The following is a 144,179-nucleotide window of genomic DNA, read 5'->3' as shown; positions in this document are numbered from 1 at the left end:
GAATATTTTAACTAAAGAAATCAGAGTCATATGAATTACTAGACAACTCATTCTTAGAAGGATCCAGATATAAGAAAACCACAGAGAAACTAAGGTCACACTGCCTGGAGAAGAAAATATTGGGCAGGTGGTTGGCAGGTAGAAGGAAATAAAAAGTTATTTCAAATATTTGCATGATGGCCATCTGGAAAAAGGATCACATTAATTCTGAATGGTCCGCAAATGCAAGAGCTACTTCAAAGGAGAATGATAAATAGGAAGAATTGGACTTGATATAAGGAAGAAGTGTCCTCACGGTCATGTCGGCCCCAGAATTAAATGGTTGCTTAGGATTTAGTGTTCCGTGAAATTTCAGAAGATGGTCACCATAAAGATGGAGAACTGGAGGGAAATATTATGCACACATTACTATCATTCAGAAAACCTGAAACCAGGGCACCTGGATGGCACCGTGGTTGAGCATCTGCCTTTGGCTGAGATTGTGATCCTGGGATCAAGTTCTACATCAGACTTCTCGAGGGGAGTTGCTTCTCCCTCTGCCTATGTCTCTGCCTCTTTCTCTGTGTGTCTCTCATGAATAAATAAATAAAATCCTTTGTTTTTAAAGAAAAAAGAATCTGAAATCAGCTGAGGTATTTCAGAGAAAATGGGGCCTCAGTATAAACAATTTCATGGTCACAAAACTGTTGGAAGGGCTGGAGAAGTTAGAGGCAGAAAGCAGGTGTTAGCTTTCAGCTTCACTGCCACAATTATAGCCTCTTAAGATGGAGAAATGCTGCTATCCCACAGGGGGCAGTAATATGTTGAACCTCACTGCTAACTTCCCAGCTCTTCTGTAGCCGTAGGTCAGGTTAAGATCAGGAAAACTCAGAAGTGAAAGTTAAATTGCATCTGTGCAAAGCCCATGTCCATCTGCTGTCTGCACTAAAGGAAGAAGAAATGGTGTCTACCTCTACTCCACCTTTGTGTAAGTGCTTTTCATTAACAGAATGTAAATGACATCCATGGGGCTGGAAACCAGAGGTCCTGAGAAAGATATTTCATAGACTTCTAGCCCCTGAAGTATAAAGAGAGAAGAATGGGGCAGGGAATACATGTTGTCAGACCACATCTTGTGTAGGGTTCCAGCCTCAGTTTGGGGACAGAAAGATCATTGTACTTGATGCTACAAGGCCTGCTTAAAATTTATAGAAGTGGGATTCCATAGAACTCTATATAGCACTTTTCTTTTTCTTTTAAATTGTTTTAAGTCTTCTCTACACTGTCTCTGAAAAGCATGAGCAACACTGTCTTTCTAAATGTGATGGAAACCCACCCACTCTATCGCTCTTACAGATTTTATGCAAATTGTACTTTAAAAAGGTGTCGTTTCACTGAAGATGACCATCTTTGTGACTGCTGAAAAATAAACTTAATTAATTTAGCAATGTATTGAAGAGTACCTTATATGAGTTGTTAGAGTAGTTTGAAAGGCCAAGGCCTGGTTCACCACTGGTGTTGTAGGCATAGCCATGTACTGCAAGTCTTCTCCTTCCCAGCTACAGAATCACCATGGCGTCCTCTGGAGAGCAAGGAAATGAGGACCAGTGGCCTTTTTGGGCTAATCACATCATGCTGTGATTTTGGCTCTCCCATTTATGCACCAAACTTCAGGACTAATTCTACAAGATCACATTGTGAAGAGTATGGAATAGACTTGGTTGAAGAAAGGAAAAACTCACAAGAAATTTATAGTGTACTTCATCTTTAATTATCCTATTAAAAGGCATGTCAGAGCCAGTGAGGAAGCCAGAGAGTATCCCCTCTCACACTTCATTCAAGAGAGATTTGCCATGAGGAGTGTAGCTAGTTGACAGCCTCCTCTTTGAGGGGCTCTGGGATCTATAATAAGGGCATGCTGTCCTCAAGCAGCCTCCAGTCAATGACTGAAAATCATACAGGTAGTAGAGCCTGGCCATTTTTGCCCAGTGTGGAACTCCTCTATGGCCAAGCTATGCTGGCTTTCTCCATTGGGCTGGCCAAAACTATCTCAGGGCTCCATCAGGGGATGCACGGAAATAGTTCTCCAGGTACATATATGAGAGAATCCCAGGGGACTTACCTATGAATGAAATTGCAGAATTGAAAGGAATATTTTTTACCTGGCTTCCAAAGAAAGCTCCCATTATAGGTCACCTCATTCATTCATTTGAGCACTACAATTTCAAATCTGTAGTGTGTCACAGAGTTAATTTGGACCAAACTGTACTTAGGAATTTATAGTATTTCTAAAGCAAGATGAACCTTTGAGGACTAGCCTCTCACTGCCATTCAGAAATTATAAGTGTGATAAGCAAAAGATTATTCACCAAGCTTATAACCCAAAGGCAACTGAACTTCTGTTGAGTTTGGGAGATGACGACAGATTTTCATCTAAAGGAAGACAGGACTCTTAAAGCAGCAAGAATGGCCAATGAAACTGAAATTGCATTCTTTTGTGAAGAGGATTATAAGAACTACAAAACTCATCCCGTTTAATCCTGGTCGAAACCATGTAGGGGCTTCCTTTTTGCATACTGTTAAAATCTTTATTCTACTTGTGAGTACAATGCATCTGTCTGAGGTTCTTCCTCCCTCACCTGCCCACCTTCCACTTCTCTTGATACAAGTGTCCCATCCGTAGTGCGGTCTGAGCTTTCCCTGCTGAGCCCCCCTGCCACTTACTTTTCTCAGATGCTATCCCCAGTGCATGTCTCGCCCTTGGAATTGGGTCTCAGTGTGTACTTTCTGGATGACCTAAACAAATACAGCTGTGGCATCTGCTAACACAATGTAGGCTTTGTTCCAGAGGAAATAGCCCTTCCGTCTTGTCAGCTCTTCATTTTCACATTGCTAGAGCCAGGGGAGGGGGGCAGGGAGAAAAAGAAATCTTACTGCCAAGCAGTCTGAATTTGGAATGCCAGCTGTTTATAGGAATTGTCTGAGAAGCCAGCTGCTCTGAGTCTGTGGGAAATTTGACCTCTGAGATTATAGAAGATCCTATAGAAAGCTGATCTTAGATGTAGTTTCTTCTACTAGGAGAAAGGAAGTCCTGCTCCCAAGTGGTTCCTTGGCCAGGAAAGGCAGGGTAATTCCCAAGACTATTTGGAAATAGTTCTGCTCATTGAATAATGTGCCATCAACACTGTTCATTTTACTCATACACCATGGTGGTTCTGCAGAGCAGGAGTTAATTAGGTGATCCTGGATTCTATAGCTTTCAATCCCTAATTTACAGTAAGGATATGTATGCATTTTCTGATCTAAAAAACTCTCAATTAAAGAAAAAAAAATCCCAGCTGGAGAGACACACGGTCACATGCATACCACTCTCTATGCTCCAATTCAGAAGCAAGTTTTGCTTGTGAATCACAGCACTGTTGGATTTTGCAAGGATTTATTTTCCTCCATTTCCCTTCAAACATGCAGCTCAAGCCCTTTCCACCCCTAACACCATATAAGTGTCCTTCTTCCCTCACCCTTGTTTTGTTCCTTCTGATGCCAGGAAGACAAAATTAGCACAATTCCTTGCTTTGAAAAGTTGATTTATTCCAAGGAGCAGAGTGGAGTTCACATATCCACATATCTATACCCCTTTGAGTCAGGAAAAGAAGAAACTGAGACACAAACGAGGTAAATTGTATTAAGCAAGTTATACAGCAGCTTTTCCAGCAAGAGGATCCACTCCTTGGGTATCTAATCTGGGTACATCTGCCCCTCCCTCAAAGTCTAAGCACACAGCTGCAAACAGGAGACAGAGAGGCATGGCGGCACGTAGCACAGCAGAGGTCACGGGATCATCTAAGGGCTTCTTTGGCTCATAATACGTAGAAGGCAGCTAGACATTTCTTTGGTCCAGTGCTTCCACTCAGAGATGAGGAACCAGAGGAAACTCTGAAACTTCCTCAGAGCTTACAACCAGTTGTAACCCACTAGAAATGTGACCCAGTTCCCTGACCCCAAATCCAGGGCTCCTCCTGGATTGCCTGATTGCTCCTTTGTCATTTAAGGTTTTTCTGCCTCACTTTCTCCAATTACTTTTGTGTAACTCTCACCAAGGATAGATGTAAACAAGGTGACCCACATTTCCTCTTGACTCACAGCAAAGGTATATGATATGGTCTGCAGATATCACATGGATTGTCAACAGCACCGTCATCTTCCCCTGTGGGCCCATTTCTTATATATTCACTCCCTAACTTGCCTTCTTCTGTCTAGCAGGCCCACTAAAATCCACATGTATTGCTTTCTCCAGAGAGGAGAGAAGCCCATTTACAAAGTTGATGAGAGCATTGCAATCTTCACTCTCAATGAGCAAGAACAGGTAATGGTAGGCAACTACGCCTCACAAGCGCTGAATCACTTCCTCTGTTATTACCTGTGGTCATTTGCATCATTGACCCTAAATATCTTAGCTCTTTCTGAATCCATGCCCTTTTCCACGTGTAGCAGCTTTGTTTTGCCACCTTAGCTTAGCTGGAACTACATTCCCCAAAATGTTCTTCTCTGTCTGGTCCCGGATTGAGTTTGCCAGAAGAAAAATTCTGTGAGTTTTGGAAAAGAGAAGGAAAGCAGCAGCCACTTATTTTATGCTCTGAAGGTGGGTGTGGGTGGCAGCTCCTGCATGTTCTCACTGACCTGCCCAATCCCTGAGTTGACATGGAGCGGTGACCACCCCACAGCCCCTCCAGCTCCTGCTACCAATCCTCCTTCACCTTCCACAGCTCTTGAGCCTCGGATGCGTGCAGCTGGCCACACCAGCTGGGGTGGCAGCTTCTCCTCAAGCCCCCAGAGTCTGCATATTTGAAGACAGAGCCTATGTCCTGAAAGATTCCTATCACCTGTGCTGTATACTTCAGCTACTCTCTCAGTAACTAAATCACTGCAGAAAGGCAATATTTCTACTCAGCGATGGCAACTGAGGCTGTAGTAGCCAAGAAGAAACACATTTTATGCATCTGTAGACCATTTTAGGAGGTGACCAGAAAGATAAAATGTTCAGTGATTGGGGGGTGGGGGCTGTTTGTTCTGTTCAGCTGAATTATCATTATTGTCATCATTATTTCTGTTTCATTTCAAGTCTGTCAACTCTTATATGGAACAGTGACAGGATTTCTATTCTTATCCGTGGCTTCTGTTTTACCCCAACTGTAAATTTTTCTGTTGAAAGTATAATCTAAAAAAGCAACAGAATTCTCAAGTTGTATTTCCCTATGTTCTTAGGACCATTTTAGATCTGAAAGGAACTTCCTGAATCTTATAATTCATAAAATGAGCTTAATACTTTACTGGGCCCAAATGTGTGTTACTGACCTCATTTTAGGCTAACAATAGCAACACACACTTATACATGCTTGCCACCTGCCTAGCATGATTTTGAACATATGATATAAATGCATCCACTTCCTAGGACAAAGTGACATAAGCAGGATATTATAAATTTGCCCATTTTGTGGATGGGGAAATGGAGGCAGAAAGATTAAGTAACCTTCCCAAGGCTACGCAGTCTGTGGCACAGGAGAAGGTCAATCTGGCTCCAGGTTCCAGGTGCTTCACCTCCAAATTCCACCCCCTCTTCTGTGTGCTCAACTGCTCCATGAAGCAGGGAATCTCTACAGACAGAACATATTGATGTTTAATACAAATCCCCCCAAACGAAACATTCCTCAAAATAATTCCTTTATTCTTCTGAACCCTTAGCCTTGAGCGATGCGCTCTGTTGTATTTAAGCACAGTTTCCATTTAATAAATGTCCTTTCTTTATTGACAAGGAATTTCATTAATTTGGTCATCTCTCGTGCCTGACGGAAATGATTATCCAGCCAGGAAATTAGAGTGAAGTGGGTTATTACTTGGGCAGCAAACAGAGCAGGAAAGAAAAAGAAAAGGGAGCTGCTAAGTATGCAAGAGGAGCCAGGAGAGGGAAGCGAGGAAGCGAAGAATCCTGGTGCAAGCAGAGTTTTCTCTGTGATGCTCTCCTCCCTGTGGTCAATTCCCAGAGGGCCCAGGGAGCAACTGCTGCTAGGCTGACAACAGGGAGATCCCCCAGGGAACTGCAAGTTCCCCTACCCCATGACATCCCATCGGGGAGCAATGAGACAGCAGCAGCTGGGGATGGGGGCGAGGTGAAGTAGTGTGTCCTGTGTGTTTTAACTTCAGGCTCCAGGAAACTTCCCTTTGCTCTAGTTCCTCCTGGGGAGCCAAAAAGAAGGAGCAAATGAAAAGCCTTCCTTCAAACAAGCCCAGGAAGAAAGCCGACTCATCCTTAGGGGGTCCCTGGGGGCAGACGCAGTCCCCAGAAGCAGAGCATTTCTCCTGGTTACTTGGTGAGTTTCTATGAAACTATTTGACATGGAAAGACTTTGACTCAAGGTCTCTCCAGCTGGAGAAGAGTGTTTCCTCCTCTGGGTCACAGGGGCCAGCTGATTTCTGCCCTGCCATTTGAGACCGTTCCCATCAGCTGTGCCCTGGCTTTGTCCACAGCCCCTCCCTGGCACTCGCATCCCCTTTGTGCCCCAGGTAGCTGATGCAGTTGCTTGGCTGGCCCAGCAGCTAAAGCTCAGTATTTAAAGATGTACACTTGAATGGCCTCCTAGCTGGCCTCCCCGTATTTCTTCCCTCCTCTCCCATCATCGGTCCAGCAACCAGAGTGTCTTTTTTAAAAACATGAATGCAGTGATGCCATCCATTATCCTTGCTGAAAACTCTTTTAAGATTCTGGGCAAAATAATTCACATGGCCCATAAGGAGGTACAAGGAAAGGTCCTTGCCTACCACTCCACTCTTGTTACTGACTAGTCTCCCTATTCTTCTCTGTCTTCCTGTCACACCAGCCCATTTCCCCCAAGACAGCATGCTGCCTCTCACCCAAGGACCTTTGCACCTGCTGCATTGTTAGCCTAGAACTTGCTCCATTCACAGCTCATTTTTACTTAGCTTTTAGGTTTCTAAGCTCAGTAGTCTCCACCTGTGCCTTCCTATTCTCTGCCCCAGGGGGCTCATCTATATGGACTACATTAATGGGTTGTTTTTTTTCTTTTTCTTTTTTTTTTTTTTTTTTTTGCCTTCTGGCCTCTGGAAGGCCCTTGAAGGGAGAGAAGAGAGTGAAGATAGGGCATTAATTTTCTTTCTTTCTAATCATTCTTTGTGAAGGTCAATTCTTTGCAACTGCCAAGGATACAGTATTGGTCAGCTGTTGCTGTGTAGTGACCCCAAACTCTCAATGGCATACAACAACAGCAACCGTTTCTCAAATATCCTCAGAAGGGGTGGGGTGGGGGGCGGCTCCTGCTCAAGGCTGCTGTAGTAATTCTCGGTTTTCTGTAACTTTATGTTTTGGCATCTTCAAAGCATGAACCAAACTAATGGCTAAAGTTTTTTACACTATATGACCCCTGTGTTATTTGCAGGTTGCATAGATATTGTATCACGAACCCTCCAACCCCAAATCCCCATATCTGTGTTTTGCTTCTGCCCAATTAGGGTATGTCCTCACCTAACAAGTCCTTACAGCTGTAGTAATAAAGGCTCTCACCCCTGCTCACTCCCTCTGCCTGCTGACTGACATGTGGCCTTGCATGACACAGCATACCCCCTTCTCATAGCAACTGTAAGTAATACATCCTTCTTTTATTTTTTTTTTAAGTTTTGATTTATTTAAGTAATCTCTATACCCAACATGGAGCTCGAACTCACAACCCTGAGATTGAGAGTCCCATGCTTGATCGACTGAACCAGCCAGGCTCCCCAATAAACTTTTCTTTTAATGGCATTGACCTATCCATGTTGTCACTCAGTTATACCTACAAATTAAATCCCAGGTAATTTAAAAACAGCTGTGCTCAGCTGGGTAGCTAGAGAGAAAGCCCAATCACTTATGTACTTTTGATGATTTACTTGTCTTTCTTCCCTACTACGCTGTTAGTTCCATGTTTGTTTTGCTCACCTTTACATTCTTATCACCTAATAAAGTGCCCAGCATGTTGTAAATCCTTGATAAATATTTATTGAATGAATGGATAAAATAGGCAGTCTGTATTCAATGCAGCCTTGTGCCCTAATGCAAAAAGGGGCGGTTGGAGCTATAAGAGAGGCCGTTCTATTCTTTAGATGGAAGAAGAATTTTGAAAGGACATTGATTTCCCGTGAAGGCAGAGGTGGCTGTGAACTGTCACTACATAAAAGTGACAATTTCTTGCTAAAACTAGCCAACTGAATGTGTACAAAACAGCCCTAACACCATCAAAGTCTGACCCAGGCAGTGGTGACCAAGGCTTCAAAGATGCCTGGGATGCTTTGCGATGCTCAATAGATTCTCACTGATTATCTGGGAAGTGGATTTGGAATGAAATGAGCAGGAGACTTTCTGTTTGACCTCTTTGAGCCCTGGCATTCTTCTCTATAAAATGGGATCACATTACCTGCCTTTAGGGCTGCTGTGACAACAAAAAGACAATGCACATACCATGATTCACGTGCATTATTGGCTGTTTGGTGGTGGCTATGGTAGTGTTTGTAGTTGTTATTGCTCACAGCTGTGAGCGAGGACAATATGAAATAAAACATTTCATTGTTCTACTTGTATGAACTCTCTTCAGAGCACATAGATGGTTTGTGCATGAAGAAGGAGGAAAGCATGAGATGATTTGGGTGAGCACAGACTGAGCCCTCTCATCCCTCCACCTTTGGTGGCCTCCAGTGCTGACAGAAGAGTAGGATTTGGGGCAGAAGAAAAAGAACTAGAGGAGGAGGAAGAGCCCCACAGCCATTTCAGGGTACTTGGGCTAGGAGAGGCAGTGTGGCATATCAATTAAGGTCAGATTTTGTGTCTTCTAGACCTGGGTTTAAATCTCAGCTCGACTATGTTCTAGCTACATAACCCAGACACTGTGCTTAACCTGTTTGAGCCTTATTCATCTATAATCAGGCCTCCATAATATTCCCCTCACTGAATTATGGTATTAATTTAAATAATGTGTAAGGTTCCCAGCACAAGTAAAATCTATTGCAATGTAGTAGTCACCACTCATGCTTCAAGGAAGAGCTCAGAGAAATAATGGAGTTTAAAATAGGTGGAGAGGGATGCCTAGGTGGCTCAGTCGGTTAAGTGTCTGCTCAGGTCATGATCCCAGAGTCCTGGGATTGAACCCTGCATCAGGCTCTCTGCTCAGCGGGGAGTCTGTTTCTCCCTCTCTCTGCCTGCTGCTCCCCCTGCTTATGCTCTCTCTTTCTCTCTCAAAGAAATAAATAAAATCTTTTAAAAATAATAAAATAGGTGGGACTCAGCCAAATTGTACCCACCCTCCTATCCCCCATGCCCACCCAACAAAATCTAGCTTTCGTATAAAACTCATCTATATACAGAAAACTAAAAATTACCAGCAAAGGATGGCTGCAGAGGAACTTTGAATCACACCAAACACCTTCAGCCAGGTTCCTAAAATTACTGCCTCAGAGTTGTATGGTCTGCTGTCCCACATCATCACCTGGGATTTCTCAGGCATGACCAGGTGAGCTGCTACATAGTCCATCACTGTTTTGCGTGGACCGAAATGGGACCTCTTTCACTTTCAGGCATGATCCTCTCCCCTCCTCTCCCTTAGCCACCTAATCACTCCAGACTGTTCTGTTCTCTGTATCTGTGAATATCCTCTGTAAGCTTTCATCAGTGACAGGAATGTATGAGTCGAAACTAGTTTGTTCAGAGAAAAAACTTCTCTGAACAATTCACATGACAGTTCATCAACCATCTGGTACAACTTTTCAAGCAGGTTCAGCAGTTTTGAGGCCTTGCATTCATTTCTTGTTACCGCTATAACAAATTACCACAACTTTAGTGGCTTTAGATGACACAAATTTATTCTCTTACCATTATTGAGTTCAGAGGTTCGAAATGAGTCTTCCAAGGCTAAAAGCAAGGTGTTAAGAGGACTGGTTCACTCTGGAGGGTCTAGAGGAGAATCCATTCCTTGCTTCTTGCGGTTTCTGGTGGCTGGGGGCGTCCCTTGGCTTGTGGCCCCATTACACTGCTTCTGCTGCCGCATTGCCTTTTCCTCTTCTGTGTTAAAATCTCCCTCTGCCTCCTTCTTATAGGGACATATTTTTAAATTCATTAATCTATTTATTTTAGTAATGACTGCCCCTAACACTGTGCTTGAACCCACAATCTGGGGATCTATAGTCAGGCTCTTCCAACTGAGCCAGTCGGGCACCCTTATAAAGACATTCTGATTACCTTTCTGGCCCATCTGGATAATCCATGATAATCTCTCACTTTAAGGTATTTCACTTAGTCACATTGGCAAAGCCCCTTTTGCCATGGGAGGTACCAGTTGCAGGTTTTAGGGATTACAATGTGTATATCTTGGTTGGAGGAGGAAGGGCATTATTAAAGCTCACCTCACACACAAGCTGAAGTAATAAACTCACTCCTTCAATTTCAAAGAATGGTTAGTAACTGTACTCTTCCAGTTTCCAAACTCCACAGAGTTTCACACACCCCTCAGTTATTGAAGAGGAGAAAGAAGAAGCAGGGAATCCAGGAGAAAGAAAAATCACACAACTCTCGAAAAACAAACAAACAAATTCTGAACTATTAGTGACCAGGGCTGGCGTTTGGATATCTTTCTCAAAAGAAAACAGAGTTTACTTCCCTCTCCGGTAGAGCAACTGTTATAAAGGTATGTATACACATGATCACACACCTGGATAGCACATATACACAGTGCTTTTGAGGAGGTACCCTGCTCTCCTTGTTATTCACACAGCTCTCTCCTGCCACACCCACAAAGAGGTAGACTCAACTACATCAAGTCATTTCTTTCCCTAGAGATATAACGCCACACTTCTCACTGAGAGCCGCCACTGTCCCTCTGCTTCAATTATGAATGCTCAAGGATAATCCCAGAGTATGTCGCTCTGTTAGTTCCATTTAGCCATAGCGTAATGAGAGGAAGGAGAGAGCACACAGTTCCCCATCTGAACCATTTCAAACAATTTGAAATAGTCCCCTGGAATTAGGTGAACCAAAAGAGGTTATTAACCAAAAAAACATTCAAGAAAAAGCATTCAATTTCGAAGGGGAAATTGTGCAATATGTGTAGGACCTCGTACATGCCTTTGTGTGTCTAGAAAGTAAGGAAGATGACATTTTCAAGAGAGAAACATGACTTGCAACTAATAAAACAAGATTCTGTTTGGACAGCAGTCTCATTGTATGCATATTTAACATACATGGTTTCAAATGTAAACAGAGAACATGAAAGTGTTGGAAATATCACCCTTCTTTTAAATGTGTCATTGGATGGGTTCCCACTAGGCACACCCTGAGATGTGAGAAGTGTTTCTTGGGGCAAAAGTAGTTAAAGGATTGATTCCACCTTGGGAACATTTTGGAAGAAATGTGTCAGGTGTCTAAACCAGCTTTGCTTTGATTTTTAGGATACAAGACATCATATTGATGATGTTAGTTTATCCAGCACCTCCCAATTTTGAAAGCAAGAATTGAAATGCATCGTGTGCCCACAATGAGCCAGAACTATGTTCTCCTAGAATTCCCACAAGGGTAAAAGGAAAGGATTATGAAGATAAAAACTTAAATATCAAATGTTATATTGCTAGTAATATTAATTATGAGATTCTTTCTTTAAAAACTACACCCTTTCTGCGGCTCTACAGAGTAACACAATTGAAGGCTCACATCTGTCTATTTAAAACAACATTTCCTATCATCTGCTAACCACCCCCTACCTGGCTTTCTTCTTTTCACCAGATTTCTTGGCAGAGGGAAGCTGACGAGATTGCCGAGGCGTTCTTTCATTCTCTTCTTTTCTTTCTTTTAAAAAAATATTTATTTATTTATTTATTTATTTATTTATTTATTTATTTAAGAGGGAGAGAGAGCACGTGTGTACGTGCAGAGGGAGAGGCAGAGGGAGGGAATTTCAAGCAGACTCCCTGTTGAGCACAGAGCCCATCTCGGGGCTTGATCCTACGACCTTGTCTCTGACAAGATAGGCTCACCCTCAACTAAGGATCAGTTGAATGTGGTGCTGCTTCTCATGCAGCATGACTAGTGTATTCTAAAGGCACTTGATGTGAAACTACCTGTATATAGCATCTACTGTGAAGTCTGAACTTGACTGGATACAAGTGTGAAGCTGTATGATTTTTTTTTTTTTTTTTTAGCCATTCTCTTTGGCCATTCTCTGTTGAATCTTCCTGTTGCTTATTCTGGGAAGATTCTATACTTTTCCATTGTTTGGGAAAATAGGCCAATCTACTATAAATCCCCAATCAAGTGTTCAATTTAGGGAAAAAAAAAAAAAGGAGGAGTAGATTGAACTGTGGAGGAAGGGCAGTTGCAATAGAACTATCTTGTCCCAGCCCCCTTACCAGCCTCCTGAGTTCTTTTTGTCCAGCACTAAGAGGGACCCTAAGGGAGGAGGAGAACCAGGAAGAGATTTGAATCAGTGTGGGTGAGATGAGGGAGGCTCACTCCTGCCTGAAGGCTGCCATAATGGCCTGGTGCTGAAAATTAGGACATCCTTCAGTTCTGCTCTCGCCCAATCCTTCTCCTCAAAATCCCAAATCTCAATTGTAATCTCCTCCAGAGCCTCTAGACTTGGGTGTTTTCTAGGCACCTAGACAAATAGCAGAGCAAACCCCTTGGATTTCCTTTATCTATGCACCTCATTCTGATTAATCCATTTTTGTCACCCTGCAGTTGCATTGCCAGGACATAGGAGCTCAAAAGCACTGAATCATTATTTTCTTCTTCTAGCTTGTTCAAAGTCTCTTTCCTACAGCCAGTACACATAGCCTCTTACTACTAGGGTATTCTTGCCTAGCCAATATTCCTTGGCATGAGTTGCAGAAAAATAACTCAGCCGTGCTCATGGCCAACTCATTTCTCCTTGTCACATCAAAAGTAGAGGTGCAGGACATTCGGTGGCCCTCTCTTCACCCTGCAACCTCTAATTCTCTTTGCCACCTCCTCAAAAAGACTCAGGACAGTAAAATCAGCAAATGTGCTACAGATAGACTTCCAACTGCACACCATCCTACTAAAGTGCCCTGTGGGCATGAGAACACACAACAGCAGTTGTGTGATGAGGCCAGTGACTCATGACTTCAACAACTCTCTCTCTCCCTGTCCTAATTTCCTGCTTACATAGAATTCACAAGAAAACATAGATGGAGAAGATGGCTGAGGATAGGGTTCAGAGCAGCAGAATAACTTCAGGTTTCTTTTTAAAATTTGCATATAGTTAAGTTCCATTTTTCAAGGAACATACAGTTCTATGCGTTTTGACAAATACCTAGACTTGTATAACCATCACAACACTCAGGTATAGGACAGCATCATCACCTCCGAATATTCCTCCGTGCTTCCCCCCTGTACTCAAGCCCTCCCCTCCCTTAAGCCCTAGCAACTACTAATTTGCTCTCTGATCCTGTAGTTGTATCCTAGAATATCATATAAATGAGATTGTATGTAGCCTTTTGTCAGGCTCCCTACACTTAGCATAACACATTCAAGATTCATCCATGCTGGTGCTTGTTTCACTATATTGCTCCTCTGCACTGCTGGGTAGTACTCTGTTACATGATTATACCACAGTTGTTTACCCAGACACCAGCTGAAAGGCATCTTTTCCAATTTTTGTAAATTATGAATAAAACAGCTATGATCACTCATTTACAGATTTGGGGGGGGGGGAGATAGCTAGGTCAAATGTCAACTATAAGTTTAACTTACAAGAAACTCCCTACTTTCTAAAGTGGCTGCACCACTTTTCATTCCTACCAGCAATGTGTTAGAATTTCAGGTGTTCTGCAACCTTACCAGCACTTGATACTCAATCATATTGTCTTCTTTTTTTTTAATTTTAGAAATTTGAATAAATGTATAGTGGCATCTGGTGATTTTCATTTTCATTTCTTTAATTACAAGTGATGTTAAGATCTTTTCATGTGTGCTGTGGTCTTGCATATAATTGAGGGAATAATCAAGTTCAAGGTCCTTCAGTGTAACCTCTCAGTGTTTTGCATAGATTTGTCTATTTTTCATCTTAGTTCCATTAGTTTTTGCCTCGTATTTTGAAGCTCCAGTTTTAAGGAAGTACATATTTAGGATTGCTTCTTTTTAGTCAACTTACCAATTTTTAAAATATCTTATTTATTTGTTTATTTATTTATTTATTCATTCATTCATTCATGAGAGACACAGGCAGAGGAAGAAGCAGGTTCCCAGCTGGGAGCTGGATGTGGGACTTGATCCCAGGACCCCAGCATCACGACCTGAGCCAAAGGCAGATGTTCAACCATTGACCCACCCAGGCATTCCTAGACTTACCATTTTATCATCATATGATGTTTTTTTTTATTCCTAGTAATTTTTCTGGTTGTGAAGTCTATGATGTTTGAAATTAATATAGTCCAGGTTTCTTGTCATTAATGTTTGCATGGTACATTTTCCCCCATGATTTACTGCTAACATACTTATATCATATTTAAATAGGATAATAATAGATAGCTAAAAGCTGGTCTTCAATTTTTGTTGGCATTTTTCTCGTCCAATCTGACAATTATTGTTAATGTGCTTAGACCATTTATGGTTAATGTAATTATAGATATGCTATTGATCCATAGTTATTCAAATACTGTGATAGTTTTCTTTGAGTTTTTTCCTGTTTGGTGCTAACTGACCTTCTTGATACTGTAAGTTCATGTCTTTCATCTAATTTGGGTATTTTCAGACAATATTTCTTCAAATTTTTTTTCTGCAAGTCTCATTCATCTATTTTTCTGGTACTTCAGTAATGTGAATGGTAGATCATTTGATGTTCCTCCACAGGAGCCTGAGGCTCTGTTGATTTTTCTAAAATATTTTGTCTGTTATCCCAATGTGATAATTTCTATTGATACACCTTTAAGCTCATTGGCTCTTTCATGTCACTTCCATTCTGCTATGGATCTCATCCAGTGAATTTTTTCATTTCAAATACTGTATTTTTCATTTCTCAACTTTACATTTGCTTCTTTTGATGGTTTCTTATTTTGTGCTTTTTTCTTTCCATTCATTTTAAGAGTGCTTAACTTTACCTCATTGATTATGGTTATAATAACAGTTTTAAAGTCTAACTGATAATTCTACTTTCCAGTTAATTTTATGTTTGACATCTGATTTTCCTTTTTCTTTAAAATTTGGCAAATCTTTCTGGCTCATTTTTGTTGAGGAATTTTGGGTTGGACTATACGTGGACATTTAGAATGTTATGTTTAAGACTATGGGCCCTATTCATATATTCAGGAGACAGTGGAAGGAGCATATTGCTGATGTTATAGCAAGCAGTTAACTCAGGTTCAGATTGCAGGTCCTTCCTCACATTCTGTGTATGGTGGTTTCAATGTCAGTTGAGTTTTCAAAGCCTTCATTGTATTGTTTGGGTCAGACTCATTCATGTGTCACTTGGAGGTTGATCCGGGACTTAGAGATTTATATTGTCATTCAGGACTCAGAGACTTTGCTTTGTTTCTCTGGGTCTATTCCACCCATGTACTTACTTCCTAGGAGGAACCAAGAACTTATGTCAGTTTATACACAGAATTAAGGTATTGCCTTCCCTAGCAGTCTCCTGCCAGGAATTTCCCACATTCTGTCTCCAAGGGGCATCCTTTGGGCCTGGAAAACATGTTTAATCTCTGTATATTTTATAATGTATAATTAATAACATCCCCAAAGAGTAAATATTTCTGGTGGTTTCCTGGCCCCTAGCCCCACATTTCTCCTCATCTCCACAGTACTGACCATCTCAACAGTGTGACCAAAAGAGGAGGATATAAGTATAAATGGCAACTTCCAGAGGAGGAAAAAAAAATTTTTTTTTTGTCATGGTTATTTTACCATGACTAATGCCAGAGAATGTTTCCTAGACCATAAACACTATATACAAATTTATTTGTGACACAGTGATTGTCTCCACCTGCCTGAGGCCCTCAGAAACATTCTATCAGAGGCAACTGGGCAAGATTTGTGAATAAATTTGAATTATCATTGGAGAAGTCTGCTCATGGTCAGCTAAAACCATGGAGCATAAATATCTTATACATTGTTTGCAATCTCCTGTTTGTTTAATACGATAAAACAAGTACTGGACCTCTAAATTTGAAAATAACATGGGTAAAATAAATTCACATACTACAAACAAAGTGACCAGATCTTTGAAGTTCTATAGAATGAAAATGACTTTTTATTGAATGTCATTGTGGATTTTTCTAAAATGTTGATTTTTTTCCCCCAGCACCCAATTCCACATTCTATTGTACTGTGTGACCTGAGATAGAACTCTCTTAGACAACATTGATATTTGTGATACGGGATATTACCCTTCACATTGATAAGCTTTGGGTTAACATCAGAGAGCTTGCTAAGAAATTTGAGAAGTAATGGTCTCTGCTTAAATCCAAGAGCACCGAAAGGCCACTGGACTCTCTTCAGAGTTCCTAGACACAGAAACCCTCCTATAAATGAATATTTGTATCAGGGACCTAGCATAGACATTTATTTATTATAGAGAAATAATTAACTTAATTATGGCCCATAGACACAAAAGATTAATATGCTGCCAGTAAAAAGTGTTTACAAGAGGCTTTATTGGCATAGCATAGTCTTTATTTTCTAATATAAAGTGAAAAGGATACATATGTATACGTATACATATAAGGTATATATATATATATATATACATATAAAATATGTGTGTGTGTCACAAGCTTGCTTTACAAAACTAACTCTGGGAATAACTGGCAGCTTGGAGATATTTTAAGGGCTTTATGAATCAGCTACATAGCTGAACTTATCCATTCTGTTATGATACCATAAAACACAAAAGTTAAGTATAGGTAGCCAAAAGAAATATTATTTTAAAAAAAAGAAATATTATTAAATGAGTCACTTAAGCTTTTAGTGAATAACTGAGCTAGACTATAATGGAATAAATAGCAACCCAGAATCAATGAAACTGCCTGGGGTGAGCAGTGTCTATGAGTTCACATAAACCAACAGCTCTGAGCGCTTAGGAAAACAAATGGTATAGCTACGTGATTCCATTTTATATCATGTAGAAGAATTTGACCAGGTGCCAAATTACTACTAAGTATGTTACTTGAACCCAACCCTGGAATTCTTAGAAAAACTGGGGCTCTGGTGACATATCACCTTCCCTGTTCTCACTGTAAACTATCTATGAGAGAAAAATTGCAGAGAGAAGTACCAAAAAAATATTGGTACCAGAATTAAGTAGTAAATGCTCACCAAGAGGTAAATAGATAAATAAGTAGTACCATATTCAGAGACTAGATTACTGCTTAGCAATAAAAAGAATGAACTATTGATACATACAACATGGATAAATCTCAAACACATTATTCTGTGCAAAAAAAGCCAGACACAAAAGGTTGCATAGAGTATAATCCCAAAACTCATCTGTGATGACAGGAAGCAAGCCATTGGTTTCCTGAGTTGGGGTTAGAGGAGCATAGAGGCTAACTCCAAAGGGACAAAGGAACTTTCTGGAAATGTCCTATGTCTTGATTGTGGTAGTGGTTACATCAGCATTGTAAGAGATGCAAATTGTTGCTTCTACCATCTTAGGGCTTTTCAGCTGGACATGAGAATTAAATTGACATCAAACAGATTAACAGGAAAAAAGCACACACATTTGTATAAGCTTTACCTAACACGGGAACCTTCATAAGGAGTGAAGACCCGAAGAAGTGGCTTTGATAGTAGGTTGAACAAAGAAAAGCAATTATTGAAAAGTAACTACACTAGGTGGGGAGAGGCCAAAGGAAGCAAAGAGTAATTTTAACGAGGTCTGTTTGTATAGAATTCTCTAGGTCTCCACTTCTCATCCTTGGTAAGAGGAATTTCCTTTGCTTCTGGTGCTGGAAGAACATCTTTCACGTGGGAATTTCATCTCCTGTTTTTAAGAAAAAGAAAGATCAGGGTGTTTTTCTTGTATTTGCTATTTTTCAAGTGCCTCTAACTCAAAATAACACTCGTACCACAGTGACGTATTTTGGGGCGGCATACTCTGCCACCCTCAGTGTGTATATGTATTTGTCAAAAGCCAGTGAATTATGCATTTAAAATAGGTGCATTTTTATTCGATGTAAGCTAATACCACAATACAATTTGATAGAATTTTAAAAATAGTTTAAAAATAGCCCCAAAAAGCCAGAAGAGTTAGCACATGCTAAATAGAATTATGAGGTTCCATTACATTTGAAAAGTAATGGTCATTGTATTTACCAAAGCATTTCCCTGTCGCAGGAAGGTCTGAGTGGAGTTGCCAGAGATGGCTGTTTTCAGTCTTAACTGCACATCAAAACCACCTGGAGATAGATAGATGATCGATAGATAGATAGATGATAGATAGATGATGATAGACAGATAGATGATAGATGATAGATAGATAGATAGATAGATAGATAGATAGATAGATAGATAGATATTTTTTTATTCTGATTAAGTGGCACTGGGGATGCCAGCTGGCCACAGAGATTTTTCAAAGCTCCCACTGTGGAGCCGGGATGGAAGACCACCTAGGTCATCTGAGACCCCTTCACCTGCCCACAGCTCCTATAGCAGAGAATGTGGCTCTGTAGTTGAGCTTACCTCGCGGGTATCCCAAGTGTTTCCTAAGGTCAGGGAGGTGCCTAAGTTCAAACCTTGGGGAGTCAGATGAGGCAGTTGCTGGGACTATCCTATTTCAGTAGGAGGTTCAGAGAGGAAAACCAAATCACTCTCACATGTTCACCTGGGCGCGTACTGTTCACTAAATTAAATTACTTAACTAGACTCAGGGGTCCTGGAGAACAAAGATGAGTCATTTCAACTCCATTATTTGAGTGTTGCTGATATGTTAATCCTTCCATAGAAGAATAGGGTAGGATGGGGTCCAGGGAAATCATGTATTTTATTTCAAGTGTATTTTATTTCATTTTGTCAGAATGAAGGAGAAGAGTGAAATGTATCAGGACAAAGAAATGAATGTAAAGATGCAAAACCTAGGGTCTTTTACTGGCCCTCCAAAAATGGAGGAAGAAGCTAATACGTACTGAGGACTGCTAGGTGCCAGGCACTAACATGCATTACCTTATTCAGTCCTCACTTTCCTTACTGAATATCCTGTACCAAGAGCATTGTTTTGCCCATTTAGTGATTCAACTCCTGTGCTCATTAACTTGGGCCCAAGGTCTCACAGTAAGTGGCAGAGCTATGTCTTGAGAATTCACTTTCCCTAAAACCTATGTGTGCTTTTGCTACTATGCCATACTGCCCTCTTACTATCCTGAAAACTGATAATAATAATAGCAGTAGCAGTACTACCCAAAATAATATTTATTAAGAGTCTCCTATGTGCTGGGAACAGATTTAAGATTCTATCTATATCTCAGTATCTGTATCCAGACCTATATTTATACAAATTTATACAGATAGAGATTTATAAAAGCCTATTTAACCTTAACAACTCTAAGAGGTAAATGCTATTATTATCCTCGTTAAACAGGATACAGCTAAGGTGCAAAGAGGTTAAGTAATTTTCTCAAGGGTACCACGCTACAGAAAATAGACATTATTTAATGATAATCCTCTCCTAAAAATCACCTGACCTAACAAGCCAGCCAGGAAAAAAAGATAAGAGAATTTTGCTAACCTCTCAACCTCAATACTCAATACAACTATGATTTTTAAATATTGCCTCTTTTCCGTCCAACTTTGCAAATTTGTGATCGACCATTTTGACTTGAGCGATTACGGTATATGGGAAAGGGCTAGTTATCACAAACTCCGATTTGCAAGATCAGTGTGAATATTATTACCCATCATTTTAAAAAATCATGGATTAGCAAGCTGGAAAAATACTTTTGACAGCTTCTGCAGCAAAAAAAAAAAAAAAAAAAAAAAAAAGGCAATGCATTGTGTCTGACATGGTGAAAGGGACCAAAGAAAGTAGAGCTTAGAGCAAAGATTGTCAGCTGGAATTGACTATGGAAAAATGGGGCCTGCCTTCTTTATCAGATCCGCTTCCAAGCAGCAACGCGTCAGGGCTTCCCATTTCACCAACATATGCAAGTTCTTACCTCGCTAAGCCCCCGGGGCAGTCGCAAGCGTGGAAATGGGAACGAGGGCCAGCCCTGCCTCGTACATCATCAGCACAGCTGTCGGCTGAGTCTTCACCCAGGAACTTTTATTCATAAGATACAATCAGAACTGGAGCAGAATCACAGAATTCATCATACCAAAGGCATTTTTACGTGAATGTATTTTCATATGCATCTACTCAGTGGTGTTGCATATAAGTAGAAATTATTCCAATATCAAAGAGAGATGATTTGAATGATAACTGGTGCAGTTTACCAACTTAAACTTTTATTGGTTATAATCCGCATTTAAAAGTCACCCACATTCGTTCAGTTATTTACACATTCAAATCCAGACCCCAGGCTCAGTCTGGGGGCATGGAACCTCCCTGGCTCCCATGCTGGATTGGGCCCTGGGGGTGTCTTCCATGAGGACACTTGTCCAGGTGTCTTCAGCCTAGCAGGGGTGCTTCTCCCTTCCCTGCTCTTCCAGCAGTGCTGCAGGCAGGGCAACAGGACCACATCCCCTCCATGCGTAGCCCCTCCCAGAGCCCCGGCTGTCCCATCACCAGGGGAATCTCCCTTCTTGGATTCCTCTTTGCTAGATGGCACTGGCTTATGAACATTTTTATACTCCTTGGAGTTAGACATAAAAGAGTTCTTTTCCTTCCCCATCTCTCCTTTTATTCCCACTTTATCAAATCCACATTTTCTCTTTATGACATCTTGGGGAGATTCCAAAGTATTTAGTGAATTTTCATTATTAATATTGGTTTGGACCAGTTTTAAATTTTAATTATATGCACTTCAATGCTCTCTGCCCCCTCCCCCAAGTGAGACTTTGGGCTGAGGACACAGTGTGCATGTTGAGTGGGAGGCTTGCACACACCACTCTCCTTCCATCCTAGGCTCTGCCTCTTCTGAGGTTGAGGAACAGGTGGAGCAGGAGGAGGCAGTGAGAGCAGAAACATCATACTTGCTTGGCCATAGAGACCTGCCTCTTCTTGTTGGCTGTGGCTACTTCTCTGGCCTTCACCTTCTAGCCTTCAGAACCTCCAGACCTTGGGTTAGGCCTCCTATTACTGGAAAGCATAGGGGTGAGTTATCACAGAGCCTTGAGATTTCTCCCTACCCTATAGTTCCCTAAAGTGGAAATCCAGCTCTATCTCTACCCTAATACAACCCCCCAGCCCCAAAGCCTCTGTGCAGGGGTGTTCCCCATGACCTCTGCTGCTAGTGGTGCTTTGCCTAGCAGGCATCCCTCCAGGGGGTATATCAGAACACCTGTTCAAGCCCAGCTACCTTGTGCAGCATCCCCTGGATGCGTGGGTTCATCCTCACCAAGCCAAATGATGAAGCATACTCATCTTCCCTGCCACCCTACCCTCTGTTTCTCCTGCTCGGTGGGCACAGGGGCTAATCAGCGAGATCCTATCCAACCAGAAAATCAAAATCTCCTCTCCTTGCAAGGCATATACCTCTAATCTCTATAAGTGCCCTCGACGATTTTGCACCTTTCTTGCTTTAGACAGAAACATAAAATTCTCGCTCCCTCCTCTGTGAGGAAGGAAGGAGATAACCTCATTCCCCAGAATGCTATCTCCACAAAACTGCCCCCAATGACCCTCTCCTCTCCCAGTCTTCTCAGTATGTAGACAAGAGGGGCAGTGAGGCTGGGCTGCCAACAGGTGAGATCAGAGATGCTTCTGCCACATTTTAATAAGCCCTGGATTGCAAGTATTGGACCTCACGTTGCCAGATAAAATACAGGAATCTCAGTTAAATTTACATTTCAGATTTTTTAAATTGTTTTTGTAAGATTATGTCCCAAGTATTGCATGGGACATACTTATTGAATAGACAACTTTTCAGTATGCTGCAACATTTAGGACTTATTTATACTAAAAGTAATTTATTATATATCTGGAATTTAAATTTAAATGGCTATCCTATATTTATTTTTATTGGCAGATTCTGGCAAACCTAGCTGGGTCCCCTGTGTTAGTCTTTGGCAGCTCTTTAGAATGTGAGGTACTATGGTTTTCAGATTTGGCCAACAGGCAACATTCTGGGACAAATGAAAAATCCCCATCAGCAAACTCTCACACATGGATTTATTTCCAGTTTTCCCTCTTCACCGCAACAGGGCCACTCTGTCCTTTCTTGTCTGTGCTCACCTGCTTTAAGTCCCAGAAAGATTGATTGAGAATTTGCCATGCACTCCAGAGGGCGACCACAAACCTGCCATACTCTTCAGGAATCACGTACCTGCTCTGCTTACCATGTCCATGGAGATTTGAAAACCAACCTACAAGCACTCCTTGGAGATGATGATCTGCTGGGTTTGCTGCTTGAGTTCTATAGGGGAAGAACAACTTCCTTCTACCCTCTTAGGTTTTGTGATTGGCCTAAGAATTGAAATGATACAAGCCAGATGAGCAAGAAAAGCATACAGCATACAAATAAATTTAACATTTTTAGGTATACATGGGAGCTTTCAGAAAGAAAGCAAAAACCTGAAGAAGCCATTAGGCTCAAAAGCTTACAGCCCCTTTTTATATCAAGAACAATAAATTGAGGTGATGTCACAAAACAGAGGAGCTTGGGTTGCAGGGAATAAATAGTGTGGTGGTGACCAGGAAGTATATGGGGGAAACTAAGGGTGAAGGATTATTTGGGGAGGTTTGTTTGTACAGGCCCATTTTGGCATTGACTCCCTGGTGATTAGTCTCTGGTGATAAGAATATTCTTATCTTCCTGGTATGGGGAAGGCACTTTCTTCACAGGAAATTCTATGTCAGCTTCTAGGTAGGAAAGGTGAGGCCAGAGAGACCTTCCTGTATCTGCTGTTTCCCAAGTGCCTTCAGCTCAAAATAATCACTATGCCAAAGCATGGGATGCCTGGGTGGCTCAGCAGTTGAACGTCTGCCTTCGGCTCAGGGAGTGATCCCAGGATCTGGGATCGAATCCCACATCAGGCTCCCCATAGGGAGCCTGCTTCTCCCTCTGCCTGTGTCTCTGCCTCTCTCTCTGTGTCTCTCATGGATAAATAAATAAAATCTTTTTAAAAATATGCCAAAGTAGCATATTTGGCAATGGCATGATCTGATTACCTTTAATTCACAGCTTCCTGAATCTTCAGCCACGCACAAAGTTGCTGACATCCACAGTTACAAGAATATGTGCCTATAGTAGATTTGATTTATCCAACTACAGGTCACCAGGTACAAACCTGATTAACTGTGAACTGTCTGACAATAGGCCCCGAATGAGTTTGGCCATGGTCACCAGGTAGCAACCAGGGTGGACTGGGACACCTGACAGTTGGCATACAGCAGTGTGGTGGTTGGCATATAGCATAGAGGATATTCTTTGGCATTCATGCCTAAAATTCAGATCTGTTTGGACCAAATATCCTAGCTCTCTATTTATTTTCCTCCTTGAGGTGGATTGTGTCAGTGCTCCACCCTCAAGTCCTTATACCATTTCCATGTCCCAATCCCAGGTTCTGATTCAGTTGACTTTGAAAACACTGCATCTGTGACTGATTTCAGACATCTCTTTCATGCTGTTGGAGCTGTTTTGCCCACAGAGGGAAAAAAAAAATCAGAAATGTCAGTTTCCATCCCACCTTGTCTCTGGAGTCCTTGACCAATGACTCGTGGGTGACGAGACTGGATCCCAGCCCTCTTCCCTCCTGGATATCCAACTCTGAGGTATCCTTCATACCCTGAGCTTCCCTGAGCATTCAGATGAAGCTGCTCTCTCTGGGACTCTACTGTGAATGCCACCTGTTGGTCTTCCTCTCCTCCCTGCCCTTCTGCTCCACTGCCTTACTATTCTCCATCATAGGACTTCCTTAATAAGTCATTTGCACATAACAGTTTTAAAATATTTATTTATTCATGAGAGAGACACAGAGAGAAACTCAGAGACATAGGCAGAGGGAGAAGCAGGCTCCCCACAGGAAGCCCGAGCCCCAAGATCACACCCTGAGCCGAAGGCAGACACTCAACCGCTGAGCCACCCAGGCATCCCTGCACATAACTTCTTACCTCGGGGTATGCTTCCACAGAAGGAGCCTAGTCTAAGACATTCCGTTTTGACCAAGAGGCAGAATAACACAGAGGGGATAGTACTAGAGAAAGCCATTGCCCTTGAATTCTTAGCCTTTTCCACCAGGATCTTCCATTCATGTGCTCAAGTTCCCTCTCACTAGTGTTAAATTAAACCACTCAGAATAAAAGCTCTACAAAAATGAAATAAAAAGCGTTCATTTTTTGGAACGTTTATACGGATAGAGTTTTTGGAAAGGAAAGGGCACTCTAATACACTTCCAGAAGCTAAGATAATTAGTTCTAAGAGGAAACTCAAGAGTTTCAAAGTCATGATTTTGGCAGAAAGAATCGAAACACATGGAAAGAACATCAAAAGTGTAATTTTCTAGAGTAGTTGGATAATTGTGGAAGTACTGTGGGAAGGAGAGTCACTTTCTAATTAGTAGAAAACTTCCAAGAATCCCATGCTGTACTGATGAAGCATTCTTATGAAAAAATCCAACTGAAATCCAGCTCATAAGCAGTGAGAACTTTTTTCCTTTTAATTTTTTATTTAAATGGTGCCTGGGTGGCCCAGATGGTCAAGCATCTGACTCAGGCCATGATCGCAGGGTCATGAGATGGATCCTGGCAATCAGGCTCTGAATCTGAGGAGGAATTCTCACTCCTCTCCCTCTGCCCCTCCCACTCAAGTCTCTCTCTCTTTCCCTCCCTCTCTCTCTCTTTCTCCCTAAAATAAATAAATAAATCTTTTATTTTTTAAGAAACATTTTTTTTTTAATTTAAGAGGATCATAGTCGGGCAGGCCATATCCTATGAGAAGCCTCTGTGTGCCCACAATTAAGTTGGAATCTACTCGGAGGGCACTTTGGGAGAGAGAAGGGAGGGCAGTACTTCACACTGCCTCTGACAAAAGAGCCAATCAGCTCCCAGCCTGCCTCCTGGATAAGCCAGGTGTCTTGGGTTGGGTTCTGCAGATGCAGAGCAGGGATTCTTAGGTCTGTGATTCTTAGGCCTGTGAAGCAGGGATTCTTAGGCCTGTGATTTACTGAGGGGACACCCTCAAGTGAAACTCAGAGGGAAATGAGGGATCCAGGATAAGGCAGATGAAAAGTCTTAGCAAGGGGCACCTGGGTGGCTCAGTGGTTGAGCATCTGCCTTTGGCTTGGGTCATGATCCCAGGGTCCTGGGATCGAGTTCTGCATCAGGCTCCCTGCACAAGAAGCCTGCTTCTCCCTCTGCCTATGTCTCTGCCTCACACTCTCTGTGTCTCTCATGAATAAATAAAAATAAATTTTTAAAAAAATATTTATTGAGTTCCTTTTTTTTTCTTATTCATGAGAGACACACACACACAGAGAGAGAGAGAGAGAGAGGCAGAGACACAGCAGGCTCCATGCAGGGAGCCTGATGTGAGACCTGATCCTGGGTCTCCAGGATCCTGGGCTGAAGGCGGCGCTAAACCACTGAGCCACCCGGACTGCCCCTAAAAATAAAATTTTTAAAGAAAATAAAAGTCTAAGCAAAAGCATGCTTTTAAATGAACCATAGTCTCAACCCATCCCAATATGAATTCTGGGAAGTAAATTGCACCATGCTCGTCCTTCCAAAAAACACGGGCCTGGGATTTTTACCCTCATTAAAAGTCACTCACTGCCTTTTGGGCTACCTGGTGGGTATGCGGTGGAGTAGGAGTTATAATCACCCATCATCACCACTGGGCATGGCAGCACGGGCCATGGAGAGACCTTCCCTGGAGAAGGTGACAGCTGTGAGCCTTTAGCAACCAACACCCAGAGCAGCTGGGAGTGGCATGCTGGCCTCCTAAAGAAATGGGCTGGGGGAGCCCGGGTATTTATACTACACCAGTTTGCTTCAAAACCTTGATGTCCCAAAGGAAGACCGCTGTACAGTGGTGACTCTATGCAGCACTGGCCTAAAGCATGCCCCCACATTCAGTAGTTTTCCAGCACTTTTCTAGAGAAGGAAACCGAATCCTCAAATCATTCTATTCTATAATTACCCACTGCTGGCACCCAACGGAAACAAAATGATTTTTTCCCTCTTTTGCAATTTAACGTTTCAGGCTTTATTAAAAGATGTGTATCTCATCCTCTCCAAACTCCCCATCTCGCCCCTGGAAACCTCACCCTGGCAGCTCCAGGCACAGGGTTTTGCTTCCAGGGGATGGAATCCTGCTCTGAAGAAGCCAGACTGGGTGATTAATGAAATCTGCCCTTCCCCTGTTCAGCCAAGGGCCTAAGCCCCTGAAAACAGAGATGAGCAGCCCTTTCAGGATTTTGCCATTTTGATACTGAGGAGATTTAGGAGAGGCCTTTCCAGCATTTGGGGATTTCTGTTAAGTACCTGAAATCACGCAGTTTGATCCTATGGGAGATGTTAGTCACAGGGAAGGTCAGTTTGAGAGCTGCGGCACTGTGGCACTTTCCCCTGATGACCAGAGGAAAATGAGGATCCGGCCTCACTAACAGCCCTGCCGAGTGTGGGGGGGGCGACAGGGGGACCCCTGCCAGGCAGGTGGTAGGTTGGGAGAGAAGGCCCAGTCCAGGGCTTACCAAGGATTCAGTTCAGGATTAACAGAAAGCCTCAGGCACACCCAGAAAGCCCAAGAAAAATGCCACAAGACGACATCCTAGTCAATTCAGAGGCTTTTTTCAGGCTAAATAACCGCTCTCGGAAACACCGCATTGTAAATTGGCCAGCTGAAGAATCAGCCAGCACAGACTTCAGAACAGAATGAAAGAGGGTGCATTCCCTTTGTCATCCCTGCCCTACAAGACAATTGTGCCTATTTAGCTCAGGTCTGTGTTTAAGAATTCACATTGCCATCCTCCCCACTGGGCGGCTGAGCAGGGCGGGAGTTCTGTGTGTGCAGGACCATTTTCGTGGTTAGGAGCATGAAAGGGAGGCGAGGTGGGTGGTGACTTTTGTTTGAAATGAATTGTGTTTGAGCCTTTTGAAGAGCAAAAAATAGACCTACTTATTGACCTAAAGCCATCCATGAAATGGGATATGATCTCTGGCACAAAGAATAGAATAGAAACTCCCCCAATATTGGAGCTATCGAGAGATGAAAAAATTGTCTGGAGCTGAGAAGATTATTTCTTCATCCACAATCCTAATGCTGAGCTTTCTGCAGAATCCTGAACAGTGTTATTTGCTTCTAGGCCTCAGATGGGTAGATAGCGAAGGGGAGCAGAATATATCATCCCTAACCATGCCCCCTTGGTATAAGAATTATTTTAGGCCGATTATTAAGAAACAGACACAGGTGAAGCTCTGGAAACTGAGTAGAAGTTATTCTTTTGTGAGGGAAATTCACGCTTATAAGAGAAATCTTCATATGTAAGAGTGTCTCCCTCCCTGTACCAGGAAGAGGAGGATGACTCGAAATTCCTAGAAACTCTCATCAATAGAGAAGCAAGGACTTAAATCTGCATAACAAACGCTATTGTCTACTGTGTTTTTTCGGGATCACCTTCCATAACTGGCCTCCCCAACCCCTCTACATCTTCTTTTGCCTTTGGCTGAAGATGGTATTTAAGGTGATGGCTCAGGCCATGTCAGGGAGCTACTCAGTTTTCCTGGGTCTCTCCCATGTATATGGGAAGTATATATGTTATTGAAACCCTGTTTGGGGATGCCTGTGTGCTCAGTGGTTGAGCATAGGCCTTCAACTCAGGTCATGATCCTGGGGGTCCTGGGATAGAGTACCGGATCGGGGTCCTGCTTCTCGCTCTCCCTATGTCTCTGCCTCTCTCTCTATGTCTCTCATGAATAAATAAATAAAATCTTTAAAAAAATAAAATCTTGTTTGTTTTTCTCCCATTAATCCACCTTTTACTACATGGGGTTCTCAGTCAAGAACCTAGAAGAGTAGAGGGAAAATTACTTTTCACAGTAGAAATAGCTATTTAGATACAAATATTGATAGAGTTTTTGTTTTGTTTTGTTTTGTTTTACTTTAGTAATCTTTTTTTATGGCTATTGCAAGGGAGAGACAGTGCATCCTACCTTGATAAGAATAATTGACATCATTTCCTGAGCACTTGCTGGGGTGCCACCCATTGCAATGACCACTCCCATGTATTATCTTGTTAAATCCCCAAAGCACCAACATAAAGGAGAGAGAGACTCCTCTCATCCACATTGAAAAGCAAAGGAAACCAAGGCTGGGGACATTACTAAGCTTGCTCAGAGCCATACACCTGGGCAACAGGAGTAGGATTGGAGCTCTGCTGGGTCTGACCCCAGCCGGAGCTCTTCAGCACCGCTTCAGTTAATTAAAAAGTGCACTCTAGATAGAAGCTGCCATCCAACAGGAGCTCAGCGTGGCCTTGGGAAGGAGAAGCAGAGAGAGCCAGACACCGTGTGCACTTTACCATTGGAGGGAATTGGTTTCTTCCAGCCTCACCAGCCTGTCATTAGTGCTGCTCACAGCTTGAGGCGTCAGGTTTGTGGGCTGAGGAGAGCAGCCACCACTGACTCATCTCGCCCATCCTTTGTAGCCAGTCAGCCACTAAATACAATGGATTCTCCTTTGATGACTCACAACCACTCTTCCTCACTGTATTTTTGCCTCCACTTGAGATGCAGTCTTCCTTCTATTTCTATTACATGGACATTTCCCACTAGCTTCTCTGACTCAGCACTGTCCTTCCTCATTCTGTCTGCTTGCTCCCAGCCAGACACAGCCTCTGATGAAAATAGTGCCTCCAACAGTTCCCGGCACTACTCAAACACCTGGGATGGTGCCCTGTTCCCTGCTGACCGCACTCCTTTTCCTGCATTAGTCTGACCCCATCATCCAGGATGAAAGTCCACTCCCAATTTGCACCCCATTTCCCCACCTGCCCCCTTGAACATCTCGCCACCTTCACCTGTGCTGTCCCCTTGTCCCCACCTGTTACCCAAATCCTACCCCCATGTTGAGCTCAAGTCTCACTTGAGCTCTCACCCATGAAGTTTGAAGTTTGTGCTTTAAACCAAACCACCTCTGGTCCTCAACTTTTCTATAGATAGGGATGCTGTTTCAGTTTGAATTAGCACCACAAGGAAGAGCTGAGACAAGAATTTGAACACAAATACATTATTTGGAAGCTATCAGAAACACTCTAGGGGTGTGGAAAACAGGGACAGAGGAGGAAAAGCAGCCAATGAAAGGCTCATTATCCAGTCAGTTACCGCTGTGGACGACTGTAGCCTAATCCTGTGGGGAGTGGCAGAGCAGGATAGGACACAAACCTCAGTTATCCCACACAAGGGGCAACGGAGTTGGCATATTGATACGCCATCAACCATCATTACTAGAGAGCAGCTCTCAGATGGCATTAACTCTCCAGTTTTTCAGGCCTGTTTAGCAAGGCCAGTGAGAAGAAACAGTTCCAAATGAAAGAAATGCAGGTGCCACATGTTTGAAATCAGACAGTGCACACTTAGATTGTAAGGATGAAAGGATATGCATGGGGCACTGCCAGCAGCTGTTCAATAATGGAATAGTTGTGATCAACTGAACCAGGGCACTTCTAACAGGAAAAGTGAGTATTATGAATTCGGTGTCATCCAGTTACGTGTTCTCCACTGAAGCTAGCATAGCACTTAAGACATGTTCAGAACACACTGGAAGCTTGGACCTAGGATGGGGTTGCTACCAGAAATTCAAAGTCATGCTATCCAAAGAGCAAAGACTTTGGGATGCCTCGGTGGCACAGCTGGTTAATCATGGGACTCTTGGTTTCTGCTCTAGGACTCTAGAGTTTCTGCTGGGGTGGTGATCTCAGGGTTGTGAGATCGAGCTCAGAGAGAAGTTTACTTAGAGTTTCCCTCTCCCTCTCCTTCTGTCCCTCTTCCCCCTCCCCAGAATAAATAAATATATCTTAAAAACAAAAAACAGAGAGCAAGGATTTTGTCAGACAGTCCTAAGTTTAAATCCAAACTCCACTGATTCATTGTTAAACTTTAGTGTAGATATGACACATCTCTGAGCTATTTCTTTATCTCTAAAGTCAGGATGATGGTAATACCTGCCTTGCAGAGTTGTCCTACATCAGGGGTGACCTATAAAAAATCTAACCTACTATTTAGTAAGTCCAACTACATTCAGTAAATTGAACTTCAATTAAATGACGATTACAGAAGCTAATAATAATTTTTTTATATCATTTTGATCACTATCCCCCAGGCACATGAGACATGCACTATGTTTCTATCATCTAAGATTCTATTTTCTTCTCTGTGGCTGTGGATCATTTTTACACAGCAGATAAATTGAACACTCAAGACATGCACTGAGACAAGAAAGCTGGAATCTATGAGACATTCTCTAAGTCAGGGGTGGATATGAATTTGGAGAGGGGGAAATATTTACCAGCAAAGAAGTTGAGAGAATGAGATCAGAATCTCCAGATTAAACTTCACTGTTTTTTACAGTTTAAAAGGTTATAAATTAAGAGGAAAACCACAGTAGAAAGATGCCCAGCTTCCCAAAAGGAGGTGTCTAACACCTTGGAAGTGCACAGATCTTATTGAAGTCTCTGAGATGTGTCACTTATTTATTGCCATCATAATTGCTTCTGATGTCTACTGGGAAGATTTTCTTTGTATTCATAGGAAAGCAAGAAATATAGAGTAGACAGAGAGAAGACCATATAAGCCTAATTATTATCTCTCCGTAATCTGGCATCATAATTTTTCAATTTGCAATGGCACTTAGGAATACCAGATTCACTTTATGTTTAGAAATGAGCAGGGGTAAAATAAATAAATAAATAGATAAATAAATAAATAAATAAACAGACAAACAAACAAACAGAAAGCAAGCAAGCAAGCAAGCAGGGGGTAATTATGAAGAAAAAATGGAGAGAAACATCCTCCCAACCTGCATAGCCTGCTATCACACCCACATGCCAGGGACTCCTATTGTTTCTTTTAACTTATTTATCAATATAATACAATGCATATAATTTCTTAAAAAGGTAAGGGATAAAAATATCAAAATTTTGTAACAAAATACAGCAATAATATGCACCCCCCATCCAAAGTCCTCATTTTCTAATCAGTAACTAATTCTAATAAATTTAGATATTTCTGGAATTTACTCCCGTATTTCTAAAGTATATGTGTCGAAAAAATGACCATTTCTTTTATAACTGTTTTCCCATGCCCCCATAGATATACACACCCGAATTTTTAGCTGAGTTCATGATTTCCAGAAAAAAAATATTTTTTCAAGTCCCCCTTTTAATTTCATATAGTTATGCAACTGAATCCAGGTCAAAGAGATATAAAAGTGTTATATGTAACTTTCAAGAAACTTCCTTAATAGACAGCTGAAACATATCCTGTGACTGCTTTCTTCTTCATTCTTTCTTCCTTCTTGATGGCCAAAATTCAGACCTAATGGCTGGAATCTAAGCAGCCCCATTGAACCATGAGGTTAACTTGGGGATGAAAGCCTATCAGACCAGTTATAGGAGACTGGAGTATATTGAGGAGATTGTGGAATAGAACTATCACCACAACCCTGGACTGTCTAGCTATGTTGAAGGAGAAAGAAATAAAAACTTTTGTCTAGTTTAATTCATTATTAGTTCATGTTTCGGTTTTTCACAGCTAACCAAAGCACATATTTTATTGCCATTTCTTCATTTGCCAGTTTTAGAAATTATGTACTGATGACTCATAAGAGCAAGTAAATATTTAACTTTCTTATAAACCTCTACCCCTCCACTTCCAGGTCCTTCATCTCATTATACTTTTATTATAATATGATAACTCTATAGTACTTATTCACTGGCAAACCAAGTAGTATGCTATCAATGTTTCCCTTCCTGTATAACTTGTCATTTTATCTGGATTTCATAGTTGCCTATTTTTTCATTTACTAAGTTTTCTCTATAGCTATTGCTAGTTGTTCTACAATTCATTTCATTTGTCCTCTCAATTTAAACTCTCCCTGCTAGAGCCTTTTGTCTTGTCCTCTGGGATCTGCTTCACAGCTGTCATTCCCGGGCTTGCCTTCATTTTCATCCAGGAGTTTCCCTGCACCACACTCCTGTGTGGGATTGTCAGCTTCCTAACTGCCAAACCTTTCACTTTTTTGGTTTCTCGTTTATTGTGGAAAATTGATTCTTGTAGCTTCCTAAGAATGGGTGCTTAAAGTTTATTGCATTTAACATTTGGGGGAATACAGACCCATGGATGGCCCTGGGATTTCTGCAGGCTTGCAGGACCCATCAGAAGACCCAGGAGAAGTGATGCTAGTAAAATATCACGTCTTTTCCCCCTCCCCTTCAGGTACACCTATGCTGGTGCATAGAAGCATGTAAAGGAATATAACCAAGGCCAGAAAACCCACTCTGTACAAAAGGCCTTTCCAGGAAGAGAGAAAGGATTTACTGATACACCTGGTACAAGAAATCCAAGAACTCCAGATGCTCCTCCTATAAATGTGCTGCATTTCAAAATCTGACTTTAGCTCTGTTTAACTCACTCCCTAAGGGCAGAAGATGTTACGTGGCACTTTCTCCACTTGTCACCTAGAGTGAGGGAATCTGAAAGCAAACTCCCCAGAGCTCATTAGCTGTATAATTAACCACATAGCATTTTCAACTCAAAATCCTCCAGCAATGCACAATGAAATCAGCAGATAAAACAGCACAGCAAGAACAGAACAGCGCTATTAACCCAGGAGACAAGGGGCAGGTACCTCTGAGAAGCCCGGGCTTTGCATTGCTCTTCCACAGACTCCTCAGCCCTTAGTTTCAGACTTGCCCAGGGAGCTACTGTGTAATGAAAACTCCAGCCCAGGTTTTGTGCCATTTCCTGTGCAATCTTGGATGGGTAGCTTAGAAAGTCGGTTTTGCTCCAGGTAGAAAACCAGCCATGATGAATTAATCCAATACACTTTCTTGTTTTTTAATTTAAAATTGTATCTTGAGGTGTATTCGCTGAAGGCTAACACACAAAGATCCAGAAAGTGGAGGGAGAGGCTCTTTCCCACTCCTTGGCTCTCCTCGACCCAGAAAATCAGGCTCGTGATATTATTGCAGTGTAGTCTCAACAACATCAGCTAATCTACCGAGAGGACGCTCCTTAATGCTTATAATTGTAATAACCATTCCATAAGCAGTCCATGACCTACACGCTCCCTCCCTAAGGATTGCACAGGAGAGAGTGGGAAGTTTTCACCGCCTTTGGGCATCCTTGGTGACATCTGCCTGTTTTCAAAGGAGGAAACAGAGAATGGTTCTTTCCTTTGGCTTTGTCTTCTCTTTCTACTTCTCTCACCTTCCCTTCAAAGCTGGGCACTGCCTCTGTGCTATGTGGATGTTCCCCAAATGCACATGTTCCCCTAGAGGCTGAAGCATTACAGTTGTGAAATACGTATGGGGGAAGGTGGACTTGACCTAGGTTGTCTTCATTGTACAGGCTTTATAGGTCTTCGGTATGCTAATTTATGATAATTTTCTAAGACCATGGAAAGTGGCATTTCCAAAAGTTATTTGACTACAGAACCTGTTATTTGGGGAGAGGGGAAGGGGCATGGATGTTACTTATATTTCACAGAACATTGGTCCAAGGAATGTAGTTTAGGGAACAAAGGAAATACCCTGCTAGGGCCACTTCAATACCTCCAGGCAGCCTCCGTGGCATATCCAAACCAGAGCAATGCAGGCTTTGGGGAAACCAAGAGACCAGGATATGAAAATGTCCTTCACCAAACCCTGGCTTTTTACCTCAGTCAAGTTACTTAAGCTCTATGAGATCCATCTCCCCATCTATAAAATGGGGACAATTACACTTACCTTCTTAGAGATATTTAGAAGGAATGAGTGAGATACTGTACATAAAGCCCCCCCCCATCGAATGCCTCACCCTCAGTGGGCTCCAACAATAGTTAATAGCATTTCTATTTTGTTTTCAACTTCTCTTTTCCTATACACATCCACCTCATGTCATCAAAGACAAGATGATGGCCAGGAAGTGGAGAAAATATTAATGTGACCAAGGATGAACGCAATTTGGAGACTTCTGAGACTCACTAGCAGGACTCCTCAGGCAGCCATGCACTTGGGCCTGGTAAGCAGCCATCTAATTGGCCCCCAAATCATCTCCAGTTCTGCCAGTACCTTTAACCATACCGATTACAAAAACCTGTTGTCATGACCAATAGTCCTTTGACAAGAATTTTTAGGGACCTAGGAAAACCTAAATACTGAATTATCTAAAATCCCAGTATCCTCTTCTGGTATCATGGCAGGCTTCACGTGTCTACCTTTTTGTGAATAGAACTACCAAATCACCACCTTTGGTTAGCCTAAAATTGGGATGCAATTGTCCATGAGAATGGTCTGATAAATAAGGAAAGAATCATAGGAAGAGAAGCAAAAGGACCAAAAAGTCAAAAAGATCACCTTTATATTTTAGAATTCAGTGAGGATTTAATAACTGACATGTATGGCCCACGGTCTGGTGTTCCATGGGAGAGGAGCAATAGGTACTATTATTACAATCAGACTGTGGATGTCTTTAGTATGGGGAGTATGTCTTTTACTTCTGTCTCTCAATTAGGCCCAGGGCCTACCATACCATAGCAACTCAATAAAGTTAGCTAGCTGACTGGATGATGCAAATTCTAGTACTAACTATCAAATCAGCAAGTTTTTAGACATATTTACTGTGTGGCCACACCATGGTGACTCTACTGGAGTGGTTCAAAAGAGGCAATAGATCTTTTCCCAGCTTAGGCATTTATGATTCTGTCTGGTAAGAAAGGCTTACGCGCGCGCGCACACGCACACACACGCACACACACACATCCCATACTATACTCTGAATATACTCCAAACAGTATATAATTAAATGGTAAGTTGCCACATGGAGACATGGTCTGGTGATTTGCGTTAAAGGAAAATTTGGTATGGGCTGAGGTAGCCTTGTGAGGGAAAAAGGACTCTTCATGAGGTAATAAAGAGAATACTGGCTTTGGAGTCAGACAGTTGCTGACCCAAACTTTACTTAACTCTTCTGTCAAATGAGAATAACAGCACTCGACATATAGGGTTGTTAGAAAGATATAACAAATTAGAACATAGAGCAAGCTATTATCTTGCAATATTTTTAATATATTTTTTTTTATTTTGCATACTATGGGAAGTTGAATAATGCTCCCTAAGGATACCGGCATCATAGTCCCTGGAATCTGTAACTGTGTTACCTTATATGGTAAAAAAAAAAAAAAAAAAAAAAAAGGCCTTTGAAGATGTAATTAAGGGTCTTGAGATGGGGAAAGTATCCTGCAAGTCCCAGGTGAGCCCAATGTAATCACAGAGGTCCCTCTAAGGGGGAGGCAGGAGGACAGAGTCAGAGAAGGAGCTGTGAAGACAGAAACAGAGGTGAGAGGGATACAGAGCCACCAGCCAAGGAGTACAAACAGCCTCCAAAAGCTGATGAAGGTAAATTCTCCCCTACAGCCTCTAAAAAGAATGCAGCCCTGCAGACACAAAGGTTCCAGTCTAAATCTAATAAAAGCCATTTTGGACTCCTTGTCTTACAGGTCTGAAGATATGTTATATGAAGTCACTAAGCTTGTGGCAGTTTGTTACAGCTGCAACGAGAGACTCATACAGGTCGTTTCTGTTGAGCTGTTGCTCTTCAGCTGGAAGGGTGAGGCATTCATCCTTTCAGGAGGACAACAGAACTCAGACAGGAGCAGAACACCAGATGGTTGGCTTTGGACATTCAAAATAGACACCCAAAGCATATCTGGACATAATAGCTGTGAAAGCTAGGAGTTTTCATTTTATAGAATCTGTGACTTTTTGAGAATGAAAAAAAAAAATGCTACTTCTGAAGGTCAAAAGCTTGTAAACTCAGGACTTGAGGATGGAGGAAGAAGATGTGTCCCAAGAGAAGCTCAGCCACTCAGGGAGGAGGTAAAAGCATAGGGGTACACGGAAAAGAAAAGAACAATATTATAGGTAAGGTGTGATCCTCCCATCCCATAGGGAATGTGGTTTAGAGATGTGTGCAAGATGCTAGAAAAATCAGGTCAGATGAATTCAGGACATGCTGAACGTGCAAGAGAATCCCCTGGGAGCCTCTTAGAGTGCCACAGTAGAGTAGGAAGGCAAATGGAGGCAGCAAGAGCACCTGGGATAATATTTGTGGTTCCCACAGACATCCATAGTTCCTTGTGTCCCAGTGGAGGGACCCAGCAGAAGGCTGAAGGATCCACACACTGAGAGGGGCCTGGGGTCAGGAGAAAGACGGTGTCAAGTACACAGACATCGTGACAGCAGCCCATGGCTTGGTCATTGGACAGCAGTCAATACAGCAAGCATGCAGTGGGAATGAAGGCCCACTCCCCAAGGGTGAGAACGAGGGAGCTCAGCTGAGGCCCAAGGGGGCAGCCACTGGATTACAGCCTTGCCTTGCAGCCAAGATGCTGCTGTGCATGCTCTCCCTTGCACTCAGGCAGCATCCTGGAGACAAAGGGGGGAGGGAGAACCCCTAAGAAGGGAGATCAACCTTGAAAGGGAATTTCGACTCTGAATTAACTAAGTGTAAAGCCTGAATTGATTGAGCGCTGACTCAAAAAGAAATTAAATTTTAAGCCAGGAGAATCTGAGTTATCTTGATGTGACAAAAGCTCCCCAATTCCACCCCAAAGAACAAGTTGAGTTTGATTATGGAGAAATAAACTGAATTCCACCGCTGTTCTTGCAAGCTGTGACTACGAATTTTAAGCCTCGGACATAGATATGAAACACTTGGCACACAGTAGATGCTCAATGATATTAATTATCCAACCTACCTACCCTTCTGTGAACAAAAGAAGGGACCTGCCTAGGGAATACTGAAGGGGAAGAACATATTTTATCAAAAGATTTGGTACCCAGTCTTCAAGAAAGTAGTAGATTATCTATTGTTTTTGCCTGCTCATTTTAAGAACCATTCTGTTGGTAACAGCAGCCTGATTTTTCTTTGGGGTGCACCCCTTCCTTGTTTTTTCCATGTGATTTAACTATGCTGACATCATCACCAGCCCTGGGACTGGCACATTATATAGGCCTGTTCAGTCAGAATATTCTAGCTCGGTGATCACAGTAGTCAAGGAAAGTGAAGGGATCCCAGCTTTATCCCACCTAGAACACCAAAGGCTTTTCTTGATATAATTAAGAGTGAGATTCTCTTCCTGTTAGGACTGGAAAGCTGAAAAAAAATGTACGAAAGCCTGGATTTCCAGTCCTATCTTTCCATAATATGAGGGATCTTACCTGAAATTAAAGCCACGGCTGAAAAAAGAAAAGAGCTTTAGAGAGAAAGATACCAGGAAGCATTATTAGTGTACCTGGATCCATTCACACTTGAATCTTTTTTTGCTTAAGCAAATGATATTTCTCTTACTAGACAATGTAGAAGCCTGGATAAAACATTGAGGTGCACACTTCCTGTGTTCTCAAGATAACAAAGAAATCACTTTGTGGGGGACACCTCAGTGGCTCAGTGGCAGAGCGTCTGCCTTTGGATCAGGTTGTGATCCTGGGGTTCTGGGATCGAGTCCCACATCAGACTCCCCATGGGGAGCCTGTTTCTCCCTCTGCCTGTGTCTCTGCCTCTCTCTGTGTGTTTCTCATGAATAAATAAATAAAATCAGAAAGAAGAACGAACGAAAGAAAGAAAGAGAAAAAAAGAAAGAAAGAAAGGAAAGAAGAAAGAAAGAAAGAAAGAGAGGGAAAGAAAGAAAGAAAAATTACCTTGCTAGGGAGCAGAATCCAAGGTGAATGATGATGTCAGAAACGTTTGGACAAGTAGCAGAGCAGGTATCATGAGGGCTCCTAAATACTGAGCCCTGTAATTTGATTTGGGGCCAATGAGCAATAGACAGCCAGAACAGGTCGAAGAAAGAAGTGACAAGATTGTGTGGAGGAAACTGACACAGTTACATACAGGACTGACTAATGGGGGTGCTCTTAACCTGGGATCCTCGTGCCTAGGTAGAAAAAAAATTAACCCTTTTATTTACCCTAATCTTTGATGGCAATGCAGCATTTTCTTCTACCTGGAATGTAGGTACCAGTACCTGTATATTTGTCAGCATAAAAATCATGGATATCTTCACATCCTGGTACAGTGGTTGCAGATATATAAAAATATCATTTATACTCCTTACAGCTTTAAAATTATAGTTGTTACTGAACCTACTACTGGATCTTGTTGTCTGAGGCATTAATATATTACTATAGATGTTTACGTGGGGGGGTTCTATTTCAATAACTGTATTTCAATGTAATTGGTTTGCTTTGTAATCCTATGTATTTTACTTTGCACATCTAAAAATCATTATTTGGCAGAGCCCTTAAGTAGTGCCAATGGGACACCAAAAAGGAAATGTCACAAAAATTATTAGGAATCCTTGCATTAGAGGAGGAAGAGAGTCTGGAAGCCAGAAGGCTAGTGAGGAGGGTCTGACACAATCCAACATAATCCAAAGCTTTGAGTCAGTCAAGAGAAAGCATGGAAAGGAAGACATATCTCGGAGAAGTTTGGGGAAATTTTCAGCCAGCTGTAGAGGAGAAAATGCACCCATGCAACTCACCCAATATAGGGAGATTTAAGAGAATGAGGATGCCAAGTTTTGAAACTTGAATGAATGGCACCAAATGAGTACTCAACAAATGATAGAAATGGAATTTTAGGACACAGAGCTGGTATATGGACAGCTTTGTGATCTAAGATTAAATGCTGGGACGTCCCCAAAGGAAATATTTTGTAGGAAAATTGCTATATATCCTAAGAGCTCAGCTCAGGGGTCAATGTGGGGCTGGGCTATAGGAAGGCTTCTCTATGAAGGTGAAGTAGGACATAAATACATTCTCTGCTGACAGGGTGTGGAGGAAATCAGGGACCTGTGTCACGGTGGCCCGAGCTCTGTTTTTGTGGGATTCCCCAATCCCCCCACCCCCTGCTTCCTTCTGTGTGTTGGCTTTGTTACCCTCAGGGAGCAATAGGACAACACAGACTGCGCAAATTCCCAGCCCAACATCTGCACACAGCATCAGGCAGGGAAAGAGCTCGTCTCTTCTAACAGCTTCTGTGGAGAGAGCTGCATTTTCAGATGCTTGTTCTGCTCAGACTGCCTTGGGTCAGGTGGCCTCCCTGAACAAGGGTGACCACACATCCAGGACTGTCTGGAAGAGTCGCCATCTCCCTGTTGTCCCAGCATAATCATCCACAGTACCCCCTTCCACTCTCGAGAGCAGTCCAGTTTGGATGACAGAGCATCTGGCCACCCAGTCACCGAGCTAGGGAAGCAGAGAACAGATTCATCTGGGCCGCGTCCATCCTGGTCCTGGGTAAGGAAGGATTCCCGGAACAAAATCAGGTTCAGTACCAGAAAGGAATGTGGAAGCTGACTAGTAAAATCCACAGGTGCCCACGGGGGCAGGTGTGATGAATGGATTCCTTAAGTTGGATAAGAAATATTTGTAGCAAGGCAAAACTTAGAAAGCTGGTGAGGGAGAACGGGCAGGAGCAAGCCTGCCCACGAGATGGGAAGAGAGGCCTTGAGAGAGGTGACTAGCTCTTACTCAGTTGTGAAGAGCAGCCCTGGTTTCTTTATCCTGCGTCTCCTAGCAACCTCCAGCAGAGTGCCTGGCAGTTTTTGAAATCTTTTAATTGAAAATAAAACATCAGGAACTATTGGCCCTCAATACGGAGAATTCTGTAACTTAAGAAGACTTCTATTTCTCAAAATCGATCTCTCTTGCGATGCAGCGTATGTGGTGTGGTGCAAGAGGGCAGGCAGCTCCTTCAGACCGCCTTTACCCGGCTTCCCTGTGAGAAGGCCCCTGAGGACACACAGATGCGGACAGTAGAGTCTCTGTCCTCAAGAGTTTGTACATGATCAGCTAGAGACATCAAAGAGGCTGGTGTGTAAGCATCTAACTTTTTTTCTCTGTTTCTCAATTTAACCAAGTTTCCAAGCCACCGCTGCTGACCAGGAAAAACACCTTCTTCTTTTCCACTCAGAGTAATGCAGAATCTCTTGAATTTCAACTCGGTCAATTCAGGATTTAAATTTAGTCTGCTAACGATTTCAATTCAGGACCAGCTTTGTCATTTTTGGGCCCCACCATGAAATGATAATGCACATATAATTCAAGTTATTAATAACGTCAAGACAGCAAGGGAAGAGGGTTAACTCAAGCATGAAGCCCCCCCAAGCAGGGGACCCCATACAGATCTCAGGTCAAGAAGCCACCCCTGACTCTTCTTTCTCTTCTTCCTTATACCCATGAGACAAGGCCTTTCAAATGTATCTACTTTCCCGCTTCCCAGGTTTATGAGGACATTTTGATATTTTTCCTTACAGAACCTCAGCCAGCTGGGAGGCTTCCTCTACCTCATAATCATCATGTAGCACTCACATCACATATTCCCGTTCATTCCATCATTGTCCATTGCTTATCACTCTGGGGTCTGTTTGTTTAGACTTCTTTCTCAGTTATTTTACTCATAGGTACTTTCTTTGACTTATTGCAAATCTGGAGATTTCCATCTTTCACCTTGGCAGGTGAATAATATCCTGGCTGCATATGAGAGTCTGCAGGCACAGAGCTTTCCTCTTAGAAGTGTATATAGACATGATGCCACTTATTCTAATATGTGGTGTTGCCACAATACAGTCAAATGACAGTGATTCCTTTATCCTCATAACTTTTTTTCTATCTGGCAGCATCTAGGATTTTTCTCTCTAAGTTCAGGAATTGCACCAGGATAGGGGTGTCTGGATGGTTCAGTTAATCAGCCGACTCAGCATCTGCCTTCAGCTTGGGTCATGATCCTGGGGTCCAAAGATTGAGACTTGAGTCAGGACTCCCTGCTCAGCGGGGAGCCTGCTTCTCTCTCTCCCTCTGTCCTACCCACCCTCCTCCAACTCTTGCTCTCTCTCTCTCTCTCAAATAAATAAATAAAAATCTTTAAAAAAAAAAAAAAGAAATTGTGCTAGGATATACTGAATTGTATGGCTTTTCTCCTTAATACTGCTTGTTACTTAGAATGTTTTTACTCTGGAGACTTCTTTCACATCAGTTCTCTCATCAGCTCAGATAAATTTCTTTTTATATTTGTTTGTAAATAAGCTCTCCTTCATCTATTCCTCGTGCCTTCCAGAACTGCTGTGATTCATATACTAAGCCTCATGGATCTGTGCAGAAACTTGCTGACGTTCTCTCTCCAGGATTTCCTTCTCTTTGCAATTTTGTTCCAAATTCTTACTCTTGAGGTTCATGTCACAGTAGTCACCATCGTCTTCCATTCATCTACAACACTTTTAGATTCAAAGATCATGGCTTTTATTACAGAGAATTTTCTCTGTGCTGTTATCCAATCACCTCTCGTGTTCTTACCACCTTCTCACTTGTTAGTGAAGGTATTTTCCAGCACCTTCTTTTCTCTGAGGAGCTGTCACCACATAAGAAGTCTGGGACTGGGGGCTGCTCAGTGGAAAGACCACCTAGAGAAAGAGAGAGAGAAGCTTGGTCAGTCCCTATTGGGCCTGCTCTCAGCTCTTTGTCTTCCCAGCATATATATATATATGTGCATTATCATTTCATGGTGGGGCCCAAAAATGACAAAGCTGGTCCTGAATTGAAATCTTGAAATCTTTAGCATATGCTATATGCTTAACTAACTAAACCACCCAGCCCCCCTGCCCACTTCTCAAAGAATCATGAATATTCCGATTTCCCCTTCCATTTCTGAGATATTATTAAGACTCTGTTAAAGTAATGATCTCCCTTATTGTAGTAAGTGACGAACTCAGACTTCCTTTATCAAGAGGTTACCATGGGTAGTATTTTGAGATGTCAACATTCAACACTATTACTTCTGCTATAAATTTGCAGAAGCTTATTTAAGAAATTTAAAACTAAAAAATCAATTATCCTAGACTGTATCCACCACTCCTGAGGGTAATTTGTATACAGAGAAAAGTACTAGGCATAAGAAATGAGGTATATAAAGGGAGGAGGAGAAAGAGGCATAACAACAATTCATTTACTCCTTAAAGCAAAGCAAACTTCTGAAGCAAGTATGATTATTATTACCCTCATTTCACAGATGGGGAGACTAACATATAAAGACCAGGTAACTTGCCCAAGACTACACAGATATTAAGTGGCAAAACTGGGACGGAGCCCAGAGTCTTGCTTCAGAATACCTATGCATAAACATTGATAGTATCCTATTATTTAGGAAAACAATTGCAAAATCATGTCATAAACACTCCAGCATGGGTACAAATATAATTTAAGGAAACAAGCAATTCTATGTAGGGAGGGGGTGAGGTGGGAGAAACAAGGCTTTAGTGGGCTCAATATTGGGAGTGATGCTTGACCAGGGCATTGAAAGATGATCACATGTTCCCCCATGTGAACTGACCCAGAGAGCAAGTGTGTAAAGGCCCAAAGCTACCAACCAGTGTGGAGTGTCTGGGGAATGGTAAGGAACTTCCATAAGGCTGGGCCATGGGGAGATATGAAGGAGAGATAGGCACTGTAAGAGACAGGACTGGCAGGGCTACAAGGGCTAGATCCTCAAACATCCTATGGTTGGGCCAAGGAGTCTGGTCCAGAATACAAATTTTTGGATATAGCCATGAGCAGTCCGTTTCACCATCCCTCCCATTTCACAGTGGAGGCTTTGAAATCATCAAAGACATGGAGTCAGAAGCTTCTGCTCCCCAGCAGAAACCACAGCACCTCCCATTCCCATCACCTAACTGAAGAGCAAAGGGGTATTGTTGTGTGAAAACATTCAGAGGTAGCAGGTGGAATTTCATCTGGAGTAAACCACCCCCCCCCGCCCCCGTCAAAACAAACACCTCATTGCCAAATCCCCAAAGAGCACATTATGTGAGATCATTGCTGTCTGTAGGTAAGTAAAGTTTTCCACTTCACCATTCTCCAGAATTCCTCCCCTCGGGCCTGAAGCTAAATAGAAACATGTGTGATGGATGAAGTCAGCAGAAAGAGAGGTCTGAAACACATACCTTCCCCCAGGCACCTTTTCTTCTCTCTGAGTGCCATCCTGTGTTACTTGGTACATGAGCAAAGCAAAAAAACAAAGAATGAAAGGCTGAATTGGAAGAGAGAGAAGAAAATCCATTACCATCAATTCTCAGATCCAGAACCAGAAAGAGTCGTGAGGGAGGAAAGCAAAAGGCATTTTCATCATCTACTGAATATTTCTCAAGAGCTAAACTAAAACTAGAACAGAAGTCATCAAGACTTCAGAAACTTCATTCTTACGGTGGGAGCCTACCCAGGCTAAATGAAAAAGGATGAAAAACAGAAGCTTCTATTTCTGAATTCCAAAACTACCACAGCAATCTTACCTTAAAAAATGGCAAGGACCTTAGCTCAAAATATTAACTCGGAAATTAGCATTCATTTGCATCCATTTCTTAGGTCCCCAACATTATGAGTAAAATTAACTTAATTAGTGAAATCAATTGCATAAGTATCAAAGCTATTATTTGGAGCATGACAAAAAAAGAAACTCATAACACACACCCACATACACATGTGCACGCGCGCACACACACACACACACACACACACACACAACCTTTCATTGTCCGACACACAGATGTTACTCAACAGGGCATATGAAATGATGGAGTCAGTCAATGAATGAATGAATGGTCCCCCAGTGGCCGTATGACACATTCCTTACCTTCCCTGTGCCTCAATTTCCAGCGTATAAGAAGAAAGAAGTATGAAGGAGTTGATGAAGTTCAGCTAACTCTACCCAGATGTTTAATCAATAGCACAGTCCAATCGTTTCAGATACAGTCAAGATCTTGTCACCAGCCACATGATCACATCATTACCCATGACCCATTGCCTCTTCCCAGCTATCTCAGTTTCAGAGTCCCACTTTTTCTTGGTGTCATGGTCATGCTGGGGAGAAACTGATTCCCAGGTTTTGTTTTCAGAGGAGCGCCTACAGAACCCTCAGTCTGGAGGGCTCTTGGGTCACCTGATAAAGGCACCTGTGCCCAAGACAACAGGATTAGGAGCTACCTTCAAGCTCTTGCGCACAAAGCCATCCTCAGCTGAATTGAGAAGTGAGGTTTCCAGCGCCTGCTCCCACCTCTGGCAAAGGAAGCAAATAAAGTTGTTTCCTTTAACTCAATCAGCCAGACTTTGCTTGAAGCCCCTGCCTGTGGGGGATTTACCATCTGGTGAGACAAGACTTATCCCTAAGGAACAAGGAAAGAGTAAAGTAAACAGTACTGGATCAAGGCCAATAGACCATGAGGGAGCATTTTTACCTCTTTCCTTCCTTTTGCCAGTGACCAGGAAAAGAATGTCCTGGACAACAATAAATGCCTCATAAAGCTGAAAGTGAATAAGACTGCAGCTAAAAGGCCTTCAGACACCTCACAAAATGGTGATTCCTGGACTGCAAACAGACATTCCTTTCACTTCCACAGACTGCATATGGAGAAGAACAAGGAGGGGTTTTATGTGATGCTCAGACAAGAGCCAGGGAAGTAAATTTCCTTCCACAGGCTGATTTTATTTTCAGCAAATGCGTGCCTCAAAGTGTAGACCAGTGATTCTGAGACTTATGTGTGATGGAATCACCTAGAAGACACAGGCTACTGGGTCTCATCGCCAGAGTTTTTTGATTTTGGAAATCCAGGAGGAGCCTCAGGATTTGGAAGAAAGGAGGAAGTGGGGGAGGAAGGAGAGGCGAAGAGGAGAAAGAATACAGTCACTGTGGAGGAGGCTGTGGTGATTACAGACTCTAACTCAGGGCTCGCAGAATCAGTGATCCATGGGCTCCAGGGAACCATATAAATGAGAAATGGCCATTGTACAATATGACAGAGTCATAGCAGGTGGGGTGGCTTTGGGGACTTGGAACTCCATGCCCTCTCTAAAGGAGACAATCCTTATTCCATTCCAGCTGCTTGTTGCTATTCAAAGAGTGGGGTCCAGAGTTTGCCAAAGTTGCTAATCTTTCAAAAGAGCAAAATGGTTAGATTTTCATAAGACATGTCTATGAGGTAATGATAACCAACCTCACAATGAAAAAGAAAACTCTCCACTTTACCTGAGGTGACCCTAAAAGAGAGAGACCAGGATTAAGCAATTTTCCAGAATTCTTCTGTGAAACAATGACTTATATTTCTTAAAGCATCAGAAAATTGGGCCCCTCTACCCAGAAGATGAGCAGATCATCTCAAATTTAGTAGCCTGCCAAGGACATTGAAACTTCCCTGAAATTGGCTTCTAAAGAGATCAATGCCCATTTGTGCTGGATGACAAACATTGTTTATCCCAGGCCAAGAAACTGTGTGACACTTACACTTCACTAGAACTCTAGAAGCCGAGCAAGTCTCTCCTGACACAGTCGTGATTGGGGAAAGAGGCTTTGGTGTGGATTTCCAGTTGGAGCTACACCAAGGCTTCCCTCTCTGTTGCCCAAAGTGGGAGTGGAGCTCATACCACAGACAGTGGCCAGGAGAGCAGGATGAGGTGCTCTTGGGGGCAGGACTGTATCACTCATCCAAGTGTCTTGGGGCCCCACACAACATGGGAGTTCAATAGTGCTGACCTAAATATACCTTCAAAATGAGACTCCTTTGAAGAACTGACATACTTTCATAAAAATCTTTATTTCCTGTTCCTTCTCCTTGGGTCTCCACAAACCTATTTGCTTTTCCTGCTCTCCAGGTCACTTACCACAGGTTCCTTGGGTTTCTGTGTCTATAAAACACCACCATTGTAGATGTTGAGAGTCTCCTTTAGAGCCGTTATACCAGGGGACCCATCCTGTCCTTCACTCTTCTCTTCATGGAATTCTAGTAAAAGAAAACAGGTACAAGGGAAAAAAAGACAAAGAAAATTTCAAAAAATATATTTTTTCTTTAAGTAGCAATTAATACTTGAGGCAACCTCCAAAATCCCCAACATAAGGCACCCCACTGACAGCTGAGTTGGAATATGCAACTTAATTTGGAAGATAAAATGGGGACCAGGGTGAACAACTGTCTGTTTACTAGAGACTGAGGGGGTTTTCCAGGTATTAGACCTTGGGTGCTAAAACCAAGATGGCCAAGGCAAACCAGTTGGTCATCCTAGTCTCCTAACTTCTCCCCAAGCCTAAATAGTTGGAGAAAGACAAGAGGAAGGAAATTGGGGATTCAGGAGAATAAACCCCTTGATCACAACATGTTGTTAGAGACACAAGATAAAGGAAAGAAAGAAACCCAAAAGCCTTTCTTGGCCTTTAAGGCACAGTGACCCATCCACAAATTAAATCCAGACCAATCAGCCCAGTAAAGTGCCCTCCCTTGGAAAGAGGAAGCTATGCATGGGCTAAAGAGGGAGGCAAGAGAGTGTTGGGGAGCCCTTCACCCCAGAGGAATTCATTCTAAGGTGAGTTCCTTCCTTTTACTTTCTAGGAGCCCTGACCGCCCTGCCTCTTAGATGCTCCTTCAAGGACTTGCTCCACAGATTCCATTGTCTCTGTGTTCCAAAACAATAAAGCAATGGATTTTTGCAAATCATTTCTGGAACCTGATTGTTTTGACACAGTGAACCTCAGCATTTGACCAAAGCAGATTTCTCTTCCATTTAGGTTATTTCACCGTGAAATGATTCCATTCAGCAACAGTGTGTGAGATGCCACGCAAAGACACCGCCATCCCCATTGATTGTCGGGAAATGAGGAAGCAAAAAGAGGCTGCTCAAAATGGAACATAAACTCTATTTAAAACAATTTTCTGAAAATCAGTGATTGCAGAGGCTCTGAGCCAGGACAGCTGGGAGCAAGCCATCAGATTCCCCTTTTAAGGCACAGCTCCCTGTTGCTGTCAGCAGACCACATATTTCTTAGCATCTCTGAAGAAATGTTAAATCAATAAACTACCTAGAGGTTGCTGACAAATCAGATGCTGTTCTATAAAAAGATGAACCCCATTGCTAGGGAGAAACTGAAGATCTGAATAATTTTTAGAAGGAAAAGGCCATTTCCACCAACTTCCCACCCTGTATTCTGACCTCTGAGGCATTGTAGCCCATAGAGGGGCACAGTCATAGGTCCTATTGACTCAAGGTTTAGGACCCCTGGGAAAGCACAAATAGAATATGGGCTTCAGAAATGTGCTGTTCCATGTTAATTTTGAAAATTATCGCTGACTGCAAAGTAATCCCTTTTATTTGGGTATTGCCTTACAATTTCCAGAGCATTCCACACCATCATGTCATTAGCTTGCCACAGAAACCCTCTGAGTCTGGCCAAGTCAATATTCTTATACTTATCCCATAGCTGAGAAGGGGGATTAAAAGCCCTTAGTAACTTGTTCTGGATCACAGGGCTAGAAAATGACAGAACCAGGCTTAAAATCCAAGGCTTCTAATTTCTAATTTCTTTCCTTATTCTTCTGGGAACTTAGTACCTTCATCAAATCCACCCAGAATTTCCTGAGATCTGCTACACAACCTGATAATAACTGTGATGTTCTACCCCAAAGAACAAAGTTTTTGGCTTCTCCAACAGATAAACCTACTTGTATTTCTTAATGTATCAACTCCTATGTCAATAATTGTGTGGAATTATGTTTTGTCTCCAACTTTCATTCAAATGCTTCACAAATATTTATTAGATTCCCCCATGTAGTGTGTGAGACACTGACAGTGGGCACACAAAAATAAATAGGACAGCTCCTGCCTTCATAGGCCTCACAGTCCAGAGCAGAGATTACCAAAGATTGTGTGTAAAGGGCCCATTAGTAAATGCTTTGGTGGCCATTCAGTCTTTGTCACTACTATTGAACTCTGCCTTGGTAGAGGGAAAGCAGCCATAAACAATGAATGGATATGTCCATGTTCCAATATAACTTTATTTACAAAAGCAGGCAGTGGGAAAGATTTGGCTCATAGTCTGTAGTCCATCTAATTCTTGACCCAGATGGAAACTCAAGGCATAAAAATCCAACAGTGAAGCAATATGTTAAGTATCCTAATGTTATATGTGCTTGGAGTGCATGTTGGCAACTCAGCACAACCATTCATTCCCACCTGTGGTCCGGAACTATAGCCACTGGAATCACCTTTCCAAATGACTCTAGGTTGAAGCTGACTAGAAGGAACTCATATGAGATTTGGAAAGCAAGAGAAAAGCAGAGGCCATTACTTTAGGAGGTTGTAATGGTCAAACATGAAAAGAAACAAACATAGATATGCCCAGAGGGCCCCAGGGTGTCCTTTCCCTCCTTTTATCTGCACCCACCTCATATTCCCAATTGACAGCCCTATTGACCAACAGTGACCCCAAATGGACTACAAGGCAATGGACTGTCAAAATGACATCCCATAAGGACAATAGCTTTCACAGGAGTAGTAATTTCTATACCTCTCTCCATAAGCACTTCCTCTGGAGTCCCACATCAGCAACAGACATACATAGCATCTCAGATTTCCCCGTATGCTCCAGCCGTCTACTCATGTCTGTGCTTCAGGCAAACGTGATGAGTTACTATCTGTCTGATGCTCTGACTCCTCACTTCCAGACCTTCACTTCCTCAAAGCTTTCCATTTTTAAGAAAAAGGTCCTGTATTAAATCCCAGATTTTCATGCTGTGGTCTAAATGTTTGCCGCCTCCCTGCTGCCAAATTCACACGTTGGAATCTTTATACCAAAGTGATGGTGTTAGAAGGTGAGGCTTTTGGAAGGTGATCAGGTCATTAGAACAGAGCCCCTTGTGAATGGGATTAGTACTCTTACAAAAGAGCTTCTATATAGCTCCCTACCCCCTTCCCCTCTATGAACTAAGTATCTTGGGGACATAGAGAAGGGGGTGATAAACTAATTAAATATGTATTCTAACTTGTTGGGGCAGGGGCTGAGAGAAGTTGAGAAGACTTTGCAGAGCTAGGTCAGGTTATCTTTAAAATTGACCCCAAGTCTCTGAGATGTGAGTGCAGATGGTTGACTGAGGGGTGTTCTGTAGGAGACTGAGTAAAGCAAAATTGGACCAGGGAAAGTATATGTACTGTAACTGCAACTGAGATCTCAACCAACCCCACAGGAGCCTCTTGACATGGGATGAACCATAAGAGAGATAGAGTTTGTGATAAATGGATCAGGCAGGGCTTCATACCCTCAGATTGACCAGTCAGATCCCTGAAGAGCAAGTGCTATGAGCCATCAGCCACCAACACCTCCAGTAGTATAGTAAATGAGTGCCTCAGTCCTGGAAGGGGGCTCTCTGTGGCAAACTATAGCTTCCATTAGAGGTATTAACTTTCAAGAGGGCTTTGAAGGAAAAATACAAGTTATCTACATATTAAGATGAGAAGAGAGATTTAAAAGGTGAAACAAAGTAAATGCATCTTGAGGAATTCCGAAAATTTCTACTGGACCAAAGTATTCATGGAATAGAAGTACTAGAGATGAGGTATGTTGAGGTCAGCTTATGAAGGTCCCAACTGACCTTTTATAAATTCCTTGTTTTACCCTAATTTGATTAGCATGATCTTATATCCAGAGTGAAGACTTTTTTTTTAAGATTTTTTACTTATTTATTTATTCATAGAGACACACAGAGAGAGAAGAGGCAGAGACACAGGCAGAGGGAGAAGCAGGCCCCACTCAGGGAGCCCAATGTGGGACTCAATCCCGGGTCTCCAGGATCACACCCTGGGCTGCAGGTGGCGCTAAACCGCTGAGCCACCAGGACTGCCCCAGAGTGAAGACTTTAAAAGTGTTTGAGGATGGGTAGTGAGGGGTGAGCAGTAAGGCAATGGTTGGATGGGTGGTGAGTAAATGAGTTAATATATATATATATGGATTGATGAGTGAGAGGACACTGAGTGTATGGTGAGTATATGGATAGGTGGAAAGTGAATGGGTTGACAGATGCATAGGAGGTTAGTAAATAAGTCAATGGGTAAAAAAAGAATGAGTGAATGAGATATTGAATAAACTATCAATCATTCAGTCACTACCTGTTGGCAGTCATTCCTCCTTAGGCCCCCTGGGAAGCAAGGACTATACCTTGGGAAGAAAGAATAGCTGGTAAGCTAATATATTGGTAGTTGGGTACCTCAGGGGAAGAACGTCAATTTGCTTCATTCATTTACCACACCTGGTTGGCCCCTGTAGGCAACTGAGTCTGTATCCCTTCTTCCATACCACCTTGAAGTCAGGGATCATGGCTTCAAGCATTCCCCCCAAAAGCAGACTCTAAGACAAGGATTATATGTATTTTATCTTAAAGGGATCCCAGATATTCCCAGTAGAGCAATGAGACAGAGAAGGGAAAACAATAAATAAACGTTGCTTTTATCAAGCCACTGCCATTTTGGGTAAATGAATTTTAATCACAAGGGGTGACTGGGAAAATGTAAAACACATGCTACAGAGGTTTCGCATCTGATAGATGAGAGAGTAGGGGTATTTATACACTAACTCCAATCAGTCATTGTTTAATGGCAGCTGAGTGTGGTGGTAAGTAACTTCTCATCACCTTGGAGAATGCCCTCAGGAAAAGAGATACAGGTACTGGCAGTTGGAAGGCTCACAAGCAGGCTGAAGTTTCAGGGGATGTGGGCAAGAAGCCAACAGCATTTGCAGTCTTATTCACTGCTGCAGTAAACACCTAGCGGATGGTAAGCACTCACATAAGTATACATAAATGAATGAATAAATGTGAATAAATGTGCATGAATGAGGCACTCACAGCCTGGTTTCAGACAGGAGATGAGGCAAATGGAGAATATATCTGAGGCAGAATTTCACATGGGTGTGCACAATCAGGCACAGTAACATAACTGCACCCCTCCTTGGGGGCTGCTCCTACAGGAAAATTATTTAATGTTTTCAAATTGCTTTAAAAGAGTCAATTTACTATATAATTGCAACAGTAACAATAATCATAATAATTCTTTGTACTTAATAATACATTGGAGTCCGTGACAGTAACAATTACGCCTTAATGGGCTTTAGCCGGCAAAGGAATTCAACTTGGGTAATATTGTAGTATGTACCTGTTTTTTTTTTATTTTATTTTATTTCATTTCTTTGTTTTTGACTAAAGGTGTCTCCGTCACAATTTTCCCAAAGACCATATTCGGGAGATAAGGTCTGGAGCATGTAACTATGGTCTTATTTGCATATCATTTACATTTGCTGGCATAATCTCTTGGCCACTGGCTTTTGTGTTCCAAGGTGATTACTGTCCCCCAAGGCTGTCATTTCACATTTAGGATAGAAGCCAAGTTCTAGCATAGTGAAGAAGAAAGGCATTGTTGTGAAGTTGATGAATATATAATTTTTCAGTTGTTCTTCCAGTTACCTTATGGGGAAAAAAAAAAAGGAAAAGAAAAGATTCCTTACCTATTAGGTGTATAGGTACTAGGCTGATCATTACAACCAACAAGTGCACCAAACACTTGACTCAAATGTAACCTCCTCTGGGTGGACGAAGATCAGTCCCAAGTCCCAGCTGCATTACACCCAGTATAGCCAGGAAAGTCCCAGCAACATCCTTTTCCTCAAAAAAAGTGTCTCCATAAGGATAATAAATTTCATGGTCACCCAAGCTTTAGCTGATTTCTCATCATCACAATTAACTTCTAAATAGGATTTTCTGAATTGTTTCCATTTTGCAAAAGAGAAAACTGAGGCTCAGAGAAATTAAATGTGCCCAAGGTGACACTTCTAGTATTTGCTCACAGCTAGAAGTAGAAGCCAAAGCTATTTTCCTGCCTGGCACACTGCCTTTTCATCCAGGCTGACTCCAACCATTCATCACTCAGCAAACATTTACCTTCACATAATCAAGTCAAACTTATCATTTAGCTCTAGTACCTTCTACTCTTTGTTTTTATATATATTATATTTTAACATATTAACAACGAGCACATAGACAGTTATAATTGGCATGGCAGTTATAAGTGGCATTCATGACATAATCTGTTACGATTAGGAGTGGCTTAAACAAGATAGAAGTTTCTTTTTTTCTCAAGCAAGAGAAATCTGGAGACAGGCAACCTGGACTGTTATGATGGCTCCACAGGCATCAGGGTCCTAGGCTCTTGCCTTTCTTCTTCACTATCCTCGAATTTAGCTTCTATCCCAAAGGCATCTCATGATCCAAAGGTGGCCACTGATTCTTTAGTTTTCCTCTGTGAAGTTGTCAGCAGGAAGAAGAGAAGGGAGGGGAGGGCAAAAGGGATATATCTCTCAGAACAATCAGTTCCTTTTAATGAGATTTCCCAGAAGTCTGACCTCACACTTTATCTCATTGGTCAACACTCAGTCACACAGACGTATCAAGCAATTAAGAAAGCTTAAAAATATATTCTTTTTAGTTGAGCTCATTAATGCCCAAAATAAAATCTTGTTTTCATAGAATAAGGAGAAAATCAATCAGCTATTTTCACAACAGTGCTGCATAAGAAACCATCCCAAAGCTCCACAAGCATTTTTTTTTTCATCTGTGTTTCCTGGATGAATCAAGGTTCACAGAATAATACCTGATTCTGCCAGAAGATGTCAGAAACAGAAATATGGCTGTGGGATCCCAAACTGACAAAGTGGGAAGAGAAGCTATGGTGGAAGTGGTCTGCACTGCTGGAGTTTAGTGGAGAAGCCTGCCTGCTTCCCATGGTCCGACTAGATGGCTTACCTAGAGCTGTTTTGAAAACCCAGTTGGAGGCCCACCAAGAAAGAGAAGCCTCAGGGGTGTATTAAAAGGGGAAAGGAGATGAAGGGGACTCACCAGAGATCAGCAGAATATGCATCATCAATATCAGCTAAAGGTGCAGTGCAGATCTAACAGGACTGCTGCACTGTACCTTGCAAGGATGCCAACCATGCCATAGTCTATGGAGTTAGCAGTACAAAATGTACATGGTCTTAAGCACCAACCCTCATAGTGCATATCATGTACAATTCTCTGAACATATCCTCTGCATACAACAGAGACATTGTTAGATGTCAATAGGTACAGACCTAACTATTTCTTTTTATGAGTTATCTAATGCCTGTAGTATAGATTTACAATGTTTTTAATTATATATCTAGTAATAGACATAGAGTTTTTCCAATTTTTTTTTGCTGCTACAAATAGCATTGAAGAAGCATTCTTCTCCATATATCTTTTCCATCCTTATCTCACATCATACACAGAAATAAATTCTGGATAGGTAAAAACAAACAATCAATAAACTTAGATGTAAAAGAAAAATAGAAAGCATTAGAAAAATATAAAATAATGCTTTTATACTTTGGAGTATGAATAGCCTTTATAAGTATAACATACAAAACCACCCCCTGAATAGTTTAACTCATAGAACTTCTGTGTAGATAAACATAATACAAAATCAAAAGATTTGAAGCTAATGTTTGCAGCACATATTACAGACTAATGGCCAAAATACATTTTATTTAGAAAGCTCCTACACATTGATTTCTAAAATGAATAATTCAATAGAAAAATGAGCAAAGAAGATGAATTGGTAATTCACAAAAGGAAAAATACAAATGTAAAACAAGACACTTGGTCTTGCTAGGGAATAAGGAAATGCGAGTTAAAACAATAATAAAATATAACTTTTAACTACTTTTCAAAACTTAAAAATATTAGTAACTTTGTTGTTGGTGGGAATTTAGAAAAATAAACACACTCATACTTGGTGGAAATAGGGGGCATTGGTCCTTTTTTCTTTTTTTTTCAGGACAATTTAGCAGTATCTTCCAGCATATTACTTAACAATTCAGCAATTTCCATCCTGGGAATCCATTCTAAAGAAATACTCCTGCATGTGTATGGAAATACATAGACATATAGACACATAGACACACACACACACACACACACACACACACATGCACAGCATGATTATTAGAGCATTATTTGTAGAAGCAAAAATAAAAGTAAAAAACAAATGGAAATGAGCTAAGCAGCCATTAAGAAGATAGTACTATGGTCTACGGCCATACCACCCTGAACGCGCCCGATCTCGTCTGATCTCGGAAGCTAAGCAGGGTCGGGCCTGGTTAGTACTTGGATGGAAGATAGTACTATGGAATACCCTTAGTGACTAAAATAAATGGTGTAGATCTAAATGATCTGACTTGAACAAACATCCACAATATAGTCCTATAGGGGAAAAATGCATTATTAAAAAATATGTGTGGCTTCAATCTGTTTATCCAAAAAAGAAAATTTGTTTCTATGTGTTTGAGAAATTATAGAAAAATACTTAGAAGTCTATACTCCAAAGTACATCTGTAGGAGAGAGGATTTTGGATTGAAAGAGAGAGAACTGTTATTTTATATTTCATACACTCAGTTTTTTTAATTTGTTTTGACAAGCATATTTACTTTCATGATTTAAAAAATAAAGATTTTGGGGCTCCTAGTTGGCACGGTCAGTTAAATGTGTTAACTCTTGGTTTCAGCTCCTGTAGTGATCTCGGTGTCGTGAGATAGAACTCCCAAGTCAGACCCGAGATCAGCCAGGAGTCTGCTTGAGTTTTTCTCTCCCCCTGCCCCTCTCCCCTGCACTCACTCATGTGCTCTCTCTCTCTCTCTCTCTCTCTCTCTCTCTAAAATAAATAAATCTTTAAAAAATAAATAAAGATGTAAAGAAATGATTTTTTTTTTATATCTGACTTTTGCACTCCAAAGCATAAGAGGTTTTCTTCTGGGTAAGCAGTGGTGTGCTGGTTGAGTCGGGGGCTGGGGGTGGAGAGAGTAAGAAAGGGAGCCCTAATTTGTAGTATTTGTCAGTTTCCATTGTATAATGATTCCCACCACACTTAATTTCAAGTGGCTCACAAAATTCCTGAATATTTAACACAATGGGCATCCAATAGATCAATTTTTTAAATCAGATGTTGAACAGAACTGAACTGCCAAGGTCCTGAATAAATAAACAAGTTAAGTCAGAATTCTGCTCATGGAATGGAAACATCCCTGCTGGCTGGGGCAGGTCTCAGCCTGGTTCATTCACAGTACATCCATGTCTCTCCCCAACTCACCACTGAGAATCCACAGTTCAAGTCTTCTTAGGCTGGTGTGGTCTCATTACACTTTTGCAAGGTCGATTTACTTCACCAATTCTCTAAATGAAGCTTCAATCTTTAGAAATAGGTCAGATAGTAAAAGGAAAACCTGCCAGGTTCCTTACTCATTTCAAGTCCAGGCACCTCCAAGCAATGGAATTCTGCAGATGGTGCACAGGGGGAGAGAATCAGGGTGAGCTTTCAGCCTTTACAAAAATATTTCTTCAGATGGAAAGACACAAGAGCTATAGCAGAGCCCCCGTTTGAGGTGCTTCTCTCCATTGCAACAATTAACAAGGCACCTGGCAATTTACCCAGCTGAGAATTGAGAACACTGCCTGCCCCCAATTTGTTCACACTTTAATGGCACAAGAATCAGAGCAATATTCTACAGTAAGGGCCAGGCCTGCTACCAGCATCAGCTTCTCTTCTTACCTCAGGCTCCATCCTATACAGTAAAAGTTCAACTCTAGGGGAGTCTGGATGACTTAGTCAGTTAAGTATCTGCCTTCAGCTCAGGTCATGATCTCAGGGTCCTGGGATGGAGCCCTGCATTGGGCTCCTTGCTCAGCAGAGAGCCTGCTGCTCCCTCTCCCTCTGCTTGCCATTCCTCCTGCTTGTGTTTCTCTCTCTCTCTCTCTCTCTCTCTCTCTCTCTCTCTCTCTCTCTCAAATAAATAAATAAAATCTTAAAAACAAAAGAGTTCAATACCAATGTGTCCAAACTGGATCCACTGTCACCCCCACCCCTAGCAGCTGCCCATTGGCCATTTTTTAGAACCACAGGTGCTAAGCCACCTATCCTTTGTAAAATAACCTAGGGAAGAAGTTCTGTAGGCACTTGGAAGTAGGCTAAGGCCACTGGGGATAGAAATTTCAGGGTCCTGGCTATTCAGAGAACAATCTTGAAACAGGGCCACAAGAGACCTGAGAGGAGTCCTCAAGAGCGTAAGACCTAAGACAGGAACCCAATTTGCCTGGGAACTATTGGTCATGGGCATAGTATGGGACGAAGGAAAGACTTAACCCACTCTTGGCCAATAAGGGAAGGCTTCCTGGAGGAGATGAGCCTAACCTAAGCCTTGACATATACATAAAGTTTAGCCAATCAGAACATAGGGTAGGACTCTAGGTAGAGCAACAATGTGTGACAGGACCCTTAAGAGCTGAGAATTACTCGCAAGAGCCAATGTTAAATTGTCCATGACAGTCTGCGACTTTGCATTTCCCCAAATCTGATGCTGTGGCCCTTCATCACCAAACCCTAAGAACAGCGGTTGGCAATTTAGTTGGATCCACTCACAGAAGAGTCATCATTTGGATTCTCTAAATGGAGCCCAAATCCTGATGCAAGAGATGCTGACTCTATTTGCCATGCTGACCAGCGGTTTAACAGAAGCCTCTCAATCTTTCCCCTAACCCATCCAAACCTCCTTCCTCCCCTCTGTCGCAGCCCTCCTCTACAGTTCACTACCCTCACTCTGAGATGTACTGGAGACAGACAAGACTGCAAAAAGGAATTAGTGCCAAGGTGTTAACTGGGGTAATGAGTTAGCAGATAATCTATTTGCATTTTTATGGGGCTCTTTGAGGCTTTAATTTAACTAGAAAATGTGATTAAGGAGGGAATTTTCAGAATACGGCAGTGCCCTCTTATCTTCAGGGGTTATATTTCGAGACCCCCAGTGGATGCCTGGAACCACAGATAGTACTGAGCCCGGTATATACTATGTATTTCCTATGCATACATGCCTCTGATAAAGTTGAATTTATAAATTAAACACTGTTAGTGATTAATAATTAATAATAAAATGGAACAATTATAACAATGTACTGTAATAAAAGTTAATGTGAATGTGCTCCCTCTTTCTCTCTCTTTCTCTCTCTCTGTCTCTCAAAATATCTTATTGACCTGGATTCACCCTTCTTGTGATGATGTGAGATGATAAAATGCCTATACATTGTACTGTGACATAGAATTAAGCTACTTCTGGATTGGGACCCTTGGAAAAATCTGGAAGACCTTTCAGGGTCCCTAAGGGAAAGTCCTGCATCTCCTGGTCATTTTTTAATACCTAGGTCAGGGATTTGCACACTTTATCTGTAAAGGGCTGGACAACTAATATTTTAGGCTTGTGGGCCATGTGGTCTCTGTTGCAAATACTCAACTCCACTGTTGTAGGGCAAAAACAGCCATTGACAGAATGCCATTGGATGAGCAAATGAAAAAAAGGGTGTCTCTCTGTGTTCCATTGAAATTTTGTTTACAAAAATAGGCAGCAGTCTGGACTCTGCTATCACCTGCTATGTTTTAATTTGCTCTCCTTTCCTCTTTCCCCTCCTTTAGAGAAGACAGTTCTCCTTTCAGGTGAAATATTACAAATAGCCCTTGAAACTCTGCCAAGGGGAATTATCATTGATTGGCATGATTGACTTTTGTAAGTCAAATACTTGTGGTCAGATGGGACTTACCATGATATCTAGGTATCTACCTTGTATCTGTGTTTGCTTCCTAATTTCTAAAGGGCATCACATATATTATTTCACACCTAGATCCTCATTCCTAGCCCTTACACCTGGCGAAGATAGCATAGCTTAGCGGTTAAAAAAAGATTAGGGGCCTGGGAGTTAGATTAGCATGTGTTGCATTAGTCAAGATAGGCCAGTTATGCTACAGTAACAAACAGACCCCTAAATTTCAATGTAAAAAAAGATTAACTTCTTGCTTATGTTATGTATCAGAGTAGGTGGCTCTGATTCACACAGTTACTCAGGGACCCATGCTGAGAAAGTCTCTACCATATGGACTATCCCTAGGTGTTGCAGTAAGAAAAGAGACACTATGAAAACTTCACATACATTCTGCTTTGACCCAGCAGTGACACACATTACTTCTGCCTATAGCCTATTGTCATGTGTATCCCATAAATAGTCCTAAGTCCACAACTAACTAATCAACTCTGGGAGAAATCAGAGAGCAGATGCAATGTTTGATGAGCACTGCTTTCTCTGCCACCTGTGGCCTTACCACTGCATAGCTATATGACCTTGGACAAGGTATTGAAATATTCTGTGCCTTATATTCCAAGGTAAAGCAGGAATAACAATAGCCTCTCACTCAAGTATTGTGGTCATATAAAATGATACTATGCTTTTAAATTACAGTACTAGGCACATAGTAAGCATCCAGCCAAAGTCAGGTCTTATTTTTATTATTACCAACTATATGATTGTGAGAAAAATGTTTTGTCTCTCTGGGTCTGCATTCCCTCATCTGCAAATCAGGCATGCCAATAACATTATTTAAGATGGTCATTAAATTAAATGGCACAATACATAAAAAGATCTTAGCACTGTGCCTGACATACAATAGACACTCAATAAAAGTTATCTCCCCTTACCGTATGCAAGCATGAATTGACAATTCTTTCTTTATCTGGTTGCAAAGAGCTTATTTGGCTACAGTCGGGTTTAAGATGCTGACAAATGGAAACTCAAATATGAGTATTTCAAAACAAAGGTGATTTTAGATATTCTCTATTTCTGAGGCAACTTATACCAAGATACAGTGCTATATACCAAGCTTTATTATTCTTTTGACAACTTGGTTATGTTTGGAACTACATTTCCCAGAACCTCTTTTTTCATATGCTCTGGGTTAAAGTTGCCAACAGTGAAGTTGCCCAAGAAATGGACATGGAAGTGAAGAGGTAGGCATCTGAGGTTCAATGCTGGTAGCCAGTATTGAAAAGGGGATACTGAGGTCCTCTTGGGTTCCAATTCATCCTTGAACTTCTTTGCTACACACTCAGCTTTCCCTTAATTACTGCTGGTGCTGATGAGCAGCAGTGAGCTCAGGCTCAAGATGACAGGAAGAGCCAACAAACTCTGTTAGCTTCTACATCAGCTCCCTTTGTGGCCACCCTATTTAGGCAGAAATCCAAACTAATTTTATTCTCTGTGATCTTTGTGCTATTACTTAACGTTATTCTTTGTATCTCAGCTACCTTATTGGGAAAATGGGATGATAATAGGGCTCCCCCACTTGCAGAGCTGAATTAAGTGAGCTACTACAAATAAAAGATTTAGTATAATCCTAGCATGCAGACAACACTCAGTAAGTTGTTGGTCAATATTATGATTATGAGGGATCCCTGGGTGGTGCAGCAGTTTAGCGCCTGCCTTTGGCCCAGGGGGCGATCCTGGAGACCCCGGATGGAATCCCACGTCGGGCTCCCGGTGCATGGAGCCTGCTTCTCCCTCTGCCTATGTCTCTGCCTCTCTCTCTCTCTCTCTCTCTCTCTGTGTGTGACTATCATAAATAAATAAAAATAAAATAAAAAATATTATGATTATGATTACAGTTGACCCTTGAACAACATGGGTTTGAATTGAATTAGGTTTCACTTACACATGGATGTTTTTCAATAAAAACATTACAGGCCTATAAATGTATCTTCTCTTGTGATTTTCTTAATAAATTTTTCTCTAGGTTACATTATTGTATGAATATAGTATACAATACATATAACATATAAAATAGGATTAACTGTTTATTTTATCGGTAAGGCTTCTGGTCAACAGTAGGCTATTACAGTAGTTAAGATTTTGGAGAGTCAAAAGTTGTATGTGAATTTTCAGCTGTATATGGGGTTGGTGTCCTTAACCCCTCATTTTAATTCATTATACAGAAATAGAGAAGTAATATACCATCCAAAAGAATACTGGACTCAAAATATATCTCATTTCATCAACAACAATGGTTAATAATCATTTGTATTACACATCAATTGCTAACCTATTGAGTGTTATGATGAACATTTTGCAAACATTATCTTATTTGATCCTGGTAACCATGTTATTTGACAAATGACTGAATTGGGTTTGTCATATTATTAAGACAATTATTGTCTTATTATTGTCAATTATTTGTCTTATTTTTTCAAACTAGGAAATTGAGTCCTAAAAAGGCAACTGAGTTGCTTAGTAGAGTAACTAGTTGGCAATACAATCAATACTTGCTCTACCTCTCCAGAATCCCAGCTTTAGCTTCTGTCTGCTGATATCATCTTATGTCTCTCTGGCAGAGCTTGCCAAGTCCTCATAATGATCTTGGTTCCCTGAAAACTCAAGGGAAGGAAACCCCTGGGCTGTGAACATGTACTTCCTGACCTGGATGATGCATGTCCTGTAGTTTCCTACAGTGGGGGCGTAACCTCCAAGTGAGAGGCGAGGGCACCCAGCTAGTCACTGGTTTACCTGTTGTCATACCCCCAGGAAACTACAGTTGAAGTGCGCACAATTCCTTCTCCATTGTTGCACTCTGATTTCCCTCCTGGTTTATCTTTTTTTCTGCTGGGGGAGGGTGTTGGGGGATTGTTTTAAGAGCAATTTCATAGTTTTTTCAAGAAATCTATACTTCTTTTCAGTGGAGAATATATTGAAGAAAATACTTAGCTCAAAGATTATAGATGTTATGAGAACCAGTTGCTTTTGGTTTTCAGAGCTACTTATATTTTCTTGAAGCCCTTGTATGTATAAATACTTGGTCTGGCTAGGATTTCTTGTTGGTGTCATTTTTGCTTGCTTTGGGGGAAAGCAATTTTATTTTGCTTGTATGATAAGCCAGTGAGTTCGTATTAGTAAACCTCTTTGACCACAAAATGTCTAATTAATCAAAATATGTTCTCACAGCATGTTGTTGCAAGTCTTATACTATGTAGTACAGGAGAATGGAGACTATTTTAGATTTCAGACTTTTGTCTCCTTTATTTGCTGGAGATCAACAAAGCTTTGTTGTTTTCTTTCTAATTATAAATATGATACAGAGTAGGTTGACATACAACAATTTCATAAAAACATGAAACATAAAATGGAACTACCCCCAGCTCATGCCATAGAGATTGTCACTGTAAACAATTCAGAACACATACATTCAACTTTGTCTATGCACATGCTAGAAGAGTTTATTTTCAATTCCTTCTTTAAAAGACAAAACTTGGGCAGCCTGGGTGGCTCAGCAGTTTAGTGCCACCTTCAGCCCAGGGTGTGATCCTGGAGACCCGGGATCGAGTCCCACGTCAGGCTCCCTGGATGGAGCCTGCTTCTCCCTCTGCCTGTGTCTCTCTGCCTCTCTCTCTCTGTGTGTGTGTGTCTCTCATGAATAAATAAATAAAATCTTAAAAAAATAAAAGACAAAACTTGTGTTCATATGAGACATACTAGTCTCCCCAATTTTTTTCTTTCAGCAGTATCTCTTGGAAATATTACATCTTAGATGTTTCTACATTAGTATGTATAGATTCTCATTCTTTTGAATGATGAAGATGTGCCATAATAAGATCAATTAATCCAATATTCAAGGATGTTTGGGTTGCTCCCTTTCTGTTTTCAATGACAATGTATGTGGAACTGGTCATTCTTAAACTCGTTTCTTGAACATTCATAACACTTTCTAGAGGATAAATTCCTAAGGAGAAATTTTAAAATGGGATTTACTAGCTATCCCAGGTCACCTTCCCACCCACAGTGTCTTAAGCTGCCTGTTCCTCTCTGCCTTACCCAGTATTGGATATTCTCTTTTCTTCTTTCATCTTTGTAATATGCCTAACTCTTATTATAATTAACAACAGTGAGAAGAACAACAGATTCTTTCCCTCCTTTCACAGGTAGATTGAAAAGGAAATTTCCTAAAAGATAAGTAGGAAATTGAGTTTGCCAGTAGTAATCAGAATTTATATAGTGCCTCATTCTTGGAGCTAATTCTCATTTACACACACACACACACACACACACACACACATACACACATGGAAATTTGACAATAGGAAGCTTCCTGGGAGCTTGTGTTCTGCTGTTCTTGGCCTAGCCTAGTGACCTAGAATCAGGTAGTTCCCCTTAAGGTAGATTAGATTTTTGGCATTTAAGAACCACTTTATAAACTCAAAATGGATGAAAGACCTAAATGTGAAACAACAATCCATCAAAATCCTAGAGGAGAACACAGGCAGAAACCTCCTTGACCTCAGCCACAGCAACTTCTTGCTAGACACATCTCCAAAGGCAAGAGAAACAAAAGCAAAAATGAACTATTGGGACCTCATCAAAATAAAAAGCTTTGGCAGAACAAAGGAAATAGTTAACAAGACTAAAAGGCAACCTACAGAATGGGAGAAGATATTTGCAAATGTCTTCCAATAAGCGTCTGGTATCCAAAATCATAAAGAACTTCTCCAACTCAAACCCAAAAAGTAAAATATCCAGTCAAGAAATGAGCAGAAGACATGAACAGACATTTCTCCAAAGAAGACATACAAATGGCCAACAGACATATGAAAAAATGCTCAACATCACTCGGCATTAGGGAAATCCAAATCAAAACCACAATGAGATATCACCTCACACCAGTCAGAATGGCTAAAATTGACAAGTTGGGAAACAGATGTTGGTGAGGATGCAGAAAAAAGGAACCCTCATACACTGTTGGTGGGAATGCAAACTGGTACAACCATTCTGGAAAATAATATGGTGTTTCCTCAAAATGTTAAAAATAAAACTACCCTACAACCCAGCAATTGTACTACTTGGTATTTATCAAAAAGATACAAACATAGTGATTCAAAGGGGCACATGCACCTCAATGTTTCTAGCAGCAATGTTCACAAGAGCCAAACTATGGAAACAGCCCAGATGTCCATGGATAGATGAATGGATAAAGAAGATGTAGCATATCTGTATATACAATAGAATATTACCCAGCCATCAGAAAAGAATGAAATCTTGCCATTTGCAATGACATGGATGGAACTAGAGGGTATTGTGCTAATTGAAACAAGTCAGTGAGAGAAAGACAAATATCATATGTTTTCACTTATATGTACAATTTAAGAAATAAAACACATGAGCATAGGTGAAAGGAAGGAAATATAAAGTAAGATTAAAATTGAGAGAGAGGCAAACTATAAGAGACATTGAACTCTAGAAAACAAACTAGGGGTTACTGGACTGGAGATGGGTGGGGGGAAGGATAATTGAGTGATGGACATTAAGGAGAGCACTTGATGTAATGAGCACTGGGTGTTCTATACAACTGAGGAATCACTAAATTCTACTTCTGAAACTAATAAAAATCACTTGAGAGGACTTAGAAAAAATATGGAGATTCCTAGCCTTCCTATTTCCCATTTGCTTCAGAAGGTCCTGTGTGGGACATTTTTCTGTCTTTTGGACCTCAAACTTTAAAAGTGAAGGTAATCACACTCCTAAATTTGGCACACAAACATTGTTACTCCATGTAGAGACCCTTTCCTATTTTATTATCACTCCCTTTTATTCCTACTGCCATCACCAAACCCCTCCCCACTCCAAGCAGCTGTGTTAATATATTAAATATAATTTCTAGAATTTTAAAGTGTCTTTGGAATATGTATAATGAGATTTTGTGTAAATTTATATATAAAGTATATATGCTAAATAAAATATAACATATTTAATTTATTATATATGCTATATAAAAAGAATAGATGTAAGGTAGATTGTAGCACAGGTTTCTTACTCTTTCTCTTAGCACTCTATTTTTAAGACCTATCTGGATTGCTGTGGGTGCATCCCACAGGCTCTCTGCTGATTGGCGTATCCCCTTTTGCTCCCCTCATTTGTCCTTATGAATTCCCACAGTGATGCATAGCTTGTCTTCCTCTCTAGCTCCTGCTACCATAAACCAGGCTTCAGGGAATAACCGTATGTAAGTCCTAAAGGAGAACTTCTTTGGGTCCTGAGGGGTTTGATTGTGAGGGTCGAGCAGTTTTCTTTTGTTTTGTTTCTTTAACGTCTTAACACAATGTCTTTGGAAATACGCAAAAGTACAGAAAATGGCATAATGAATCCTCATACACCCATATGCCAAAATTTGAATTATCAATATTTTGCTGTTTTGTCTCTTTTCTTTTCTTGCACTATTTAAAGAAAGTCCCTGGTATTATGCCATTTCATTCTAGATATTTCCATATGCAGCTGTAGAGGGGGAAGATAATTTTCCCTCATCCTTTCTAAGCTCTTGGCTGAGACCCCCATAAAAAACCAGATTAATAGGAGAAAAACAGATTTAATATAAAAATATGAGACTCAGAGAAATGACCAGATCAGGAAGCTACCCTATAGACAAAGAGACAGAACATCTGTGAAGAGTTAACAAGACAAAGGAGTTGGGGCTTTCTGCAGTAAATTAATGAAGAAGTAACAAGGTTTGTTTATACAACCTTCTTGGCTCTAAATTCCCCATATCTGATGATAAGTTCTCTACCTCCTTGGTGCAAGGAGAGTACCTTTCACATGGGATATTTACCTTCCACTATCAGGGGACATAAGAGAGAGTGTTCTTGGCTGCTTCCCAAGTATCTTTAATTCAAAATAATCAGTATGCTAAAGTGGCACATGTTGGGGGTAGAAATTCTGCTCCCCTTCACATCTCTACTACATGTGGACATTTTCTACATAACCCCAATATCAATATCACAACTAACAAAACTAATAATATTTATTATTATTTTTAGTTTTTTAAAACTTTATTGGGGAATAATTGACCAATAAAAATCATATATATTTAAAGTATAAAATGCAATGATTTGCTATATATATGCATTGTGAAATGATTACTAAATCACATTAATTAACATTTTGGGAGAACAGCCCCCTTGCACATAAAACGTAATAAAATTTGGAAACGTTTTCTCCTGTTAGTTGATCTTTTGCAAATTTAATCTGCAATCCCCTGTCACTTGCCCTAAGAGAGTAAAGGAGAAGTTTTTCCCTCATCGACAATGTCTACATATAACTGACTGTCAGATGCTGGAGGGAGTCAGGAGACAGAATGAATTAGGTACATATTTCCTTCCTTTCAGGAAAGGATCTGTGGAATACAGGGTTGCTGGACTGAGTCCTGAAAGATGATTTGCCATCAGTGAACAGAAGGTGGCAGCAGGGGTAGAGGGTGATCACATGTGACCCTTCTGAAGCAAAGACTGAAGTAAGAAACAGATATGAGCCTTAAATGAGCTAATGGTGCATGGCATGTAGTAGATTCTCAGGAGACATTTGTATTTCTTCTCTGGCAACTAACCCAGATGATGCCATAAGTATTCCTTATAAAAACTGAGAAAGTGCTATAGGTGCTTAGCTACTCCAGGTACGGTCCGTGAGCCAGAATCCTCAGTATCGCCTAAGAGCTGATTAGGAATGCAGGCTCCCAGGCCCCAGCCCAGACCTGCTGGGGCTGGATCTCAATTTTAATTAGATCCCCAGATGACCTGTTGGCACATTTAGGTCAGACAAGAACAGACAGGGAATGAAGGGTGGGAATGATCTCACTGACAGATGGAAGGGACATTTCCAGCAAGGAGAATCCTGGTGAAGCTCCTAGAATGCAGCAGTAGCAGTGACAGGCCGGTGAGGGTAGGCCATTTGCAGGTGACCTGAGCTTGGTTGACTCAAAGCTGCCAATTGCTGCAGCTTTGGCTCCAGGTGACCTTCCTCTTGAGCAAAGCCCCCTTCCACTAAGCAGCCCATTCTCACCTTGCTGGTCCTGTTCTTAACCAGCTCCCTCTTCTGACAGGTGTCTTCTTGCAACTTAGGGAGTGCAGAACTGATGCAGAGACCCACCTGGGGGTCTCTGGGGGTCCTGAGGGCAGGATTTCTTTAAACAGCGTTTTCAGCCCCTGCCAGCCCCTGAGAAGGGTTTAGTGAAATTCCTTAGCTGAGATGGGATCTCTTGATCTCTTCCCAACCCCACAGCAGCTTGGAACACCCAGAGCAGAAACCCAGCTTTCATGCAAGAAAACTGTTAGCTCAGGCCTGAGGGGGCAGCAGCTGGCACCCTTCCTCTGAAAAAAGTGGAGGAAAACGGTGAACTTCCAGTTCCCATGGAGTCAGAGCAAAGGGCTGCAGGGAACTGGTTATCCAACTCACCGGTTCTGGCCCAGATTTCTCTCTCTCTCTCTCTCTCTCTTTTAAGATTTTATTTATTTATTCATGAGAGACACAGAGAGAGAGAGACAGAGACATAGGTAGAAGGAGAAGCAGGTTCCCTGCAAGGAGCCCGATGCAGGACTCAATCCCAGGACTCTGGATTCACTCCCTGAGCCAAAGGCAGATGCTCAACCACTGATCCACCCAGGCGTCCCTTGTCTCTCTTTAACCTAGTCCATGCTTCCCCTACCCCTCATTTACCAAGTTAGATAATCAGGTAAATAATTAGATAATGTCAGGAGGAAAACATTTCCTTCATCCACTCAGATTCAGTAATTGAGGTCTTGCAAATTAAGCTGACAAAAGACAAATGAACAGGAGAAAAGATAGTCTCTTCACGTCAGTACATGGAGCCTACAGAAATGTGGCTCAAAGAGGCAGTTAGCATGTGGGGCTTATCTACCATCTGAGTAGGAGGAGGGGAGGGGGAGCAAGGGCACCTATGGAAAAATGAATGACTTTCAGAAAGATAAATGGGCTTTTAGGAGAGTAGATGGGAGGTATGATAGTTTTGTGACAACGTTTGCTTTTACAATTTCTCATCCTACTTCCAGCTTCTCATCTCCACTCAGTGTGGAAAAACCTCCTTTGAGGGGGGATTTATGGCAGTTGAATTCTTTTGGAAGACTCTGCTTTTAGGCAGATAAGAGGAGGTCAGATCTTCTTTCTGTATCTGTTGATTCTCAAATGTCTTCAGCTCAAAATAATTTTCGTGTCACAATGGAAATATTTTGGGTTTCTTCAATAAATGGGAAAATGAGGAAGCATAGAAAGAACACACATACTATCTCTAACACACACACACACACACACACACACACAGCACTCACTATTCCCATCAACTGCAAATAACTGTTAACATTCATTATGATTTGTCTTTCAATCTCCTTTCTTTTCATTTTTGGGCACATGGTTGAGATCATACTATATATACAGTTTTGTTTCTTGCTTTTCAACCTTACGTTTTCAGCTTAGTATTTGAGAAGTGTAAATGAGAAAAAAAATTTAATTTTAATTTAAAATTATGAAATTTTCTCTTTTTTAAGATTTATTTACTTATTTTAGTGAAAAAGAAAGCACAGTGATGAGGGGCTGAGGAAAAGGGAGAGAAAAGCTCAAGCTTACTTGGCACTAAGCTTAGAGCCCAATGTGGGGCTCAGTCTCATAACCCTGAGATCAGACCTGAGCTTAAACCAAGAATTAGACACTGAACTGACTGTGCTACCCAGGTGCCCCTAAAAATTATGAGATTTTTCAAACATAAACTGCAGTTCAGAAAATAACCTAACAACCATCTATGAACCGACTGTCAGGATTTAAGAGACATGAACATTTTGCTATTTTTGCTTTGGACCACTCTGGGGGAAAAAGTCACAAATGCAGGTAAGGTCTCCTCTCCATCTCCCCAAGCCCCACAACAATCACCACAATCCAGAGGTCACCACTATCCTGAGACTGGTGTGTTTCATTCTTAGGCCAATGTTTAACTTTTTCCAATAAAATGTACCAATGTTTCTTGGGGGGTTAAATTTTACACAAATGATATTATGCTGTATATATCCTTTTGCAACTTGCTTTTTCTCATTCCAATATTAGGTCATCACAGAGAAGATATTCTTTTTTTCCATATAATTGTACAAATGGGAAGTAGGTACCCGTTGTTTGGTTATAAAATGTTTTAGCTTTGCAGAGTCCTAGAAACCTAGAGATGATGCAGACAGAGTCACGTGGTATCTTCTTCCTACCACATGTCTATTTGAGTCCATCAATTAACAGGGGATTTGAGAAATTCTCTGGGAGAAATGAAAGCAAGCTCAAGACCCCCTTCCTCTTAAACTCCAAGTTATATAGACAATTTTACTGGATCTCAGTGGCCCTGGCAGAGGCCAGGTAGTAGGGAAAAATCAGAGAACCCTGAGGGGAGGCACCATAAGAGTGAGGAATCTAAACTGAGATTCAGGTTAGCAGAACAGCTGCTTAGGAATACTCTTCATGAGGATGTGAGGCCCAGACTTCACCCAATGAGCTGATCTGCCTCATGGGCAGGACGCAGAGGTGGTGTTGGGGGCTGGGTGTGCCATATACGTATGGTAAGAACTGCTCCTGTGAGCAAACTTACTCGTGATCACCCTGTATCTTGGTGACTCTGTAACATAAAGATCTTGTCTCCTATGGCCAGACCACCACGTGTGACATACTGCAACAAACAGCATCTCAAAAAGAAGCTGAGAGCAGGATTATACACAGACAGGGGGCACTTTCTGCTTTTCTTTTGCAAGATGGTGGGACTGAATTTTGTTGTCTTTGGACTCACCTTGGAAATGGTATCTCAGAGAATGAAGGATGGATTTTTAAAATCAGATCCTGTCGGTCCTGTGCCAATAGATTTAAACATTTAGCAAAACATCACCTATCCATACATTCTCCAAAAATCATGTCCAAAAATGATCATAGCAGTACTGTTTTAATCATCCATGACTGAAAACTCTTGCTTTGTCATTCAATGGTAGAAGAGATAAACAAATGGTAAAAAAAAAAAAAAAAAAAAAAAAAGAAAAAGAAAAGAAAAAAAATTACATGATGAAATTCTCTATACCATTGGGAATGAGCAATCTACAACTCTATGAACAACACAGATGAACCTCACAAATACAATGCTGAGTGAAAGAGAACATATACAAAGGAGCACACATCATAAGATTTCCTTTAAATGAAGCTCAAAAACAGGCAAACTAATCTATACTGTTATAGGTTGGATGGTTGTTGCTCTTGGCATGGGGTAATGAGCAGAAGGGGATCCTGGTAATGTTTTGTCTCTTGATTGGGGTTTTGGGTAACAGGGTACAATTCACTTTGTGAAAATTCATCAAGATTTGTACTTAACAAAAAAAAAAGATTTGTACTTAATTATCAATTTTTCTGAATATATATCATAATTTCAAGAATTTTTTAAAATGTTATTTTATCTCATATTTCAAGATGCATAAGTGAAGCCACACATAAATGATTATCAAAGCTTTAAATTTATTAGTGAGGGGTTGAATATCATGACACCATTTCATGCCTCTACCTGATGCAGTTCAGTCTTTTGATTTAAACATCTTCTAAACATTTTCTCAAAGACTGTATTGTGACTTTCTCCTTCTCCATGCCCCTCCAGCCTTCTCTGTGTTTCATGAGAAAACACTAGAAATCTGTTAGAAGAGATGAGCAAGCACGTCTGCAAAGGAAAAACTCTCAATCCCCAGGACATGACTTGGGGGGCAAATTGACAGATCAGAGAGCAGATGGTGCCCACCATTCAAACATTTCCCAGGGGAGCCAAGGCCCAGCTTTGGTATTGTTTCATCTATATTTGGCAACCTGAGATCTGCCTCGTTCAAATCTCAGTGAGCATTTTAAGGAGTCTCCAATTATTCACACAAGAGAAGTATCAAACTGAGAGCCTCCTTGTCTGCATCCAGGCCCTGCCTTTCATTGGACACTGTGCTCCTATTGCATGCTTTGTTTTCTCTGCATTTGTGCCTGAAGCCCTTGTCTCTGATGTCACCCCCTTTTTGTTTTTTTAAGGCATCCTCTTTAGGTAACTGATTCTGTTCCAAACGCTTGCCTCTGCCATTCCAACAACTCCAAATCTGCCTAATAAATTCCTGTTGGCTAAACCTTTCTTGTCGATCCCTCACTGAAAGATTTCAATACAAATTGAAAGGATTCTTTTGAAGGCACAGAAAAATATTTCCTTCCCTAAGGAAGCACGGGTCTGATGGCAGTGTCGGTGCCTTTTTCAGGTGGTTTTCTGACTGACACGTTCTAAACGTAAAATGTATGGAGATGCAAAGATTGCTGCACCTTGCTAGAAAAATTAAGCCCTAGTAAATCCCTTTGTCTTTTGCATGGCACCTACATTATTAGTGTCTGACATATATGTTCTCAGTGTAGGAGGAAACAGGAAAGCGGAAGAAAGAATGGAAGGTGAATCTAAGACGAGTTGTCTAATTGTAGTCCAAAAGACTGTTAGCCTTTTTTTTTTTTTAATTTATTCATGAGAGACAGAGAGAGAGACAGAGACAGAGAGAGAGAGGCAGAGACACAGACTGAGGGAGAAGCAGGCTCCATGCAGGGAGCCTGACACGGGACTCTATCCTGGGTCTCCAAGATCAGGCCCTGGGCTGAAGGTGGTGCTAAACTGCTGAACCACCCGGATTACCCTAAGACTGTTAGCCCTATTTCACATTTGAAAATCAACGTGTTTGGCAAAATAATCTGTAATATAATTATTTGAAGATTAAAAAAAGTAGTCAAGCCCTGGATACTGAGGCTTCTTATTTGATAGTCAAAACATGTCCAAGAGTACTAATGGTGCTGGGAAGTCCTGCACCTGAGAAAGTGTTTGATTTTCGTGTTCCCAGAGTATTTCATGGCATCTTTTTACTATATTCGACCTTTATCCCATCTCTTCACATCTTACAGGACAAATGTGCTTCAGAGCATACTTGGACAAATGCTATTTAACTCAACTGGATATGGCTCAGAGACTGACAATCTGAATTTTTCCCATGCAAAGAGCTTCTGAAACCATAGTTATCAACTAAATGAATGCCTCTGAGACAGCACCAAGAGCATCCTGATTAAAATACTTGCTCTTGTGAAGCCAAGGGCATATGATTCTCTTACACTACATATATTGTGCATTTGAAGCATACTTGGAGCATGTGTTGGGAGAATGCCATTGAGTCTCAGTGGTTTACAGGTAAAATGGCATTGAGCAGTGTGGCTGTGATAACCGGATATATAATTTCAACTCTGGAGATCATTCCAAGTGAGTCAGATGATGGAGAGAAACATTTATTTGTGTATCATCTGATTCTGGCATTCAGTTCCATTCTGTGTCATTAATTTAACACAGCAAAACAAAGCACCGATTACTTTCTTCAGTTAGAGATGGCCATGTTTAATAAGGGGGAAAGAAAATGATAATTGAAACCAGAGCTTACAGATGTCAATTAGTCAATGATGAAAGTGATTCAAGCCTGTCCTCTATGAAAAAGAATGGAAAATTGACCTGGCTAGGGCATCTCTCGGACCAACAAGAGGGAGGCAGGATGTGATGATTTCTCATGTTGGTTGTTTTTGTTTTTGTTTTTTTGTCACCAGATAGATACTCTACCAATAATTTCACTATGGGGATGCACTGACATCTAGTGGACAACCAGGTGACTGATATTTTCACTACAAATTACACTGTGGGAATTAGTAAACTACCTGGTAATTTAAAATATTTGAGAAAGGGACACCTAGGTGGCTCATTTGGTTAAGCATCTGCCTTTGGCTCAGGGCGTGATCTCAGAGTCCCAGGATTGAGTCCCAGGATTGAGTCTTGCATCAGGCTCTCTGCATGGAGCCTACTTCTCCTCCCTCTTCTTGTATCTCTGCCTCTCTCTTCGTCTCTCATGAATAAATAAATAAAACTTAAAAAATAAAATAAAATATTTGAGAAAATTCACTTCAAATAGAATTTAAAGTATAAATACAGATTTTCTTTATTTTTCTCATGGTTGAAGCCAGTTAGTTGAATTCATATTTAACTTAATAATATATTTGTAAGACTTTTTCTTGTTATCAATACCATTAAACAATACCAGTGAAATACTAGGCCATAATTGCATGCATACCAAAATGAACAGTTTATATATGAGTAAAGACAGGTAACAGAATGCCAGAGACACCCAAAAAATAGCATGGAATGCTGTCCATTTTATATGTTTTTGGGAGAAATAAATTTGTCTAATTATCAAATATACATGAATTAATAGGTTCTAGCCACCTGCTGGTCAGAAACTTGAGAATTCTAGAAGTTTTGAGTTAAAAAACTGCAAAGCAGAGTACAATTGTCCCAGATGCTACTCTGGTAGGGGGAAAGGGGGCATTTTAAGTACAAAGAGACTTGTATGTCTAATTTCCCTTGCATCATTGATCAAGAGAATCTGTAAAATAGATCTTATTTATCTAGTTTATGGAATGATTTGTTATCAGAAGTAATTTGTGTTAAGATGTGAGGAGAAAAGTAGACATCTATCTCTTTGACTCTTGGATTGTAGACCAACTGAGAAATTGACTCAAGGGGTAAATCAGAAAAAGGTTGGTGGTTTTTTTAAGGTTATATTTACTTTTTTAAAGGTTGTATTTATTTATTTGAGACAGAGAGAAAATAAGCAGGGAGGAGGACCAGAGGGAGAGAGAGAAGCCCTCAGGGAAAGCTCTGCTCAGTAGGGAGGCTGCTGTGGGGCTCAATCCCAAGACCCCAGGATCATGACCTGAGCCAAAGGCAGACACTTAACTGACTGAGCCCCCAGGACCCCCCAAAAAGGTTTTTAAATACAAGTTTTACACTTGGTAAAACAGATTAAAGAATGCTGCTCAACCCGTGGCTCGTGTAGATATTTCTATTATTGACTTTCCCTCCTGGATTAAATTTATGTTGCTATAATTACCATGCTTCTGTCCAGTTCTTGTAGAGTTCCTACCTTCTCCAGAACTGTATGGATTACTGACAATTTCCTGTATCTGTCTTTCCCTAAAATACAATGTTAAGAAAATATTATTCAAAACTTAGAAATACAGTAGTGGGGAAGTGAGACGTCTTTTCAATGTTATACTAGGATTTTGTTGAATAAGCCTACATAAAGGATTATTTAATATTCTAAGAGAATGTATTTGTATTTGACTTACAACTTATTATTTGAGTAGAGCTCAACCTCTGTGACGTACATGTTAATTTGTAGAGTTCTGTACTGAGAAACTAAATATGCAAATGGACAGTGACCAGCCCATAAATAAAAATAACCCTTATCCATAACTTGCAGGAACTAGCCCTGGAAACAAACCCATGGTCTATAGAAACCAGCCCAGGGAAGCCAGTCAGGTTTAAGTCAGATTTGTAGGAAGTCAGACCACCATCTCTGGTAATAAGCCAAGAAGCCAAACAACTTCTGTAAACAATCAGCCTGAAATGGCTAGGACTAGATCAATAACACCAGCTTCCCTAATTATTATCCTTGCTTCCAACTTAGGACCAACCAAATATATACCCTCCAACCAATCAACTGCAATACCCTCCTTCCTGGTGCCAACTGTCTCCAATCAGAGCATATCCAAAGCCTCCCTACTAGGTTCTCCTACTCTTTCATCTGCTGCAAGTCTCTTCCAAAACACAAGTGACGGTGGATGGCTCCAATAAGTTCTGAACAATAATCTTTGCTTTCTTGCAAGGTTTTCATTTATTTCCACAGTCCAGTAGTCATTCTACAGGGGAAACCCTACAGAGTCATGTTTCAGAGACAGTGCACATATATACCTCTAATAGGGAGGCAGGAACTGAGCCTAATTGACAGCAAATGCTAAAGTGGCAGAGGAGGAAAGAGCACTGCTGACCAGTTCTCAGAAGTGCTGGCATCCCATCACAGACCAGATGTGGAAGATGGCAAGGGATGGGAGTCTTTCCACAGTGAAGGGCTCTGAGCTGGTATAATCACAGATGTTGCAGATCTTTGGTGCTTTCGGGCAGAGAAAAGTCACAATTTCAGAAGCAATCTGCAGGTAAATATGAATCAAACTTCACCTTGATGTCAGCCTCTGTAATGCAAATTTCAGACTGTGTCAGAATAATTAGGCATTTGCCCTGCTGTGCTCCAGTTCCCAGAGGCACTGATTGAGTTCCAAGTAAACCATTGCCTGCAAGCAAAGCCTGGGTCTTTGGGAGTAAGGGACATTGTATATTCTGAATATAGTAAATAAATACACCAATATTACACCAGAAATAATACACCAGAAATAAAATTTCTGAAAATCTTCCCATGTGATCAAATTCTGAGTAATGTTCTATGAAACCAATGAAATTAAAGCTGAAGTCTAACATTATGTGTCTATGTAGATGCATGCCATAGTTGTCAAGAATTATTGTCTACTAAAATATCAATAGCTCATTGATCATGATAGACTGTTTATTAAACTTTACCAGATTTTATTTTTATATGAATAAATTTAATCAAACTTTGAAAATGCTCCTACATACCTGATGAAATCCGTATTTCACCTATCACATAGACTATGATCATCATGCAGCTTTCCTAAATATCAGTGTCCAAGTACATGGCCAATTGCTGTAAGACTTCAGATGCCTAGTAAGGAAAACACTTTGGTTTGTGAACCAAGCTGCTTTTTTTTCAGTCAACGTTATGTTTGTGAGATTTTTCTATTAATACATGTGGTTTTATTTCAACCCTGAAAGGGTTATATTGCATTTTGTTGCCTGTGTATTCCATTTTTAAAGTTCATTGTTGTATTAACAGTTATTTTAAGTTATTACTTTGTCTGGCCATCCTAAAATACCCTTCTTCCTTACTTTATCATCTATTCTTTTTTCTTAAGATTTTATTTCTTCACTCATAAGAGATACAGAGAGAGAGGCAGAGGGAGAAGCAGGCTCCCAGCGGGGAGCCTGATACAAGACTCAATCTCAGGATCCCAGCATCACAACCTGAACCAAAGGCAGATGCTCAACCACTGAGCTGCCCAGGTGCCCCCCTTATCATCTATTGTTATATGTATCCTAGAAACACGCCCTAAGAGACATGTATCATGGTTAGAGTTCACTCTCAAATTGTTATATAAACAAGGACCTACTAGGGTGATGTGCTCCCTCTCCACAACATCTCATTCATAATAAAGGCCAAGATTATTGTAATAAGAGAAATATTCAAGATGCTCTAGTGTGAGCCAGACATGGGAGATCTTGAATAGCTTGCTCATGCACCTGTGGTCAGTTAATGAGATGGTCTCACACTTCTGGAGGTAGGGTAGTCTAGGATGGTCTCACATTTCTGGAGGGAGGGTGGCTGGGGCAACAAGTAGCTGGTCATGTCTCGCATCCTCCAATAGGCTCCAAAGGCAGAGTAGCAAGATGGAGCAGAAGCTCCCAATGCCTTTTAAGTATTGGTATGTGGTCTGGACTGGCTTACCTTTTATTGGCCAAAGCAGAACTCATAGCCAGCCAGCTCACCTTGAAGGGCAATATGCCAGCTATCTATTTCTACAAAATGAACCACCTCAAAACTTAATAGCTTAAAACAGCAATCATTTCTTTTGCTCATAAACCTGCCATTTGGTCAGGGGTCAGTGAGGACAATTCATGTCTGCCTTAAGAGATGTCAGCTGGGCAGTTCCACAGGGGCTGGAAGATCCACTGCCAAAACGGCTCAGTGACATGGCTGGCAATTCCTCTCTCTGGGAGACTCTTAGTGGCCAGATTAGCTCTTTTACAACATATCTGCTGGGTCCCACGAGGAGGCCTCTCAGGAGATAGGAAACAGCAGCTTCTAGTTTCTTGAGGCTTGGCCCAGACACTGGTAGGGCACTAGAAGAGTATAGAATATAGAAGAATATACCTCTACTATATTCCTTTTGTCAAGTAGTTACCATCCAGATTCAAGGGAGGGAGCCCAGGTCAACCTGTCAGTGAAAGGAGTGTCAAAGAATTTGGGGCTACATATTTAAAACCACCACCGGAAGGCTCTAGACTCCACCCTTGATGGGAATGGTGATAATGTCACTTTGTAAATGACAAAAGGCAGGGATACTGGAAGAGGTAAATAGTTGCAGCCATTTCACAATCAATGTAAGCAAGGGGAGCAGGGAGATTTCTGGTTCAATATTTTTTTCTACTCCTTTTAACTAAGCTATTATTTATCTCAGCCTTATGTTAGCTATAACTTATCAAAAGGTAAATTTAGAAATGCCTCCCTTATCATTTAAATGGCTTAGAGGATTTTATATAGAAAGGCTTTGTAAGTGCCTCCCATTCATTCTGAAATAAATGTTAGTGCTTTTCCTTACTTGAAAGATGTAAAATCATGTTTTATTGATGGGATAACTATTATGCAACAACAGTGCAGGTAATCATCTTATTCCACTTGACGAGATGAACATAGCCATTTTTTGCACAGAAAAGACAGTGAAGTACTCAATTACAGCTGTGTGATCAGTATAGAATCTCTCATTCATATGAGCTGCAGAATCAATAATTAGATGGGGGCAGGAAACTCTATAAGCCATGGCTACCCTGAATTTTCTTTAGGCTGTCTTCTCCATGCCTTATGACCTAGAGGCCAGCCAAACAGAATTACCCATTGATTTTCCCCAATCCCACTTATGCTCATTCACAAAGGGCTCCATGGGACAGACCCACTTCATCAGAGAGGAAATTCTAAACTACATTCAACAATTACATTCCCAAATCCCTGTTTTCCTTTCCCAGGTAGCAACCTGATTTCAGGGAAAAGATCTGACCTTCTGGAGGTCTTAAAAATAAAATCTATAGCACCCATTCAGTATAGTTTGATAAGCCTAGTCCATATGCTCAAGCAAATACCACCTCCTGGGCAGCACTGAAGTGGTAATAGTCGTAAATGCATTGAGCCGAGATTGAGACAGTTTGAGTCAGTCTCTGTATTATGTGCTCTGTATTATGTGAAAACATTTTCAAATGTTTTCAGTTAGGATTGCATTTGGCAACAAGTAACAGAAAAACTTACAGGTAGTAGCTTTTAAAAAGTGAATATTTTTAAAAAAAGATTTTTTTTTTAATGCACCAAGCAACACAATAATCTAGCAGTCTCATGATACAATTAGGTATCCATGCTGCTTTCTTTTTGGATGTTCCTTATTTTGTGGTTTTCATCCTCATGTTTGTCACTGCAATATTGCAAGTTGGCTCTTTTACTTCTGGATTGAAGCTACTAGGGTGATCTTCCGAGGGGAAATCTGTTCGAGATGGCAGACAATGAAGAGGAATGACAACCAAGAAATGAAGAACATAAAATAGAGCCTGGAGACTCTCCTCACCTTGATTAAACCAATCCTGAAGACACTCTTAAAATATACATATCCTTGCCCTTTTAAATTTCATTAGCAAACATACTGCCTTTTTGTTAAGTAGATTAGAATTGAGTTTCTTGTCTTTTGGAACTGAATGAAACTTAACTGGTACAAACTCCTTTTTACAGATGAGAAAATGTGAAAATCTCCATCTATCTTAAATATATATAAATATATATTACATTTATTTATATAATTTATGTAATATAAATAAATTTATATTAGTTATATATATTATATATTTATATATCCATTATACATATTGTATCTACATATATTATATATAACACATATAATGTATTTGCTTGTATTCATGTAGCAAGAATTCATACAGTGAGAATTTGGAATATGAACTGAATCCATGGGAAACTACAAAAGTGGTATTTAGAGAGAAATATGTATTCTTGACTGCTTATGATAGTAGAGACTAAAATTTATACAGGTAATTATCAGTGTAAGAACTTAGTAAGAAAATGTAGAATAACTCCAGATATAGGAAGAAAATGATGAAGAGCAGAAATTCATGAAACAAATCAAAGACAGAGGATGAAAAAATCATAATGGAAATTTTATTCTATTTTTAATGGAAAATTTAAAAATACTTATAGCTAAATTATAAGGAAAAGATTCTTTCAAAGCTTGTGGCTTGAAACAGGAATGATACTCAGAAGGAAATGTATAATTCTATATGCTTGCATTGAGGGGAAAGCCTGGAAGATAATTTGTTAGATATTCAACTTAAGAAATTTGGAAAAGAACAACAAAACAATCCAAACAATAAAAGGAAGATGAAGGTAAAACAAGAGCAGACCAAAGAACAGGATCAAAAGCCAAAGCATGGCTCCTTGAAAAGGCTGTTGAGATGGGCAGTGATATTAAGTAAGGGGAAAAGGGGGAAGGGGCAAAAATAAATAATAATAGGAATGAAAAGATGGATATATAAGTACATACAATAGATTTAAAAAGAATAAAAAATCATTATGAGCAATTTTTATGCCAACGAGCTTGATAAAAGATAAAATGGACAACTTTCTGGAAAACTATAATTTTTCAGTATTGATTCAAGAAGAAAAAAAGAGCCTACCCAGTCCAAAACCATTTAGAAAATAGAATCAGTAATGGAAGATCTTCCCAGAGGCAAGAACTTTTTTTTTTAGGAAGATTCTATTAAATTTTCAAAAACATATGTATCATTCCAAAACACACAAATTCTTCCATAGAATAAAATATAAAACATTATTCCCAGCCTATTCTACCTAGGGGGAATATCTCTGATCCAAAACTAGAAAAGAACATAAAAATGTCCAGCCCATTTTATTCACAGAGTATCTTTATAACCCAACGGTAGAAAAGAATTTCTTCAACAAATGACATAAATCACTAAACATAATAGGATTGATAAATTCTACATTAAAATGAGTATCTATTCACTGGAAAACAGGACAAAGTACATAAAGACATCATTAAACAGAAAAAAATATTTCAAAATACATATAACAAGATATTTGTATCTAGAATATAGAAGAATTCTTCAATTCACAAAACAAATGGAAAAACTAAAAATGAGCAAAAGACATGAACTAGTCTTTCACACAGAAAAGAATTACAAACAGAAAATAAACACTGTATTGCCAATAAAGTAAATTACAAATTAAGATCATAAGAAGATAAATTAAATAAACCAGATAAGCAAAAATTAAGAACTTTCATAATATTGTACTCCAAAGGATATGAGTGAATGAAAATTCTTCTGTACCTCTGATGGAGAGTAAATTGTTAGAGGAACTGTGACAAACAACTTTGCCCTTTCCTACAAATCTGAGTGTTCACATATTCAAAGAGAGTTATTCCTTGCTTCAATACACCCTAGGAGACCCTTGCAAAAATGTGCCAGGATATAGTTACTAGAATGTTCATTATTGTAGCAAATAAGGGAATAGTTGAAAATGTCTGCCAATAAGAGAATGGGTAAATAAATTATGGAATATTCACACTAGTGAATATTTCATAGCATTACCAATTGAATGAATTATAGCTATAAAAATAGGAATGAATCTTAGTATTGAGAGACAAAAGCAAGAACTAGAAATAAACAGCTCATATCCAACTGTGATAATGGTATCTAAAGAACAAAGGGTTTTATAAACAAAAATCAAGACAGTAGCTACCTCTGGGATGGGTGATGTGGCATCCCAGATATGAAAGTATACACAGGCAGACTCCATACTGTTCATAATATTCTAATTCTGAAGTTGGGTTGTGGGTACACTGCAGGTGTTCAATTTATTGTTATGCATCAAAACTTATATATATGTTATAAATATATTATTTCAAATATATCAAATGTTATATAATAATTTTTATTTAAAATAAGAGATAAAAATTATTTGGAAGCTACCTATTAAACCAGGAAACTTCTGCAGCAATGTTATTTCCATGACTGCAGTCTTTTCTACAGTCCACACCAGAAAAATGAATGCTACATTCCTTGCACCCTCCTCAGTTAAACACATCAAAACAAGGTTGGAAAGATTTTTAGCTAATCCACAGCATCCACCACATACGCTATCCTCATTATGGTTCAACATAGTATTAGAGGTGTTATAAGATTGGAAAAGAAGAAAACAAGTATTGTTTGAAAATTACATCATAGAAAACTCAGGAGAGTAATTATGATGGTTAATTTTATGTGTCAATTTGATTGAGACACAGAATGCCCAGATACATAGTTACAGATTATTTCTGGGTGTGTCTGTAAGGGTGTCTTTGGAAGAGATTAGCATGTGAGCTGGTGCATTAAATAAAGCAAATCGCCTTCTTCTATGTGAGTGGACATCCAATTGCTTGAGGGCCCAAATAGAACAAAAAGGTGGAGGATAAATTGGTCTCTCTCTCGTGTTTTTCTCTGCCGGACTGCACTGAGACATTGGTCTTCTCCTGCCCCTGGAATGGAATTTACACCATTGGCACTCCTTGTTCTAAGTCCTTCAGACTTCAACTTGTACTGTGCCACTGGCTTTCTGCGGTCTGCAGCTTGCAGACAGCAGATTGTAGGACTTTTCAGCCTCTGTGGGCACTTCAACCAATTTCTTACAATAAATCTCATTCTATATATCCTAATCTCCTATCGGGGATTTGTTTGTCTAAAGAACCCTAATACAATGACCAAATTATTAGAACTGCCAAGTTGAAAAAATTTTCTAGCAAACCGTCATAAACCCACACCTACATTCTACTACTAATATTCCACTGGAATTGCTTTAACACACATTTATCCATCTATCTCTATCCATCAGCCCATCTTAGCTGTGGGATCCATTTCAAGTATATTGCAAACATTAGGGCATTTCCCCTCTTAATATGTCGAAGTGCATATCTTTAAATAAAGTTCAGTATTTCCTTCTAGGTTTTTTTTTTTCCTTTCAGGGTAAAATGCACCTTGTTACATTTTATGCATGTAGTGAATACACAAATCTTAAATGCACATGCACTGACTTTGACAAATACACACACATTTGTAACTAGACCATTATGAAGATATAGAACAGCACCGTAACTGGTCAACCCCCCACCCAGTCAACAATCGTTCTCATTCCTCCACACACAAAAACAACAAACAAACAAAAAAACTGCTTGCCTGTTCTAGAACTTAATATAAACAGAACAATGCAACACATCTCCCTTTGTTCTCAGAATCATCTATGTTGTTGCCTGTATTGGTAGTCTATTCCTTTTAATTGGTTTTTTTTTTTTTTTAAGATTTTATTTATTTATTCATGAGAGACACAGAGAGAGGTAGAGACAGCAGAGGGAGAAACAGGCTCCCTGGGAGGAGCCTGAAGTGGGACTTGATCCTGGGACCATGGGATCACTCCCTGAGCTGAGGGCAGATGCTCAACTGCAGAGCCACCCAGGTATCCCAATGTCTTTTTAGTGTTGAATAGTATTCATTGTATGATTATATCACAGTTTGCTTATTCATTCTCTTATCAATGGGGGCTATTTCCATTTTAGGATTATTATGTCCAAAACCAAATATTCTTATATAAATCTCATGTGAGAATGTTTCATTTCTCTTGGGTAAATACCAAGGAGTGAAATTTTTGTGCCATAAGGTTATGTTTAGTTAAGAGTTTAGTTTTGTAAGAAGTTCTCAGATCTTTTCCAAAGTGGTTATTTTACACTCCCACCAACAATTTGTGGTTGCTGCGTGTCCTTGCCAACATTTGTTATGGTCAGTTATTTTAATTTTAGCTGTTCTGGTGAGTGCATAATTGTATCTCATTGTGGTTTTTATTTGCATTTCTCTGGTAAATAATTGTCGAACATTTTTCCATGTGCTTATTGGCAATTCAGTATCTTCTTTTGTGATGTGTCTATTTAAATTTTTGCCCATTTTTAAGACTGTTTAACCTTTTATTATTAAATTTTAGTCATTCATTATATATCCTAAATACAGGTTCTCTGTCAGATATCTATTTTGTGATAGAATGCTATGAACACTGATCATCAGGAGCAATAAGCTAGATCTACCAACAGCACATTAATAGTTCTTAAAAACATAACATTGAATGCAAAAAAAAAGGAAAGAATTTCATTTATATCCAGTTACTCTCATATAAATTTAAATAAATACGCACAGCACCACACATTTTCAAAGCTACACCAATATCTAAATAAACATACAAAGAAGGGTAGGTACTTCATTTATTAAATATATCACAGTGAGTGTCTAAGGGGTGAAATGGCACGGGGAGTGGGCATGAAAGGGATATAACCAATAAAATCAAATAAAACAGAAGAAGAGCCTTGCATGGAAAAAAAGTGAATAGCATACCATCAGCTGAAGTGTATAATTGAACACCTTCCTGGTCAGTTAAAACACATATATGTACAATCATTCATTGGGTATGTTTTAAAACTACCTATAAATCTGTTGAACCCTCTGATCTTACAGCCTTTGCTCAATCATCTTAACAGAAAAGCCCAGCAGAGGAGACTGTCAAAATTTTGTTGAAATCAAGAATATGAAATGCCTTTGAGCTATTCGAACAATAACAATCACCTCATAATGTATATAAATGTTAAATCACTATGTTGTATATCTGTAATATAATATGTATGTCACCTATCCTTTAATGGGGAAAAAAAGAAGAGTAATCATATAGTTAAAAAGCTATTGTTATTGAGGCACCTGGGTGGCTCAGTCAGTTAAGCATTTGACTCATGGTTTCAGCCCAAGTCATGATCTCATGAGTTGTGAGACTAAGCTCCGTATTGGGCTCTGAGCTCAGCGAGGAGTTTGCTTGATGATTTCTTCCTCTTCCCTGCCCCCAACTCACAACTCTCTCTCTCTTTCTCAAATAAATAAATAAATCTCTGTTTAAAAAGTTACTGTTAAATCTTTTAAAATAAGGCCAGGGGGCGGGGGGGCACCTGAGTGGCTCAGTGGTTGAGCATCTGCCTTTGGCTCAGGTCATGATCCCAGGGTCCTGGGATTGAGTCCCACAACAGGCTCCCCACAGGAGCCTGCTTCCCCTTCTGCCTAGGTCTCGGCTTTCTCTCTGTATCTCTCATGAATAAGTAAATAAAATCTTTTTAAAAATAACAAATAAAATAAATAAAAAGTACTATTATTGATATGACTGACTTATTATCAATGACCAAGTTAGCTTGATGGGACTTATACCAGTGACTGTCAAATTTTTTGCCAAGTTCTCACAGACTGCTACTTCTTGGTTATTCCCTAGAATTGTCTTGGATTTTTTTATTTCATCCATTAAGTATGTAATTCCTTATACGTCCCTTTTGAAAACCAGGTCACATTTCCCCAGCTTTACCCATCTTGTGCCTCTCCCATTCTCCAAAAGTTTTCAAAAGTAAAGATGATGATTATAACAATTATAATAACGCCTGCAAGTTCCTATCTGAGCTTGTTTGAGAAAAGCATTTAAAGAAGCTTTGTGATTTTTTTTTGCTAACTCATTAATATTTGATTCTTTCTCATACAAAGACATGGATTATTCACTAAAGGGTATAACCTTTGTAAAGGGCTTCAGTGATTTAGAATAATACATAAAAATATAAACATACTACAGAGGCAGAACTCACCACGAAATAAGAAACTACTAATTCAATATTCAGCTGATTATATTTAAAAGGGATTTACATGGTGATGTAATGGATAAGAGTTAGAGATGTGAATTTCAGTTCTCAATTGTCTACTAAAGACTTTCAATTATTAAATGCACAGTATTTGTCAGGATCAAACAAGATTGTGGATGTGAGATATCCCTGTAAACTGCAAAGTAAAAAAAGAAGTGGATATTGAATTTTCATTTCTAAAGTTCAAATGGAAGAAATGGAAGGGTTCATTAGACAAAATGTTTTAAGTTACATATAAAAAACAACCCAATTGCAACTAGCCTAAACAATGGAAAGAATGTACTAGCCCAATGTCTGGAGGAAGGTAGCAGAAGGGTGGAAATCCTTCGAACTGGCAATAGAACAGCCAGCCTTATTAATTGTAGGCAAAATCATTAGTATAAATCTAAGATTTCATGCATTAATAATTTTCTCATCCCTGAACACTCCCCTCCCCAAATCTTTCTCTGGCACCACCCCACCTTGGTTTGTGAACCTAAAGACCAAGAAAGTCATCTGAAAGACCAAGAAAGACCAATAAAGTCTTTTTCACTTTATTTATTTTGTTACTGCACTTTATGGAAAGCAATGCATCAATAAAACTAGAATGACACTACTCCATTAGAAAAGTTAGCTTCCAGCCTAACTTTCTTTCACATGTTGATTTCAGTCCACTGTTCAGTTTGGCGTAAAATAACAAAAACTTACAGTGTTATTGTAATTTTATTTAGACACGATTGCTTCCAAAAGCTCAGGTCTGGAGAGAGCAATCATTTAAGGTTGCTCTTGTGGCCACAAAACTGCAGCTGGGAAATTCCATCAGTTAGTAGTGTAACTTCTCTAAGGCATGAGGAATAAAAAAGGATAGAAGCTTTAGCTTAAAAAAAAAAAAAAAAAAAGGCCCATGATTTTCATTTCCTGAACCTGTCTCCACTGCTAGCTCATGATGGTGAGATTCCCCCAACATGCTTGTCCTGAGCTCACATGACCATATAGAGCCATGTGATTTCACTGAATGCACTCTTCTTCTCTTCCTTGTTTCAGAAACCATAATTTTCCTACTCGCCTCTGGCTGACTTCAGCTTCTTTTACTGATTGCTCTGCTTTGCCAGACAAATGTTGATGTGTTTCTAGCCTCTCCTCATGTTCGTATTTTCCTATTCCAAGTTCCTGAAGGCTTTAAGCACTGCCTTATGTCCATAACTCCCTCATATAAACCCACCTCAACCCCCTCCACATGTCTGGTCCCCTCTGAGCATCTTTAAGCAAATATCCATAGATCCCTCAAACTCAAGCATTCAAAACCAAGCTTATTGCTATTATTATTCTACTAAATCAGATTAGAAACAAATGGGAACCTGTGGCTATCTGGACCCGTGGTATTACATGGTACTAAACCATACACCCACCGAAGACAGCAACTTCAGTAGTATCCTCTACACCTTTCTCCTCTTCACTTTTCCTATCAATCAGTGACATAGCTCTTTCTTGAACATTCTTGGTCATATCCCCAGTGTATCCCCTGGTGTGTACCCAAAGTATCTTCCTGGATTAGTGCTCTCTTTCCCCGCGTGGCCTTTCTGTTTCCATTTTATGCCATGTCTGCACATCTAATGCACAGGAAATGAAAGAATAAAAATCTGAACAGACCATTCCCCTACTTAAAACCCTTCAGTGGTTCCCTATTGCATAGCAGATAAACCAAACTTCGTCTAAAGGGGATGCTATGTGATCTAGCAACAATTTCATTTAAACTGAGACAGGGGAACTGAAGGACTCCATAGAAATCTGCTTTTTGTACCTTTTCCTGCTTTCTAGTCTTGCTAGGACCTGCACCCCCACCCTACTTGACACATGCCTCAGAATGCAAATTGTGTGTGTTCTCCTCCTAAGGGACAAGGAGTTAATGATTTCTTTAGGATAGATCACATCTAAGGAAGAACCAGCTGGGAATGAACAGGCAAAGTCATCATATGTGTATTGGATCACCAGTGTTAGACATCTCGACGCCAAGACCCCCTGACTCCAAGGAATAACACTCAGGCCCTTGTCTGTGTTCTAATCAGTTCCTGGATGCCTGAGAGAACACATGTACTAGACCACTGTCCTCAATAAAAACCCCAGATCCCAAATATAGATGACACTCTCTCCTTTCCTTTCTGAGTCTCCCAGACACTCTGTTTGTACCTGCACACTCTCTCTGTACCTTCAAAAAACTCTGCTTTCACCTCCGACTGGCTCATGTTTGATTTCTATCCTAGGCATAGCCAGGAACCCTCTTTGCTGGTCTTGTGGGACCCTTGGATCTGGTCTGCTAGCATCAAAACCAGTTAATGAGATCAACTATTAGAGTGAGTTTCAAATCCAGTTCCTCCCTACTCCTTGTATCTACTCTAGCACTATCCTCTATGGTAAGTTATATCTTTGCATCTTTTATTGCTCACAAAAGCTTTAAGAAGTAGGTTCTGTATTATCTCCATTTCATAGGCAATGACACTGCAGGATGGAAAGATTAAGGTAATTGCTGAAGACCATAGAAGTAGTACAGCAAACAAATAAATAAATTATGGTTGTCTAACATAGGAGTCTACTTTTTTTTTTTTTAACCATCCATCCATGGGGTTGCATTTCTCCACCTGGGCTCCATTAACCTCTCCAGAGATAAGCCAAAAAATACATTGAATTTATTCTCTCTCTCTCTCTCTCTCTCTCTCTCTCTCTCTCTCTCTCCCTTTCCCTCTATCTATCTCTATCTCTCTATCTATCTTCCTAGGTAGAGGAACCATACCTTTTCTAAGATCCTCAAAAGAATCCATGGCACGAACAAAATGGATAAAAAGAGGAAAAGAAGATCTACTCTATGACTATAATTTCCATGGGCTGTAAAATGACTTCCAAAACTTTGGAGCATTTTTTTTAAGATTGATTGATTGATTGATTGATTTGAGAGAGCAGGCAGGCACACAGTGGGAGGAGCAAAGGGCAAGGGAACAGGAAGGGTAAAGAATCTCAAGCAGACTCTGCACTGAGTGTAGAGCCCGATGTGGGGCTCAGTCTCAAGACCCTGAGATCATCATCTGAGCCAAAATCAACAGTCAAACATTTAACTGATTGCACCATCCAGCCACCACACTTTGAAGCATGTATGTTACCATTGTCTGCTCATTTGAAAACCCAGATATCTATGACTTCTTCCCTGTATTTTTAAACTATCTTTCAGTCTAATTGTGAACATTGTACTGGAAAGGCAAGAGTAGTGGGTTGTCCACAGAAATAGGAGTGACAAACGTCCCTGTAGCCCAAAAGTCAGGTGTGCAGTTGAACCTGCAGGTGTGGGACAAGAAGCTCACTTTCAACAAAGCTGGCAAATAAAAAGATATAGTCTGACCACAAGGAAGGCCTTCAAGTAATGCCATTTATGAAGCCCAGTTGTTTGCAGGGAAGGCTGAGTCACATTCAGATTCTCCCAGGGTACAAGTGTCTTCAATTGACATGGTCAGCTTCTCCAGGCCTGAACATTTGCAAAGTGCCCTCCTTGCCTTGATTAATGACTCTCTCCATAAAGCCAGTCTTGGTGATGACATGACAAAGCTCCTCTGTCCCCTGTACGAACAGTACAGCGGGACCATTAGCTGCTGGCAAGGATCCCAAATTTGCTCTGAAGATGTAGAAGAATTCTAATGAAATGTAAAGCATTCATCAGAAAGGAACACAATAGATTTTTCAAAGCTCATGCTCAGTACTTCCATTTAACAAACACTATCCCTATTCAGGAAATATAGACATTTCTCCTATAAGGGGGAGAAAAATCCTTTTGATTTTGTCATTATCTTTTCTGTGTTTTCTAAATTTTATAAAATGAACACACACTATTACTATTATGGAAAAGAATTCATAAGCATTATTTTGAAATTTTTCTAAAGTTATATATTCTTATGGTTCTCAAAAGTGGCTCATTACCCAAATCAGCAGGGGAGATGTGTTAAGATGCAGATCTACTGAATCAAAAACCCTAGTGCTGGTCTAGAATCTGGGCAAATGGTGTCTCTAGGTCCAGAAAAATCAGAATTTAAGGCTTCTTGCTTATACTCAACACAGTACTCAATACATATACTATCTCTCCCTTTTTAATAACATCCAGATTTTATTTGGGTAGCCATCTCTCTTCTTGCATCTCTCTTTTTTTTCCTCTCCTCAATCCTCCCCTCACTCAAATAGTGGTTACTGGTGGGTTTGAACATAGCATGTGACTTATGCAATCAGGATTGATCTCTCGACCTAATTGGAATGTTGGGACGGAAACCTTCTACGTCATGCCAGAACTGAACAGAAGCCCCAGAACCACAATGCCTATGATAGCTAACTTTAAACCATAAGGGGAAACAGGCTTAGGAAGAAAATGACACAATGGAAGCCAGAGTGGGGACCTGGAAAGAAACTGATACCCTGGTGTTACCAGCAAGCTGCTGGATCAACCAATCAAGGAGACTGTTGCCTCTGGATACCAGGTATATGAAACAATAATCCTCTCCATTGAAAAGGCTGGCTAGATTGTACATATGAATATAATATCCTTTGTAGCAGTCTTTGGGCCTCCAACTTGAGTACAAGTTCTGTGACAACAGAAACAACATCTTGTCCATAGCACGCACTGCTTTACTCTAAAGGCTACACTATACCATACTATACACTATACTATACTATGCTACTAAACTGCAATGCCTGCTATACTATAAGGGCTCAATGAATATTTTTTTTAAAAGTGAATGAAAGACTGAAAAAAATTAATAATAACCTTTACATTCAATCAAAGAATACCATGTGTTGGTGAGGATCTAGAAAAAATGGAACTCTGATCACTATGGGTGGGAGTGACAATTGGCATGACCAATTTGTAAAATTATTTGGTTCTTTCTACAACTACGACCTAACAGTTTCAACTCTGGTAAAGTTGTTGGTATGTACCTATATACCTTAGAGAAATGAATGTCTATGTCCACCAGAAGACTTATACAATAATGATTATAGCAGCTTTATTCAAAAGAGATAAAAATTGAGAATAAACCAATTGTCCATTACCCATAGAGTGATACAGTTGAAATATACTCATAATGGTATATTATGAGTAGCAGACTACTCAGCAAAAAAAAGAGAACAAACCAGGATGACATAGGTGAATCTTACAAATTCGGTAAATGGAAAAAGCCACACACACAAAAGTCCATACTATGTAATTCCGTTATGAATTGAAGGTAGCAGAAACAGAATTCCCACCCAAAAATATTTCTTCTTCTTTGGCATAAAGATTATTTTGAGCTGATAATTTTGAGAAACTGCAGGCACAGAAGGAGCTTTAAAAACATAGTAGAGTTACCCTTTTTAAGGGAAATTTACATTTATAAAGGAAATCTCCATTTGTAAGAGTCTCCCTAACTGGAAGAAAAGGGAGACTCTAAATCACAAAAAAACTGTTATCAGTGGAGAAAGCACCACTGAAATCTGCATAACAAACCTATCCCTTGACTGTTTTTCCTGGTAACCTTCTACAACTGGCCATCTCCCCTACAAACCCATACATCTTTCATCTTGAGCTTGTTAAAAAATAAAATTAACTAAATTTAAAGAACTAATTGGCTTTCTTCAATGTTAATGAATCGAGCAGCACCCCATCTGGCAAATAAAAAGGAACTCCAAATAGTTGTAGAAAATGGAAGATGAAAAAAAAAAGAAAAAGAAAATGGAAGATGTTTATAGGCAGATTGGAAAGGACAAGGAAGTTGCTAAGAAAGTAGATTGCTTCAAGCAAGGTCACCTCTTAGGGGATGGTGGGTGTCTATTAGGTAGATTACCTCACTGGTACTGACTGGGTTATTCCAGATTGACTGGTCAAGATTTAGATGCCTGGAAGAGGCTGAAACTGCAAATAGGTTAGGTATTAAGTCTCAGTTTGGTGACATGAGCTTAGCACAAGTGACTCCATTTTGGATCTATTTTCTCTTTCTCTCTCTCTCTTTTAATAGTTCCCCCCTTTTGATCAGACTCTAAGCTTACTGAAAGATGAGATCAAAATGTAAGGCATTAGCATCTCTCAGCTACTGTGATGTAGCTCTTGCAATTTTTGTTGATCCTGTGTGGTATTCACAGGTCACAATGATTTTCATTAAATCTCTGTGGTGTTAACAGATCATGACTTCAGGTTCACATTTAAGTTGGTCATTCTCTTTGCTTTTTTTTTTTTTTTTTATAGTCCAGTCTTAGGGAGATCATTTGCTTAGTGGTTAGTGGCTGCAAACATGCATTTAAAGCTTTTGAGAGAATACAGCATGCCAAGGAGACTACTATGATTATTGTAAGAAGGATAATTCCCAATGTCTGGAGTACACTTCAGAGCCATGATCCCCAAGACCCAAACCAATCACAGTCAAATAAATAAGTCAAAGAAAGACCTTTGTCAAGTGGCTTGTTCAGTGATCTTATTTAACTGAGTTTCAACTTCCTCAGAAGTGATAATCCAGGTACAGCCTATGGTGTTGGCCACAGCACAGACACCTCATTGCTCAGCTAAAAGATAATCAAAGGCCATCCTATTTGCAAGAACAACTTTGGCCAGCGAGTCGAAGGATCTTTGTTGGTAGCTACTGCTCCACCAGAAGATTCTGTACTACTTTTCAGAGTTAAGGAGAGTTTCCTGATCATAGTCTCATTTGTATTCACTCCTAACTAGGGGAAACAGGGACCTCCAAAGGAAGCAAATCCTGAATGAGGAAAGCCTCCTGGTAGGTCCTTTCTCACTTGACAATGTAAATTCAAGGTAGTCAACCAGCAAGGTGTCTGTGAACAGCTAAGGACACTGTCCAGCAATGCGCCAGCTATCTAGGCATCCCTAGGCCCAAGGAGGATGATAACCCCACAGACAAAAATCAGTCCTGTTGGGGCACAAATCACTCTTCTCCTGCCAAGGTGGTACCACTTCTAGCATCATGGACAGGTCAGAGCTTTTGTGACAAATCCAGCAGTCTGCAAGGTTACCCTGTTTTGGGATGGTCTACGAAATATAGAGGATGGTGTTATTGTTCCAGGCCAATGCCAGAGTAAAGGAAAGAGAAGAAGAAAATATTTTGCATTTAGTTAAACTAAGAAGTGTTTATCTGGTGTCTTGGATGGAAGCAGTCTACACTGATGTCAGCTACTTCTCTCTCCTCATCAGTTTGATTTTGAGCACTCCAGCTGGACTGCAGTCCCTGGATCTGAAGAAGCCCTTTTTAATTGAGAGATATGGACCCTGGGGTTCAAGTCTCTGAAGTCTGGCTGCTGTCTGGGTAGTGAGGAGGACCTGTACAGTCCCTTCCAAGGAGGCTCAAGGGCAGACTTTGTTCCCAGTGACTCCAAATCAGAAGAGTGGGAGAAAACCGGAATGTTGCTTTAGAAAGCTATAGGCAGATACCTGAGGAAATGAGAAGAATTCAGAATTTAGTCTAGTTCACAGATGTCTAACAATCCCTCAAAGACAATTAACAGGACCAGAATCTAATATCTATGTGGTGCATACATAATTTTTCTTTCTGTATCTCTCCATTTCTTTAACCAAGATGATCACAGTAAAACTAACTTGTTTATATTAAATTTGATCTGATTATTTGCAGAAGTGTAAGAAGAATAGTGACATAAGTTCTTTTTTTAAAGGCCACTTTGCTGGAACTTTTCATAAGGAACCTCATATTGAACTCTTAAAAGCCTCTGAAGCCAGGAAGCCAAGCTAAGAACTCACCATTAGATTTTATTTGCAATATCTAGTTTGGATAGATTCCTCTCTGTCGGGTATAATCTGATAGGTAGTGAAATGGAATAGAGAGGCTAGGCAAAAGTTGGTCAAAACAGGCTTTTAATGGGACACACTCTCGGGCGAGGTTTCACGGGCTGCAGGGGAGGGAGAGAGTGGGGAAGTCACGCCCAGGCAAACCACAGGGGGGTCTATAAGGCGAGAAGATGGGGCAGGGCAGCATTCTGATTAGGGCAAGGGCTACAGATCTTGTAGGCTAAGTTAGGGTAGGGCGGCAAGGCGATGTTGGTGGGAAAATGGGGTTAGGGCAGCAAGCTGGTGTTATTGGGAGGTTGCTGGCCTGGGGTCAGCCGTTTTGAGGTCCCCAGTCTCACCAGCCCAACAATCTCTTCCTGTGGTCCCCCAACATATCCTGAGGTTCCCAGGCCTTCCAGGAAATGATCTTCTTTACTCCTCTAGTAAGGCTGCCAAGAACTCTATGAGCAAGATAGTAGGCCAATTTTTCCACCAGTTTAACAAGGGATCTGATCACTCTCAGTCTATACACATCTCTCTCAAATATGATATTCCAGTCAAAGCCTTGGCAATATAGCCAATGTGTCCTATTACAAGGAGAATAGATTTTTATTGAACTTATGCAAATAACTAACTATATCACCATGAAAAGAATACTTAAGAGTTTCTGAATTCTAAGGGGATCAGGTAGGGAGAAAAAAGTAAATGTTTCATCTTTGTTTACAAAGATATACTGGAAGTCATAGATATTTCAGGAGAAAAGATTTCCTTAAATCTGGAGGGAAATAAAACACAACATTAGGGAAATAGCAATATTTCAAACAAAAAGTCCTAAAAAATTATAATCATCCCTCAGTCCCATCTAACGATCACTTGTCCTGCTTAGATCCATTTTTCCCATTAGTTCTAGAAATTCTTACCCAGTTCAGTTTTATGATCTCAAAGTTATCAGAAACTTGTACTTGTTCAAGTCCTTTCCACAAATCTCCTCAGAGATGAAACACTTTTGCAAAAGTATCAGAGTAAAATAATGACTCTAATTGAATGACAAAGACCGAAAAATGTCCATTGTTAAAGATCTGATGAGACTTCCTTTGATAAGGAATTGTAGTCATTTTTGCAATATACAAGATTTTAAAATAATAACTAGAATTATGACTGATAACATTCTACCAGGACATATCAGACTTCCAGGAATTTCATACAATTTCTGGAACATCTATAATGTATACCTCTATGAATACAACATAAAGAAGGCTTAGTGTTACTTCTTACTCAACAATGCTCCCCGTGTAATTCAACCTATCAAAAATGCCTAATTAGTTTAATATTTATCTTTTTATAAGGAGAGAAAACAAATGTTTTGTGGTTTTCCAGGGCCCCTCTGGCTAAAATCCCAGTTACTTCCAGGCCAAAAAGATTTCATTTAGAATTGGATATTTGAGAATTCTATCAAAAATGTCAAAGGTTTAAAACACTTAGTCAAATAGGATCATGGGTCACTGTGAAACAATACTTGGTATCCATTTAGCCAATGTGCCAAGAAGAGACTTCACAGGCAAACACAGAAAGTTACACAATTGTTAAAAAATGAAACAAAACAAAACCTAGCCCCTTTAATAGACAAGACTTGGTTTACTTAAGTAATCAAAGACCTAATAAAAACAATATGGAATATAGGAAATTATTTTGATAAGACATAAAATCTTTGTTTTTTAGGCAGATTACTTAAAAGGTAAAGAAAAGTCTTTTACAATTGCTTATCAAGAGCAAACCAATAGTCAAAAAGAATTTCTGTCCTTTTCACAGAGAGAAAACAAAATTCTAATATTGCACTAGTTTATGTTTGATATAAAAACTCGTTTTTGTTACTCAAATACATTTATTTTCATCTTAGCCAGCTTGACCATGCATGAAATTCTTTTCTCAAGATTCCTTTCGCAACAGACCTTCTACAACTTTTCTTTTTTACATTCAGATTTTTGTCCTGTTTTTCCTTTCCTGTTCTGAAATAACCAGCTTCACTTTTATGACAAAATTACTTTATTTTCCTTCAACAAAAATGCATTTCTATTCTTCATACTTTCTTTTACCAAAAACATACATTGTACTTTCCTTGCATACAAAGATGTCTCTTTTATTATTTCTAGTAGTTCACACATTTTACATGTTTTAACCCTTAAAAACCTTATCTTTTAGAGAAAATAGAGAAGTTTAAAACTGTGAGCTGTTACACCAGCATTCTTTAGACTGGCAAATTTATGAATAAATTTCCTAATTTTTAGAAACATATGCTTCCATACAGTACAATTTTCTACTGCAGCACAAAACACTTTTACTTACAGACCCAAATATCTTTAGTTCCTTTATAATGTGAAGCCAAAAGCACATAAACCTATGTTCAGGAGTTAATGTTTCAGTAATTAATATTTTATCTTATTTGGAAATGATCCAGATATTCAATGAACTTAACTCATTATTTAACTTAACTTAGCAAAATTTTTAGTTTCAAGTAACCAAAAAGATTTTAGACACTATTTTTTAAGTAGACACACCATAAAACATAATCATTGCTGAAAAGTTCACCTAGAAAATTCTTATATTTTAGCCACTTAACTCTTATTATGTAGATCGTTAGTTACATCTATTTAATTCACTTGTTCTTAGTGATTATTTTTCAATTACTGAGCAAAACTTCATGAAACATTAAAGTTAACCATCATCCCAAGGTATTGGGAGAGTTTTTTGCTGACAAATTTCATAAGATAACATGAACTTACTTGAACTTTAGTAAACCCAGAATAAAAGTCTTATATTTAATGCCGATTACTCTGAAGACATGCCTATTTTAATTAAAGCAAAAAACAGGGATCCCTGGGTGGCGCAGCGGTTTGGCGCCTGCCTTTGGCCCAGGGCGCGATCCTGGAGACCCGGGATCGAATCCCACATCGGGCTCCCGGTGCATGGAGCCTGCTTCTCCCTCTGCCTGTGTCTCTGCCTCTCTCTCTCTCTCTGTGACTATCATAAATAAATAAAGATTTAAAAAAATAAAAAATAAAAAAAAATAAAGCAAAAAACAAAACAAATCTTAAACTAGCTTTTATTTACCAGAGACAATTTCAAATCATATGAACTTGAAAAATATTTGGGTTAGTTTCTATTGTTTCTGAGAGTTTGGAAGACTAATTCTTATAAGCACTTAATTTTCTTTATGCCAATTAAGTAGAGATATTTTACAAATTAATTTTGGCAATATTATCCAGAGAAAGTACCAGGTATCTACAACACATATATAAACAGAAACATATAAACAGAGGCTTTCGAGTTTTCATGCTAAAATTTTAGCCTTGAGAAGGGTTAAACTCACTAGCATATAAAAGAATATTTGGAATAAGTTAAAGTTTATCTGCTTGGATGACAAAAGCTTTTTCTACTATGTGTGGAGAAGACACTTAAGGTTTGTATTTGTCCACTGTGGATATGGGCTCCGCCCTGTGATGTTCAGTCTTTTCCCACAACATCGGAGATAGAGCTGGGCCATAAATCTGTACCTGCATATTCCTATGGCTCCTCAGAGACCTATGGACAATGACTGCAGAGATAGAAAAAGCAGGAAACATCCAGTATACTAAAATGTAAACTTTCAGTAAGATTGCCAAGTCTGAGCCTACCAAAGGAAAAAAAAATGTATTTGACCTTGACAAATAATCCTATAGAAGCTATGGACCAGATTTTGGGCAAGGGAGCTACCAATAGGTTTATATTTTTAAAAAGCTTCCTCTGCCCAACATTTTTTTCTTCAGTCTTAGGAATCAGGAATGGTCTAGATAAAAGTTCCTGGAGAAAACCAGGTTAAACATTTACTTCTCAAGTGCACAGGGGAAAAATTCAAGTTCTTCTAAGAAAGACTTTTGTTCCCTAAGGCTGGAATTTTTATAATACTTAGAAGGCTTTATAGATAAATGGAGGAGGTTTAGGGATTGGTAAAAAGGATAGATGGACTTTGAATTATTTCTAAAGGCACACTTCTGGTTTTGCAAAAATATGTACAATAAGGAGAGTTGATTTTAATTTCTCAAGGATTTGGGTTACAACTTAAACGATATCATAGGTTAATCTACCCATCCAACCACATTACCTTCGATTTGCTTTTTTGTATCAGGGAAAGATCTCCAACTAGAATAGAAATTTAAAAATATCTGTGTTCTGGATTTAGAGCTGTTTGTCTTTGGAATGTTTCAGTAAATCTTTTCACAAAAGCTTCAAAGGTTTTTCTTTTCCTCTGGATATACAGTTTCGATTTAGCTGAGTGGAGGAGGCCTTTAAAAAAACATTCCCATCAGGCTCTACATATCAGCTTCTAATTTGGCCAACTTCTGACCACAGAGCTCCTTGAAAAATACTTCTAGATATACTGTCAGGTTTCAGCCAGGACAAACCGTAGGTATTACTCTATTGAACAACACACAGTAAGTATCACAGTATCGAACAGCCCCTTGAACTCAAGAGGTATCCCCCAAAGAAGATGCAAAAGTTTTTCTCTCTCTCTCTCCTGGATACCAGAGATGTGGGAGAGCTGACTTTCATAAGAATTCTCACCCTCAGCCTCCTTCTGCCAATTTTCCCAGGATCCCATCTGCAATCTCCAAGTTTTAAAGTAGAGAGTGTAGCTCCACTACTTACCAAAATTTGTCAAGGTTTACCATTAATTTTCATTTCACTTTCCTTCAGCTGTTTAAGGGAATAATGTAGCAGCTTATCAGAAAAATCCTCAGAGTCTCATCATCCGTGGGAGGACCCTATACAAAGGCCCTGCTCTGAGGGTGGATCTGGGGGCATCTGTAAGGCCACTAACTTGGCAGACTTTGTTTATGGTATTGTTCCAAAGTCCTTTCAAAGTGCTTGGCTATGATCATGGGTTCAGTCAGACCACTGGCTTCCCGTTCTATTTTCTGCCTTTTCTATCAAAACCGCTAATCTCAGGAGGTAATCCACTTACAAAAACTTTTAGGAGCCTCTCTGGGTTTAGGAAATGTTTTAACTACAGTCCTTGGTTCAGCCTTTCATCCCAGGGTGCAGGATAGCTGAAGAGGATCACCTGAAGCTTTAGGTGGTCTGATTTTAAAAGGTAACTGTTAAATAGTCTCTTCAAAGTAGAAAGGCAGTTCAGAGAATTGCTGGAATGAGTCCTCAAACACAAGACAGAGGGGAACAGAAGGAGTAATGTCAGTCTTGTACCTATCTTACAGCCTTTTGTTCTAAGTACCTTTTTTATTTCTTTAATGTTTCAGTTGTCTTTGCCATGAATCTTTCAATGACGTTATTGGAGAATTTTGAAATCTTTTGGAGGCCCCCACATGCCAATTAAATTAGGTATCCTGTTCTGTTTGATCTGGTAACTCTTGCTTTCAAGTAGATTTCTTAATGATCTTATCTTATTGGAATATTCCCCATAATGGCCATCATAATTGTAGGTTATTTCTAGTAAAGATTGTGCCATTCCTATAGATATTTATAGCTTTGAGGATTATAAGACGTCAGATAAGCAAGTGTACCAGAAGGTGGCATACTCAATACTTTCATGGAAGGATACCATCTCTTTTAGCAAAGCCCTTGGGTCGCTTGGAGCCAAATAAATACCTGAAAGAGACATGCCCCTGGGTTGGGATTGTGTAGTATTTTACAGCATACCTCATATTGCATGGAAATTTTCTTGCGGTTGGCGAGTGATGCCGTGTCAACCTAATCCATTCCATGACCAACTTAGCCTAACACAAGATTTTCAGAATTAGGTAATGAGCCCTCCAACAGCTTGTAAATGTTTGATCTGCACCCACCAATTTTGCAGCTTTAGCTTCTGAGATCTCCATTAGCAAGAGGCTTTATTGACACAAAACAAGAAAAACAAACATGCACCTTAACACATTGGCAGTAACCAAGAGGTGTTACTGTGGCCTGGCCAAGAGAAGTCCCTATGTGTGCCACCACCAATTCCCAACATGGAATCAGGGCAGGGGGAAGGATTAGAGATTCGAGGAAACTAAAGGGACCCCACGAAAAAATTGCTTCTTTTCTCCCTTCTATTTTTACCAAGACCTACACCCCCACTTCAACATGCCTTATAGAACACATATGTATGTCCTCCTTGTAAAGGTCAAGGAGTTAATGATTTCTTTGCAGTCTTCCAGTGCAATAGATAACATCTAAAGAGTGACCAGGCAGGGATGTCATAAACATTTGCTAAGACCACTAACTCATCAAGAGCCCTGGTGGCAGGGCATAAGCAACTTATGGAAAACACCTCAAGATCATCTTTGTTTCTGGATGCCTGAGAAGACTCGTGCACTAGACCACGATCCTCAATAAAAACCTCAGGTCCCAAGCAAAGATGAGACACACTCTTCTTTCATTTCTGAGTCTCCCAGGTGTCATGTCCATAGCTACACTCTATCAATCAAGCTGCCTCTATTATGCTTATGAACTGATGCACAGAATACAAAATATATTAAAGGGGTAGTGGGAAATAAACCACTATTCCACGTGTTGAAAACACAGAAGCCAGGAAATGCATATTTTAAATACTCTTATTTTAGTGTTCATTGATGCAAGTCTTGTATATATGACCAGAATCCTGGAAACCATCAGGGAGTTAGTGATGTTACTAGTAATACACAATTTAGAGTAGTAGAAATTATAATGGGATCATTAACTATTGTCTATTATATACTACTGTTAATTAAATGAAATTTTAATTTGGGTTTTTGATTCCCCTTATAAAATATAGAATAGAAGGCAAAAAGTATTTGAATGCTATAAAATCCTTGAATCTGACAAACATTTAAGAAATCTACATGGTTATTAAAGAACTCATGGTCTGGTTGTAGGAGAGGTTGGTTTTAGGGTGTGGGCTAACTGAATCTTCAAAGTTCTTTCCAGTCTGTAGCCACTTCCAAGCAATTATAACTTGCATCAGGCCATAAGCCCACCTGATCTTTTAAAATTATGTTTGTAAATATTTACTTTTTATTATCCTGGTGGTTAGAATTTAGGGTTCTATAGATGGTTGAATTTGGGTTTCAATCCCAGCTCCAACTCATATTAGTGATGCGATGTGATCTTGAGCAAGCAACTTAAATTCTCTTAGCTCCAATCTCTTGGTGTGTAAAAGGAGTATAACATTAAATATTAAATAATATTTATTATTAATAAATTATACTTTATATGATTTATAATTTATTTATATCTATAAATTATAATTAAGTATTAATATAAAGACTTTCTCATAGGGTGGTTGTGGGGATTACATGAGAGGAAGTGCTGTTGGCATCAACATTATCATCTTCATTGTCTTACTGCTACCCTTACTAATGAGTTATTGGGAAAAAGAGGGAGAGAAAAATCTTTACTTTCTTAAAAGAAAACTATTCTGACCCCAAGAAAACAGACAATGGTCATTCGTATATGTAATTAGCAAAGTAAAGGCCAGTATTTCGCTGGACTTAGACTTCTACAGATAAACCATGGGGTGGGTAGGAGCTGTGCCAGAAGAGAACACAAAGCAAGTGTATCATCAAAATTGAGGAATTCATAGGATGCCTGGGCGGCTCAGTGGTTGAGCATCTGCCTTCAGCTCAGAGTGTAATCCTGGGGTCCTGGGATCGAGTCCCAGATCAGACTCCCTGGAGGGAGCCTGCCTTCCCCTCTGCCTATGTCTCTGCATCTCTCATGAATAAATACATAAAAGCTTTTAAAAAGAAAAGAAAAGAAAACAAAGAAACAAAAAAAACAAAGTTGAGGAATTTGTAATAAATAGGAAGAGGCTGGGAGAAAAAAAAAAAAAGTGGCATGCCAGCAGATCAAACTCGGCACTCTCCAATGAAGGTCAGCAGAACAAGGATAGGGCAAGAGGAAATGATAGGGTACAGGCTATTACACCCCAAAATATGGCACTTTGACATGCTGAACATTTTAAGCCAAGGGAGTCTGAGCAAATGGCAGAAGCTGGAAGATCTAGCTCCTTCCTTCATCCTTCATCCCTGAAATAAGCCAAAGACCCCTCCGGTAAGAGGTATCCTCTCTACCAGAGGAAAGGAGCACCCTCATCTCTAAAGACAAAGGGACACCCAGAAGAACCCTAAGCAAAGGCCTTGCTAAGTTTCCCCCAGGTTACTATGCTTACCCCCTAGTCTTTGACCTCTCACATCCCCCCACCACTGCCCACTCGTCATCCTGCCTTGCTGAGAAACTCACAGCTCTAACCACTGCTGTGGGTCTTCATTTCCTCATGAAGGCTCCACGTCACATAACATTTATATTAAATAAATCTATATGCTTTTCTCCTGTTAATCTCTCCCTGTCGGTCTGTTTTTTTGGACTCAGCCAGGGACCCAAAGGGAGTTGAGGAAAACTTTTTCACCCCGTACAAAACAAACCCAGACAAAAACAAAATAAAAGCCAATTGCTTAGGGCTCAGTGTCTAAAAGCCATTACCCTCTCCTTAGAGAGATTTCACATTTGCATCAGAATTTACTATTCATCTTTTGTAGTGTGCTGTTCTAGCGCTTGAAAGCTCATATACAGTCAACGCAACATAGTTTTAAATTTAGTGTGGATTAGATCATTCTTAGCTAATCTTTTTATTGTCATGAGAACATCTCAAGATAAAAAAATACAGAGAGGACATCTTTGGGTATTGTTGCAGATAGACAATCTGAACCTGATGAACTGGAGATCTTTTATAGGTCCAGCGTGGGCACAACCGGGCAAACTACCGTTGTTTGTGCTTTCAGACAATCTATGTTCTAACATGAATGGCTTTATCCAGCTCTGAAATAAGGTGACACCTATTTGCGACAATGACATTAAAGTAATTCCTTAAGGCACATAACATTTAAGGCAGCATTATGCATCACTTCCTGGAAGCCCCCCAAATGCACGGAAATCTCCCAGCGAGCACAGTCTTATCTATTCAACCAGCAATGTGGTGCACCAACAAGTTTTCCAAAAATAACACAAACCAGAAATTACTTCTTCCTGGAACAGTAGGGAATCATCTTTGCCATCTTCACTGAACAGCTAGCTGAAAGTGGAATTCCTGAAGAAACATTGGCCCCACACCACACGGAGCTTTTGTGGCCCACAGAGAAGGCAGTCTTCACCCTGCAGAGATCAAGGTGAAGAAAACGCTTCATGCCTGGAGTCTGAGAGCCATGCACATCTCTCTCATCCAGATTCTTCTCCACGGTGCTACTGCAGCGAGCATGGTGCTCGCCAATCCTTCACTAATTGTTCCCTTACCAGCAAAGACCTAATGATGGCACCAGCGATGGTAACACTAGCTGGCTCTCATCAATGCTTCTTATGTACCAAGCATGAGTATGAGGGCTTTTTTCTGTACTAAGGCATTTCATTTTCCCATAAGCCCGTGAAGTAGATACTATTAGGCTATGCATTTTGCAGATGTGATCGCTGAGGCATGAAAGTTAAGGCACACATCCAAGGCCACACAGCTGGTAAGGGACAAATGATTTTAAACTGAGCTGTTTGGCTCTAGAGTCTACATTCTCAATCCTTCTGTGACTGCCTCTTGGAAAAGTGAGGTGTCCTGCTTGATATCCATTTTCTCCAATGCTCAAAACTTTCTTAGGGTTCTAAGCTAGCCCAGCATGAAGAAAAAGGGGGGGGACAAAAAAACCATGAGGAGAGAGAAATAGGATTGATTTAACAAACAATCCTTTGGTTTAATTTCTTGACCTGCTAAATATAGCCCTTCTTGTCTTAAATTTTTTTTTTTTTTTAGTAACAGAAGAAATTTTAAGGGAAGTTGGGCAGAGAAAGGACAAAAGAGCAAGCAAACTGTTATCTGTAGATCATTGCACAAATAAAAGGTTTCCTTAGCAGGATTTGAAGCTACAGGAAATGCAGTGAATGCAAACCTGTAAAGACTCACTCGATGGTCTGTTAACTCTTTGCAGCTTCTGGCAGACTTTCACCACAAAGTTATTGATCTGTCACATGCCCCTATTTCAAGGGGTCAATTTGGGGAATGAAAGGAAGATCCAGAAGGCAGATGGTGTGAGTGAGGGAAAGAATGAGAACACACTGGTGTGGTCTGAGAATATGCACTAAGCATTTGCTACACACTGGGAGAAAGTGCTGGGATAAGGAAAGGCACCTGCCTTTAAAGAGCTTACAGTCTAGTGCCAAGGCCAGTGAAATTTTCAATATTTTAGGCATGCGGACCATTAGATCTCTGTCCCAACTACTTGGCTCTGCTGTTGGAGCACAAAGGTAGTCATTGACGAGATGGAAATGAATGGGTGCACCCGCATTCCAAAACAACTTTATTTTGTTTTTTTAAGATTTCATTGATTTATTTGGAGGGGGGAGAGATACAGAGATCACAAGTGGAGGCAGTGGTGTGGGGGAAAGGGAAGAGGCAGAGGGAGAAGCAGACTGAACTGGGAGCCAGATAGGAGGCTCGATCCCAGGACCCTGAATTTACAACCTGAACCAGGTAGGCAGACGCATAACCAACTGAGCCATCCAGGCGCTTCCAACACAACTTGATTTTAAAAAACAGGTGGCTCACTGGTTTCTGCCTATGGGCCACAGTCTGCAAATCCTTGTTCTAGTAGACATCTCAAGAAAGGCTGGCAGGAAAAGCAATTTCTGTGTTGTTTCCTGTTTACGTCTGTTTGTGGTCTTTATCCTTGAACAGCCTTTATCTGAAGATCAAATCTTTGGATCCCATGTTAGTTCCTAGAGTATTTTGTAGCCATTATTCCACTGTCTTTTAGCACTGACTGTTGCTGGGGCAAGTCTATATAGCCAGTTGATTTTTTTCCCTCTTCTCGGTGACTTCCTGGCAGGTTCATTCTTTATCTTTGAAGCTCAGGATATGTCTTCTCAGGATATGTCTCTGTGATCCAGATATGAGAGGCTTTTTTTCTCCCCCCACAGATTTTAGCTTATTTATAACTACTGACATGGTAAGTATGTTTGTCCTAGTGTTTTATGTTGTGCTTTCTTGTTCTAGTTTTAAAACTTTCTTCACCATATCATCTTTTGCTTTATATTTGTGTTTCTTCTCATCTTTAGTAACATACATATTTTCATTCTAGTGGTTATGTTTCTATGACTGTAACTTATACAGTATCTGTTAATTCCATCCTGTAAACAATGACGGATGCAATACAGTTGCTCTTCCTCCTCCCCTCCTTTACCTCCACCACCTGATTAAATCAGTTGTTTGATGTCATTTAATAGATACCTTTGTAATGTTCATTTATGTGGTACTTTAACGTTTACTGTTTTTCTCACATTTTTCTACTGAAGTCATATTTGACAACTTCCCGTCCTCTTACTATCTTTTCTCTGAGCTCGTACATTTTTGCCTAATGTTCTGGCTCCATGAAGTTGATAGGATTATTAAGTTTATTTAATCTGAAGTAGAAAAATTGGTTGTGGTTTTTGTTTTTCTGATAGTAACTTTCTTTTTTCTAAACAAGTGTCTTTCTCTGCCAACATTTTGTATTGTTTTCCATTACTTTTTCTGGCTTATTCCTTAGATTGATCCTGTGCTCTACCGGTTATACAACTCTTCGTTCAAGGTAGTGTTTTCTCTAACCACTATGAAGTAGTTAGAAGTAAGTAAGAAGTCTGTGTGAGATGCCTGGGTGGCTCAGCGGTTGAGTGTCTGCCTTTGGCTCAGGGTGTGATACTGGAGTCCCAGGATCGAGTCCCTCATCAGGCTCCCTGCATGGAGGCTGCTTCTCCCTCTGCCTATGTCTCTCTCTTTCTCTCTCTCTCTCTCTCTCTCTCTGTCTCTCATGAATAAATAAATAAAATCTTAATAAAAAATAAGAAGTCTGTGTTATGTAGATTTCTGGTTCCAGATGTACTTGAATATTGTGTGTGTGTGTGTGTGTCTTTCCCTCCCTCCATTATCCCTATGGAGACAGAGACCACAGAGTCTTTTGCAATGCAAAGTCTTCTCTCTCCTCCACTGCCAGAAAAACAGACAGCTTCCTACAAATATGGCCTACCCATGTGATTCTTTACTTAACCTCATCCTGTCTCCTGAAAGATGTCTAGGACAGGGGAGTTGCAGCAACTGCTGAGATACGAATTTTTCACCAGCTCTCACCCCCCAGTGGTGACTTGTGTTTGGCTAATTCCCAGCTCTTTAGATGTGGTGATTCTTCCTGAATCTTATTCATCCCTCTGTTTGGACCCAGAGTTTCCATCAGGTTGGCAGTTTGAAATTTGTGCTCTCTTTTGGTTTTGCTGAAAATGAACTTGGGGTCTGTATTTCTCTCTCTTTTTAAAAATATTTTATTTATTTTAGAGAGAGAGGGAGCACGAGCACAAGCACAAGTGAGGGGAGGCAGAAAGAGAAGCAGATTGCCCACTGAGCAGTGAGCCTGATGGGGGCTTGATCCCAGTTACCCCGGGATCATGACCTGAGCTGAAAGCAGACACTTAACCAACTGAGTCACCCAGGAACCACTGGGTCTGTATTTCTCATCCATCTTTTTGCTTTCAGAGGGTTTCTAGGAATCAAAGGTAGTAATGTTGGCTTTCCTATATTCAAAGGAGAAATCTCAATGAGAGCGTAAATCACTTAGAATGTGAACATGTGTGAAATCATGAAGCAGCTGAAAGTGACCTACAAGGATCAGGGTAGGGACGTGAAAACCAGAAAAAAAAAACACATTCTATCTTCAAGTTAATAGTTACTAAATACCTGACTGCCTGAGGATGAGCAACATCTTCCTAGGGGAAGAACAAAACTATAGGAGGACAGCCAGCCTCTTGAGAGAACAGTGATGCCCGCCTAATTTGTCAACATTCTGCAAGGACCTTCAGAAAATGAGTGTGATCACAAGACCAAGATGGAGGAAAACTGGAATTTTCCATGGAAAAAGGCAGCTGCTGTCACCAGTCTTAAGGGTGGGATCAGACCTTCCTTGTTTATAGGTACAATATCTGGAGGAGTTTGCAGAGTATGTTGGGATTAAAATAGGAGCTTCACTGTTAACTATTTTATTATTTTATTACTTCTAATTTAATGTATTTATATGCGTACCTATACATACTTAGTTTTGCCTAGATATATAAATGTGACCATTTTCTTTACTGCTGTGCCTTTTTCCTCCTTTTCCCTTTCTCTCCAAAGTAACACTCCACCCCAGCCCTGCCCCTCCACCAGGTAATCCATGCTACCAACATTTTGTCTTTCCTATTTTTCTCCCTGCTCATACAGTCCTTCTGAGACACAGACACACACATATATATCCTGTTGGGGTGGCTATTTATTTTACAAAAATAAGATTATATTAATCTTTTCTGCATATAGCATTTGCCACTCAACACTACCTCAAAATCATCTGGAATAGTTTTAATTTGCCTTTTTAAAATGTCTACATAAGATTTCATGGTAAAATTGTAAACCATAGTTTATTCAAGCATCCCACCATTGACAGACATTCACATTTTTTCCAGTTTATGCCACTACAAACTGTATTGCAAAAAAATATTTTTACATATATTTCATTTTCTGTTTCTACAGGATGGAGTCCTAGAGTTTGTAAATGCTGGGTCCAAAGAAATATATGTATATTTTCATTTCAAAAGAATCTACCAAAAAGGCTTTCTGAAAGGCAGAAACACCTCATATTTCTACCAGCAATGTATGAAAATCTTTTTCTCTACATGCCCTCAATAAATATTTAAATCAGTTAGTTTTGATTTGTATCATTTTTCTTATCAGTTTTGAGATAACTCCCTCCTTTTTTGCAAAGTGATGTCATGGAAAACACGGCAGAGAGAGATTCAGGAAAAAAGGCACAGTATCAGACAGTCTCTCAGATGTAGCTCTGGGAACATTTATTCAGCAAATACTGTTTTAGGTACTTACTATATGGAAAAAGTGTACAAGGCACTGGTCAATTTTTAAAATATACAAATATGCCCACAAAAGCATATAGTCCAGATGGGAATAAATTGTGGCACCATGTCCCTTTTTAGAAATGCCTAGAATGTGCTTCCTTTTAATGTGTGACTTCCTCAAACCTATTTCCTCATCTATGAAATGGTTTTGATGATATTAGCCACTCTTTGGGATTTTTCTGAAAACTACATGAGATGATGCAAGTAAACCACCTGGCATAATGTCTGGCACAGAACAAGCACTCAATAAATGAAAGGGGTGTATTACTACTATTGTTAAAGATTTATTTATGAGAGTAGTGGATAATGGGACTAGACAGCTAGGTCAGAACCAGAAGACTGAATATCATGTTAAGAAATTTCATCTTTGGGAATGCCTGGGTGGCTCAGTTGATTGAGCAGCTGACTCCTGGTTTCAGCTCAGGTCAAGGTCTCAGAATAGTGAGATCTGGTGGCTCAGGCTCCCTGCTCAGTGGGGAGTCTGCCTGGGATTCTCTCCCTTTCCCTCTGCCTCTCCCCACCACGTGTACTCTCTCTCTCTCTCTCTCTCTCTCATAAGTAAGTAAATATATATATAAATCTTTAAGAAAAAGAAAGAAATTTAATCTTTGGACTATGGATTTTCAAGAAAGAGAGTGATACAATGACAATGATGTTCTAGGAAGACCTGCTAGTCAGTCATTAATCTGTGGGTAAATTAGGGAATGAAGAAACTAGCAGAAAAAAGACTGAGTAGGAAGTATATCAATTAGATGTTTCTTCTGTGAAACAGAGGTGATACTTGAAATATATTTTAAATGGCACAGCATTGGCACTGACCAGTTAAAGCAGATTACTGAGTTATCAGAATGGATGTTGGCTCTAAATAACTCATACGGCAGGCCAAATATCAGCCTTGTTCCTGTGTAAGAGAGTACTTTCCTGAGAATGGCTTAAATAACAGGAGTTGATTAACTCCTATAAAAAAAATCTGGAGGACAATGGCTCTGGAGTTGGTTAATTATGCAGCCAACAGAAACTGGTACAGCCCACCCATATGCCCCAGAACTCACCCTTCCAATGCACCCTGACCCAAAGGCTTTCCATGGCCAATACCTGCAGGTCTCTGCCTACGGTCTTGCTCTGGCCTCAAGAGTGATCTTATCCATGGGTAGGGCAGGCAGGAAGTACCAGGGAGCTAACACTTTAACAGCGGTGCTCAAACAATGCCTCATGGGAGTTGATGGATAAATCCTTAGATTTCCTCACCTCTTGGGTGGGACAGCTCCGAAGTGTATACTATACTTTCTCCAGAGGGCCTCAGCAGGGGCAGGTTTGCTCACAACACACACTCTCCAGACTTCCCTCCTTTTCCTATCACTTTCCTGCTTTTCTACTGATGTTTCCTAAGGATACTCTCCAAATAAACCTCTTGAATTTAAATATTTTTCTCAGGATTGGCTTCTTAAGGAAGCAAAGCATGTAGACTTTTAGCCTGGGGTCTGTCCCACAGGATGGAAGCTCCAGACAGTCCTGTCGTTTTACCAAAGAATAAAATACTTTTCAGAAGTTCCACAGCATCTTCTCCTTGCATATCACTGACTACGGTGGCCTCACATGTCTCTGCCTAACCATAAAGTAATCACAAAGGGGCCATGCATTTATGCCAGTCATGACTCATATCCCGGGGCACAATAACAGCAGATACTTATAGAAGTGGTGATATGCTACGAAGGAAGAAGTAAGAATGACTCCTGGATGAGCTCCAACAATCTTGTCTAAAAAAAGATTTCTCTAATAATTTGGGCATGAGGCAATGAGAACATCTACCACCGGGTTGGCAGTGAAAACCTCCAGCTAAATCATAGACTGGATTTATCATCCCATGAATTCTGAGTCTCCCATCTTCCTCTAGAAAAATGAGAAGTTTTAGCGCTCAACTCTGTGAATAACCTACCATGATTCTGATCTGCGCATTTCTTACACAAAATGGACTTAATATATCTTAATTGCCCACAATAGGAATAGCATTTTTCATAATGATCAGGTCTTCACAGTGCCTTTCCCTGCATTTCTCTGAGTGCCCAGACATTCATTAGAAAGAGTTAGGAGCATGTACCTCCTGTTGTCACCCTTCATTATCCCGCCAACTATAAAGTATCTCTATATACCTCCACATTGAGACACCTAACACAGGCATAGAATGGTTACTGAAAAATCATTCATTAATATCCAGACAGTCTGTGTGGCCAAGACAGGTAATGATTGATAACTCAGGCCACAGACTGTCTTTGGAGACAGAATTTTGTGTGAATGTCTAATGAAATGACCAAAGTTTGCTCATCAGCCCTCTCTTGACAACCTGGAGCTGGTTTCAGGTTGACCTTTCGACTCAGTGTGAGACCTAAGCTGCCACGTTGCTTACTTCATTTTTTCCTAAATCCCAGGCAACTGCACTGCTTACAAAGATTAGCTCCCAAAGGTGAGACCTCTCTGAGGAGGTCACCAAGAAAGAATCCCCTTGGGCCGGACCTGTCAAGCATTTCACTGCAGACGGGAGAGGAGGACAGAGAGTATTTGGGACACGGCGCTGTCACGGCACCCGGCATGTCAGCACCTATATGAGCCCAGCTGCTAATGCTGCCAGTGGTACAAGGTGATGGAGTCTGTCTTCAGCCAGTGCTCTTTTATCTTTGTCGGCATGGAAATAAATTGGTTTCACCTTTTATTTCCTCCTTAAAAGTCCTTTAAGTTCTAACACACTAATGGAGCCGATTCCTTTTGCCACCCCAGTCCAGGTCCATTAACAGCCACCCTGCATTTTATAATAACCTCGTGCCCCTTTTCAAGCCACATGATCATTCACGTTCAACTTGTCCTGTGGGGGAAAGAAACAAAAGGTGTCTGACGACTCCCAGTTGAAGCAGAAATTCAGTGAGAAGATTGTCAGTTAGTTCGAAGACCTTCAGAGATTGTCTGCTTGTCAGTCTCACTTTGTGTGTCTTGAGGCAGACAGCCAGGGAGACAGACTATTAGTAGGAAGCTACCTTTGGGCCTTTCCCAACAGTGGGAGCTACAGAAGCGGGGGCTTGGTGGGCCTGAGCCTTAGAAATGAGAGCTGAAGGCCCTCCATGAGGGAAAGAGCAGCGAGAGCCTCAAACCTCCATCTCACTGAAAAGTCAGGCATTTCACAGAGAAGGAATTGAGAGATTTTGAAGCTTTTTCTCAAAACTATGTTTTCCCTACATTTGTTATATTATCTCTGGTCTTTGCATGATGTTGACAGGAAAGCCCAGGGTGGAAGGCACTTCTGGCCCTGAATGAGGGAGATGGAGGAAGGCAGAGAACAGGACTGAGTCTCATCCACAGCTGGCTTCTGGAAGAATAGGAAGCAAGGCATTGAGTGGATGATAGCCACCCTAAGGAGGGAGGAAGTCAAACTGGGACCCCAGGGTGTTTCTGGGAAGAAGAGGCAAGTGGAGGAAGGTGCCCTTAACCTCAGCAAGGTCTACAGAAGCCAGATCAAAGCCAGAACTCTGAGAAGCAATAGACACTCCATCAGTTTTTTAGTCTACACCATCCAATATGGTACCCACTCACCACACAGGGCTATTGAACCCTTGAAATGTGGCTAGTTGGAATTAAGGTACATATTTGATTTTGAGGACTTCATACTTAAGGGGAAAAAAGGATATTAGATGTTCATTAGTTATTATAATTTTAGAGGTTAAAATGTAAATAATTATAACATTATTTATATATTGTATATAATATAAAATGTAAATAAACATATTATTTAATATAATATAGTAAATAAAATACTTAAAATTAATTTCCCCATTTCTTTTTGTCAATTTTAATATGGTCACTAAAATTTTTAATTACATACATGGCTCAATTTACATATTTACTGGGTATCATTTGTCCAAAGAGATGCAGAATTTCAAAATTCTGGGTAGGTCAGGTTCACCATATTGAAACTCTGTTCTTCTTCTATTTTTTTAAAGATTTTATTTATTTATTTGAGGGAGAAGGGGGGAGAGAGAACGAGCGAGCACAAGCAAGAGGAGCGGCAGAGGAGGAGGGAGAAGCAGACTCCCCATTGAGCAGAGAGCCCCATACAGGGCTTAGACCTGAGCCAAAGTCAGACACTTAACCCCCTGAGCTACCCAGGTGCCCCAAAACTCTGTTCTTCTCTGCATTCCCTAAGCTTCATGCTTCCCTGAGAAGCACTGGAACCAGCTTCAGCAAAGCAGTGAGGTAGGGGATTTTGGGTCCTAATATCAACAATCAGCCTGGAGAACAAACATGGCTTTCATTGAGTGCATTAGGTTTTTTTCTTGCCTCCAAAAAGAACCAACCTTGAGAGCTGCTGGAGGCATGAAAAGGAGGATATTGGAAAAAGGTGTTCATTCCCTTCTGTGCCCCAATTATTTGTGCTTTTCTTTTATTCTGCTTTGTCATGGAAATTTGCATCTTCTTACTGACCGTAACACAGAGGCAGTTGATTTCAATGTGTGCCATCAGATGTGCCCAGTGCCCTCCCTTTTGCATTGAGACACAAAGCTCAAAATTATTTCATTACTCACTGTCAGGAGGCAACCTGAATATCCTAAAAATGATCTTTGTTCTATTTGCTCAAGTATCGAGGCTTTTCTTTATCCTATTGACTTATCACTGGAATTTACAGAACATTTTGTGAATGCTGGTTGATTGGTGGGTCTTGGTTTCAGAAAGTTTTTTTTTTTTCCTCTAGGGGTTTTGTGTTTTTCTTTTTTAAGGAAACTCATTCATCTGGTTAACAAAAATGAATGACTCATGCAAAGTACAGACACTTTATCAGATACCTTGCTCTCAATGAACTCCCAGACTAATTGAGCGAAGAAGAGAGAGAGAAAGAAACAGGTAACATGACAGAAATCTGTACAGAATACAGAAGTAATCATTGAAGGAGTGATCAATTTTCCCTCTGGAAAAATCAGGAAAGGCTCTAAGGGCCTTTGAATTCAGGCCCCTGCCTCCCATACACCACACCCTGCATGCACACCACACACTCCTGTCACTAAGTCTGAGATCCAAACTAGTGCACCTAAATGCCTCCAGACAGCTCTACTTGGGTGCCTCAGAGACATCTCAAATTTAACATGTGCAAAATGTATCTCACTTAAAAAAAATAGCCTCCTCCTCTATCATCCCAATGTGTCTTCAGTTCCCACATCTCAATAGATGGCATCACTACCCACTTCTCTTCTAAACCACGACCTCATAGGCACCTTTGATTTCTCCCTTTTCCTCCATAGCACCCCAGCCAAACCATGTGTGAATCCTGTCAATGCTGAATCATCACCATGTCCCATCTGGGCTACTACAGCTGACCCCTACATGGACTCAATTCCTCCTCTCCTTTCCCTTCCATTCTAATTTCTAGATAGCAACACACACGCTGTTTTACAAACGTAAGTTAGGTCATGCCACTTTCCTGCTCATACCTATCAATGGATCCTAGAAGCACATGAAATACAATTCCAAACACTTTTCTTAGAATCTGCAAAGATTTCTCAAAGAGAACACAAAAAACACTACGTGGCTAGGGAAATAAGATAAATTTAATTACTTTGAAATAAATAACTTTTGTTCATTAAAGAGAAGTAAAAAGGTAACCCCCTGAGTTGGAGAAAGTATCTGTAAAACATATATCTGACAAAGGACTCATAGCTAGAATATGCAAGAACTCAGACAAACCAATGAGAAAAACAGAGACTACTCAATAGAAAGATGAGCCAAAAACTTGAACAAATGATTGATGAAAGAAGATATCCAAATGGCCAACATAACTGTGAGAAGGGGTTCAGCCTCATGAATCACCAGGGACTAATTGAAGCCACAATGCAATACAACAACATCCATCAGGATGGCTAAAAGGAACAAGGCAGATGGAGTAATAATACCAAGTGTTGGAGAAGGTCTGAAGCAACTGAAACGCTCCCACATTTCCGATGACAGTGTAGATTGCTACAATATGGCATGAAAACTGTTTGGCAGTATCTTTTAAAGCTGAATGTATGCATTCCCTATGCCCTAGCAATCCTACCCTTAGCTATATACACACATTCTCAAAAAATATATATATTTATATATATACAGTTGCAAGACTATACTAGATTATTAGCATTATTAGTTAGCACTATTCATAAATATGCCCAAACTGGAAATTAACCAAATGTCCATTAACAGTAGATGAATAAATAAATTCTGATATAGTCACACACTAGAATATTCAATGGCAATAAAATGATTTTGATCGCAAAAAAAAAAAAATGTTTGAACCTCCAAATCATACTGTTGAGCCAGAAACAGCTAAAGAGAGCTTACTATATGACTTGTTTGTACTACATTTAAAAGCAGGCAAAACCAATGAATGTCATTAGATGTCAGATAAGTGTATCCCCTTGGTAGGAGTGAGGCCATAATGATAGGAAAGGAAATAACTGAGTGCTTCTGGGCTGTTGACTAGGTTCTGTTTCCTGGTTTGATTAACCAAATTGTGTTGCTTACCCAGGTATCTTGAGTGTGAGAAAATTTATGAAAAGTATGCCTATAATTTGTGTGCCCTTTTATATGTTTCTTAAGCTTCAATAAAAGTTTTTTTAAAAATCCAAATTTCCAACCGACAACCTACCATCTTTCCAGCCTCACCCTAAGCTCCTTTTCCTGGCTTCCCCTGCTCTAGCCCAGTGCCTCATTAACTTCTGAAATACACAAAACTCACTGCCACCGCAGGATCCTAGCTTATTTTGTTCCCTCTAAAGCCCTTCACCTGGCCAGCTCCAAAGCTCCTTACCACCAAAGCCTAGATGGCTCCTGTTCTTGATCATCACACAAAAAGTGGTGTTATTTCCTGCCACAAGCCCCTTGATTTCTTCCTTCAGAGCATTTGTCACAACTTGCATTATTTTCTTTTAATTTGGCAGGTGTTCTTTCTGGTTAAAATGTTAGCTTCTTGAGGGTACCGACCGAGGTGTTCACCACAGTACCTCAGAATAAGTTTGAAAACTTGAAGGCTGGCATTCTGGGACATCCCTCAGTTGTAGGCAAAATGGTCACCTTGACCAGAACGTATCCTACTGCCACTACATAGTAAACACTTAATAAGTGCTGAACAAACAAATGAATAAGAAAATAAATGTTGTCCTGGTGAACAAAAAAAAGGGGAGCAGAAATATTACACTTATCTCCCAAAGCTAACATAGAAGGAAAGGAAAAGAGGTCAGGATCGAGGGCCCTGGCACCCAGCAGGTTCTTTGGTATGTGTTTATCAATTTGATTATACAGATCTTGCTCAGCTTACAGTGGGGTTATGTCTCAAAAGACCTATCAGAAGTTGAAAATGCATTCAATACAGTAACTTCCCAAACATCATAACTCAGTCTAGGTGACCTTCAACATGCTCAGAACATACATGAGCCTACAGCTGGGCAAAACCATCTAACACAAAGCCTATTTCATAGTCAAGTGTGCCCAGCTCATGTAATTGATTGAACACTGCATTGAAAGTGACAAACAGAATGGCTGTCCAGACAGGACATAAGGATTGTCAGCGTACCGATTGTCCACCCTCAGGATAGGTGGCTGACCTGGAGCTGTGGCCACTGCCCAGCATCACAATAGGGGGTTCACCACACACTGCCAACCCAGGAGAGGATCCACATTCATAGTTCAGGTACAGTTTCTAATGACTGTGCACTGCTTTTGCACCATCCTAAAGTTAAAAAATTCTAAGCCTTGAACCATGGTAAGTCAGGGACCATAGTATATCGGTGCACTTTGACAATGAGTCTCAGGTTTTCAAAGTCACTCCTCTGGTCATTCGATCAGTAGCTCTTCCCCAAGGTGTTTTACTGCCCCGGAAGGAAGCTGCTGGAAAACAAAATAACAGGCACTGCCTGCAAATATGCTGGTTGAAACATTTTATTTAAATGATCCTGCTATGTTGGCATCCTTAGAAAATATAAGGATTTAGAAAATTCACCTGTTATTCTTTCAGGTAGGGGAACTTTGCAGCCTCCATGAGCACTGGAGATAATTTTCATCTCCCTCTTGCATATCTCTTTTGGATTATAGTGTCCTTGGTAGATGAGAGCAACAGTGAGGTACGTGTGTGGCTCTTCAACTTTCAAGTCAGCCTCTCCTTTAGAAGCCACCACGGCTCTGTTAGGGCGTCCCATGAGCAAAACTGCTTCTTGACCTTGTGCCTATGGAAGGTATTAGCAAGCCAAATTCAGCTGAAATGAAAGAGCAGCAATTTTCCCATCTAGCAGTTACAAGTGGGTCTGATGGGAAATCCCAGGGCACACAGAGCATCGGTTACTCTCATTCCTCACGTTTCTACACACTCTTACACATATTCTAACCTGGCTTTTTTGGGAAAGACATTTACAAATTAGCCTATTGCATTTTGATTTTTTTCTAATTCTCCGTCATATACTTTCTGCCTGGTGGTTTTGCAGTTCCCCCAGTTAAAGACAGAGCCCATTGTCCCATGCCCTGGGTGGAACTTAGCCACACGACTACTTTAGCCAGTGGGATATAGGTGGTGTCATAATAGTTCCAAGCACAGACCTTAAAGACACCACATATTTCCACTTATGCTCTGGATAGTTCCAGACATGAGAAGAACATGTGTCCAGTAGCTCACTGGTCCAAGGAGGATGAGAAAAAATGTGGAGAATACCTAAACCTATTCCACAGTTTCAAGTCAAGCTCACATGAACAAAGCCTAGATCAGGCCAACCTTCAACCAATAAACAGATGCATGAACAAGAATATCGGACTATGTTTTCGGCCACTGAGCTGGGGTGGTATTTTAGGCAGCATTGCTGTGGAAAAGAGAATTGATACACAAAAATTGGTCGACCTTAACTTAGTGCTGCCCTAAACCTCCTAATGAAAGTCAACTTTATCATTCACTTTCACAAGGTCAGTAGCAACTCGTGGGCAAGCCAAGTCATCTGAGACCAGTAAAAATATACAGAGCATTCACTACATGTCAAGCCCTGAGAGCACAGAGATGAACACAGCATAGTTTCTCTCCTGGAAGAGCTGATGTTTTGAGTGGGATACAGTCACCTAAGAAGCCACTTTACCATAATGTGATAATGAATAAGAATAAAAATGCACACTGTATTGCATTCCCACTATGATGGTAAATGGTGATCCCAAGGTCCACAAGAGACCATTTTCCATGTATAGAAGACCATGAATTGAGAAGATGAAGAGCCCAGGGATGAGACAGTGACACAGGCATGGGACTATTATCCAGCAATGAGTGGGTGTATTTCTGACCAGTGTAGTGACAAGATATAGGATATCCATCCATTGAGTTTGAAAACACTTGCTGAATAGCATTTTGAGTAGTGTCTGCATAGACCAACAGAAAGCGATTGTCTCCTGACACTAGCGATCCACTTCCCTTCAGGTTAGGAAACAAAAGGAGAAGAGTGATTAATGGTGCCAACTGTACAATTCCAAACTGGCTTCTTTTGGCATGGTTTTCTTCTTTTTTTAACAGACATATATTGAGGTATGCTTTACTTACCATAAACTTCACCTGTTTCAAATATATAATTCAAGGATTTTTTTGTAAATTCATGGAGTTGTGCCACCATCACCAGAATCCGATATTAGGACATTTCCAGGCTCCCAATAAATATCTCTTCTAGCTATCTGCAGTCAATACTTGTTCCCAGCCCAAGGTAATCATTAATCTACTTTCTCTCTATTGGTTGCCTTTTTGGGACATTTCACATAAACAGAATCATATACTACATGATTTTTGTATCTGGCTTCTTTCACTTAGCATGTTTCTGAGGTTCATCTGTGTTTAGCATGTATTGATTCATTTTCATTCATTGATTCATTTTGTTTTCTAAGAAAATTGGTTTCCCTTACCAACTTCACTCCTGCCCCCCAAGGTAAAATTAACATAAGAACATTACGCATAATTTATAGTATAGATTGCTATAGTTTCTTTAGCAATCAAGGCCAGGGAGGCTGATGCCTATAAGGAATGGAGAAAACATTGAATGAAGTTAAGAATAAGGTTTATTTTCTACCTGCCATATCCCTTATCATACAGCCCAAGAAAGAACCTGGGAGGATCATGAGTCATCCTTCTGAGGAAAAATGGTGAGAATTACATATTCCACTGACTACATATGAAGTGTTTCTCAGTCTACTTTGACCTTGATTTTCTCTCAATCTTTTTCTGTGTGTCTCTCTACCTCACTCTCTTCTTCCATCTCTTCTCCTGGTATGTGTGTGTATGTGTCTGTGTGTGTGTGTGTGTGTGTGTGTATCTATATATCTGTGTATGTGTATGTCTGTGTGTACAATTTATTCACTGAGGCCCCTGGAACTTTTTCAATTGGACAGGATCTTATCCAACAGCACTTTATCAGCCAAGAACAGAAAAATTATCCAACTACATGAAAGACTATAAAATCTGACCATTAAAGTCACCATCTGTAAACAGACACCAAAAAAACAAGGGGCAACTGATCTGCACAAGTTTGTTGGCCAAATATTTAAGCATTTCAGTTGGGCAGTCCAGGAAGGGCAACATGCATATGATTTAGATAGTTGCTTATTATTTCCAGCCACAAAAGTGTAACATCAAATCAGCTCATAATAGAAGGCAAGGAGAAAAAAGTCCTTTCATAAGGTCAACATAAGCAGCAGAATACAGTTTTGTGTAACCAGCCAAGAGAACTGTCCAACCTGCTTGGGATCTGTGAACAATCTTATGGACCAGTTGGGCCCCAGGCTAGGAACCACATTCGATACCACCGCTACCCTATGCTCAGTGAACACATTCGAATTTGCATGGAGGCTTCGGACTCCATGCTACACAGCACATGCACCTCGCAGGAGCACGTCGAGGCTGCCTATGACGTCGCTATGGTCAGCTGAGAGACAATGCCACACTAAACATCTCTATGTGAAGAGCTGTGACTGTGCCAAGGCTGATTTTGCGAGCCCTGCCTGGGGGAAGTGATCCAGCAGTGCTTTGGCAGTGAGTTTGAATCCAAAACAATCCGGAGAAAGAGAAAGCAAAGTTTAAATTAAACAGAATTGAAGAGAGAACAGAGAAAAGGAGAAGACAGAATCTTGTAACTGTAATAAATCCTGACAATTCAAAGCCAGGAAACAGTGGATGGGAAAGGAAGATGGGAACGTGATGGAACCTCCGAATCCATCAACTCACCCATGCTCATCTGGTAGAAAACAGGGCTGTGAGCGGCACAAAGAGGATGCTGCCCTACATCAGTTTTCTCTCAGCTCTCCCAGCCTAAGGCTTTTAGGTAAAGCAAGAGTCACTAGAATTACCCCAGATTTTTAAAATGAGGGTCTCAGTGGAAAGGGTAGAGTTAAACATATCCCTTGGTCACTGGAACATCAGCATAATCAGTTTGTAGAAGGCCCTTCTCTTGTTTGCTTCCTTTATTCATTTACCCCTTTCATTGTCTGCCTCCTGTCCCCTTCCCCATCAGCAATTACTTTCACGTTTCCGAGGTACATGTTGTAAACAGACACCAATATTTGCTGGGAGGGGGGTATTATTTATTTATTTGAGAGGGTGAGGGGAGAGGGAGAGAGCGTGAGCAGGAATAGGGGCAGAGGGAGAGGGGGAAGCAGACTCCCTGTTGAGCAGAGAGCCCAAAGAGGTGGGGTTTGGGACCTGGGATAGTGACCTGAGCTGAAGGCAGACATATAACAACTGAGCCCCCCAGGTGCCCTGCTGTTTGCTGTTTTTATTGTATGTAGATAGATTACTTTACACATCTCATTCTGTTTCTTCCAATTTCTACTAAGCACTAGCTAAATGTCTATCTTCATGGCCATGGGCAGTGCAAGGCACTTCTTTTAACTGTTACACGCCATCTCTGTGCACAAACTACACTTTGCCCATGCACTTCCCTGGAGGGGGGTGGACTTGCTTCCAAGTCCTCACACCTGCAAACAATGCTGGGATCACAGTGCCTCCAAAGCCTTCTCACAGACCAATGTGGGAATTCTCTGGGCTATATTCTCCAGAGCAGACTGCTGGGACATGGAGTACACATAGACTTCACACACGCAAGAATGCAGAGTACTCTCTAGAATGGCTATGTGCCCACCAACTGTCTTTCTTTCCTGTCCAGATTTTCTATATCCAAATTTCTATGTCCAGATTTTTTCCTATAATAGGTATCAAGTGATAACTCATTACTGTTTTACTTTATTTGGTTATTAATTAGTTTGAGTATTTTTATAGCCTTCTCAGACATTTGGGTTTCCCTCTTCTGTAAATTGCCCGTTCATATTTTTTGCCTATTTTTCTACTGGAGCATCAGGTTTTTTTCCTTGTTAACTTGGCAAACTTCTTTATATAGTCTAGAAGTTGTCACTTGTCAGTTTAGATATTGCAAATATTTCCTTGCAATATAACAGATGTCTGTTAAACTTTGTACATGGTGTCCTTAACTGAACAGAAATATTTAATGAAATCCATAAGTTTCATTTTTGAAAGGGACTATTTTGAAAATACCTAACTAGTGGGTGAGTCAGGTATTAGCATTGACACAATTTTTAAAATAAATAACAAAACAGGTCTCAAGCAGGCATTAGTTAGAGAAGGTGAGAGAGAGAGAGAGAAAGAGAGAGAGAGAGAGAGAGAGAGAGAGAACGGGGGTAGTATTTATTAGGACTCAAAAATATTAAAGAACTTCTGGGGACATGGAGGTGGCAGGAACCCAGAACTGAAAAGCAGTCGAGAATAGCTTCTTCCGTCCCTTCTTTCTCTTCCTCGCTCTACCTCCTCTCTACCCCTCTCATTCTCTAATTGCTACTTATCTCTACATTTGCCTCACTCATGTCCCCAGACTTGTTTTCTTCACTGTCCACAGACAGCTGTCCCAAGCTCCTGAGTTTCTAAGTCCTCAATTCAGAAGGTCAGTAGTAGCTACATACCCCAGATTCCAAAATCCTAGGAGAAGGGTTGATAGGTCTCACTGTCCAATCGACAGTGGCCAAAGTGGGGCCATGTCATTACAGCCAGAGCTTCAAGGGTGCACCAATTCTGTGGCAGCTTTCAGAAAAGGAGAATCAGGGCTGTGACAAAACCTTAACTATCTAGGGGAGACATCAAAGTTGGCAAATGAGTAGATGTGAGATTTGTGTGGGTTCTGTCTTTATATCTGAGAATACTTCCTGCCTTGTCCTCTCTGCTGAGACCAGGGGCACCCTGACATCAGCTCTGATTGCTGGACCAGCTATGGGTCTTGCTTTTGTTAGAATGACCCTTTGTCCCATTGCACCCCTGATAGTTGGTGAGTGGTCCAAATACAGCCTGATGAGATGTTGTTACATCCTGACTACATCCAGACACCATGTATCTAAACCTGTGGCTCCTGGTTCCTGAGTTCTGAATGGATTAGATTTAGGTTTTCCATTAAAAAGCATACTTTCTAAAGAGCTATCTGGTCTCTAGGACCAAACTACAATAACCAGATACATATATTTCAGCCACCATTATACTTTTGCAAATCTGATTCCACACCTTGTGTATATTAGACACATGTATATATATTATGAATGTTTTACTTTCTTTTTATATTAATACACTAATAAAAATAGTTATTATTGTTGAGTTCTCATTATGAATCAGGCATTGGGCTAAGTGCTTAACATTGATAATTGCCACTCAACACTTATAATCCTTCTACATAATAACTACCATCCCTACAGTGACTCTATGAGAAATTATTATCATTCTCAACTTTTGGTTAACCTAACCTAAGAGGTAGATGGTTAAGTAACTTGTCCAGACTTACAAAGTAGTGGGTATAAAGCTCGGATCCAGATATACCTGGTGGCCAAACTAGATTCATCATCACAACACAATATTCCACCTTTGTTTTACAATATCCCATGCACTTGTTTTACATTAGTCATTCACTGGTCCATTGCTATTATTATCTATTGGGGTACAAAGCCTCAAAAAACAGTAACTACTTTCTGTTTCTTTACATTGTACCTCATGTCTCACTTTAGGCATATAGAGAAGGGGGAGGAGAAGGGAAGGGGGAAGGGAAGGGAGAGGAAGAGGAGAAAGGAATGATAAATCTAGTGGATAAAAGAGTGCTAACCATATATAATGCCTAATTTGAACACCGAAGGAAATACACATACAATGGATACAAATACAATGCAGGAGGAGATTTAAGCAAAGCATGGGGAAATGTCAAGGATGTGAGAGATGGATGAACTCAGACAAAGTGGGGTGGTTCTCCAAATCCAGGTGTTGGTGGAATCTTCTGAGGAGCAGAGAAAAGCACAAGAAAAGGAGAATCCTAATCTCTACAAAGTCCAAGTGCCATGGCTATAGCAAACAAAAGCCACTCAGTTCTTTATTTTTTCCGTTTACTTTATTTTTTTAAATTAAAGTACAGTTACATAAAATGCTATGTTAGTTTCAGGGACATGATGTAGTGATTCAACATGTCCATGCCTTATGCTATGCTCACCACAGTATTATTAGTTCTTGATTGTGAAGTCTTTTCCCTGATTGCCTCTGGGAGTCATTGTAACAGAGTAGAAAGGAGACACTCTGAATCCCAAAGGACCCATGTTTAACTCTTACTTTTGCCTATCACTGGTGATGTGACCTTGGAAAATTTCCCTTATCTCCCTGTGTTCCAGTTCCCTGTCTGTAAAATAATCCTCCCCTTGCAGGGTTGTTGCAAGAAGTAGAAATGATTTATTCTCATGGATGTTATACAGGAGGCATTTGGTAAGTTACCATTATTGTCACCAGCCAGTCCCTTGGCATTTGGCAGTGTACTTCATTGTGAATAAAGAGGGGGAACTTTAGAGGTCTCACGGTTCTCCAGTAGTATTTTGGGGATGCATCAAATGACAGGGGTTTCTGGAGTCTTGGGAGTCTTCTCATGTTCAATAAATGACCCATAAATCTCTATCCTTTCTCTAAGAGAGATGGGATAACTATCCTGAATTATCCTAATGGGATCAAATTTAATCACCAGTGTCCTTATAAGAGGGAGGCAGAGAGATCTGACTACAGAGAGGACAAAGCAATGTGTGGGGTGGGAGCGGGGAGTGGCCATGAAACAGAGACTAGGGTCTCCCTTTGAAAATGAAGGAAGAGGGGGCACCTGAATGGCTCAGTTAGTTAAGCATCCGAGTCTTGATTTTGACTCAGGTCATGATTTCATGGGTTGTGAAATCAAGTTCCCTATCGGGTTCCACAATCAGCAGTCTGCTTCATATTCTCTCTCTCCCCTCCTCTGCAACTTCCCTCACTCACTGTCTCTCTCTCTCTCAAATAAATACATAAATCTTTAAAAGGAAAATGAAGGAAGGGGCCACAAGGTTAAGGTGTACAGGTAGCCTCTGAAGGGTGGCAAAGATGAGGGGACATTCTCTGCTGGAGTCTTCAAGAAGGAAACAGTACTACTGGACACCTTTGCATTAGCCTACTGAAATTGCCTTTTGACTTCTGACCCCTAAAACTGGAGGAGAATGAATTTGTAGTCATAAGCCACTAAAAGCATGGTAACGTGTCACAGTAACCTTGAGAAACATTTGCATTTGCAAAGCCAGTACACACACACATGCACATGCACACAAGGACACAGAGATGTGCAGATTCAAGTGCACATGAGATTTGCCCTGTGCCCATTCCCTGGAGTGAGTCCTTGGGAAGCAGTACACTTCTGCAGGAAACGTGGTGGTGTGCTGCATATCTTCTGCTTGTCCCTCCAGGTCCACTCTGGGCTTTATCCACTCTCCTCTCTACCCACAAGGCTGGTGTGCAAGGGCAATACCACTGGCACCTATGTACTCTGGCCCTCAGCTGGGTTCTCTCTGTGGGGTACACCGGTAGCAAACTGAAAAGGCAGAGAAGTCTGAGTAAATATTCCTTTGGCTTCCAATCTGACCAAAGGTGGGCTGCATCTGAACACTGAAGTCCACAGCCAGGACTCCCACTAGCCCATCTGTGCAGTGTAGCCAGGAAAGTAGAGACTTGGCCAGCCAGAAGTAGCAAAGAGAAGGTGAGAATGGAAGCAAGAGAATCTCTAAGACAGTCTGTTGACTGAGAAGATGACAGAGAGATGGACATCTTGGCCTTACTCTTGACCAGATGCCATCAAGGACTGCCACCCTGTCCCCACAGACACTCAGCTCTACGTAAGTGTCTTAGGGTGCTTCTGCCCCCCAGAAGAAGGTCTTGAAGGTACAAGCATTTTAGTTGAGAGCAAATCCCTGGACACACCAGTAGGGAAAGGGCAAGTGACACAGGAAAGGGAAGGTGGCCAGTAGCGGGTTATCACTTTCTGTATCTGACTCTGGAAGCCCACAGAGAACATGTACTTCAGAATCTCCCTACTGGCAAGATGAGGGATCAGGGATAGTTAACACCCAAGCTCTCCTCAATTAAGGGATCTGCTGGTGTGGGGAGCTCCCAGGGAGTGTGAATACCCCAGCTCAAAATGGGGCAGAAAGTGCAGAGAAGCCCCCACCACCAGAGAAGAGTGCAGGCAGGGAGACGTAGGTGTTGGCAGAGGAGGTCTGCGGGCCAGTGTGCAATACTGTGGCACAACCCATGGGGTCTGGACAGGGCAAAGATAGCATAGACACAAAGTCAAGGGAAGTTAGACGTCTCTGAATTGATTGGGATTGTTTTTAATTATGGATAGAGATTCACATTCACTCAATTACGGAAAACAGACTTACTCAAGCTAGCACAAACATAAAGGAGAATGAAGGACAGGTTCACCGGGATCTTTCTTGGAATCCAAGAGCTGGAGGCTGCACTTTGTCAGGGCCTGACTGAAAGCTGGAATTGTGATGGCGGAATAAAAGGGCAGCTGATCTCCTTCACCACTGCGTGCATGAGTCCACTCTCCTGGGGTAGCCCAGCTTTGGCCCTGCCCTGCCTTTGCTCACTGCCTCTGCTGTTCCATGTCTCTTCAGTCTGTGCCTCTGTCTCTGTCTTTATCTTTGTCTCTTTTCCCTTCCAGTTGGTGCATATGACCCCCCTCAAGTGACAAATTCATCTCTGTTAGGCAAAATTCTAAAATGATCCCCGTGACTCTCCACCTCCTGCCATATGTAGCTGCATAATCTCCAGGACTATGAATGTGATGGGCTTCAATTCTGTGATTAGATTATGTTATATGACACAGTTGACTCTAAGAAAAGGGGACTATGCAGGTGGGCCTGACCTAATCAGATGAATCTTAAAAGGGTCTGAGCTTTTCCTGAGGAAAAGATCAGAAGTATAAGATAGAGCTACTCCCTTGCTGGCTTTAGAGGTAGAGGGTACCATATAGCAAGAATTGCAGGCGGCCTCTAGGAGCCAAGAACAGATCCTGGTCAACAGTGAGTAAGGAAGTAAGAACTTTAGTCCTACAACCACATACAAAAACTGAGTTTGGCCAACAGCTTCAAAGAGCTTGGAAGTGGATTCTTCCCTGGGCCCTCCATGGGAGACTAAGCCAACACAATTTCAGCCTGGTAAGACTATAAGCCTTGTAAGAACCTAGCCACGCACGCCTTGGACTTCTGACCTATATAATTGCTAGCTAATGAGTTGTTTTAACCTGCTAAATTTGTGATAATTTGTTACACAATAAGAGGATATTAGTATATGATCCATGTCTGTACACAATCTACTAATTCAAACACCCAACTCCAGCCAACTATAATCTCTAAATTCTAAAATAATGAGATCAGCTTGTCCCTAGTTGGGTCAAGTACCCACGACTGGTCTAGACTGCTATGGCTACTAGGTTCAGGCACTTTCCCTCTGCTCAGCAGTGGCTGTGGATATGCAATCTCTGGCAAGAGGACATAGACAAGGCAGACAAAGCGGCTGGCATGGTCTGCTGCTGCCCTTCCAACTCAAATGTTGTAGCATTCTATTAGTCTACACCCTGCCTTGTATTTTGTGCATTTTCTTCACTTAACTAGCTGGTGAGCTCAGCAAAGACAACGAGGTGGTGCAAAGACAAGTACTATCTCAGAAGACACAAAGACTTGGGTGCAAATCCCAGTTATTCCACTCACTTGCTGTGTGAGCTTAGGCAAGTCAACCCGGTAGGATTTCTTTCCTCTTTCAGGAAACAAGAGTGATCTACGTACTTTGCAGAGCAGATATTTGAGTGAGATGAAGTAGGGAAGCCCCAAGTGGATCTTCAATAAATCTCAACTGCTCTCTGCCATTTTTAGTGCATTTTCTCCATCCACCACAGCAGCTAGCACAATAGTATAAGCTCATGGCTACATCAAATCAAATCAATTAAAAACTTTACACACTGGTTGAATGATTGATGGGCAGGAGTGGGGCAACCAGTGACAAGAAAGTAACCTGATTATCCCATGCAGCAATGGTGTCCATGGAGAAGAGACTAGTAACAGGGCCCCATGATGTGAGTCAGCCACAAAGGTAACAACGAATAGGGTGATGAGAGCAGCTAGGATTCATGGAAAGCACCCTCTACCGTGGCCCAGGTGCTGCGCTGAGGGCCGCCTCGGTCTATCTCATTTAAAGCTTAACAAGGACCTTCTGTAAGTGCAACCATTACCCCATTTTACACATAAAGGGCAGAGATTCAGAGGTGAAATAATGCACACTAGGGAGGAAGTGTCAGGGTTGAAATGAAACCCTAAGCCTATATGACTCCAAAGTCCAACGCTTTGAACCATTTGCTTCCAGTTACCACGAATGTGGCGTTCCTCCGTTGGAAGCAGTTCTAAGCTTGCGGAAACTTGTGGTGCCCATGGAGCCTGAGACTCGGTGATAAGATATAATTCTTTTCATAGACTGCTGGGCTCTTTTCAAATCTTACATTTCCAAGAAATTTTTTTTTAATCACACGGCAAGAAAAGTACCCAAGAAAAGGATAATGAGCTTACGTCTGCCAAACCAAAAGTAGCTATTCAAAAGAGAGCCCACAGCAACTCCCCTTCCTCACCTAGAGGAACACTCCACTGGGTAAGTCTCCCAGATAGTCTCTGCTTGATTTTTCAGTTGTTTAGCAAATGAAGACAAAAATGAGAAGGTTTATTTTTTTCCTTAGAAGCCAAGAGCCTCTGGGGTTTCCAGTGTTTGCGGGGCATGGGGGTGGGGGGTGGGCAGGGAGGGGAGGAGAAGTGTATTGTTTTGTTTTGCTTTGCTTTCTTAGCAGGACTGAGATCTCCTGAGTGGCACAAAGCTCACCAAACTGTTGGGGTGGCAGGGAAACCCCTGGGTCACCCCGGAAAGGCATTACTACTCTTGGGAAGGTGTCATTTGTCTTCCTTGCTTCTGCCACCAGGCAGGATGCTGGTCCCCACCTCTCCAGCCCTCCAGTTCCACCACACAGAGGAGCTAGCCCAGGCTGTTACCAATACTCCGAGGCTCGCTCTGAGGGTGTTCATAACCTTGCCCATTCCCCATCGAAGAGCCAGGCATTATTGCCCAAGCCTGTTGGAGGCAGCTTGCAATTCACCTTGGCGAGGATTCTGTTCTCGTTGGACACTCCCCACTGTGGCTTTTCAGACTCAGTAAAAGGAATGGAGACCTCCTGGGAAATGCTGGCCTGTGGCTGCTCTCGTCCTAGAGTCTGTGTGAACCCCCCTGGGGTCGCCCTGGCTCTGGGCTAATGGGGCTGTTTGATGATACAGCAATGTCAGGAAAAACGAAGACTGGTTCTTTCCATGGGCCTCCAGGCCCCTGTCCCAAGGAGTCCGGATGATCTCTGGCCATCAGAGAACAACACGCTAAGGCCCAGAGTACCTCATGTTCCCATTGATGCCTGGGGTATACTTCCGAACCCTGTGCCCCATTGAAATAAAACTCTTCCCATTCATACGATACACTGACAAAAAGCAAAATACAGAGACAGAACGTGCAGACCCTGTTCCTCTGCTGTCTTCCTCGTCTACATGGCAAACTCCTGTTCGACCTTCAAACTCGATTCTTCCCAAATGTTACCCCTTCCTCCAGGAAGCCTTCACAGGACATGATGCCCAGGCCTCTGTGCTCTTTGGCACCCATGCCAGTCATCACACCAGTCACAGAGTTTGTTAAGCGGTCAGCAACCCCCAGTAACCAAGCCTGTGGATGCAGGCCTGGGCCACAAACCCTGCTGTGTAGGAGAGTGGGATTTAAGGTGTGATCCATGAACTGTGCACAGTCAGGCCACCAAGACTGAAGCACAGGAGTCAAGATCAGCGTATCGAAAGCTCCCCAGTTATTGGACAGCATTAGGACAGTTGACAGAACTATCAGTACATAACATTGGAAATTAAAAAAAAATAAAAATAAGACTACTGTATTGTTTTTAAGCACAGTTTGGGAAGTACTGGTATAACAGACAAACCAGAGGGACGCCTGGGCGGCTCAGTGGTTGAGCAGCTGCCTTTGGCTCAGGCTGTAATCCCAGGGTCCTGGGATGGAGTCCCACATTGGGCTCCCCACCAAGGAGCCTGCTTCTCCCTCTGCCTGTGTCTCTGCCTCTCTGTGTGTCTGTCATGAATGAATAAATAAAATCTTAAAAAAAAAAAAAAAAAAAAACAGAAGAAGAAGAAGACACACCAGAAAGAAAGAGGGAGGGAAGGAGGAGAAAGTTGAGTGGCAGGAAAGGAAATAAAAATAATGGTCGTTTTTGGATAATTGTTCAGAATATGCAAAGTATTTTCACACATACACTGTCACTGGGTCCTGAGCTCAACGATCAAGGTGTTCCCTCTATTTCCTTAAACGCTTCAAAGACACATTCAGTTCTCTTTCATTTGTTCTCTTCCCTCCACTGGCTCTTTTATTCTGGTCACATTTCATATGAATTCTTCCAGGAGAGCCCTCTCTGGCCACCCAAGCTCGCCTGTTCTCCCCAGCCTGTGACATCCGTCTCTATTGAGGACCCCGTTTAGAGTTTTTTTTTTATTTCATTTTTCCCCCTCCCTCTATAACACTTAAAATAACCCAAAGCTGTCTTCTTCACAGAGCGATGTATGGTTCATCTTACTAGAAGGTAAACTGCTGAAGAACAGGTGAGCTATCTGTCTTATGTGCCCCTGGAACTCCCACAGCTAGACTAGTGCCTGCACAGGAACAAGTGGATGAATGAATGCTCACACAAGTCAATGAATGTATGATCAAACAAGTGAATGAATACAGAAGCTATCCCTATGTCCATCTAAAATGCAAAGGAAAGGGGCCCTTGGGTGGCTCAGTCAGTTAAACATCTGCCTTTGGCTCAGGTCATGATCCCAGGGTCCTGGGATTGAGCCCCACATTGGGCTTCCCTGCTCAGCAGGAAGTCTGCTTCTCCCTCTCCCTCTGCTCCCGCCCCTGCTCATTTTTTTTCTCTCTCTCTCTCAAATAAATAAATAAAATAATAAATAAATAAATAAATAAATAAATAGCAAAGACAATAAGACTTGGAGAACTTTGCCGAAAAGAATTTAAGGGTCTTTCCCAAGGAGGCACAGCCACTCAGGGCTCTGAGGGAGTCTCTTGACTCCAGATGCAGTATTCCTTCCACCTTGCAGCATTGCCAGATGTTGACTTTCTGGGAAAGGACCTACAAAGCCTTGCACTATCCACTAAAGAAACTTATGAATGTAGTGTAGAGTTCAAAGTTCTAAGAAAACACCACTCCAAAATGAAAGAGAAGATAGCAAAAGCCCAGGAGATTGAGTATGGGGTGTGCCTGCCGCTTTGGCAATCTCGAGGCCCTCATTTACTCCCTTCTCTACCCCCAAACAATTCCTTCAATCCCCTGTTTATCATAGTAAGAGACGGTACAAGTAAAGACTTTGGAGCCTGGCACACTTGAGTCCAAAACTTGAATTTTCTCTTACTCGTGTGAATTCCTGCATCTCCCTCCCCTGCCGTTGCTGGGTCTCCACCTTGCAGAGTACACGTGAGGTGTAATGGAAGACATAGGCAAAGGGACCCCAGGAGCATTCAACCAAGATGACTCCCACCCTTCTTGCTGTCGGCATCTTGTTTGACATCAGCTAATGATTATCACTGGTGTCAAGTGGATGGGAGACTGAGTACAAAATGAATGATGATTTACAGCCCACATTGCTTTCCAAGGCAATTAAGGGCTCTCTGGTTGGCCCTGCCTTGGGAGTGAGGTCTTTACATTTACCTTCCCAACTCAGTAACTTTCTAGCCAGTTTGTGACCCCACATGCAGTCTCGTTGCTAAGAAAATAACTCCTACAGTGACCCTTATCTAGGATAAAAGAGTAAATGGCTGCAGCTAGTGCTAAAATACAGGTGTATGTGAAAATCATCTTACTCCCTGAAAATTGAAATTTTCACTTCATTTCTGCTTTCCTCCTCTGGCAGCTCAACTAGGATGAGTTCTGAAGACAGAAAGACAAAGTTTCAATTTGCCATCTGCTGGTAAATTACTTCACACAGCTAAGCCTCAACTTCCAGATCTGCAAAATGGGCTTACCCCAATAACCCAAATACCCCAAAATATTCCTTACCCCAGTGTGTTCATGGTGAGCCTAGAAGTGATGCACTGCAGACTATGGAAGGTGCTCGATAAACAGGAGCTCTAATTCTTCTCCCCCACCAAATACTTGGTCTTAATCACAGGAAGAAATGTGTGCCCACAAAAGTATGAAATACTAGAGTCCCTTTTCAACAGTGCCTGGGACATAAGAGGCACTCAATAACTATTTGATGAAGGAATAACATGAAAGAGTGATTTGTGGGATACCTGGGTGGCTCGGTGGTGGAGCATCTGCCTTTGGCTCAGATCATGATCCTGGGGTCCTGGGATTGAGTCCCGCATCAGGGTCCCCATCAGAGAGCCTGGTTCTCCTCTGCCTCTCTCTTTGTGTCTCTCATAAATAAATAAATGAAATCTGTTTTTAAAAAGAAGTGATTTGTACATACCTGTCAAAGAGGAACAAGGTTTGTATCATGAAACTTGTCTCAGTGTCGTGGAATTTCAGTTCATGACATTAGAATCTCTCATTCACAAGAATTCACCAAGAAGTAAGGCAGTTCAGTCTAAAAATCTTGTCTACTTTTCAGCTCCTCTGTGACTTAGTTAAAGAGCCCATGAATTAAGGCCAACTGTGAGTAGTGACATAACACATTAGGTGTTAGATTGAAAGCACCAAAAGTAGTATGTCCATGGCCACCAAAGTGACTCTGTTCTCCCAGGGAGAGGAGCAGATCTCCAGAGAAGGGAGTTTCAAGTGGTCACCCTCAAAACCAGCCAGCCCTAATTTTAAAATACACTTCATTCAAATCAAGGCCAAGCACTGCACCTGGATATTCAACTGGGCTTCACCTCTTCCTGTCAGGAAAATGATGTATGAAATGCCATCCAGAAATTAGATAAGAGCAGGAAGAAAGAGAGTCAGGCAAAGATTGAGGGGCCCAAGAGGCATCCTCACACCAGGGATCGCAAAGCTACGCAGAAGTTCAGATCCAACACTTAGCAGGAGAGATGTAGTTGTCTGTCAGACAGCAGGTCTGGTTTGTGAAGCTGTCAGTCACTGCTGTGAACTATGAAGTCACCATGTGAGCTAGCCAGGACCCAGGAGGATTTCCACAAAATGAAAACCCAGATAAAGAAATGCCAGGGAGCTCAAGGAATATTGGAATTCTTAATAACACTGGTGTTGACCAGGACCCCAAAGCAACACCAGTGGACAGGGTCCTCTGTCTCCTCATCTCTCTTCCATCCCCATCTCCTCCTCCTCCTTCCTCTCCCTTCTTATCTCTTTCCCCAGCTTTGAAAGTCTTCTAGAATTGGAGGAAAAGAGGAAGGCAATACAGAACACAGGCTTCTCTTTATCTAACATCGAAACTTCCACAAAAGTCACACCCATGCATTTGTTTTCTTTTCTCTCCTTTTATGAATAAAGGGCTAAGTGCTCATGGGTGTGAAAGATTAAATTTTTTTAATAAATTAATATCAGAGGAAGACACAAGTTCAGTGTAAATTCAATACCATCTATCTATCTATCTGTTTTCAACAAATGCTTCCTAAGGAATGGTCCAAACTAGACTTTTTCTCACCCCTCCTCTCCCCTACATCTGTTTTACTTGAACTTCATGGTCTCCACTGTCTCCATTTCTCCCACCTGCTGACTCTTCCTGCTACACACTGGCAAATATAAGTCTTCATTCTCACCTTCCTTCTTAGAAAATAGAAGCCATCAAGCAAGAATTCCCTCAACCATCTACTTCCATACGCACCTGCCTGGGATCACAACTACTCCTCTGGATCCCATCCCACCCTGTGCCACTTTCTCAGGACACCCACCTTGTACATCAACTCTCCTCTCTTCTCTCCAGATTCGTCACTTCTCCGTTTCTAGCAGTTTCTTCTCCATCAGTATTTAAATACGCTTCAGGTTATCCTACCTGGAAAGCAAACAAGCAGACAAATAAATCCCCTCTTTTCCATGGGCTGGCCCTTCCAGCTCTCTCTTCCTCCCTCGCCCACAACCTATCCTAGCTGTTGAAGTTGAGCCTACATCCACTGCTCCCTCACCTCACCAAAAAGCATAAGAGTTTGGGATTAAAGCACATGGAGCCAGAGCTGTTCTTCTCACACCTGATTCATGGGATCCTGGGCATGGGACTTAAGCTATGTCTCAATTTTCTCAGGTACAATGGAGCTCATACTGATTCTACAGATTAGATTGCTGTTTATATAAAATAAAATATGGCAATATTGGGAAAGAGCTTAGCACAGGGCAAGCTCTCAAAAATGTCACTATTATTATTATTTAACCTTTAAAACGCTGCAGTCTGGCTACTTGCACTGCCATTCCACGACCACTGTTCTCCTAGAAAACTTTATTGCTAAATTCAATCAAAGATGACTTTTTCAGAGGGCACCTAGGTGGCTCAGTTGGCTAAGCTTCTGCCTTCAGCTCAAGTCATGATCTCAGGGTCCTGGGATCGAGTCCTGCATATGGCTCCCTGCTCAGCAGGGAGTCTGCTTCTCCCTTTCCCTCTGTCCCTCTCCCTGCTTCTGCTTGAGCTCTCTGACTCTAAGTAAATAAGATCTTAAAAAAAAAAAAAAGATGATTGTTTTCAGAATTTCAGAATTATCTCCCTTGATCTCTTTGACACAACTGATGACTTATTTCCTTATCAAAAAGCTCACCATCCACTTTTTCATAGTCTCTCCCCTGTAACATTGCAACACTTGTAAACATTCCCCAGAATTTCATCCCCACCTTGCCAGTTCCCCAGTCACCCATCATATCTCACACATATCTCACATACTCTTGCAGTGTCCATATACCAATAGTGCCCAAACCTGTATCTATGAGCTGCAGACTCAGAAATCCAACTGCCTATAAGGTTTATTTCCTAAAATAACTCACAGACACTTCTAACTGTCCCAAGTGGACACAATCACCTTCTACCTGTCTTCCTGTGTGGACCATTGCTCACCCAATTGGCACTTCCAGAAACATTTACGACACCTATTTCCTTCACACTCCCAACCCCGATCTGATCCCAGTTCTGTCTCCTACACATGCCTCAATCCATTTGTGAACCTCTGCCCCTACTGGGCACTGCCACAGTGAACACATATCATTGTGTCCCATAGTATCACTATCACCAATTTTCCCCTGATAAAGGCATTGCATCTTTTTCAACCCCTTCTCTACTCTATAGCCAGAGTGAGTTCTATTTACTTCATTTGAGTTTGAAAATATAGAATGTACAGGGGCACCTGGGTGGCTCAGTGGTTGAGCGTCTGCCTTTGGCTCCAGTCATGATCCCAGGGTCCCAAAATCAAGTCCTGCATCAGCATCCCTGTTGGGAGCCTGCTTCTCCCTCTGCCTATGTCTCTGCCTCTCTCTGTGTGTCTCTCATGAATAAATAAATAAGAATAAATCTATTTAAAAAAAGAAATGTACAAAGAATGATAAAATGAACATTTGTATTCCCACTACCCAGAATTAATTGTGATATTTCTAAAATTAAAATCTTACCATATCACCTCTTTGTAAAATGCTCAATGGCTTGTCCTTTGGATCTAACTCAGTCATGATTTCCAGCCTTTTCTTTTCCACACCTACCTACTCAACAATACAAAATCCAGACCACAACAAACTTGGTTCATCCCAAAATACCAACCTCCTTCTTTGCCTCCCTCCAGGATTTTCTACCTTTGAGGAAGAAGGCAATAAATGGATGACAAACTGCCTGAGAATAGAGATAGAAGCTGAAATAAACATTGGAAGGTAGTTGGCAATCAGCCCACAGAAGTGATATTCAGAGCAATATGTTAGATACTGCAAGTGACAGCATCACAGAATCTGAGAGTTGCTCAGAAATTTATTTAAATCTAGTCTCTCCTGCTGTCCACTATCACATCTTCAAAGAACCTGTATTTAAAAGGTAGTAAAGAACATATACTATATGTTTTGCATCTTATGGCTTTTTAATGTACTCCAAGGAGAGTATATAATACAGGGAGACAGATGATTATAACTCTCTACAGCTCCTGGAAAGCAGAAATCTTTCCCCTGACATCCCTCCAAGGGGGTAGAGGTGATCTTTGAATGGAAAAGGAAAGAAGGTCGGTAACTTCAATTAAGCAGTCCTTTTCATGAAGAGAGAGGAAGCATTCAGAGGTTTCTGGCAATTCCTTTGTTTTATGGAGGTAGTTAAGAAAAAAGAGAAATCTTTCTACTTCTTGTGACAGGTCTTGCAAATTGTCTTATTTTAAGGAAACCTGGTATTTCTCTTGCTATCCAGTTACAGTAAATAATGCCTAGAAAATGGTACAGCCATTATGAACCAGAATTCTCTTATTTTAGCCTGTAGTGAAGTCTGCCTTCAAGAACACCTACATCATTGCATGTCTGATGCTACTTGGCTTGGTAGCAAAATTAGGAAAATACTGGTATATCATACAACCGCACTACAAGAATTATTTAGTAAATGGGTAGCTGGTGTGGAAGAAAATGGATAGTACAAATAAGCTGCCTAATCCCCAAGGTTGTGTTAGAAATCGCTCCAATTTCTGTGGATGATTTAAAATGGAAGCTTTGTTATTGTTTGTTTTTTTTTTCCAGAATTCAATATACTTGTTAACTGATCACTTCTGCTTCTACAGTGGTTTTTGTTAATATTAGAAGAAAGCCAAAGGGATTCATAGCTTATTTTTAAAAAATAAATAATATTGAGAGGCACCTGGCTGGCTCAGTCCATAGAGCTGTAGACTCTTGATCTCAGGGTCGTGAGTCCAAGATCCACACTGGACTTAGAGCCTATCTAAAAAATAACAATAATAATAATGAAAGAGAATGGAAATGAAATCTGAGTGTGATCTCTGTTTATGTTATCTGGTGTTTTTGTTTGGGTATTGATTTTCCTCATTACATATGAGAACTTATCACTCCCCCATGAAGAAAGATTTATTCTGCAACATAACTGACTTTCCAGTAAAGTGAAGAATTTTCAAAGTGTTGCCATTCTGATTATATAAAAAATACATTGCCTTTTAGAACAGGTGCTTTGGAAAAATTAAACTTGTGTCAAAATGGATATTTTAATTTGTAAAGGGAAGTTAACACAGATGGCTGTAATGAGGGCTCTAAACTATCTGTTAATTTATTATTAAAGCTTTATATCACTATGTACACACCTTCAAAATTTTCAATCCTCCAAGCACAGTTCCAAGCAGATGTGCTCAAAGGTGTCGGTAACACCTATGTGAGGCATTGAACCACATGGTAAGGTCAATAGAAAGTTGATGAAAATGCAGATTACGAGGAAAAGGTTTTGGAAACTTCAACATCTATGATACATAGTTCATGAAGTGAGGGCACATGCATGAGCATTATACACCCACACATATACATGTGCACACACACATGGGAGTGCAGAAGAATATCTCAGAAGTCAGAGCACTGTGAGCTCATGCTTTTCCTCACTTATTGGATAGGACCAAGTGAAGCCTTTAGAGATAGTCATGTTCCTAAATATGGAAATTACTATTTTTTTATTGACTACAGTTGACACACAACGTTACATCACATTCAGGTGTACAGTATAAAAATTCAACAAGTTTATACGTTATGCTATGTCTATCCCAAGTGTGACTACCATCTGTCACCAAACATTAAAAGTCATTATTTATTTAGTTTTGGAACTATGTGCCAGGTGTCATTGCCAGTCCTCTGCAATCACACTTTATTCTTCCAAGAATTACATTTAGTAAATCATAATATCTTCATTTTACAGATTAAAAAAAAAAAAAACAGAGTAGCTGTTCATCACCAAACTATCATGTCACTCCAAAAAAAAGCAACAAGGTCATTTATTTCCAAGTCATACTTGCTTCATTAGAGTAAGCTTCCCAACATCAGCAGGGATCAGATTTGGCTTTATGTTAGATCTTTTATCTTATTCAGAAGAATGCATAATTGAAATACAGAAAAATAGCATGTTTTTAAATTTAATCTATTCTTTCTTTCATAATAGCATACTTTAAAAGCTAAGGATAAATATTTCCTAATATTTTCATAATAGTTGATTTGAATAGGATACACAGATGGGACAAGTGTTCAAGAAATACAAATGATTCTGTACAATTCAGCACATCACTCTAGAAGTTTCGTCAACTGGAAAATTCAGTTAAGCAGATGTTATTCTTGCACCTGCTATGTGCCAGATATAGGAAATGCAATAGCGAGATGGTGGGCACTGCCCCAGTCCTCACAGAACTTTCAATGCTGTCAGGGAGATGGGTGATTGAACAAGTAACTCCAATGTGGTGCTGTAAGTGCTACAGAAGGGGTGAATCAGGAGATCATGGTGCATATACAAAGGTAAGGAGGGATTCTGAGAAGGTGACATCGATGCTGCCTCAGCCTCCTGCATGGAGGAAGTAGAAGATAAAGCTCACGTTAGATCCTGGAGTTGAGAACATGACATGTTCAAGAAAGTCATTCTTAAAACAAGTACTATGCTGTGTTGGGAGTATGAAGGTGGGAATGGTGGGAGGAAGACAAGATAAGACATTAGAGCAAGGGATGGGCAAGGAAGGCAACAAATCAGCCTAGAAAAGCAATTAGGAGTCAAACTAAGCTTCATGTGACATTTTAAGAAGGTGGGGCTTTAGCCAGGGGCTGATGGAGCACCTTCGAACAAGTTCCCTTAGTGTCTATCATTTTTAACTCCACTTCTGTTTCCAGGATCCAGCATTAACTCCAGCCAATCTCTTATAGCAAAAACTATCCAGAACTCTTAGTCTCACGTGTGAAAATTCCTAACGTTTTTCTCCTGCAACGGAACTTAATTAATCTAGAAAAGGAAACTCCTGATGTCTAGAAACTTCCCATTCATTTAATATGCTCAGCCCTCCTGACTTGTTCATTGCTACAGTATTTCCTGCCTCCTAATTCAAGAAATAGAGTCTTTCTGATTCATGCAGAGTTAGAAGGAAAGATAGTAATTGCTCAACACCTGGAGCATGAACCCACATAACTAATCTGCCTCCTACAATGTGTTTCTCTCCTAAACCACCCCCATTACCTTTAGCTTCCTTTCCCTTGAAGCAACAGCTTTTATGTAACTTGAAGCTATTAAATGGAATTATTCCTTAGCAGGTATCGCTAGTACTGGGCTAAATTCAACACTATTCTGTCTTTAACAGTTTAAAATTACAAATATATTTTGCCAGAATCCAACCTTCAAAGCATACTTAAATGGGTCATTTTTAAAAAAACTTAGTATAAAGTGTGTTCTCCACAAGTTTTTCACCTACCGGACAAAGAGAAAATTTCTAATGAGAATTGGAAAAATGCCTCTCGTGGGAGAAAATCCAAAACAAACAAACAAACAAACACACACACACACATACATGTCTGTGCTTGAAGACTGAATGGTAATCAAGAAAGAGTTGTTTAAAAGGGGGTAGTGGAATGTCTGAACAAATAATGTATCTTGAATATTTCAAATATCGCCCAGGAGGGAAGTTCCACTAGCATATGCCATAATTTGCCACAGGCAGGCGAGAGGCTCTAATTCAGAACATAAACTGGGCTTCCCACCTATAAAAAATTCGACAAGCAACAGCACGCCCTGGCTTGAGTAACGATATATGACTTGTGGCTGAAAATATTCTGCAGCAAAACAGATGGCTCCCTTTTGGGGTTTCAGACAGGCAGGCGCCAGGCAATGGTACCCTGATAACAGTGGAACTCCTCCCGAGGAAGAGAAAGTCCGAGGTGCAGAGGTTCACCAGCCCAGGGAGATTGCATATCTTTTGTGAAGTACACCATTTTCTGGGTGTGCCCTGCAGACATTTCTGTGAAACACTGCATGAAGCAATTGCTCTGTTATGAAAGCATATCAAGGAATTTGTAAAACCAGAACTATTGGTACAAGTGGAATTCTTTTTCATACACCGAGAGATGTAGATCTCATTTGTTTGTCTCTTTGCATTCAGAACCTGAATCCTCTTACTGTACATCTAGATTCGAACTTGAGGATTACCTATATCCCTCTGGCATATTCCAGCCCAGATTCTTTATGTTCCAGGACAGATCCTCAGCCATACTAAAGAGAAAATTCACCCTGCTAGCTGTTAACTGACAATGAGCCTCTGCATGGTCCAGTGTGCAGCCTTACCACTCACCTGGACAGGCACTGCAGCTCCAAACCCCAGCATATCCAAAACTGAGCTCATGCTCTCCCTCCCACACCCAATTCTCCTTTCACTTTCCCAAAATGGCATCTGATAACTATCTGCCCTCCACTGTCTAATCCAGGAACCCCAGAGTCATCTTTGCCTCCTGTCCGTTACACCTCAGGCCAATGACAAGCAACAAGCCCTGTCATTTTGATAATCTAAGTCTCTATCCAACCTGTCTTGATCAAGCTCCACTGCCACCTTCCAGGTCCAGCTCACTGCCATGTCAACCCTGACCTATGCAACCTGCATCAGAGCATTCTTTCCCAGCACAGTTCAGGGGGAGTTTCTCTTGCTCCAAACCCTTCCAGTGGCTCTTTATGGCTTTTAGAGTGAAGTCCAAAGTCCTTACCATGGCTTAGGGGTTCCTAAGTTCTGGTCCTTGACTTTACATGAACCCTCACTACCTCTTCCCCATGCCCTACTTCCCATTCTCTGTGCTAACCAAGCTAAATATTATGACTTTCTCCAAGGCACTGTGCTCTCTTGCCACCTGGCCTTTGCATATGTTATTTCCTTTGCTCCAAATGAGCACCCCTCCAACCCTGCCCAACCCCACCTTGTCCTTGGGCCTCAGCCCAGCATTCTCTATTGAGGGGAGAAATCTTCCCTTTTCTCTCCAGACTTTATGTAGGTGCTCTCCCAGTACGTTCTCATAAATCGTTTGCAAGTCATAGCACTTGTCACACCATGTCGGTGTCTGGGTGTCCTCACTACTGCATCCCTAGATTTAGGCACAGAACCTGGAACATATTAAGCACCTAAATACCTGTTGAATAAATGTATGAATGTATACTTTTTGAATGACCGAATGGTATACTAAATTAATAAAGTACACTCCTGATTATTTTAGCAATCGATAGCACATCCTTTTGCTTTCCCACCACTACTCTTCCCCAGTCCCATCCTTGTCTCTTTCTGACTTAAGCACTGATCTGTTCTCTGGTTCCTAACCTGGTCAGTCCCTCTTTAGGCCTCTGGATTTGTGTAGATGTATGATATTGCTGCTGTCTGATCCTTGGCTTTCCCATGGCATCTGATTTGGCCTGCCTTCATTCTCCCCCATTCTACTTTGGGTAAGACCAGCCTCACAAAATATAATTTTTGTTCCCAGTTGTCCTTGCCTGGGACAGTCACTACCACTACTCCACCCATGCATGAAGCGAGGAGTCAGGCATTTTAATACACATCCGTTATTTCTGGGCTCCTCAAGACTCAAGCAAAATTACACTATTTTTGTCTCCTTAATCATGGCTATCATGTTGGAGCAGGACACACATAACTTGGTAGACAGATGTGCTCTTTGCTGGGCTAAAGAATGATGGTCAAAGCAGAGATACTCAGTCACCTTTTCCTTATAGGTGCCTCCAAGAGTCACTGCCATTGCACCATGGGCCCATTCTTTGTCTTCCTGTTGAAGAGTTTCATACATGCATCACAGAGCCATAATCCGCGGATACCCAGCACTCCCAGTCTTGGAGAATTTTATCTTGTAAACTAACTATTGTGGGACAGCATAAAGGAAGGTCATGCTCTCCCTGCAGAGAGGACTCTGTCAGCTTCTTGGCCACTCTGCAGGGCATGCTCAACAGCCCCATGTACTATCCTGTTTGCTGCCAGGAGTCAAAAGCCAAAGTTATTTGGACAATGTGGCTGAACACAATTGGCCTAGAATGTTCTCTCATGATGCTTAAATTCTGAGTTCTAACTCTAGTTCCCTGAGGCCCTTCTCATCCTACCTCTGTAAACACCATCCTCTGCCCCTTCCCTATATATTTATTTCCCACTTACTTTGGTCTTAATTTCCGCCACTCTGATCTTGGTACTGACATCATTGTCTTGAACCTGTCTCTGTCCCTGCAGATTTGGTGGCTACACACAGACTTCAGGGTGTATAACATTTGTCTTCTCTCTTTGACTCTGACTGGTTCGTCTTCCACATTAAGACTCTAGAACCCTGGCATGTACCCAACCCAAGGCCCTTTAGAAGGGGAAGACAGGAAGTGATAGACTCAAATAACTAGCATTTCTAAGTAGGCAGCTTGCTTCCTATAGACGGCTCTTTATAGGAACCACTTTATCTTAGACTTTGTAGAGTGGGACCTAAGACTAGTGCTACATCATAACTGACTAATAGAATAAATTGGGTGGATTTTGAAGAATATTCTGTCTCTTGTTTATGCCACCTCCGGATACCCTGCCGTGTTTCTTTAAAGCATTTTTAATCTGAAAAAGTACAAAATTCTTAAAACATTCAAAATGGGACTAAAAATACTATATTGGACATCACAGAAGTGTGGGCCAGCCTTGAAGGAGTAAGCTGAAATCTTGGTCTCAAAAGCTATAGAAAGCCATCGTTTTTCCGATCCTTTCACCTGCCCGCCTGATTGCTTTTAAATGAAGATGCAAGATCTCAAGGAGAAGAGGGTGCAGAAAATAGAATGCCATTTTTTTCTCCACTATCTCCCAGATAATGATGTGGGAGCATCCACAGGTATAGATAACCAGTGTAAATTAAAAGCTTAACTGGGAGCCTATAAAAGGCCATCTCCACTCCTTCTTGTCTACTCCCATTCATACACAATGCACAATACAACTTGAGAGAAGGCCAAAGAAATTATCTCTAGAAAACTCAATTGCTATAACCAATTATTCAGTGAGATGTCCTTTGTTAAGCCTCAAGCCTTTGATTAGCGAGTTTAATTTAAAGAGATTTCTCCTTCCACTTAACATTGAGCTGTATCAAGTGCTATTTTAACTTATCCTGGTGATATGAGCATTCATGGGCTGAAGGGGGTCTTGGATGTGTAACGGAATTGCCATTAAATCATATCTGCTTCAAAAAAGAGAATGGAAGGCAACCAGAATGGCTTGTCTAAGGCACCCCTGGAAGCACCCCCTTCCACCACAGTCACCTTCATATCAGTGACACTGTCCCCTTTGGCTAGGATGGAGCAGTAATACATCAGAAAGTACATATTTCCCTTTTTCTATGCCTTCAGAAAATCATCAGCTGCAAAAAATTTAGGTCTGCGGTTGAGATGGAACAAATGACCTTGAAAATCCAAGACAGACTTAGACATTTTAAAAATGATCTTAGGGGCAGTACTTCCACCCTAATTCTGTCTGTGGTACGATTAGCTTCAGTGGAAATCTAAACCACAAAACTCCTAACACAAAGCCAAATGTTCTGAAGGATTTAGTCAGTGAATTTAGAACTTGATTTTAAAAAATACAAAAATTCATACAAATCAGTTCACAACATCAGCCCCTTATTCAGCTTAGGAATAATTAAAGGAAAAAATGAAAGAGAAAATACCTCAATTATCGTATCACTTGATGTGGCCGTTCTGTCCATATTTTTGCATATATTCATGCCCAGAGCCCTGCTGAGGAGACAGGAAACCATGAGGTCCTTCCCACGTCTTATTGACGGACACTTGATTAAAAAGTAAACAGTCTCTTTCATGGAAAGTTCAACTCAAAGACCAATATCCAGTTGTTGTGCAAGACTCAGAAGTTTACATTAACAAAGGTGTGACTTCATTTTGGAATGGTTGCAGTAATGTGGGGTGTGTGTATGTGCATGCTCTCACTAGTGACAGAGAAATAGGGAGAGGAAGAGGGAGAGGGAAGGAGGGAAACAGAGAGGAATATCTCAAAGTTTTCTTGTTATAACAGCCGTACCTCCTGCAAAATATTTCTGGAGTCCCTTGAAATAAACCCCTTTTCACTTGAGCTTTCTTAAGATTCCTGTTGCTTGCCACCAAGAGATCCTTGTCAATGCCATGTATCTTCCATGTGTCTTTTACTGTGAATTGCATTTTCCTGGGTTATTCCATACCTTTGGACATTTATTATGTATTTTTAAAAACCCAACTCTTACAAATGACCCAAGCTCCAAATGGTTTTGTGACTATGGAATTTTATCATAAAAATTACAAGGCTAGAAATCACACCCCAGTTTTCAAGAGTTAGTAACAAAACAGAGCTGAGGCCAAATCTCTCTGTAGTAAAAGAAGCAGAATTCCATGAACCCACTGGGAGAATGAAATTGATGTCAAAGGCCCCTCATGACTAGTCTTAAATACTTACCCTTCACCTTTCTCGAGCTTCTGGAGTCTCTGATGATTTTGTTTGACTTTGGCAAGCAGTTGGGGCCCTAAGTAGGTTTTACTAGGTGTCAGAGATAGGAAATGGCAATCAGCTGGAATTCTTGATGCCCAAACAAGAAAATGGTGAAGAATACACTTCCTATATCCTCTTTCCTCTTGGAAATGAAAACAGTACACAATCAAGTACATCAATTGTACAGACAAGGGACACACAAGAACAATGAATAGAATAAGCAAATGTAGCAGAGATTATTCTTATGTTTGGTTCTTTATGTTTGGGCCATAAAACCAATCCTATTGTTAAGGACGCTTATTAGAACTTAGAAATTGGTAAAAGATTTATTATCTAGAGTTCTTCTTTGAAATGATATTTGCTGCAATCAGATATTTTCTTGTATGGTATTTAACTGCTATAGTATGGAGGGCCTTTTTCAAGTACTTATCATACACATACACTCTAACCAAAGCTGGCCATGTCCCCTGCTGATGTATTCAACTTGTACTTACTTTGCCATAAGAAATGAGCAGTTAGAGATCCCTCGGTGGATCAGTGGTTTGGCGCCTGTCTTCTGCCCAGGGCATGATCCTAGAGACCCGGGATAGAATCCCACATCAGGCTTCCTGCATGGAGCCTGCTTCTCCCTCTGCCTGTGTCTCTGCCTCTCTCTCTCTCCCTCTCTCTCTCTCTCTCCTTGTGTCTCTTATGAATAAATAAGTAAAATCTTAAAAAAAAAAAAAGTGAGCAGTTAAAATTCTAATAGGATGTTAAATAGGACTTTTCCTAGCTTGTCAAGACAAAATGCAGGATGTCCAGTTAAGCCAAATTTCAGAGAAATAACAAATGTTGCACAGGATATATTTATACTGAAAAAATTACTTGTTAAATAATGGCAACCTTAACCCCTCCTCTTGTCTCAAAGATTCAAGTGGAGTTCAAAAGCTGAAACCATTGGATTACAAACACTCCAAAACCCTAAAAAGAGCTGCTAAGCATACCCTGGCCTTTGGCTTGATTCTGTCTCAGCCTTTGTTTTATCAAAGGTCATTATAACCATTAATAATATTTATAATAATATTGACTATATTAGTTATAATATTTACAATACTATCATTTAAAATTATTATTTTATAATAAGGTAGAATTGAGGTTCTGTATTCTTTAAAGGTTTATTTATTTATTTGAGAGATGGAGGAGAGAGAGAGAGAGAGCATGCATGAGTGGGGGAGGGGCAGAGGGAGAAGGAGGGAGAATCCTGAACAGACTCGGCACTGAGAACAGTGCCTGATGTGGAGCTTGATCTTACAACCCTGAGATCATGACCTGAAATGAGCTGAAAATGAGTCAGATGCTCAACAAACTGAGCAACCCAGGCACCCCTAAGGTTCTTTAATTCTTCATCCATCCTATATATACTCCCACCCAACTAATCTAAGATTGCCCACTCAGCTCTGTCCCCACCTATGACCTGCAGGTGCCTTCATGTTAGGGCCATGTCCCAATCATTTCTGTTTCCTCAGAACCCTCTAGAGAACACATAGAAGGTGTTCAGTAAACGTTCACTGAGGTAAAATGTTTGTCCATGGCCTTCTATTCATTCCAGACTTCCCTTCCTGGATTTTGAGGGGTTTCATAATCAAGCCTCAGCTGGATAACCTTATTCTTCATTTCTTCTCAAGAGCTTCCATGTTTTTTATGCTTTGGTTCGTGCTATCTCCCAAATGTACTCTACTCATCCTGCCTCTCCACTTGTGCTAACATAGGAGCCTATACTGCAGTGCCTCCCCTCTGCTCCCTGATATTTTACACAAACTTCCCTAAAAACCTGATTTGAAGACTCCATTCTTCAAGAAGATGTCTTTGATTATTTCATCTAGGGCCATCTCCGTTTCAGGTAACTTCCATTTTGGAAGGTAGAGCATGACACAAAGTTTCACCTGCAATGTTTGCTAATCCTTTGGTCCATCAGTTTGGTTGCTCGGTTCCGAGGTCCTTGAAGTCAAGGATTGGTCTTAAATGGCTCTTGCCTGTCCCCCCCACCCCCAACCCTCAGCACAATGCTTGCCCAGTGGACATCCCACACAGAAAGGTATAGGATAAGATTTCCATGTCTTCTAAGACCTTCTATCAGATCACTACAGTATAATTCATGGCTTAAAACTCTCAAAAACAGCTAAGGACTATGGGGCTTCAATCTTGGCCATTACACAAATTTTCATCACCTCAATAAATTTTTAAAAGTCACATCTCATTTTGATGAGCATTTCTCTGACAACTAGATGTAGAGCATATTCGTGTTTATCAGACATTTACACTTCTTCTTCCACTGAATCAGTTCAGACATAGTATATTTAGCTGCATATTTTGGTTTGGGTTTAGTTTGAAGTCCAAGTTTGAGATACAGTTTTAGAAGTGAATAGCCTACAGGTGGTCATTTGAAGCAAAGGTTTTGGATATGTGGTAGGTATGACATCCCAACTGGTCTTGTCAAAAAAATATGGATTCCTACAGTTAATTTTTCAGAATTATCCATTTAGCAATTGTAAAGTGAACCAGAAATGAGCCATTTAAAACCTAATCTTAAGCCCTTTGCTCACATTTGATGTTACAGGATTTTGTTGGGATAAACTAAATCATGTTTCCAAGAACCAAACATATTGGTAAGTGGGAAATTTCCAGAAGGCAGTATCAATAAAGCTGTGTCTGCCACTCCAATTTGACACTGTGAGATAGAGACATATCTGGCAAGGGATAGTGGCTGCACTGGGTTCTGGGTAGAGCTGATAATGGTCCAAAATAATGAAATTGTAGCATCTGTTCTGACTGGGTATAAATTGTTTAGAGCAATTTCTCTTGCTCCTAAGCCAAAGTCAGCATTACCCACTGTAGATTAGAAAGCCAGAAATGTTGACATAGAGTTCACCATTAAGCAAAACAAGGCATGTTGTTGTAAGTCAAACAGCCATCATATTAGCTGTGTAAGGAAATAATTTTTAGAGACACCACAGGGTCAGGATATACCATTAGCCACTTCACTGTGACAAAATATATGAAGGGCATGAGTATAGCTAGTGTGCTTGACTGATACAGCCAGAGGTAGGGGTCCTAACACCGTAACCAAATGCTGCTGAATACACAGACCTCGGCGAGGGGAATAACAATGCTTTTTCTGTCTCTGATTTGAGGATCATGAAAGCTATGTTTGCTCCTCCACCTATCAAGACAGAAGGTCAGAAGATGATGATAAAGCTCCACCGTTGTCAGATCTCATTCCAGTTCTGACATCATGGAGCCAGGATAAGCAGAGAGGCAGTGAGACTATCCAATGATGCTTTCTTCACTCCTAAACAGTGATGGTCAAATAATAATAATTGCTATAATAATGATGACAACCACAATAGTTAACAAGGAGCAAGCCACTTCTCCATGCCAGGAACTTTGCGTTAATACTTAATATAACCTCATAAGGTAGGGTGGAGCATTTAGGAAGTTCCTCAGCTTGGCATAATCTTCCAGATCTTTTTTATCTCTAGAACTTCCTCAGGATGCAGTTAGAAGCAGCATCCTTCCTATTTTATGGAAGTGGCACTCAACTCTAGCCTCATATGCAAGAAAGAACGTGGATCCAATCTTTGGTTTTATTTTTTTCTTCATTATTTCTTCTTCCCTAACTTTGGTCAGATATCTGTGTAGTAGATTAATGCTATGAGTGAACTCCATTGAATGTTGAGTACTTCCAAACTCAAGACTCTTGCAAGACTTAAGGAGGAAATGCTGGCAGATAAACCTACTTGTTCCTTTGGATGCCTAGTAAGGAAATCTGGCCCACTACCTAGGAACCACTCTAAGATCTTGGAAGGATACAAAGACTCCTTGTTTGTATGGTTGTGCTATTCTCAAGTAGAGCTATTTTTATAATCAACTTCTGTTCTGAGTGACAAATGGGAAAAGAGATCCTTGAACTTTCACGCCAAACAATTGTCAAGTTTTGTTTTACCATAGTGACTCAGAAAATTATTTTGTCCTGACCTCAGAAGTCTTCATTCAAGTTTTGGAAAGTAAATAAACTAAAATGAAGCTTTTCTCTTTTCTACTGAAGAGATACTCAATATTCTCCTCTAGGAAATGATCAACTC

General features: G+C 40.8%; 2 long non-coding RNA genes across 2 annotated transcripts; both read right to left on the bottom strand.

Moving 5' to 3' along the window:
* Positions 1-55,381: 55,381 nt before the first annotated feature.
* Positions 55,382-100,332, bottom strand: LOC121478937. Its single transcript, XR_005984620.1, has 3 exons — positions 100,259-100,332; positions 68,685-68,743; positions 55,382-55,510 (listed from the first exon to the last, which is right to left on the bottom strand). It is a non-coding gene; the product is annotated as an uncharacterized LOC121478937 (long non-coding RNA).
* Positions 100,333-113,300: 12,968 nt separating this feature from the next.
* On the bottom strand, positions 113,301-139,319 carry LOC121478938. Its single transcript, XR_005984621.1, has 3 exons — positions 139,250-139,319; positions 129,526-129,626; positions 113,301-113,425 (listed from the first exon to the last, which is right to left on the bottom strand). It is a non-coding gene; the product is annotated as an uncharacterized LOC121478938 (long non-coding RNA).
* Between the last annotated feature and the right edge of the window lie 4,860 nt (positions 139,320-144,179).

The sequence above is a fragment of the Vulpes lagopus genome, chromosome 19 (assembly GCF_018345385.1).
Source record: "Vulpes lagopus strain Blue_001 chromosome 19, ASM1834538v1, whole genome shotgun sequence".
Taxonomy (NCBI): domain Eukaryota; kingdom Metazoa; phylum Chordata; class Mammalia; order Carnivora; family Canidae; genus Vulpes; species Vulpes lagopus.
Note: the sequence above shows the minus strand (reverse complement) of the source record. Positions and strands in the feature narration are given on the sequence as shown.